At 43.6% G+C, this 144,179-nt stretch overlaps 2 protein-coding genes across 2 annotated transcripts; both read right to left on the reverse strand.

The window, feature by feature from the left end:
* Positions 1–1,738: 1,738 nt before the first annotated feature.
* LOC311136696 (UV excision repair protein RAD23 homolog B-like) lies at positions 1,739–15,203 on the reverse strand. Its single transcript, XM_084170932.1, has 10 exons — positions 14,992–15,203; positions 14,179–14,260; positions 12,240–12,319; positions 8,982–9,166; positions 8,328–8,383; positions 7,937–8,064; positions 5,631–5,751; positions 3,664–3,791; positions 2,911–3,090; positions 1,739–2,610 (listed from the first exon to the last, which is right to left on the reverse strand). The coding sequence occupies exons 1-10, from the start codon at positions 15,055–15,057 to the stop codon at positions 2,497–2,499; spliced, it is 1,140 nt and encodes a 379-aa protein (XP_084027058.1). The 5' UTR covers positions 15,058–15,203; the 3' UTR covers positions 1,739–2,496.
* A 16,638-nt stretch (positions 15,204–31,841) lies between these two features.
* LOC311136163 (zinc finger protein 462-like) lies at positions 31,842–91,978 on the reverse strand. Its single transcript, XM_084170254.1, has 13 exons — positions 91,833–91,978; positions 61,375–61,619; positions 55,834–61,160; positions 55,330–55,467; positions 52,260–52,648; positions 51,101–51,219; positions 47,807–48,019; positions 41,462–41,711; positions 41,008–41,144; positions 40,314–40,537; positions 38,140–38,359; positions 37,766–37,907; positions 31,842–33,949 (listed from the first exon to the last, which is right to left on the reverse strand). Exons 2-13 carry the CDS (start codon positions 61,586–61,588, stop codon positions 33,715–33,717), a joined length of 7,608 nt encoding a protein of 2,535 aa, XP_084026380.1. The 5' UTR covers positions 61,589–61,619; positions 91,833–91,978; the 3' UTR covers positions 31,842–33,714.
* Positions 91,979–144,179: the final 52,201 nt, after the last annotated feature.

Here is a 144,179-nt window from a genome sequence, read left to right on the forward strand (position 1 = left end):
GAAAGATTTTCATTTAAAGGTACTGCCAAAATGTGTTTAGGCACGTGCACAGATAGGGCTCTATACCTGTGCAGAGCACATTCCCCATTTGCCCTTCCAGTCTCTAAAGTGTCCTTTTGTTTTGGGTAAAAACAACAAAAAACATTTTTTTTTTGTATACATTTTGTCGTTCTGAACCCACTGCCCGAAAGTCGTCGTTAAATTCACCTTAAATGTGTCATTAAATTAGCTATTAAGATGTGGCCATCTTTTATGTAAATAAATAATCAAAGCCATAACGGCCCAACGAGTCTGTGACCGAAGTTTTCATTAAAAACATTTTTGGGTTGCCTTTTTTTTGTTTGAGCACCTTCCACCAAAAGGCCTGTGCACGGCCCTGTCTAAATCCATTATATTTGGACATTATCATGAATGGGAAAGATGGCATGATTTTGGGAAACAGACAGATGATGAGTCACCCAGGCAGGTTGATGTACCGAAAGAAAGTCGATGTTTAGGTAACAATCACATGGAATCCTGCTGGTACCTGCTCAGATCTGAGGGTATTCTTTCTTGGTACTGTAGGGGGCTAGACATGACGTTATCCTTAGACACTGATTCTGGGTCAATTTTGCATTTTTCCCACTTACAATGTGTGGAGGGCAAGCCGATTCTAGATCTGTATGGGGCAACTTCCCCAGAACACTTGCGTGTCATGTGTTATGTTTTTGTAACTATCCTAATGCGATCTCATACTTGACTTGAATGTTGTTTGCCATTTGACTGACTGATCTTGAAGACGAAGACTTACTCAACATACCCAAATTATACTTAACCTTTATTTAACCTGGCAAGTGAGTCAATGGCTTAGTTTTCTTTTCCTATGTTAGATGCTCACATTTTATGTTTTTAAATTGATCATCCTGTCGCGGTTCTGTCAAAAATCAAATGTCTCCCCAGCTTCATATCATAGTTTTGAATTAAAGTAAATCAGAGCCAGCTTGCATTATAGTGGATAATTTTTGATATCATTGACAGTTACAACAAATGTTGACTTGAAATAACATTTACATTCTGTTTCTGAGTGGAAACAGAGAACTAGTCTCATTTAAGGGTCATAAATCACAAAATATCAAACCCTTGAGACAATAAAACACTAGATATTTAATTGTCAAAGTTTTAGAAATGTCAATAAGCAATTAACGCAACACAGCTGCACAACGATGACGAACTCCACACTTTCAAAAGGAAGACTTATCTAAACTTTCCAAAAATGTACCAAGTGTAAGAGTTAAGTCAGTCAAGTGTCAGTGACATATTATATGTGGATCTCTGGTTCACACACCCACCTCCAGTGGTCTGAAGCGAGCAATTAAATGTATGTTGGTCAATACTGCCCCCTGCTGGTCTATGTAGCACACAGTCTGCTTGGGGGGGGGTGTTTACAAGTCATCGGAGTATGGTTGAGTCTCAATACTCTATGGCTTCCTCTCAAATAGGCTTTTGCCACTTTCACCGATGATCATGGGTTTTCAGATGACTGCACACCAATTAGAGAAGGAATATAAAAAAAACATACTAGGTGAAAGACTTCTGTCGTGTGGAAGACTGTATGGTGGTACAGACCCTGACCAAAATGCATGTTCAAATAAGACCAATATCCTATTCCTAGTCTGAGTATTATTGATGGAGTTCACTGTTAAGTCAATGGGAGCTTTTTCCCCCGTCTTCCCCCACCAACAACAAAACAAATTGGGCATTATTCACGTTGAAACGTTTTATTTTTATGTAAAAAATTACAGTAAATCAAGTTGATAGTAACTGTAAACACTAGGCTACTATAAGCAATGGAAGCCATATACATGCCTCAGATGACAACGCACTAGGTTAAATTGCTATTTTCAGGCTGCATGAAAATACATCAGTACTTCCCATATTTGTACAGCTGCCTTGGAAACTCATTTTAGATGCTGTATCACATACACTTCTCTAGAAGTTCATGTCGGAAGTTCAATAAAAAATTAAAAGGTAACAATGTTGCTTGTTTAAAAATCTTCACCGTCATTTCAAACTGCAGTTGATAATGTACCAAAAAGCAAGAACAATTATGTATAGGAATATACCATAGACTTCCCAATCACATACTCTCCTCTTTTATAACTACATTGGGAAAAACATTCTGCGATCAACCCTTTAAACCAGTATTAATTTCTTTATGAGAAACAATCATGTTAGTCTTTGGCTGAATAAAAAATAATGAAGAAACGGGTAGTACACCGGTGATATCTGATGAACCAAGTATATGTTACTCAATTCAACCATTAAGTTGATTAGAGAAAGCTTTTATTTCGCACAAAAATTATATGATCCAGTGTTACCAAAAAGATGTATCATGTTTTTGTAGTAAAATTCAGGAAAACGTGAAGGCCCATGTTTTTATGCTTTTATCAGATATTGATCAATCAATGAAAAGGTTTAGGGGAGAAAAGGATCAAAATTACTATCATGGCTTCCTTTTTAGTCGTCATCAAAGTTCTGTTGTAAAAGGAAGTTAGCAGCCAAGTTCTCATTCTTCTCACAGGCAAAGTAGGCCTGTATAACAAGTCCTTCAGGGAATCCTAGGGCTTTTAGCTGTAAGAGGAAACGGACAAAGTCAATATTGAAATTAAATGAACAAAGTTCCTGAATAGAGAAATGACAGGATTTGCATGACGTTTACTCCGATAGGTAGGTATGTAGGAGTGTAATAAAGTCATCTTCAGTTGAAAAGAACGCAGTCTGATATCAACACTTAGCTTTTCGTTATCAGGTTTGACACGGACAATGCAGATTAACTGGCATTTCTGTAAATGGGCCAGATTTAGCTAACTAGCTCATTTAACTGTAGCCATTTATCAACAGACATCATGACCTGTGAGATTCATTCTTTACCCTCTCAATAGCCTCCTTCTCCTGGGGTGTGACCTGGATGTAGTTCATGCCACTTCCAGCCTCCCCACCGACCGCCACTCCTCCTCCTCCTCCACCACCTCCTCCTCCGCCTCCTCCTCCCCCCTCCTGGGCTGGCTCATTCAGCATCTGGATGAACTGCTCTTGGTGGCTGCTGATTTGCTGGGAGGGAAACAAGACAGGGTGTTCATTAGGGCACACTGTAGCAAAACGTTTTTGCAACGGGAAATAGCCATTTCTTGGAAGGGATACTTCGGGATTTTCGCAATGAGGCCCTTTATCTACTTCCCCAGAGTCAGATGAACTCGTGGATACCATTTTTATGTCTGTGTCCAGTATGAAGGAAGTTGAGAGGTAGCTTCACGAGGCAATGCTAACTAGCGCTAGTGCAATGACTGGAAGTATATGGGTATATACTAGCATGCTAGTAGATACCCATAGGGCCTGGTCAAAAGTAGTGCACTGTAAAGGGAATAGGGTGCCATTTAGGACGCACAACAGTGTTTTAAACGGACAGTCTCCCAAGCGGGGTCTGCTGCGATGCCTTCAGGCTCTGATCTCATCCCTTCACTATGCAGGCCTGAAGAGATGAAGGACACAGAGGGGAATTGATTTGGCAGACAGACTAGTTGAATGCTGAATTCCAGCTAGTTTTATCTACTGCTCATTGTAACCACTACACCATTGTGTCCTTGGTGCCGGTAAGAGTAGTGTGTGTGTGTGAGTCGTCCATACTTGCAGAAGCTGGGGGTTCTCCCTCCCTATCTGCTGTAGCAAGGCAGGGAGCAGAGAGGGGTTCTGCTGGATGATCCGTCTCATCTGGAGGAACTGAGGCTGGTTAACCAGGAACCCCAGAGGGTTGGCTGGAAACACAGAGGGGAGAAGAGGTCACAATGGCAGTGTTCTGTTTCCACAGTTCCACATTCCATGTCCACGTACTATACTGAACAAAAATGTAAACGCAACATGCAACAATTTCAAAGATTTGACTGAGTTACAGGAAATCAGTCAATTAAAAAAATATATAATTAGGCCCTAATCTATGGATTTCACATGACTGGATCAGAAAACCAGTATCTGGTGTGACAACCATTTGCCTCATGCAGCGTGACACATCTCCATCGCATAGAGTTGATCAGGCTGTTGATTGTGGCCTGTGGAATGTTGACCCACTCCTCCTCAATGGCTGTGCGAAGTTGCTGAATATTGGCAGGAACTGGAACATACTGTCGTACACGTCAATCCAGAGCATCCCAAACATGCTCAATAGGTAACATGTCTGGCGAGTATGTAGGCCATGGAAGAACTGGGACATTTTCAGCTTCCAGGAATTGTGTACAGATCCTTGCGACATGGGGCCGTGCATTATGCTGAAACAGGTGATGGCGGCAGATGAATGGCACGACAACGTGCCTCAGGATCGTCGTCACAGTATCTCTGTGCATTCAATTTACCATCGATAAAATGCAATTGTGTTTGTTGTCCGTAGCTTATGCCTGCCCCTACCATAACCCGACCGCAACCAAGGGGCACTCTTCACAACTTTGACATTAGCAAACTGCTCGCCCACACGACGCCACACGTTGTCTGCCATGTACAGTTGAAACCGGGATTAATCCATGAAGAGCACACTTCTCCAGCATGCCAGTGGCGATGGAAGGTGAACGTTTGCCCACTGAAGTCTTTTTACAACGCCAAACTGCTGTCAGATCAAGACCCTGGTGTGGGACACGAGTACGCAAATGAGCTTCACTGATAAGGTTTGACAGTTTGTGCAGAAATTCTTTGGTTTTGCAGTTTCATCAGCTGTCCGGGTGGCTCATCTCAGACGATCCCGCAGGTGAAGAAGCCGGATGTGGAGGTCCTGGGCTGGCGTGGTTACATGTGGTCTGCGGTTGTGAGGCCAGTTGGACGTACTGTCAAATTCTCTAAAACGACGTTGGAGGCGGCGTATGGTAGAGAAATTAACATTAAATTCTCTGGCAAGAGCTGTGGTGGACACACCTGCAGTCAGTATGCCAATTGCACGCTGCCTAAAAACTTGAGACATCTGTGGGATTGTGTTGTGTGACAAAACTGCACCTTTTAGAGTGGCCTTTTGTCCCCAGCACAAGGTGCACCTGTGTAATGATCATGCTGTTTAATCAGCTTCTTGATATGCCTCACCTGTCAGGTGGATAGATTATATTGGCAAAAGAGAAATGCTCACTAACAGGGATAAAAACACATTTGTGCACAACATTTGAGAGAAACAGACTTGTGTGTGGAATATTTATGGCATATTTTATTTCGGCTCATTAAACCAACACCTGTTGAGTTTATATTTTTGATCAGTATATTTCCACAGAGTTCTGTGTTCCATTTCCACAGAGTTCTGTGTTCCATTTCCACAGAGTTCTGTGTTCCATTTCCACAGAGTTCTGTGTTCCATTTCCACAGAGTTCACAGCAGCACACCAGTGTTTTAAACTCCAGTATGACAAACCGCTAATGGCATGGAACAATCGATACAGTGCAACATGGAGGGCATATCAAAATCTAACTGTCTGATGCTGAGAACTGTCAGTCAATAGGTTCCAATTTTCTTATTATTCAGAGAGAATAGAAATGCATCAAAAGCTTTCTGTGTGTCCACAGCACACAGAAGTGTTGTTACACATGTGCACGCATGGAGTGCAGAGGCAGGCATGCGCACACACTCACCTCCTGTTGCAACGCTGGCGGGGGTGGTCATACTGCCTGTGTTGAGAGCTGGAGTTCCTCCACCCACAGGGGGCACCACTGAGTCAGCACCCGCATCTCCCTCCTCCCCAGCTGGGATCCCCTGAAGAAGAACAACCAACAGGACAACGTTCACTCCCGAATTAGCGATACAACGTAAGAGCTGTCAGACTATGTGGAGGAATCTAGCTTGCTTCATTCCAGCTCTAAGGAACATGTGGATGAAAACCGTCATAAAATAGAAACCTGAAGTACTTAAAAAACAGGGGGTATTTTGTTAGTTTTACTATGGCATAACCAATCAATATCATTGGAACACGTTTCAGGAAACTAGGCGTATGTCGCATGTCACTACTTCACAGGAGAGGTATTTGAACGTAAACATTCATTTTTTATCAAAATGCGTTTTTTTGGCAGAAATGCCTTCTGGAACGTGAACTTTCATGTTCCATAATAAACTTGCATGCCATCTGTAAATACGAATAAAATTGTTAAATTACGAGCCTAGTTGGTTTAGCCACGGAAAAAGACAGGAACCTTCCCACTAGCCATGATTGGCTGAGATAATGGATGGGCTGAACATGCCGAGAGATGAGTTCAGATTGGTCTGCTATGCTTCGGTCTATAACATGAGCTGCTCAGTATGTGTAGATAATCCTTTCCACAGCGGCTTTTTTGAAAGATATCATGAAGAGCTGCAAAAGTGTTGTTTCTGATGACAGTGATGGGGATGAAATGGCAATCAACAGTGTTGTTGTCACAGAAGAAGTTGACAGAGTTTTGAAATCAGTGGAATGCCCGGTGGAAGCAGAGTATGATAGCTAAGGAGATTGAGAAAATTCTGGCGTTTGATTGCAAATATGCGGAGGGAGTCGAAAAGAGAACACAGAAGGCTGTGGTATAAAACACCTGTCTCCGGATTACATCTTCAAACTAAGTGCAACCATGGCATCCGTGACAGAGGAAGAAACGTTTATCCATGTATACAGGTAAGAGTCTAGATAGCTACATTTTCAGATATTATACGTTTCAAATTTTGTCCGAAAGTAGTTTCATTGCAAGTTAAATCATACTGTTAGCTAGCTAACGTTAGCTAGCTAACGTTAGCTGGCTGGCTGGCTCGCTCACCAACAAGACGTGTGTAGGAATATTATTTGTATCTCAGAAATCCATTTGCATTGCTAGTTATAGCCTAATGTTAGCTAGCTAGCTATCATTGAACCTAGTTGGTTAGCTTTAGCTACCTGCAGATACATGCATGGTGGCTGGCTATGACAATCAGTTTGTGTTGCTGGTTGTATGGGTTGGGATTGCCGCGTTCAAAACAACTGGGAACTCGGAAATCTCTGACTTCTGACTTCAGTGCGTTCAAGACAACTGGGAATTCTGAAGAAAAAAAACAAGCGACTGGGAAAAATAGTTTAGAACGGTCATCCAACTTGGAAATCAGGTCTCTTTCTAGAGCCCCGACTTTCCGACCTGAAGATCACTGGCGTCATGATTTGACCTCGTATTTTTCCAAGTTCCCAGTTGTCTTGAAAGCACCATTGGGTTCATTGTTTAGCTAGCTACCTACATGTCTAAACAAGACTCCACTTCGCCAGATTATTACATGACCCACCAAGTTAGACAGGTGTGTCTGGGGGTGATTACGGCCATCTATTGTATTTAATGAACATGTGTACATGTCTAGACAATAGTGACCCATCCACTTAGCTAGATGTGGTTGGGGGGTGGTTATAGCATTTCTTTCACATGACCATTCATACGGAATAAAAAGGCGTGTCAGGCTAGAGAAGTGGATGGTGTGATACTTACTGTAAGCAGGTACTCCACAGCTATCTGTGTTGTTAAAGCTGTGTGTGTGTGTGTATTCTTACTGTAAGCAGGTACTCCACAGCTATCTGTGTTGTTAAAGCTGTGTGTGTGTATTCTTACTGTAAGCAGGTACTCCACAGCTATCTGTGTTGTTAAAGCTGTGTGTGTGTGTATTATTACTGTAAGCAGGTACTCCACAGCTCTGTCTGTGTTGTTAAAGCTGTGTGTGTGTGTGTGTGTATTCTTACTGTAAGCAGGTACTCAACAGCTCTGTCTGTTGTTAAAGCTGTGTGTGTATTCTTACTGTAAGCAGGTACTCCACAGCTCTGTCTGTTGTTAAAGCTGTGTGTGTATTCTTACTGTAAGCAGGTACTCCACAGCTCTGTTGTTAAAGCTGTGTGTGTATTCTTACTGTAAGCAGGTACTCCACAGCTATCTGTGTTGTTAAAGCTGTGTGTGTGTATTCTTACTGTAAGCAGGTACTCCACAGCTCTGTCTGGGTTGTTGAAGCTGGCTCTGAGCGCTGCCACTACCTGCTCCCTCTCATAGCCCATCAGCATCATCTCTGTCACCATGTTCTCATATGATTGGCCTGTCACTGAGGAGCAGGAAGAACAAACAACCAATCAGACGGCATTTTGATCAGAGATTCTGAAAGCTTCAGATGACATCATAAACATAGCCTAATAAAAACAGATAGAGAAGTGAAAGGCATAGCCACACCTCAATCTACATTTATACAGGGAAGACTACCAAGACACATGGCTATATACCTAACTACTACAGAGGAGATAAAGGATCAGCCATCACCTATAATGTATACACTCAATTATGTTAACTTATAACAGGAAGACCATTTACCCAGAGCAGAAGTTGCCTCCTCGAACATGTTCACATTTGTCAATAGACCAGAGGAACTGAAAGAGAAGGAGCGTGACGCTGATGAGTACTGTTCTGTAGTACATCACATGGTATGTCCTGTACTAAAATACAACCATAAAGAGATGCATTCATCCTTCTATAAGCTCAGACACTAGCAACATGTCAACTATTCTTCTGGTCCCTTGTCTTAGGGAGGGCGCACACAGCACCGAATGTCAATCTGCTATTCGTTCGGTACGGTGTGTTTTAGGGACCACCCACCCGGGAGGCGACTGCAGACATTTTCGCATGATTCTACATGTAGGATCGGTTTGCAAATGACAGCTGGCACTCTGAACAGAGGTGCTAAGTACTCTCTAGCGGTGTGTCTGTGCCTTCATGTCCCCTTTTCCAGTGAGAACACAAATTCTCAGTTTCAAACATTTTGCATGAGGCTACCGTTGAAATGGGCCTGGTAACCACAGCTTCCTATTAATGGCTGCCAGCTGGTCCTTCAGGCCAACATAACACTGTTTGCATCCCAAATGGCACCCTACTTCCCATGTAGTGCACTAAATAAAATAAAAAGTAGTGCACTGTATAAGTAACAGGGTGTCCTTTGGGACACAGCAGTGACTGCCAAACCAGACCTACCTGGTGGGGGTTGATGCTGGGGCTGAAGTGTTGCAGGGCCTCTCCTCGGCTGGTTTGGACCCCTCTGGTGGGTTCTCTGAGCCTGACGAGGCAGCAGTGGGTACAGTGGGGGCTGTAGTGCTGGAGGAGGAGGAGGTGGTGGAGGCAGAATCGGAAGGCTGGGAAGCTGCTGGGGCTGCTTTAGGCTATATAGAGAAAAAAAAGGGAATCCCCACAGCGCTCGGTGTTTGTTGCTTTCGAAAGCATCTTAAGAACGCTTATGCCCTATAGGTGATACAGTAACAATGATTTAACCAATATGGCTTTTGTCATGTAAGTAGCCTGTGATCTGCTTTAGGCTACAGACATGGACACATTGGGAATTACTGCGATTCATTTTAGGTCACTTTCACTTTGTGAGGTAGCAATAGTTCCTTTACTATTCAATCTTTAGAAGAAAACTCCCTGCTGCCAATGATCACTTTAGACAGTCAAACTGTGCAGAAGGGACATATTGTAGCTCAGTGTGGTAGGATATTCAATCATTTCATGAACTGTTGCTGCACCTGTGTGCATGGGGACGGGGGCTGTAACAACTGATTCCAATCCACTCCGCACAGTGGGATGCAATCTGCATTAGGTCAGTGTGATATTGAGGTGTGTGTGTGACAGTTCATTTTGGCACTTATTTTTTTTTAAAGATTTAGTCAGTCATTTAGAGTAAAATATCATTAAAATACTACCAAGACACATGGCTATTTATGTAAATTAAGTCTTAATTAAAATGACAAATGTGACTGAGGATTTAGTCTAGTTATTGTCAAAATGACAAAAACAAATGGGCCATTTTAGTGAACTAAATGACCATCCATTTGTATTGCATCATTAACCTATAGTAAACATAAATCAGTGTTTCAACTATATTCATTTAGTAGCGGTGGGCCACCGTTGCTAAACTCGTGGCTGCCACTCCAAAAAATATATATTTATAAAGTGTTTTACAAAATACTTTTCTGGATGGTAAAACGCTTTAAGTGTAAATTTAAACAACTAAAACCAGATATAAAGTAAGTAGAAAAGATAATGGAGCCATCTATATTTTTTCATATTTACCGAAGCCACGTTCAGTTGCAAAAATAGAGCCGACGTTATTCCTTATTCAACATGTCAGAGAGGCATGTTTGTTCTACATAGCATCTTTCTATCTGAAAGTTTCAAAACGTTGGATCCTGCTGAACGCGCCCCAGGTTGTTAGCTATAGCTAGCTAATGAGGTAACATGACTGAACAAGGCGTAGCCTAAACAAATGGTTAACGATCCGGGTCGCAAATAGCCTTGTTTTAGAACGGCCCGCAATATGCTTTATGAATGTAAAATGCGGCAAAATGGAAAGAAAAAGAAGTAGCGCCGGTATTATGGGTCATACGTTTTGAACAGTAATGGCTACAATCTGAAGAAAATAGGGAGATTTGACTAGTACGTTGGCTAAAGAACCTGGCTATGAAATGCAGTGAGGAAAGCGCGATGGTTGAGCGAGACTACAAATAAAAATACTTTTCTATACTCAAGGGAAGGAAAAACATACAGTGCCTTCAGAAAGAATTCACACTCCTTGACTTTTTCCACATTTTGTTGTGTTAAAGACAATTTAAAATGAGTTCAATTTGGATTTGTCACTGGCCTACATCCCATCACATCAAAGTGGAATTATGTTTGTCGAAATTTTTACAAATTAATAAAAAATGAAAAGCTGAAATGTCTTGAGTTAATAACTTTTCAACTCCTTTGTTATGGCAACCCTAAAGTTCAGGAGTAAAAATGTGCTTGTCAAGTCACATAATAAGTTGCATGGACTCACTGTGTGCAATAAGTGTCTACCTCATCTCTGTACCCCACACATACATATAATTGTAGGGTCCCTCAGTCGAGCAGTGAATTTCAAACACAAATTCAACCACAAAGACCAGGGAGATTTTCCAATGACTCACAAAGAAGGGGTAAGAATTAAAAAAAAAACAGACATTGAATATCCCTTTGAGCATGGTGAAGTTATTAGTTCCACTTTGGATGGTGTATCAATACACGCAGTCACTACAAAGATACAGGCGTCCTTCCTAACTCAGTTGCCGGAGAGGAAGGAAACTGCTGAGGAATTTCAACATGAGGCCAATGGTGACTTTAAAACAGTTACAGAGTTTAATGGCTGTGATAGGAGAAAACATTGTAGTTACTCCACAATACTAACCTAATTGACAGAGGGAAACGGAGGAAGCCTGTACAGTATAAACATTTTCTAAACATGCATCCTGTTTGCAACAAGGCACTAAAGTAATACTGCAAAAAATGTGGCGTGGCAATTAACTTTTTGTCCTGAATACAAAGTGTTATGTTTGGGGAAAATGCAATACAACACATTATTGAGTACCACTCCATATTTTTAAGCACAGTGGTGGCTGCATCATGTTATGAGTATGCTTGTAATCGTTAAGGACTGGGGAGTTTTTTCAGGACAAAAAAAGAAACTGAATGGCAAAATCCTAGAGGAAAACCTGGTTCAGTCTGCTTTCCACCAGACCCTAGGAGATGAATTCACCTTTCAGCAGGACAATAACCTAAAACACAAGGCCAAATCTACACTGGAGTTGCTTACCAAAAAAGACAATAAAAGTTCCTGAGTGGCCGAGTTACAGTTTTGACTTAAATCTGCTTGAAAAATCTATGACAATAACTGATGTAGGCTAGGCTGTGTGTGCCGGGTGTGGCGTGTCCTTCCCAATGTTGAACAGAGCATCTGTGCTGCTAATATTAATTGTGCTCGTCACTGAAAAGCTCTCAATCTCTCCAAAAACTATTGTCCAGTCCACTTAGTCAGATTTTAGTCACAGAGATAATTTAGTCTCGTTTTATTCAACTGAAAATAAAAAAAATGTACGTAAATTTTTTTCTGGGTCTATTTAGTCAGTTATAATCTCATCAATTGCCACTGAAAAATTGGTGTTTGATGAATATTTGGCACAATTTTTGTTGATTAAATTAACACTGTGTGACAGGCCTAGGAAATATACTACATACCCACAGTCAAGTCCAACGACATGGAAAGTTAATTAAGTCCATCTGCCATTATCAGTGGTTGCCACAGTATGTGTGTTACGGTCAGGTGTGTGCGTGTTACGGTCTTAAGTGTGTATGAAAATTGTTTCACAATGAAAAAACAGTTCTCCACTGCAATGAAGGCCATATGATTTTTGTGGACAGATCGCAACATCTCTAATACCTTACCTTTGCCACCATGACAACCACAAAGTTCTTCTCATCAATCTTATAATCCTTAATAGCAGTGTCATCATTTAGGATTTTCCCTGCAAGGAACAAACATGAAGATAGTCATTTATCAGCCAAAAATGCTTCAATAACCTTGACATTCTAAGACAATGAAATTCCCAGAAGCCTATCCCTGGGGAGAACACTGATATCCCGACACCTATAATTTAAGTCATAGTGGAGAAGAAACATTAAAGATGCACTATGCCAACATCTCTCCTCCATTTCCTGGTTGCTAAAATTCTAATAGTTCGCCTAAATTCAGTTTGTCACAAAACAAGTGTAGATAATCATTGTACCATCTAAACCGCTGTGAAATATATTTTCCATAACCAAACATATTGTATTTTCTGCTGGTGTACAAAACCGAAAGTAAAAGAAGCAAAAACGAAACTCAAGACTGGGAATCATAGAAAGTGTACATTGAACCGATCTACCACATACTTTCTTTCAATAAGAATGACAGATCTATAACTTGCATTTCTATGTGAATTTGGTCTGGTCCCCCAAAAAGTCACATTGCAGCTTTAAAATGCCACATACACAGATTGAACACTGCATTGCTCCATTCCCATAACATAATTATACTAAACAAAAATATAAAAGCAACATCCGACAATTTCAAAGATTTTACTAAGTTACAGTTCATGTAAGGAAATCAGTCAATTGAAATAAATTCATTAGGCCCTAATCTATGGATTTCACATGACTGGGTAGGAGCTCAGCCATGGGGATGCCTAGTAGGGCATAGGCCCACCCACTGGGGAGCCAGGCCCAGCCAATCAGAATGAGTTTTTCCCCCACAAAAGGGCTTTATTACAGACAGAAATACTCCTCAGTTTCATCAACTGTCTGTGTGGCTGGTCTCAGACAATCCCGCAGGTGAAGAAGCCGGATGTGGAGGTCCTGGGCTGGTGTGGTTACATGTGGTCTGCGGTTGTGAGGCTGGTTGGACGTACTGCCTAATTCTCTAAAACGACGTTGGAGGCGGCTTATGGTAGAGAAATTAACATTAAATTATTTGGCAACAGCTTTGATGGACATTCCTGCAGTGAGCGTGCCAATTGCACGCTCCCTCAAAACTTCAGACATCTGTGGCATTGTGTTGTGTGACAAAACTGCACATTTTAGAGTGGCCTTTTATTGTCCCCAGCACAAGGTGCACCTGTGTAATGATCATGCTGTTTAATCAGCTTCTTGATATTCCACCCGTCAGGTGGATAGATTATCCTGGCAAAGGAGAAATGCTCACTAACAGGGATGTAAACAAATGTGCAGAAATGGAGAGAAATATACTCCTGAGTGGCGCATTAGTGCTAACTGTGCCACTAGAGATCCTGGTTCAAATCCAGGCTCTGTCGCAGCCGGCCGCGACCGGGAGACTCATGGGCGGCGCACAATTGGCCCAGCGTCGTCCAGGGTAGGGGAGGGAATGGCCGGCAGGGATGTAGCTCAGTTGATAGAGCATGGCGTTTGCAACGCCAGGGTTGTGGGTTCGATTCCCACGGGGGGCCAGTATAAAAAAAAACATGTATTCACTAACTAAGTCGCTCTGGATAAGAGCATCTGCTAAATGACTAAAATGTAAATGTAAAATGTAAATAAGCTTTTTGTGCATATGGAAAATGTCTGGGATCTTTTATTTCAGCTCATGAAACATGGGACCAACACTTTACATGTTTCCTTGTTCAGTATACATGAAAACATTGAGATGACAACCTGTGTACTGACATACTTACGCAGCTCTCTTATCAGTGTGCCACAAGGCAAGCCAACAGACATGCAATTATATTATGACAGCACAACGATTTTTTTATGCATTCTTTTTTTAAATCAAAGTCCTTATCATACTGCCAGACAAAATGTAGAGTAGGGGAATAAAAGACTGAAACTGTACCTGCATATATCAACTTCTGCCATGCAACCGGAAAACCATCGTTTCCCTTCTCATTCTCAATTCTTTCCTTTAAGGTTTTTACCTGTAAAGAAAAAGAGATGTAGACAGGCAATGCATGAAGGGATCGAAGTCCATTGTGAGAAATACATGGTGTCAAATCTATAGAGCTGTCGTTAGATAGCTATATGGATCAATGATCTGAATTATTAATTAGCCAGATAACTAACAAACTATCCAACTGCTTCATAAATAGTGAGGCAGCAGCTGTTTAGCTAACTAGCGAGCTAAGTGTGGCTAACGTTAGCAAATTAGCTAACTAGAATAGATGGCTAACTGTTACTTAGTTAACTAGCGATAACACAAACCCAAAAGTTGCAGTTTTAAATAAATATCTATAGTAAACGTAAATTGCAACTATCCATGAGAAAAGTTATTTAATAAGACATAACGTTAGCTAATTAGCTATCTAGTTGAGATTGATAAAGTTGAGCTAATTAGGTAGCTACTAGCTAAAGGTAGCCTAAATTAGCGAACGTTAGTTACAATTTCCTCAAGTTTCAGATTTTTTGGACATCATAAAATCCCAATAAGTGTATATGATGGGTGTTACTACTTTATGTTAAGAGGATTACTAATACACTACTTGAATGGGGACTTTAACATGTTTAAGTTGCTTCGCTACCTACAGTAGTTATCTAGCTAGCCATGTCAAACTAGCTAAGAATGTGTGCTAGCTAGCTCTCTTGCTAGCCAACGGTAACTTAGCCGAAGCCATCCACCCCCTTCAACAAATGCATGGTGGTTTCAACTCACCGTCTCCTCTTCGTCTATGTCGATTTTAAATGTCTGCTGCTGGAGGGTTTTCAAAGTGATCTGCATTTTCGCGATGAGCAATTTAGCTTAGGTTTCTTCACTTGTTTCACCACGTACTCTTTCCGAGGGTGTAGGTGGATTCGTTCCTATTTTCGCTAGCTCATCACAGCCCGTCCGCCGCCATTACGCTTCTGGCTTTTCAGTGCATAAACAAACCTGACTTTGCACAAAAAGACGAGTAGGCATGCGCCAATTGGTGACACGAGTGCGACAGTGCAAGAAACATGGGAAATTGAGTATTCATTTTAATTCACCCATTCATTCATACATTTATTCATTGGTAGCAGTGCATCACAGATAAAAATAAAATAAATAAAATAAAACTTGTTTTGAGTGCACCATCATCGGCGCATTCATGATCATTCCCGGTCGAGGGAATACTTTTTTGTTTCTTCGTGACTTTGATTTTAAGCTAAATTAACGCACTCGGGTTTTATTTTCTCTCAAATCCTAGTTAAATAGTACGATTACTCACTAGCTTTTAGGCAGGAGTGTGTTGTTAACAACATTTGCGTGAGCAACAATAGTGGAATCGGCGATTCGACTTCAAAATAAGTCACCCATTGAAACATGCAAACGGTTAAAATTTGTGAAAACATGCCACAATTTCACTTGATAATGATAAACAAGGTTGGAATGTTTTTATATAAATTCAACAAAAGACAATTATTAGTTAATTTGACCCCAAAAAAGTACAAATCTGTTGAAAATGCACTGTGGATGCATTTGAATTCAGAATTGCATTGCTTATACGCACTGTACAGCCTAACCTATGGATTGTGCATCCATGAAAAGCCTACACAATGACACCCACAGAACACAACAATACGGAATATGCATTCAGATCTTCTTGTAATTGAATGACTGTTTCATTTGCAAATTAGAGCAGATGGTGTTAACAAACTACAGTATATAGCCTTCCTGTATTTTGTTTCAATCAAGCACATTCTGCCGCCTACATTCGAGCACTGTTGAGTTTTGGCCTCCTGCGATTTTGTTGTTGTTGGACTATAGCGAACCATCCAAAAATCTCTTAAGAAATTAGGTGCTGTTTTTGGTGTAACAGTAATGTTATAGTAAGCTATTATATTTGTTTTTCTTATGTAGAATACTAATGAATAATTATGTGATCTTCCAAGACATTGATTCAGCTTTGATCTAACTTTACTAAACGAGCACCACTGTGAGAAGTGGTGTGCTCTGGCAGCACTACACCCCTGCAGTCTGCTGCACTGAAGGATCTAATTTAAGCGCCCCAGCCACACCTAGTCTATTATTTTTCCTTGTGCAAACTTTGGTGATGCAGAAACGAGAGGCCACAAGTGTGCCTGTTTTATGACAATCTGGGAATATGTGGCCGAGGAAACACTCTGGTTGGTCTCAGGGAATGTAAAACAGTTAGGAAGGGAGACTTTTAAAACGGTATTGAGTGAAGTAGCGGCAAATATGTTGAATGAGCAACTAATGAGCATTGAGACTGAAGAGCCTGACAAGTTTGATGAAATTATCTTATATCTTTCAGTCTAATTCGGCTATTTACTTACTTGTGTTGCTCTTCATCAGAAGCACGCTTTTTGTAAGTAGTGAGGCCTAATTGTCCTCTCCAAATTAAAGTGGAATTTAGCCCGAAAGGATTTCAGAAATGTGATTGGTTGACTATAGGCCTATGACATTGGCCTACTTCTTGTCTTGCGCTGTGCATAATATTAGATCTAAACAATAATTGGAGAAGTGTTTAACATCACCAGTACCACATCCTTATGATAGGCTATATATATATATATGTTCATAAGCGCAACATGAATGCAAGACAGGTTGGAATGTCTGACTGAAATATGGGACACATTTTTTACATTTGTGGTGTTTCAATTTGTTGATAAAATGCGGGACATGATTGTTTGGGTGTTGGGGAAGTGGGATAATGGGGCATAATGCGGGACTGTGCCGCACAACCCGCGACATGTGGTCATCCTACTGTGGGTGTCACCATGTAGGTTGATACCCCATTTCATTGGTGCACAATCCATATGTCAGTATGTAAAGTGCAAATATGAATGTTCATTACACACAATAGACTAACTGGGGAGGTGATTGTCCACAGTCAAAGTTCCGAAATAAGAGCTATGATGCTAATATTTGTTAAACTCTACAGTGTTGTGTTCTGTGGGAGTCATTGAGTAGGCTGATACCCCGTTTCAAGGGTGAACAAGACAGGCTGTGCAATAACAGTAAGTATGCCCCAATGTAATTCTGATATCTAGTACATCCACTGTGCGATTTCAACAGATTTGTACTTTTTTGTGTGTGAAATTAACCAATAAATGTCATTTGTTGAATTTATATAACAACATTCCAACCTTATTTAGCATTATCTAGTCCAATTATGCCATAATTCCATTATTTTTATCCATTTGCATCAGTTTCAATGGGGGACTTTATTTCAAAGGCAAACCGCCCCATTCCACTATTGTTGCTCTCGCTAATGTTGTTCACAACACACTGGTATTTTAGGCTATGCTACTCTCCTTCCAGCCCAACTGTCCACCTGATGGCGCTACCTGAGATCCAACTGTAATCTGCCCAGCCTGTGATACACTAGGGTCCCACTGCAACCGTTCGGTACATAAAACATCCTTAATTTAGGCTGCAGAATTGCGTAGGTTTCCTCTGATATAATGGGCCGCTGGCCTAAAAAAAACGGGGAAAACATGCATACTACCATTTTCTACGCCCATGCTAGTGGCTTCCTGATGTTGTCTACAGCATTCAGCCAATCAGGCTGCAGCAGTCTGTTGTTTACCCCTGGCCTAGCCCACTGAGGTATAATAAGAACTGGAGACTGCGTCCAAGATGTCTGACCATTGTTTTCAAGGTAATCTTCTAGCATTCGCATACGGTGATTCATGGACCGTCTATATCCAGGTTGCATCCGGTTTATATGACCAACGTCACACGTGCACTAGCACTCAGTGTGCACAGGGAGCAGCACGAGCAGTGACGACGTCATCACGTCATCCAAAAACATGGCAGACATTGGATGAATATAAAATATGAATATCTTCGGCTGGGAGTGATGGAAAAAAAGTCGGCCTAAGCGACAATTATTTGTATAATTCAGTGGATGTTTTGTGCACAAAGGTGATGATTAAAGTGTCTTATTAGGAATTTTCAAATCTGACTTCTCGGTGAGGCTGTCTATGGAAATTGTCTTTCTGGGCCGGGTGTCAGTTAAACTGCAGTACCGAAGCAAAACTGTAGGAGCAGGCGAAACCGTGCTTCTAGACCAGAACTCAGGCCCCTTGGTTTAGCCTCTGCCGAGTCCCCAACATCCGGATGTTCCGGTTTTCAGGAGAAATGGAAAGAGAGCCTGTGACACGACTTCCGCTTTTGGACGTTAACAAGGTAGCCTCTGCCGAGTCCAAGGGGCCAGGGTTCTGGTCTAGAATCACGGTTTCGTCCGTTCCTACAGTTTTGCTTTGGTACTGCAGTTTAACTGACGCTCGGCCCAGAAAGACAAAATCCATAGACAGCCACATAGAGAATTTGGGACATTATTAACAAGGCGAAACTTAATCTGAACTCCTCCTCCATATTTACTGGATTGTTTGAACAGTGCAGAAGAGAACCTCCCCCTGCAGAAGACAACCTCTCGTCAAGACCAGTATGTAAGGGATCTAGTTTCAGGCGTTTCTTTTACACCTGCTACGTTAGGTTACCCCTGGTCTGAATGCTGTGTAGTGTATCACCAGCTGGGCAGATTACAGTTGAACGTCAGATGACAAACGACGTCAGAAATAATAGCGCCATCTGGCGGATAGTTGGACCACTCTCGTTCGTGTGTCCTGATCTACCTGCTACCTGTGAGCACCTCCCAAATAATACCACGTTATGGCCCTGTTTAAACCTAACCACTTTCGGGCCTGGAATTGGAAAAAGAGACACATGTGCTCCCATTTAATATAAATTGCTCATACTAATGCTAATCCATGAAATGTCTGAGGGCGTAAAGTCAGGGCTTCAGGTCAGGACAGACCCACAGAGGAGTCACAGAGTGGAGGAAAAGAAGGTAGGACTCTGACCCGCTGCAGACACCCAGTGAACGCCATAAGAATGGGTCTGTGTCCTGGAGGACCAGAGGGCAATTTGACTTGAACCTGTTTGACTTTTCAACACCGAGACCAAACCAATGGGAAAGGTAAGTATGGCTCTTCATACCCAATCAGTCATCATTGCTTTGCTTCATAAAGATTCATACAATGTACACCTGATGATGAATTCGAGCACTGTACTAGATTGTCTTTAACGGAATTTAGTATTACCCAAGTATAAGTCAACTCAAGCCAAGGTAATGTGGTCTGATTTATTTGTTATCCATTTACTTGTATCTCATCAGGTCAGTTGATTTAGAACACATTCACTACAAATAGTACCCCCACTTCCTATATGCTGTTCATTTCATAGTGCATCATCCCTTTAGTAACTGGACGAGAAGCCCATTTAAAGTGTAATAATAGTTTTTCAACAATCTAAACTCATTCAACCGTTTAAATCATTCAACATCCTGTATTCAGTCAGTACCCTGTGTAACTACCATCACTCGTCCCTCTGAACAGCCCTCTGGCTTTGAGAGGAGGACTCTGTCAAGTGTGTGATATGTTGGAGCTCAATGAGGTCACTGCCCTTGGCGTGCAGCTCTCTCTCTCTCTCTCTCTCTCTCTCTCTCTCTCTCTCTCTCTCTCTCTCTCTCTCTCTCTCTCTCTCTCTCTCTCTCTCTCTCTCTCTTCTCTCTCTCTCTCTCTCTCTCTCTCTCTCTCTCTCTCTCTCTCTCTCTCTCTCCTCTATCTCCTCTCTCTCTCTCTCTCTCTCTCTCTCTCTCTCTCTCTCTCTCTCTCTCTCTCTCTCTCTCTCTCTCTCTCTCTCTCTCAATTCAATTCATAGGGATTTATTGGCATGGGAAACATATGTTTACATTACCAAAGCAAGTGAAATAGATAAACAAGTAAACATTACACTCACAAAAATTCCAAAAGAATAAAGACATTTCAAATGTCATATTATGTCTATTTACAGTGTTGTAACAATGTGCAAATAGTTAAAGTACAAAAGGGAAAATAAATAAACGTAAATATGGGTAGTTTTTACAATGGTGTTTGTTCTTCACTGTTGCCCTTTCCTTGTGGCAACAGGTCACAAATGTTGCTGCTGTGATGGCACACTGTGGTATTTCACCCAGTAGATATGGGAGTTATCAAAATTGGATTTGTGGGATCTGTATAATCTGAGGGAAATATGTGTCTCTAATATGGTCATACATTTGGCAGGAGGTTAGGAAGTGCAGCTCAGTTTCCACCTCATTGTGTAGGCAGTGGGCACATAGCCTGTCTTCTCTTGAGAGCCAGGTCTGCCTACGGCGGCCTCTCTCAATAGCAAGCTATGCTCACTGAGTCTGTACATAGTCAAAGCTTTCCTTAATTTTGGGTCAGTCACAGTGGTCAGGTATTCTGACGCTGTGTACTCTCTGTTTAGGGCAATTAGTATTCCAGTTTGCTCAGTTTTTTGGTAAATTCTTTCCAATGTGTCAAGTAATTATCTTTTTGTTTTCTCATGATTTGGTTGGGTCTAATTATGTTGCTGTCCTGGGGCTCTGTGGGTCTGTTTGTGAACAGAGCCCCAGGACCAGCTTGCTTAGGGGACTCTTCTCTAGTTTAATTTCCTGTAGGTGATGGCTTTGTTATGGAAGTTTTGGGAATCGCTTCCTTTTAGGTGGTTTGTAGAATTTAACAGCTCTTTTCTGGATTTTGATAATTAGCGGGTATCGGTGTAATTCTGCTCTGCATGCATGATTTGGTATTTTACGTTGTACATGGAGGATGTTTTTGCATAATTCTGCATGCAGAGTCTGAATTTGGTGTTTGTCCCATTTGTGAATTCTTGGTTGGTGAGCGGACCCCAGACCTCAAAACCATTGGGTTCTATGGGTTCTATAACTGATTCAAGTATTTTTAGCCAGATCCTAATTGGGATGTCAAATTGTATGTTCCTTTTAATGGCGTAGAAGGCCCTTATTGCCTTGTCTCTCAGATAGTTAACAGCTTTGTGGGAGTTACCTGTGGTGCTGATGTTTAGGCCGAGGTAGGTATAGTTTTTGTGTGCTCTAGGGCAATGTGTCTAGATGAAATTTGCATTTGTGGTCCTGGTAACAACCTTTTTTGAAACACTATTATTTTTGTCTTACTGAGATTTAGTGTCACGTCCCAGGTCTGACAGAATCTGTGCTGAAGATCTAGGTGCTGCTGAAGGCCCTCCTTGGTTGGGGCAGAAGCACCAGATCATCAGCAAATAGTAGACATTTGACTTCAGATTTTAGTAGGGTGAGGCCGGGTGCTGCAGACTGTTCTAGTGCCCTCGCCAATTTGTTGATATACAGTATATGTTGAAGAGGGTGGGGCTCAAGCTGCATCCCTGTCTCACCCCACGGCCCTGTGGAAAGAAATATATGTGTTTTTTTGCCAATTTTAACTACACACTTGTTGTTTGTGTACATATATTTTATAATGTCTTATATTTTTCCCCAACACTGCTTTCCATCAATTTGTATAGCAGACCCTCATGCCAAATTGAGTCAAAAGCTTTTTTGAAATCAACAAAGCATGAGAAGACTTTGCCTTTGTTTTGGTTTGTTTGTTTGTCAATTAGGGTGTGCAGGGTGAATACGTAGTCTGTCGTACGATAATTAGGTAAAAACCCAATTTGACATTTGCTCAGTACATTGTTTTCACTGAGGAAATGTACGAGTCTGCTGTTAATGATAATGCAGAGGATTTTCCCAAGGTTGCTGTTGACGCATATCCCATGGTAGTTATTGGGGTCAAATTTGTCTCCGCTTTTGTGGATTGGGGTGATCAGTGCTTGGTTCTAAATGTTGGGGAAGATGCCAGAGCTGAGGATGATGTTAAAGAGTTTAAGTATAGCTAATTGGAGTATATTTTATAGTTTCATTTAGGATACCATCAACACCACAGGCCTTTTTGGGTTGGAGGGTTTGTATTTTGTCCTGTAGCTCATTCAATGTAAATGGAGAATCCAGGTGGGTTCTGGTAGTCTTTAATAGCTGATTCTAAGATTTGTAATCGATCATGTATATGTTTTTGCTGTTGTTCATTTTTTTATAGAGCCAAAAAGATTGGAGAAGTGGTTTATCCATACATCTCCGTTTTGGATAGATAACCATTCGTGTTGTTTGTTTAGTGTGTTCCAATTTTCCCAGAAGTGGTTATCTTGATTCTATGATTCTCAAATTACATTGAGCTGATATCTGACGTACTGTTCCTTCTTTTTCCTGTAGTGTAGTAAAGGCGTAGGCTCAGGTTTTCTGGGTCTCTATGTTTTTGGTTGGATAGGTTTCTGAATTTCTTTCTTAGATTTTTGTATTCTTCATCAACCATTTGTCATTGTTTTTAATTTTCTGAGGTTGTCTGCTTGACATTTTTAGATTTGATAGGGAAGCTGAAAGGTCAAATATACTGTTTAGGCTTTCTACTGCCAAGTTTACATCTTCACTATTACAGTGAAATGCTTTGTCCAGGAAGTTGTCTAAAAAGGGATTGGATTTGTTGTTGCGTAATTGTTTTTTGGTAGATTTCTACACTACTTTCCTTCCATCTATAGCATTTCTTAATATTGTGCAGTTTCCTTTGGCTTTGATGCCTCATGAATGAGTATTGCGCTGTTCAAGTATAATGTGATTTTGCTGTGATCTGATGGGGGTGTCAGTGGGCTGACTGTGAACGCTCTGAGAGTCTCTGGGTTGAGGTCAGTGATAAAGTAATCCACAGTACTACTGCCAAGGGATGAACTGTAGTTGTACCTACCATAGGAGTCTCCCTCGAAGCCTACCATTGACTATGTACAGACCCAGCGTGTGACGTAGTTGTGTCTAGGGGTGCATATTTGGGAGGGAATACTGTCACCTCCAGGTAGATGTTTGTCCCCCTGTGTGCTGAGAGTGTCAGGTTCTTGTCCAGTTCTGGCATTTAGGTCGCCACAGACTAGTACATGTCCCTGGGCCTGGAAATGGTTGATCTCCCCCTCTAGGATGGAGAAGCTGTCATCGTTAAAGTATGGGAATTCTATTGGGGGGATATAGTAGCACACATGAGATAATTTCCTTATTCATTTCTAGCCAGATGTAAAATGTTCTTGTTTTGACTGGGTTAGGTCTGCTCTATACCAAATTAGCAAACCCCCAGAGTCTATTACCTGTTTCACACCTGGTAGTTTGGTGGATGGGACTACCAGCTCTCTGTAACCTTAGAGGGCAACCAGTGGGTCCATCTCCTCTATACCATGTTTCTTGTAGGATGACAATGTCTGTATTTCCAATTTCTTTGATGAAGTCTGGGTTCCTGCTCTTTAGGCCAAAGGCAGATGACCTCAGACCTTGTGTATTCCAGGATGAGATAGTAAAAGCTTTGTATTCCATAGTGTCTAGTGTTGTTTTCATGTGGTTTAGGCCCGGACCATTACAGTAGGTGTGAGCAGAGCATGTAGAGCATCTGATACATACCTCTTAGGTGGCAGGATGGGGCTTGGGCGGGTGTATTAGAGGGGGTTGGGCCTGTTGCTCTGCTCACGGCCTGGGCATATGTGGGCTGTCATGTTGAGGTCCTTGCTGCAGGGGCGGGGGTCTGATCTATATAGGGTGTGGCCAGGGTTTGTTTAGGGGGTCTCAGCTTACTCACACACACACATTCTGTCTCTTTCTTTCTTTCTTGCTCTCTCTCTCTTTCTCTCTCTCTCTTATCTCTCTCTCTCTCTGACACACACACACAGTTATGTTCTTCTATCCTCGTGGGGACCTAAAATTAATTTCCATTCAAAATCCTATTTTCCCTAACCCCCTAACTCTAACCCTATCCATTACCTTACCATAACCCTAACCTTAACCCTAACCACTAACCCCTTACATAATTCTAACCCCTAAATGTAACCCTAAACCTAACCCCTAAGCTTAAAATAGCCTTTATCTTCGTGGAGACGTGGGAAATGTTCCCACAAGGGAGAATTTTCCTTTTTTTTACTATCCTTGTGGGGACTTTTGGGGATTTTAGGTCCCCACAAGGATAGAAGAACCAACACACACACACACACACACAGTCCCTCTCTCTCTCTCTCTCTCTCTCTCTCTCTCTCTCTCTCTCTCTCTCTCTCTCTCTCTCTCTCTCTCTCTCTCTCTCTCTCTCTCTCTCTCTCTCTCTCTCTCTCTCTCTCTCTCTCTCTCTCTCTCTCTCTCTCTCTCTCTCTCTCTCTCTCTCTCTCTCTCTCTCTCTCTCTCTCAATTTCAATTTAAGGGCTTTATTGGCATGGGAAACGTATGTTAACATTGCCAAAGCAAGTGAAGTAGATAGTAAACAAAAGTGAAATAAACAATAAATATTAACAGTAAACATTACACTCAGAAGTTTCAAAAGAACAAAGACATTTCAAATGTCATATTATGTATATATACAGTGTTGTAACAATGTGCAAATAGTTAAAGTACAAATGGGAAAATAAATAAACATAAATATGGGTTGTATTTACAATGGTGTTTGTTCTTTACTGGTTGCCCTTTTCTTGTGGCAACAGGTCACAAATCTTGCAGCTGTGATGGCACACTGTGGTTTTTCACCCAGTAGATAAGGGAGTTTATCAAAATTGGGTTTGTTTTCGAATTCTTTGTGGATCGCTGTAATCTGAGGGAAATATGTGTCTCTAATATGGTCATACATTTGGCAGGAGGTTAGGAAGTGCAGCTCTCTCTCTCTCTCTCTCTCTCTCTCTCTCTCTCTCTCTCTCTCTCTCTCTCTCTCTCTCTCTCTCTCTCTCTCTCTCTCTCTCTCCACTCCCCTGTTTCTTTCTGGTCCAGTCATTGGAGAGCGGTGCCTTAACTCATCAGGCATTCCTTCTATCCCTCTGTCTGTCTGTCTGTCTGTCTGTCTGTCTCTAGGGGTCGTCAGTCTGCAGTCGGCCCCTCAGAAGTGGTGAGCTTCAGAGATTACTACTCCTGATCCCCCATGTCTTGGAGATATTTTTAAAGATGATGTTAGACCTGTGAAATAAAGTGCTTCTAAAATAAGCATTAGGAAATACTGAGCTGAGAGTTAGACTTTGATTTGGATGTAGGAAGAGAAGAGACGCTAAACGAGGTGGTGTGACGAGGGACTCTTTTAACACTACAAGCATATCATATTCTAAAATGCCAAAGGATACTTTGTAAATTGTAGGTATTTTTATTTTATTTTTTTACATAGGCCTACATTTCCCCACTGTTTCTGTGTCCCAAATGTGGCCACTGTCCTCTATCATGTACATGACTAGCAGTCTAGCGTTCCTCTGGGTTTGTGGTTTGGATCAGTTGAACTCAGTTCCACAGAGTTGATGAGCGAGATGTGAGTGAGAGAAGCCATGATCATGTAATGGGTGGAAGGGTGGAACACAGAGCTGCAGACCAATGGGATGTCTCCTCACTCCGGAGCTATTTCCTGTGGACAAGCTGTTTTGACTATTATGGGCTGCTCGGAGTGAGGACTCTCCGTGGCAACCATCCAAGATGACAGCCTATTTAGAGGATGGTAAAATCAAATGCATTTGAGTAAAACTATGATAGATGTTGTCATCAACAAGAGGCAGAGCAGAAGTTGTCAACTGGCATACGTGGTATTGGTATTTGGTGCATCAAAATATTAGAAGGGTTCAATGAAAATCCTGTATTTACAGTTTATCTATATTTCAAAGTGCACAAGACTGCAGTCTCATATCTTTACTATCACTTTGATAATGTCATGTCAGTTGATGTGATCATGTTGCAGTTTCATTTTTGTCAGTGGTGTTTTCACCAAAGAAGAGTATTAAACAATGGCTGTTTAATACAAACAGGTAGTTCTAAGAACTCTCCCCTGCCCTAGAACAGCTCATCTCTCTGGTAGCTACGGTACTGACGGTTGTCTCTGGTAGCCACTGTACTGACGGTTGTCTCTGGTAGCTACGGTACTGACGGTTGTCTCTGGTAGCTACGGTACTGACGGTTGTCTCTGGTAGCTACGGTACTGACGGTTGTCTCTGGTAGCTACGGTACTGACGGTTGTCTCTGGTAGCTACGGTACTGACGGTTGTCTCTGGTAGCTACGGTACTGACGGTTGTCTCTGGTAGCTACGGTACTGACGGTTGTCTCTGGTAGCCACTGTACTGACGGTTGTCTCTGGTAGCTACGGTACTGACGGTTGTCTCTGGTAGCTACGGTACTGACGGTTGTCTCTGGTAGCTACGGTACTGACGGTTGTCTCTGGTAGCTACGGTACTGACGGTTGTCTTTGTCCTTTCTCTCTTCTCTTGTCACTCTGTCGGACAGATGAGGGAGCCCCAGCCGTGAATATAGCCTGGCTTTGTCCGTTGGTTTCACAGCCTAAACGACTGACTGTCACATTATTTTATCTGAGACTGAGGTGAAGGATTCAGGCTGCGTCCCAAATGGCACCTTATTCCCTACATAGTGCACTACTTTTGACCAGAGCCCTATGTACCCTGGCCAAAAGTAGTGCACTATATAGGGAATAGGGTGCCATTTTGGATGCAGCCTCACTATGGCTTCTCCTGTCAACCTTCTCTTTGTCCTCTGCTGCCCAGGGGTGGCTGCATCCCTCCACTAACAGAAGATTGAAGATGCATAAAGACATTTGATCTAACAGAAGATTGCCACAGTCTCTGAAAGACACATTCAAACAAGCCGCATGTGCGAACACAACTGCAGCAAACTAAAGGTATTCGGTATTATTATCCATGTCTCGGCAATCATCCAAGAATAATAATTACACTCCAAAATGATTAGAACCCATGAGGGTTGGGATGAATGAATGATCAGTGCAAGGAATTAAAATATAATGGCTGGCATAGTCGTGATTGTGAAACACTTAAGTATTATTTTATCTCAGTGAATCGCATCCGTTCTGTCCTTGAAAGCCAAGCATTCATGTTTGCAATCTGCTTTCCTGGGAGCTTGCTTACCTTAGAGCTTATTCATTTAGAATTAATGACATCTGTCGGGATAAGCATACTAATAGATACGGGCTGTACAAAGAGTTGTTTTTGGAGTGTCATTAACCTGAAACAATGGTATGGTGTCCTATTCAAAGTATTGGGTGGATTGACCTGCGATTTCCGGGAATTTGTGACAATGGAGAATACACTGATCCTGTGGTGCCAGAGACACATAAACAGATATATCTGATTGGAAACAAAAGATACAGAAAGTGGAACTATGATCCATGACAACAAACACAATGTACCGTAATCTGATAACTTTATTAACAAGTTTAAAAAAGACAATGAATTACAATATTTACAGAATATCCAGAGATCAAATGGAATAAAATTGTAAACAATCATTCTAGGCAACATCACAACCCACCTTTAGGAATCCGATTTTCACAGGAGAAAAGGCAAAATGGAGAATCTAAAGTAGTATAGAACTATAGAGAACAGTCTGAAGAGGAGAGGAACATAATGAAGACAAACTAAATATATATATATATATATATATATATACAAGTATCCAGTGTGTTATGACGAGCAGGGGTTCAATTGGGAGGAAGGGTTGAGACCAAAAACCAACAGAGTCCCACCACCTTCAGGGTACAGTGAGACACTGTATACAGTGACAGTTTAATAGATTTATATGAAAAATCTACCAATTTTGGGGGACAGAGAGACAGGACAGTTTCATCACCTTACAAAATCCATATTTAACCCCTGGTTTTAAGTGGAGCGGCTGCCACTTTAAAAGCTTATTTCCTCAAATAAACCTTTCTCTAACGGGTTCATGTTTAGAAAGCTAGGCTAGTCCTTTTAAAGGAAAAGAGCACAAGGGGGAAAAGATTCAGCACCAAATCCCCCCCCCCCCCCCCTTGTTTTTAAGGTACAAAAAAAGAAACAATATTTCTAATCAACCAGACGTTGTACAACAGCTTATTATTATTATTAACATTTTGATTTGGGAGTCTGAAAAACACTCCAAATGTCTTTATCTTTAGATTTTTTTGTTTTGTTTATTTGTTTAATTTGAGACCAACACCTAAAGGAAAAAAAGGTTAAAGTATCCTTTCTGAAACACCACAGTTTCAAACACTTGACAAGTAGTTTGTTTTCTCTGTACACGGCTGTATGTCACATCCGTACATGCAGGACACCCTATAGGGGAACTGGATTCTACCAGAGCCATATATACATTAATACTGTATATATATATATATGTCTCTGGGTTCTTCCCCCTATGCAACAATGGTTCTTTACCCAGGAAAGACATTTGTAGCAAACATAGCCAGCTAAATATTTTGGTACCAAGAAAAAAGTTTCTCTGTAATTTTGATGGCTCAAAGGAGTTATAGCAATAACTGTCAATCACTTTGTATTGTATTGTTTTTTTGTATTGGTTCCAACCAACCGCTGTTGGAAAGAAAGCATTTGTTTTGACGAAGCTTTAAATAATTGCTTTTCATAATTCTAATAAGGCTTTGGGGTATTTGAGCAGCAACTTCCAACATATACAATCTCTGCCTTATTTGTCAAAACAGCCTAGTCTAAAAATAAGCATACAGAAGAGCAGGCTCTCCTAGTTATCTCCATAAACAATGACTAAATCATAGAATACAGCATACAGCACTGGAGAAGGTAGGTTAAACACCCCAGTGTTCTACTTTCACATTGCTAGTCAGTCACATTTAAAACTCCTTTTTCTTTAGCATACAAGTTGGTTGTCTTTCAAATTGATGAGGTGAATTAGCTGCTTACGTCACATTAATGTCAGAAAGAGAAGCTGTAGCTTTATGATGGGTACTATTCCCTCTATTCTCTTCTGGCATTGAAGATATATATCATCAGAGGACAGTGTAGCTTGCTATCGATAAGACAACATAGCAAGGGAACTTAACCAATTAATGCCAGAATAATAAAACCTTTTAATTCAAGATGCTGGTTGTCATGTTGTGGGAACATGGTTGTGTCATTTTACTTTCAAATGTCAAAATCCCAACTGTCAGAAGTTGGACTATAGACAATAAATGCAGTTATAAAGAGTGGAAGTGATGGGAATGCCTAAGGCTGAAGGCATCACATCATATTCAAGGGAACCATATTGGGGCAAAAGCCAATTCAATATACTAAAAGTTGGATATATACTATAGATAAATAAGGTGCAACTATTCCTCGAGGAATTATTCTATTTGATTAACACAATGCTAAAAAAAACTACTGTAAAGTTATCATTCGGGTCAAATCACAGAAACGTTCTACTGTTATGTTTTACAGCTAGTATGGACGGGGTGGAGAGTGACAAGTTGAGAAGGCAGATCTAGGATCAGGTCCACACTGTCCATATAATGTTATTCATTATGATCTAAAAGGCAAAACTGACCCTAGATCAGCTCTCCTACTCAGAGACACTTGAATACGGGCACAGGTCATGAGGAGTCATCTCTCATGTACTATCTGTCTCTCAACATTACGAAACCGACGGCAGTGAGCTGCTCACAGTATATCTTCCTCCACAGTATATCTTCCTCCACTGTCCGTGTCCCCATAACGGGCTCGAACCAGTGACCATCCTCCTTGACAACGTACTGACCGATTGAGCTATTCAAAAGGATCCAATTGGATGGCTCCATCGACGACATTTCAAGCTAGCTGTGGAGTGACCTTACGGCACGTTCTTAACTCTGTTACAACGACAACACTAGACGATGGGATTATTAGGATAAGGAAATAAGGATCTGGATAGAAGCAGTGAGGTTAAAGGGGGCCAGGAGTTAAATGGGGGTCAGGGAGCTGAAGGAGGTTAAAGGGGGGTCAGGGAGAAGGAGGTTAAAGGGGGGTCAGGGAGCAGAAGGAGGTTAAAGGGGCGTCAGGGAGCAGTAGGAGGTTAAAGGGGCGTCAGGGAGCTGAAGGAGGTTAAAGGGGGGTCAGGGAGCAGTAGGAGGTTAAAGGGGGGTCAGGGAGCTGAAGGAGGTTAAAGGGGGGTCAGGGAGCAGTAGGAGGTTAAAGGGGGGTCAGGGAGCAGTAGGAGGTTAAAGGGGGGTCAGGGAGCAGTAGGAGGTTAAAGGGGGGTCAGGGAGCAGAAGGAGGTTAAAGGGGCGTCAGGGAGCAGTAGGAGGTTAAAGGGGGGTCAGGGAGCAGTAGGAGGTTAAAGGGGCGTCAGGGAGCAGTAGGAGGTTAAAGGGGGGTCAGGGAGCAGTAGTAGGTTAAAGGGGGGTCAGGGAGCAGTAGGAGGTTAAAGGGGGGTCAGGGAGCAGTAGGAGGTTAAAGGGGGGTCAGGGAGCAGTAGGAGGTTAAAAAGTATAAAGTCATAAAGTACGTTATCTATCATTAAAGAACTTCCATGGGGTCAAAGGTGCTTTGATACAAACAGTAACTTCAGAAAGTATTCACAACCCTTTACTTTTTCCAAATTGTGTTTGTGTTACAGCCTGAATTTTCAATTGATTAAATTGAGACTTTTTGTCACTTGCTCACACAATACCCCATAATGTCAAAGTGGAATGATGTTTTTAGAAAAAAACAATTTATTAATAAAAAATGTAAAGCTGAAATGTCTTGAGTCAATAAGTTTTCAACCCCTTTGTTATGGCAGGCCTAAATAGATTCAGGAGCTTAACATGTTACATAATAAGTTTCATGGACTCACTGTGTGCAATAATAGTGATTAATAGTAATAAACATGATTTTTGAATGATTACCTCATCTCTGTACCCCACACATGCAATTATCTGTAAGGTCCCTCAGTCGAGCAGTGAATTTCAAACACAGATTCAACCAATGCCTCGCATAAAAGGGCACCTATTGGTAGACATTGAATATCCCTTTGAGCATGGTGAAGTTATTAATTACACTAATTACACCCAGTAACTACAAAGATACAAGCGTCCTTCCTAACTCTGAGAGGAAGAGGAAGGAAACCGCTCAGGGATTTCACCATGGGGCCAATGGTGACTTTAAAACAGTTACAGAGTTTAATGGCTGTGATAGTACACATCTGAGGATGGATCAACAACATTGTAGTTACTCTACAATACTAACCTAATTGACAGAGGGCAAAGAAGGAAGCCTATACATAATACAAATTATCCAAAACATGCATCCTGTTTGCAACAAGGCACTAAAGTAAAACTGCAAAAAATTTGGCAAAGCAATTACCTTTTTGTCCTGAATACAAAGTGTTATGTTTGAGGCAAATCCAATATAACACATTACTGAGTACCACTCTCCATATTTTCAAGCATAGTGGTGGCTGCATCATGTTCTGGGTATGCTTGTAATCGTTAAGGACTGGGGAGTTTTTCAGGATAAAAAAGAAACGGAATGGAGCTAAGCACAGTCAAAATCCTAGAGGAAAACCTGGTTCTGTCTGCTTTCCACCAAATACCGGGAGATTAATTCACCTTTCAGCAGGACAATAACCTAAAACACAAGGCCACATCTACACTGGAGTTGCTTACCAAGAAGACAGTGAATGTTCCTGAGTGGCCGAGTTACAGTTTTGACTTAAATCTACTTCAAAATCTATGGCAAGACCTGAAAATTGTTGTTTAGCAATGACCAACAACCAATTTGACAGAGCGTGAAGAATTTTGAAAATAATAATAGGCAAATGTTGTACAATCCAGGTGTGAAAAACTATTAGGGACTTACCCAGAAATACTCACAGCTGTACTCGCTGGCAAAGGTGCTTCTACAAAGTATTGACTCAGGGGTGTGAATACTTATGTAAATGAATATTTCTGTATTTCATTTTCAACAAATTTGCAAAGAAATCTAAAAACATGTTTTCACTTTGTCATTATTGGGTATTGTGTGTAGATGGGTGAGAAAAACAACAACTATTTAATCAATTTTGAATTCAGGATGTAACAACAAAATGTGGAATAAGTCAAAGGTTAAAAATACTTTCTGAAGGCACTGTATAGGCTTAAAGAAATCATTTTCCAATTTCAAACATGTTTTGGGGAAATGTCACCCACTCTTCCTTTCAACAAAACAAATATCTTAGTTAGTAGACGTGAACTAGGACTTAAGCTGTAGAAACTGACGATTTGACCTGAATGTGTGCTTTACAGTACCATTCACTATTGGTTAGCAATATATTAACATCTGTCCTACGGGTCCAGTGACTCATTTTAAAGTTCAGCCATTTAAATGTTTTGGGATGTAACACAAACAATGATGAATATAAACCCTGGATTGCTGATGCTATGTATTGGCCATTGAGAGGCTTTGAAGCCACCGGCGGCCATATTGGCACTCCCCAGTAGGAGCAGTCCTCCATATAGGAATTAATAGAATTCTACAGTATTTCAATTAAATGTTTCAAGGTCAAAATTACATATATTTAAGTATTTTCGTTGTTGTAGTGGGGAAAGTAACATTCGCACTGTTTTTTAATGTTTAGCTCACATAATATAATTACAAAATATGCATTAAGGTGTCTGTAATATACTGAACAAAAATATAAATGCAACATGTAAAGTGTTGGTCCCAAGTTTCATGAGCTGAAATAAAAGATCCCAGAAATGTTCCATATGCACAAAAAGCTTATTTCTCTCATAATTTGTGCACAAATTTGTTTGCATCCCTGTTAGTGAGCATTTCCAAGATAAAAAGTCCACCTGACAGGTGTGGCATATCAAGAAGCTGATTAAACAGCATGATCATTACACAGGTGCACCTTGTGCTGGGGACAATAAAAGGCCGCTCTAAACTTTGTAGTGTTGTCACACAACACAATGCCACAGATGTCTCATGTTGAGGGAGCGTACAATTGGCATGCTGACTGCAGGAATGTCCACCAGAGCTGTTGCTAGAGAATTGTATGTTACATTCTCTACCATAAGCCGCCTCCCAAGGATATTTTAGAGAATTTGGCAGTACGTCCAACCAGCCTCACAACCGCAGACCAAGTGTAACCACGCCAGCCCAGGACATCCACATCCGGCTTCTTTACCTGCGGGATCGTCTGAGATCAGCCACCCGGACAGCTGATGAAACTGAGGAGTATTTCTGTCTGTAATAAAGCCCTTTTGTGGGGAAAAACTCATTCTGATTGGCTGGGCCTGGCTCCCCAGTGGGTGGGCCCCTGCTCAGTCATGTGAAATCCATAGATTTGGGCCTAATGAATTTATTTAAATTGATTGATTTCCTTATATGAATTGTAACTCAGCACAATCGTTGAAATTGCTGCATGTTGCGTTTACATTTTTGTTCAGTATAGAATAAACGTGGCAAAAACAAATGTAGACTTTAATAAATGCATTTCTATAGCTTCCCAAATAAAAAAATTCAATGGTGGGGGAGTGCCAGGAGTGAGGCGCAGTGGCTTCAAAACAGCGCCGCCTGTCAGTCATCTAGTGTATATATAAATCATTGAACACAACCTATAGTTTTCAATATGTAACACTTAAAAGCTAACAATGCTCCAAAAGGTGACAATTCCTTTGACTTAGTTTTTTATGTTTCCATCTTTTTCCTTTCTTTAGCAGCCTATTTTTGAAACCCAACACCAATATTCATACAACCTAATGTTATGGTCTCTAGCACAGTGACTACAATGTTAGACCACAGTCCTCTTCTCTTACGTCTTCCTATAGGTCATTTTTGGTCTCAAGTATTTCTTTGTCTTCCTCATTCAGATTTTTACTACTCTGTGATAGGTCAGAGGCATATCCTCTCTCCACCTCCATGCCGTTGCTGGATAGGCCCACCCCTCTGTCCGTCATTGTCACGACATCCAACGAGCCAATAGGAAGCTGAGCTGAGTCTGAGGCGTCTATTGCTGGAGTGGTGCTAGTGTCTGCTGTTCCGCTGTTGGTAACAGTCCTGCATGGGGATGAGAGGGCGAAAGGTCAGTGTCCATCACCATAGGAACATACTAGGGGAAAACATGCCGAAGGAAGAGGGTGGGAGTGAGAGAGGTAGGGAGAGAGAAAGAAGTAGGAATGGAGAGAGAGATGGGGCAGGGAAAGGAGGAGGGAGGGATGTAAGATCCCAGTAAGCAAAATGACATTGAAAATATGTCTTTTTGACATCTAGGTACTGAATGAAAGGTGAAAATATGTATTTTCCGGACGTTGAAAATACGTATTCTCCGGGCGTTGAAATCGGGTGCATATTTGGTGCTGAATTAAAGGTGAAAATACGTATTTTCCAGATGTTGAAAAGACGTCAATAACCAACGTTGAAAATACTTATTTTTTCAGTCATTGATTCTATGGCCAACTTTCATATGCATATACATTCTCAATGAAGTAAGCATTATATCACAATACGTTTTCAAGCCTCTTTATTATATGAAAAAGGAGCCAACTCAAGATTGCAATTATATGTATTTTGTCACATGCACTTATGTGATCTTTTTCAAAAGCTTTAAAACTTGCTATTCTTGCTATGACTGTGCTATGATGTTGTTTATCTACCTTAGTTGAATGCACTGACTGTAAGTCGCTCTGGATAAGAGCGTCTGCTGAATGACCAAAATGTAAATGTAAAAAACAAACACTTACAAAGCATGCTGGGTATTATTCTAATGAGTCCTGCCCCAAACAAGTACACATTTGGTCGGGGCGGACCAGATCCAAATCTGAACGAATCATAGACGTCTATGGTATGTTTCATTAGTTTGAACATCACAGTACAGTACGGCACAGTTTAATACAGCAGAGCACAGTAGAGCACAGTACAGTACGGTACAGTAAACTTGATTTCAGTAGAGTAGAGTTTAATTCATTAGAGTAGAATACATTAAGAGTAAAGTAGGGTACAATACAGTAGGGGAGAGTGGGGTAAGTTGAGCCACCCTTGTTTCTAGGAAACCATACATAACATTTATAATTTCACCAAATATTTAGGAAGAGGTCATCCTTTCATGTAGTCTGTAAAGGAAGAAATCAGTTGGGATCTCTATAAGCTTCAATATGAGGTCCTAAACCTAGCATGCATCCTTGTAGCTGTGGGGGCTAATATAGTCAAAATATTTGCCTTGGGGTAAGTTGAGCCAATAGTTGAGCAAATGTAAGTGTTTTCTTCCCAGGTGTAATGCAAGGCGTTATCACTGGGATATGAGGTAACAACAGGGCCTGGCCTATGTTAAAAGTGTTTAAAAAAGTACAAAGTGTTTGTTAGGTGTTAAAATATGCTTAAAATGATTCAAATACAAAAAAAGTTATTGTGTTGGGGAAAAAAAGATAGACATGGTTTTAAAAGGTAGTGGTAATATTTAATTCAGTACAGAAATGTGTAGGCGACTTAACTTTCACTATCCTGCGATGTAATGTACTGTACTCTGCTGTGCTCTACTGTACTGTACTGTACTCTGCTGTGCTCTACTGTACTGTATTGTACTGTACTGTACTCTGCTGTGCTCTACTGTACTGTAATGTACTGTAATCTGCTGTGCTCTACTGTACTGTATTGTAATGTACTGTACTCTGCTCTACTGTACTGTGTACTGTAATGTACTGTACTCTGCTGTACTCTACTGTACTGTATTGTACTGTACTGTACTCTGCTGTGCTCTAATGTACTCTAGTGTAATGTACTGTACTCTGCTGTGCTCTACTGTACTGTGTACTGTAATGTACTGTACTCTGCTGTGCTCTACTGTACTGTAATGTACTGTAATCTGCTGTGCTCTACTGTACTGTAATGTACTGTACTCTGCTGTGCTCTACTGTAATGTATTGTACTGTACTGTACTCTGCTGTGCTCTACTGTACTGTAATGTACTGTACTCTGCTGTGCTCTACTGTACTGTATTTTACTGTACTGTACTCTGCTGTGCTCTACTGTACTGTATTGTACTGTAATCTGCTGTGCTCTACTGTACTGTATTGTAATGTACTGTACTCTGCTCTACTGTACTGTGTACTGTAATGTACTGTACTCTGCTGTGCTCTACTGTACTGTATTGTACTGTACTCTGCTGTGCTCTTCTGTACTGTATTGTACTGTACTCTTCTGTGCTCTACTGTACTGTATTGTACTGTACTCTGCTGTGCTCTACTGTACTGTATTGTACTGTACTCTGCTGTGCTCTACTGTACTGTATTGTAATGTACTGTACTCTGCTGTGCTCTAATGTAATGTACTGTACTCTGCTGTGCTCCAATGTACTCTAGTGTAATGTACTGTACTCTGCTGTGCTCTACTGTACTGTGTACTGTAATGTACTGTACTCTGCTGTGCTCTACTGTACTGTAATGTACTGTACTCTGCTGTGCTCTACTGTACTGTGTACTGTAATGTACTGTACTCTGCTGTGCTCTACTGTAATGTATTGTACTGTACTCTGCTGTGGTCTACTGTACTGTATTGTAATGTACTGTACTCTGCTCTACTGTACTGTAATGTACTGTACTCTGCTGTGCTCTACTGTACTGTATTGTACTGTACTGTACTCTGCTGTGCTCTACTGTACTGTATTGTACTGTACTCTTCTGTGCTCTACTGTACTGTATTGTACTGTACTCTGCTGTGCTCTACTGTACTGTATTGTACTGCACTCTGCTGTGCTCTACTGTACTGTATTGTAATGTACTGTACTCTGCTGTGCTCTAATGTAATGTACTGTACTCTGCTGTGCTCTAATGTACTCTAGTGTAATGTACTGTACTCTGCTGTGCTCTACTGTACTGTGTACTGTACTGTACTCTGCTGTGCTCTACTGTACTGTAATGTACTGTAATCTGCTGTGCTCTACTGTACTGTAATGTACTGTACTCTGCTGTGCTCTACTGTACTGTATTTTACTGTACTGTACTCTGCTGTGCTCTACTGTACTGTAATGTACTGTACTCTGCTGTGCTCTACTGTACTGTAATGTACTGTACTCTGCTGTGCTCTACTGTACTGTATTGTACTGTAATCTGCTGTGCTCTACTGTACTGTATTGTAATGTACTGTACTCTGCTCTACTGTACTGTGTACTGTAATGTACTGTACTCTCCTGTGCTCTACTGTACTGTAATGTACTGTACTCTTCTGTGCTCTACTGTACTGTATTGTACTGTACTCTGCTGTGCTCTACTGTACTGTATTGTACTGTACTCTGCTGTGCTCTACTGTACTGTATTGTAATGTACTGTACTCTGCTGTGCTCTAATGTAATGTACTGTACTCTGCTGTGCTCTAATGTACTCTAGTGTAATGTACTGTACTCTGCTGTGCTCTACTGTACTGTGTACTGTAATGTACTGTACTCTGCTGTGCTCTACTGTACTGTATTGTACTGTACTCTGCTGTGCTCTACTGTACTGTATTGTAATGTACTGTACTCTGCTGTGCTCTACTGTACTGTGTACTGTAATGTACTGTACTCTACTGTACTGTATTGTACTGTACTCTGCTGTGCTCTACTGTACTGTATTGTAATGTACTGTACTCTGCTGTGCTCTACTGTACTGTGTACTGTACTCTGCTGTACTGTACTCTGCTTTGCGCTACTGTACTGTGTTGTACTGTACTCTGCGTCTGTATAGACGTCTATGATTGGTTCAGATTTGGTCTGGTCCGGACAAAAAATCTACATCCTTCAAATAAATAAAAAAGACGTTGCTGTCAGTAAATGCTTAGTGGGAAAACTCAGGCACAGAACTAAATACTAATAGAATATATTATATTGTATCTCTATGGACTCACATGCCGTGTCGGAGGACGTGGCGTTCCCACTCTATGCTGTTGGTGAAGCAACGACCACAGAACTCACAGGGGAAACGCTTCTCAGCGGAGGCAGACACACTCACAGTCACACTGCTGCTGCTGGGGGAGATCACGGGGACGTCTGGAGGACAGACAGCGATCAGCATGACGAGGGGTTAGTAACAGACATACAGCAAAGACAGATATAACAGGCCCCCAGTTACATCACATTACTGATCAGTGACAGGGCCAGTAACAGGGTTGTGTTCATTAGGGCACATGTAACAAAACGTTTTGAAACAGTCCCTCCCCTGATTCAGTCAGTTATCTTCCGTTTGGTGCCTAGTGAACACAGCTCAAAGATTCTTGTTTACCTTTAGGAACAAGCTTTTCTGCCACTCCCTCTTCCTCTTCCTCCTCTAGCTCTTCATCTCTAGTCTCTTCCATCTCCACTTCATCCTCCATCATCTCTTCTTCCATGACCATTCCATCCTCCTCTCTCTCCTCTTCCTCCTCGGCACTACTGTGAGTCTCCTTTAAAGCATCCAGCTGATCCAGATTGACCCGCCCCATCGACTCAAAGTTACGGATCACCTGATCAACAAGAGAAAGAGAGGTATCATCAGTATGTTCTAACTGCTGTCATGTTGTTGTTTACTTGTCTCCTCGTAAAACTCAGAAAAATGTTTCCCTCTGGGATGAATTTAATTTATTGAATTGAGTTTAATAGAATTAAACATGATGTAGCGGTACTGTATAAAACCATGATTCAACGTGAAGCAGAATTTCTACAATTTACGAGCGCCACAAACCATGATTGACAGGTATCATGTCAGAAAATAATTATCTAATTGACTATTAGTACAAACAATGAGCTCATGGAACAGTAACTTCTCAGTCTTCCCTCGATAAACAGCTAGTATCGTCTGAGCCCTTTTAAGTTTAATGTCACTTCAACCTCATGAAAGGCCATCTGCACTCATTCAGCAAGGGCCTATGGGAAATTAAACCTATTCTTTGTGATATGCACTCAGAATACATAGCAGGATGTATGTGTGTGGGATGTGAATCATCTTGCTTGATTTACTTTGTATGACTTCAGATCCTTTTTACCGATAAGCACATTTTATCTGCATGTGATGGAGGTATAATAACTTCTATGATAAAGTACTGAAATAACTCCGAACTTATTAGACACTGATATAATAACTTCTATGATAAAGTACTGAAATAACTCAGAACTTATTAGACACTGATATAATAACTTCTATGATAAAGTACTGAAATAACTCAGAACTTATTAGACACTGATATAATAACTTCTATGATAAAGTACTGAAATAACTCAGAACTTATTAGACACTGATATAATAACTTCTATGATAAAGTACTGAAATAACTCATAACTTATTAGACACTGATATAATAACTTCTATGATAAAGTACTGAAATAACTCAGACCTTATTAGACACCGATATAATAACTTCTATGATAAAGTACTGAAATAACTCATAACTTATTACATTACATTACATTTACGTCATTTAGCAGACGCTCTTATCCAGAGCGACTTACAGTTAGTGATTACATATATTTTTTTTTATACTGGCCCCCCGTGGGAATCGAACCCACAACCCTGGCGTTGCAAACGCCATGCTCTATCAACTTAGCTACATTCCTGCCGGCCATTCCCTCCCCTACCCTGGACGACGCTGGGCCAATTGTGCGCCGCCCATGAGTCTCCCGGTCGCGGCCGGCTGCGACAGAGCCTGGATTCGAACTAGGATCTCTAGTGGCACAGTTAGCACTGCGATGCAGTGCCTTAGACCACTGCGCCACTAGACACCGATATCATAATTTCTACGATAAAGTACTGAAATAACTCATAACTTATTAGACACTGATATAATAACTTCTATGATAAAGTACTGAAATCACTCAGAACTTATTAGACACTGATATAATAACTTATATGATAAAGTACTGAAATAACTCAGAACTTATTAGACACTGATATAATAACTTCTATGATAAAGTACTGAAATAACTCAGAACTTATTAGACACTGATATAATAACTTCTATGATAAAGTACTGAAATAACTCAGAACTTATTAGGCACTGAGACCTCTTGAAGCCATCTCTGAGAGGATACAAGCTGGCACGATCTTGTGATTGTCTCAGGATGACATCCTTAGAGAACTGCCTATTTTAAAAAGCAAGTAGGTAATTTTGGATTACTTTCTTTTAAAGCCGACCCATCCTGCCAAATACAATTTCCCCAGGACCTGTACTAAAACAGCTGAATTAAAGATTGAATTAAAGATTGGTGTGCAGGCTACCCCAAAGTTTAAAAAAGATGAACAGGAAGAGCATGTGTCAAGGCAGGGCATGCTGGGAGTTGGCGTTCAGACCTCATCGTGGAGGGTGAAAACAAGGATATAATATAAAATCAACACACTTCCCATATTGACAGGAAGAAGTCCCTTGCATATGTGCCAGCCAGACAGGCTGAATGCTGGGAGTTGTAGTTCTGAGTCTGACTTACCTTGTGCTCGTCTCGGAGGTGTTCCTCCAGCTGGTGGCGCTGCCTGCTGTCGTAGTAGCACAGCTGGCACTGGTACGGTTTCATCTCGTTGTGCTTGGTGATGTGCAGCTGCAGGCTCTGGTCGCTGGAGCAGGTGAAGGTGCACTTGTGGCAGCGGAACACCACGCCCGCCAGGTGGCGAGACAGCTTGGAGCGGGACACCTCCAGGGGTACCACGCGCTCCTCTGTGGGGAGGGTGAGAGAGGGGGGTGAGGGGGAGGGGGAGGGGGGAGAGACAGAAAGAGAGAATGACTATTGTGTAAACATCATAACACTCTCAACTGTGAAGTCATATCTTAGCACAGGGGGTTGGTGGCACCAGGGGAGGAGGGGCTCGTGGTAATGGCTGGGGCGGAATCAGTGGAATGGTATCAAATACATCAAACACATGTTTCCATGTGTTTGATGCCATTCCAATCGCTCCATTCCAGCCATTATTATGAGTCGTCCTCCCCTCAGCAGCCTCCAATGTATCTTAGTAAGTGTAGCTAATCACTTTGTTGTGTGACAATACGGTGTGATGTCTGGCACTGCGAGACTAGTACAGCTGTGACTTTAAGCTCAATAAGACCACTACACCTGGCACTAAGAGTTGTTTCCCTCTGAATTGTCTTATCAATACGTGAGCAGATAAACTATGTGTTGGATGGCTTACCCCTGTGCAGGACGATGTGGTCGATCATATTGCTCTTGTGTTTGGTGTGGTAGAGACAGAGGGGACAGCGCAGGTCTTTGTGACCCTCCTCAAGAACCACGGTGTGTCCTGCTTCCACATGCATGGTGAATGCTGACCTGAGAGGAACCAAACAGATGTAGTGAGGCCGAAGGGACATGAGAAAACAACCAGCACAATCAGTTGCCAAGCAACCATCATAAAACTCCCCAAAAATGAAGAAACAGAAGACAATTCGTCTTTCCTTGATTTCTTCATGTACACTCTCCTCTCCTTTTTCTCAACATGTATTTGAGGAGAATGTCCGAAGCGAGGGACCTTGGATCCTCTCCTCCAGTGCGGTTTGAGAAGGAGGAAAGAGGACGTGAGGACTCAAAGAAAGACTAATTGAAAAAGAGCCCATTTTATGTTGTCACAGTAACATTAATTTGCTTACTTGGAGCAGGTGAAGAAGGAGCAATCTTTGCACTTGAACAGCTTCTTCCCTCCGTGTCGGTCTCTGTAGTGGCGGCGCAGGCTCTGCATGTATCCCGAGCTGAACTCACAGAACTCACAGGTCAGGATGCCGTCTGGACGTGTGTCGGAGGTTGCGCCCTGTGGCGGAGAGGTCACATGACTACGTGACGCTAGCTGATAGTGACTGAGCTGCTGCCGTACATCCGCCGTCTCATCCAGGTACCCAGCGTCTAGAAAGAGGGAAGAGAGAGTGGGGGGGCTGAGTATGTATATGATATAATACACTACCATTCAGCAGACACTTTTATCCAAAATGACTCGCAGCACAGTTACAGTACAATTAGTGATTTCTTTGTGTGTGATCCCTCCGGGAATTGAACCCACAACCTTGGCATTGCTAGTGCTACGCTAATGCAAACTAAGCCACACAGGACCACATGGATAAAAATCATGAAGAAATACTGCCTTTCAAAAGGTTATAGTAACTTCCTTTTATATACTGTAGCAATCATCTATAGTTATTAACAGAGAAAACACCCTGTCAGGAACTCAAACAGGCTGTGATGATTCACCCAAACAGCTATAAAAGTAAACATGGCTTCAGAATCAGAATGGATCTGGAGTGTGTTGGGTTTTACTTCTAGAATTCCAAAGGATTCTGGAATGGAATTCAAACCCACCAAGGCTCTACACACTAAGAATGGGTTCCTCAAGGGTTCTTTGGGAAGAGTGATGGTTGTATGTGGAACCATAATGACTCAAATAACCCTTTGAGCCCTTCAATGGTTCTTTGCAGTTCACAAAAGGGTTATTTTCTCTTTTAGTGCTAATTAAAATGTAGGTGAAGTAGCTCAATATAATATTTTGGGGCGTGGTTTACGCACTGCTGTTTTTGTGCAACCGTGAATGAGAGTGTCATTCCAGTTTATCGAATTTGTTGTGTTATGCCATAACATCTTATACATGACTAGTGCCAGTAACGGTGTCTTGAAAGAATCAAGTAAGGCCTTGAGTCAATTGAGAACCGTTGACTAAATTAGTGGTTCTCAATTCTCCCTTCAGCGACCTCCAGCTGTTCCAGAGTTAGTACACCTTATTCAACTTGTCAATGAACACAATAATGGCACCTATGGAATTTTAACAATATGGCTAACCAGAATAAAAACCCTGTATGGTTCTTCAAAAGGATCAATAAAGGACCTTTGAGATTGAGGAAGGTTCTTTATAGAACCAACCTCCATAAAGGTTCTATAAAGAACTATTAAAAAGGGTTCTATATAGCCCCCAAAAGGGTTGGAACCATCGCAAAACCCTTTTTTGGTGCTATATAGGACCTTTTATTAATGAAGGTTCGATAACAGAGGTTCCATTTAGAATCGTATGAGCATGTTTCTTTACAGAACCTTAAAAAAAAGGTTCTATATAGCACCAAAAAGGGATCCACTGTGGTACCAAGCCAAATAACCCTTATTTGGCACTATATAGAACCATTCGTTTTTAGTGTGTACTGTAACATCCCAGAACTGTGCCTGTGATTGTCACCACAACCCCCCCCCCCCACCCCCCACAAGTGTGTGTATGATATCAGTGAGCGACCTCATCTACTCGTCCTACTTCCAGAGTACACCACATCAATAAATAAAACCAAGTGCCGGTAAAAGGATGTCAGCATGTGAAAAATGGCTCATTCAGCAGTGTGGCAAGACGAAGCGAGTGCAGGAGACGGCAGAAATAAAGACCGTACTATAACTTTTTCAAATGCATGCGATGGTAGAGAAAATAGTATAAATCGAACAAGCCACACTTGATTCATAACAGCAGGTACAGTAAAATCCTTTGAGAAAGTAGTAATCTGTCTTCTTAAATGGTAGTAACAGAAGCCAATAGTTCTGCCCAAGAGCTGTTGAACAGTGCTGAACCACCATGAAGCAGGCAGCAAGCAGCAGAGTCCCCGGGGACTTTAGGAGATCAGCCAAGTGGAATATGTTTACACTAGTATCATGACGACCACAGATATGCAACAGTCAAGAACTTTCATAGGAAAACCCTGCACCTAACTATAAGACAACTCAAACACTAATTGTAAAAATCTACTAGTTCTAACGTTTAACCAGCCTACAAAGGTAAGTAAGGGAGATATATGTGATATGCTCTGGTCCCCCTCAATGCTTCATTTGTCTGCTGTAGCCAACGGTGACATGGCGGTTGCATTCCACAGTGCTTCTCTGCTCTGCTCTCTGGGTTCCACTTCCACCTAGAGGGAAAATTCCATTGTGCCCGCAGCTAGATGACACCTGCCAAGAACATTCTAGAACAGAGTGGGCAGTCGGTTGGAGGGCCAGGCACCTGACACGCTAGTTTAACGCTTTCTGGAACCAGTCATGGGCACAAAAAGAAAGGTGGATCCTGTTTGATCAGGTCTAACAATGTGAATCCTGTGATTTGAGAGGGAGACCATGCATTAGCTCCTATCCCAGTGTTTCCCCTAGCGGTAACATGGGCTGCCCTGCTGAGTTCTGATGCTCTCCAGCTTTGAAATGAATGAGGCTTGTACTGATAGTAATTGAAAATGTGTATTTGTGTCAACAGCACCCAACCCCAAATATTGACTTTGTAGTAAGTATTATTGTTTTGTATATACAGTTGAAGTCGGAAGTTTACATACACTTAGGTTGGAGTCATTAAAACTCTGTTTTCAACCACTCCACAAATGTCTTGTTAACAAACTATAGTTTTGGCAAGTCGGTTAGGACATCTACTTTGTGCATGACACAAGTAATTTTTCAAACTATTGTTTACAGACAGATTATTTCAATTATAATTCACTGTATTACAATTCCAGTAGGTCAGAAGTTTACATACACTAAGTTGACTGTGCCTTTAAACAGCTTGGAAAATTCCAGAAAATGATGTCATGGCTTTAGAAGCTTCTGATAGGCTAATTGACATCATTTGAGTCAATTGTACCTGTGGATGTATTTCAAGGCCTACCTTCAAACTTAGTGCCTCTTTGCTTGACATCATGGGAAAATTAAAAGAAATCAGCCAAGACCTCTGAAAACAAATTGTAGACCTCCACAAGTCTGGTTCATCCTTGGGAGCAATTTCCAAACGCCTGAAGGTACCACGTTCATCTGTACAAACAATAGTACGCAAGTACATCTGGGACCACGCAGCCGTCATACCGCTCAGGAAGGAGACGCGTTCTGTCTCCTAGAGATGAACTTACTTTGGTGCGAAAAGTGCAAATCAATCCCAGAACAACAGCAAAGGACCTTGTGAAGATGCTGGAGGAAACAGGTACAAAATAATCTATATCCACAGTAAAACGAGTCCTATATAGACATAACCTGAAAGGCCACTCAGCAAGGAAGAAGCCACTGCTCCAAAACCGCCATAAAAAAGCCAGACTACGGTTTGCAACTGCACATGGGGACAAAGATCGTACTTTTTGGAGAAATGTCATCTGGTCTGATGAAACAAAAATAGAACTGTTTGGCCATAATGACCATCGTTATGTTTGGAGGAAAAAGGGGGTAGCTTGCAAGCTGAAGAACACCATCCCAACCGTGAAGCACGGGGGTGGCAGCATCATGCTGTGGGGGTATTTGCTGCAGGAGGGACTGGTGCACTTCATAAAATAGATGGCATCATGAGGAAGGACAATTATGTGGATACATTGAAGCAACATCTCAAGACATCAGTCAGGAAGTTAAAGCTTGGTCGCAAATGGGTCTTCCAAATGGATAATGACCCCAAGCATACTTCCAAAGTTGTGGCAAAATGGCTTAAGGACAACAAAGTCAAGGTATTGGAGTGGCCATCACAAAGCCCTGACCTCAATCCTATAGAAAATGTGTGGGCAGAAATGAAAAAGCGTGTGCGAGCAAGGAGGCCTACAAACCTGACTCAGTTACACCAGCTCTGTCAGGAGGAATGGGCCAAAATTCACCCAACTTATTGTGGGAAGCTTGTGGAAGGCTACCCGAAACGTTTGACCCAAGTTAAACAATTTAAAGGCAATGCTACCAAATACTAATTGAGTGTATGTAAACTTCTGACCCACTGGGAATGTGATGAAATAAATAAAAGCTGAAGTAAATAATTCTCTCTACTATTATTCTGACATTTCACATTCTTAAAATAAAGTGGTGATCCTAATTGACCTAAGACAGGGAACTTTTACTAGGATTAAATATCAGGAATTGTGAAAAACTGAGTTTAAATGTATTTGGCTAAGGTGCATGTAAACTTCCGACTTCAACTGTAGGTTGTAATATGGATTTTTTCCTGGGCTTGGCTTCCCCAGTGATTTTACCCACGCACCGCTACTGGTAATCCTAGCCGTCCGATTGGCCAGCGGTAGGCCTATAGTGCACTTGATTCGTTCTCCGGGCCCGCCGGGAATGCAGAGTTTGTACCTTCAGACACATGAAATGGTTAAAAATGCACCAACCGCCAACACCGCAAGACAAATAAAATAGGAACGCAAATAAAATGGCAATCGACTAGGAATGCCTTGGAGATCGACCACGGTTGGTGACCACTGCTACATTGAGTGTAAAATGTTCAATTACAGCATTATTTAATCTGCAGTATTCTTCTGCTATTTATTATGTTAACCATAATATTTACACGTTAAAATTATCTTCTGATTATAATTATGTCTCATCTTTTAACTAAATGCAATCTATTAGCTATTGAAATGTAAATAGGTATATCTAGCTGTCCAATAACACTGATTAAATGGCTTATCCTGCACTTTGTAAAAACCCAGAGTGCATTGAGTGAATGTTGGAAAAATATCTTGGTTCCTTTCTAAACATAGCAATGTGAATGCAAAGAGGACTCGGACCACAAAATACACTACATGGCCAAATCATGGGCATTAATATGGAGTTGGTCCCCCCTTTGCTGCTATAACAGCCTCCAGTCTTCTGGGAAATATTTCCACATTGCTGCAGGGACTTGCTTCCATTCAGCCACAAGACCATTAGTGAGGTCGGGCACTGATGTTGGGCGATTAGGCCTGGCTCGCAGTCAGCGTTTCAATTCATCCCAAAGGTGTTCAATGGGGTTGAGGTCAGGGCTCTGTGCAGGCCAGTCAAGTTCTTCCACACCGATCTCGACAAACCATTTCTGTATGGACCTCGCTTTGTGCACAGGGGCATTGTCATGCTGAAACAGGAAAGGGCCTTCCCCAAACTTTTGCCACAAAGTTGGAAGCACAGAATCGTCTAGAACGTATTGTATGCTGTATTGTTTAAGATTTCCCTTCACTGGAACTAAGGGGCCTAGGCCGAACCATGAAAAACAGCCCCAGACTATTATTCCTCCTCCACCAAACTTTTCATTTGGCACTATGCATTCAGGCAGGTAGCGTTCTCTAGGCATCCGCCAAACCCCGATTCATCCGTCAGACTGCCAGATGGTGAAGTGTGATTCATCACTCCAGAGAACACATTTCCACTGCTCCAGAGTCCAATGGCGGTGAGCTTTACACCACTCCAGCCGACGCTTGGCATTGCGCATGGTGAGCTTAGGCTTGTGTGAGGCTGCTCGGCCATGGAAACCCATTTCATGAAACTCCCGACAAACAGTTATTGTGCTGACGTTGCTTCCAGAGACAGTTTGGAACTCGATAGTGAGTGTTGCAACCGAGGACAGACGATTTTTACGCGTTACGCGCTTCAGCACTCAGCGGTCCCGTTCTGTGTAGCCCATCACTTCGCAGCTAAGCCGATGTTTCTCCTAGACGTTTCCACTTCACAATAACAGCACTTATAGTTGACCGGGGCAGTTTTAGCAGGGCAGAAATTTGACGAACTGACTTGTTGGAAAAGTGGCATCCTATGACGGTGCCACGTTGAAAGTCAGTGAGCTCTTCAGTAAGGCCATTCTACTGTCAATGTTTGTCTATGGAGATTGCATGGCCATGTGCTCGATTTTATACACCTGTCAGCAACGGGTGTGGCTGAAATAGCCGAATCCACTAATTGAAAGGATGTCACATACTTTTGCACACTGTATATAGTGTAAGTGAAGTGAACTGGCCAAAAATTTTTGTCCTCATTCAAAGGCAAGGGCAGTGTGAATACAAAGACAACAGCTCACTTTAAAGGGGACTGAGATCGGTTATTTTAAAGACTATATGTGAAAACACCCTAAGATGCATATCAGTGAATAATCAGAAATTAGTGCTCATTTGAAAAAGAGATGTTCATCTCAATAACCTCCCTGGTTAAATAAATAAAACCAAAAACAATCTACGATCAATAAAAGTCTCCCATCTCAGTCTACTTGGAAATACAGATGGAGCTCTTACCGTCAAGGTTAGAGGTCAGGGGTGTCTGGTGAGGGTCTAAGCCCAGCCTGAGGGGCCTGGTCTGGGGGCCCTGGGTCTGGGTGGTAGCGCCAGCGCCAGCACGAAGCCTGGGGAGGGTTAGGGCCTCCCCATGGTCCCTCAGAGAGTGCTCCTTCAGCTGGCTGATAGTCATTGAGGAGAAGGGGCAGGACAAGCACTTATAGGTGTTCTCGCCTGTAAAATAATAATAATAATAATAATAATAATAATAATAGTAATAATAATAGTAAGTAAAGTAACCCAGAGTCAGAATGGCTCATAATAAAACATGGGTTTTATGTAATCGTTAGAGATTCTCAAGGTCCCAAAGACACCTGTATGTGTCAAGAATAAATAAAGAGCAAATCAATATTTGACAGTTTGATGATAACATAGCACTAAATATAACTTCATTAAAGACCAAGTCACAGTAAAAAAAACGATGATGATAGTGTAAAAGAAAGGACTATCTCTCTTTGGCAAAGTAGCAGAAACGATGATGATAGTGTAAAAGAAAGGACTCTCTCTCTTTGGCAAAGTAGCAGAAACTTTGGTCAGAGAGAGACTCGTTTGAGAGCGGCTTTATCCAACTTAGTATGGAGTTGAACACGTCAGTCAGTGTTCAGACTCAGAGTCGCTCAAGACACGAAAATCTGCTGCTTTTCTGCCAATGTTCTTTTTTTGACACTTTTTATGATGACCACACCGAGTCCATTCAAGGGCAAATCGATTGGCTTGATACTATATTGTAAGGCCAAAAGCTTTCAGCCAGACTGACAGAGCCAGTGCCTTTGGCTGCCGACGGATCTGAAAAGAGGGGTGCTGACACTCATTTTCTGCTGCTCTACCCTTGAATGACTTTTGCACCTTATCGAGAGAACCAGCATTCACATGCCACAAGCTATGGATTCCACAGCATACACATGATCCATCACCAAGGCAGCAATCCAAACCCAATCTTTTTCAACTGTCCCGTTATCTGGTTTTAATGTCCATTCTAGAATGCCCTTCCAGCCAATCAGAAACTAGTATTCAACAATGCTGTGGTATAATATACTGTCTACAACAGACCATGTCAGAACACTTTCAACATGTAATCAAATTCTAAATGGCTCTGGTTCAGAGTCGATTATCTGAAGCAATTGTTGATTGTTGCTGACTCATATTTATGTGTTCTTTTCCAATCATAACTGAGACAACATTCATGACTAGTTTTTAGATGGTTCTTCTATCTACTCGCATTGTCATTTGTGATGATTGGCTATCATATCTATTCCTCTGTTCTGGCGTTGGCTCACTGGCTGCATCTGTGCAGTCTATAGGAGTAAATATCCAACAACATCACACACAGAGCAAATCCGCAGCCACTTGTACGACAGATATTCACTGCACTCAATGACAGGCTGAGTTTCAGATATTCCCATAGGGGACATCTAACGGAATAATGATATTAGAGTATATTTAAGATATTCCCATAGGGGACATCGAAGGGAATACTGATATTAGTGTTGATTTAGTATCCTCGAACAGCTCTGGTAAAGTCATACATTCAGACTAGGCCACAGGCCAATACACAGCTGTGGACAATAATAACCCACTAGCTTGGTCCCAGATCAGTTTGTGTTGTTTAGCCAGCTCCTATTAAGTAATGTTTGGCAGCATGAACAGATCTGGGACCAGCAGGCTAATAACATACCATGTTACAGTACACATGGGTTGCGTCTGAATTGTCATCCGATTCACCAGAGCCCTGTAGAAGTAGTGTACTACCCACATGAAAAAATACAACAGTTTACTATACTGCCCTACCAAGTAAAAGAGCAGTAACTTGTAAAAATGGCTTTAAAGTTTTAATTGTCCAGCCAAATGAGTTGGCAGATCACTGAAAATGTGGTTATCTGTTGTCTTACTATGAGGTAATTTTTTATTCATATTGACCCTGACCTCTGACATGACCTTTAACCCTAGACGGCAGTTACTACCTTCTTGCTTGGCACAACCACTGGAATACGTTTCTATTATGATTTTTTTAAAACAAACTTGTGTTCATAGATTTATTTGTATGTGGCTATCAGTTTCATATAGTTTGATACTTGTATCAGCAAAGAAGAATCAATAATAATAAGGTAAACCGTAGACACTGCAGCTTGGTGATACCAAGGTAAAAGGCAGTAAATTACGTGCTTTTTCCCTTGGTTTTACTGTACATTTTTGCAGTTACTGCAAACATGACCCCCCATTCTCTCCATAACGCAACACAATGGAGGTAGGATATTTGTCCACATGATAAAGCATGTATTTAATGTATCAAAAATGTCAGTAACACATTTTTGACCAAATGTGCAGTTATTGCTCTTTTGCTTGGTAGGGCAGTATAGAATACTACAGTACTTACTATTATACTGTAGAATACTATACTACCTACTGTAGTATCCCTCGATCATGTGTAGTACTTACTATAGAATGTTGTAGTATACTGTAGAATACTATAGTAAATACTACAGTATTATAAAAAAAAGAAAACTGTAGTAAATACTACAGTAATGTCCGCAAAAACACAACACGTTTAAAAAAAACTACAGTAAATACTACAGTATCTTTTTTGCATATACCCTGCCCATTCCCCTCCCCCATATTATAATTTGTGCCACCCGTAAGTGAGAACCCTACATGCCAAGTATAGACCATACAACGTGTTCCCTACAGGTTATAGAAAAGAGCAGAAGCACTGAATTATTCGTTCAGAAAAATTTGCTCTTTTAGTATTTCTCCAGTAGGTTTCCTACAGGAGAAAGCCTCCACTTCCATGTCAAAGATAATTAAACAAAAACACTATAGTAAATACTACAGTAATGTCTGCAAAAACACTACAGTAAATACTACAGTATAGTACAGTCCGCAAAGAAGCTACAGTAAATACTACAGTATACTATAATGAACAAAAACACTACAGTAATTATTATAGTATATACTACAGTTTTCTTTAACTGCAGTATTTATACTATAGTTAACTGTAAATACTATAGTATAATACAGTATACTACAGTAAATTCTACAGTATAATACAGTATTCACTGTAGTGTTTTTGCAGACTTTTTTCCGCAAAAAACACTAGTGCATACTACAGTAAAGTCTGCAAAAACAGTATTTATACCATAGTATACTATAGTATTTCTTTATGTGGGTCTATAGGGAATAGGGTTCTATTTGGAACACTGTCCGTTTCATGTAGTCGTAGAGAGCTCAGGGAGGTAAGTTGTGGTTGTTGTTTTCTACCTGCGTGTGCTTTGTGTAGGTGACTCTTCAGGCGACTCAGGTAGGCAGACTTAAAGGGACAGAGCTTGCATCTGAAAGGCTTGTGGTGCCCATGGTGGGACTGCACGTGTCTGTCCAGACTGAGGAGATGGAGACAGAGAGCGAGAGAGGAAGTAGGAGGAAGGGGGTAGAGAGAGAGACACAGAAAGAGGAGAGAGAGAGAGAGAGAGAGAGAGAGAGAGAGAGAGAGAGAGAGAGAGAGAGAGAGAGAGAGAGAGAGAGAGAGAGAGAGAGAGAGAGAGAGAGAGAGAGAGAGAGAGAGAGAGAGAGAGAGAGAGAGAGAGAGAGAGAGAGAGAGAGAGAGAGAGAGAGAGAGAGAGAGAGAAATGTTTACACACATGTTCCAACACATCACAACAGGGAAGCAGAGGGAATCTGTTTGCATCTAACTTCCTTTTTCAGAACCACCATTTTCAATGACTATTAAGCAGAGGCTGTAGGGGTAAACCATCTACCACAGTCCCTGTATCCCTAGTGTATCTCTTTGTGTCTGACTGCAAACCACATAGAAGGTATCTGGGGAATATTAGTGTGTTTTCATCCAAGCCTCTTGGGTGGCATGGGAACGCATTTACTTTCTGGGTCAGGGCACATGCAGTACAATGGGTTAACACAATGGAGCTCAACAAAGATGAAGTCTTTCAGCTTTGGATAAGAAGACAAATTACTCTATCAAAATGTCTGCTATGTCTGCAGTGTCTCACTGGACTGGACTGGAGTGAGCTTTGGAGGAAATGTGTGTTCCATCTAGCCTGGTGCCAGATCTGTTAGTTCTCTTTCCTTCTCTATTGCTGTCACTGTCAATCACAAACAGACTGGCACTTAGGCTACATTCCATCCAGAGAGTACGTTGATATAAAGCACAGCTCAGGAGGCAGATGCTGTGGAGTAAACACCATACAGAACACAGCCACACACACCAAGACATTAGCGGACACTATTCATCATAACAGTAACACACTCAATCTTAAACAATACAGAGGGCCTACGTCATTGAACTCCAAATCCCAGAATGCCCCTGATACATACATGTACTGTTTTCTCTTCGTGGGTTTGTGTGTGACAAGCAGTGAACCAATAATTTATATTCTCTCTTTAAGTCTATATTATGTCCTCTTACTTGTGTCTGAAGGGGGAGACGAACTGGCAGTACTGGCAGCTGTACTTGTCCTCTCTGGTGAACATGGCCATGGCTGAGTGGCTCCTCTCGTGGGACCTCAGCCCCTGCATGGACATGAAGACGCGGTCGCACTGAGCGCACGGGTGTCCCCCCACCAGCCTCTCCTTCACCTGCTGGCCAATGTGCGCCACTTCCCCAACCCCCTCTCCAACTGCTCCAACTGCCATTTCCATGGCAACAGCAGCCACCGGGGCCATCGCTGTGGCATCCATCGTCATGTCCTTGGGGGTTGTCTCCATGATGGAGTTGTCGGTCACCTCTTCCACCTCTCCGTTGGTGATGCTGTTCTCTCCCGGGATGGTGGACAATGGTACATCTGTGACTTCCTGCTGAGGTGAAGGACAGAGAGAGAACAGCATTATAACAGCTATATTTATTTATCATTTCCATATGCTTTGGCAGTTCACATGTCGTCCTGACTAGTGTACTCCAAACTGTTGCCATTGTACCAAACTAACCTTGCTTTAGGCCTAGGCTTTGGCTCACTGGGCTAACACAGTCTTGTGGTGCGTAGAGAACTTGAGATTGAACCTAGTCAGTCATACCATCATGGCTGAATATGTTGTTATTTGATTCCTGAATTTAATTTAAAATCAATATTGCTAGCTGTGATTGCACGTCAAATGGAATAACCACCCTACTGGCATGGACATACTATAGAGAAGGGATAGGCAACTAGATTCAGCCGCAGGTCTTTTTTTGTCGGAGCGGATGGTCAGGGGGCAGGAACATAATTTATAATAATTTTTACACTGCAAATTGACCACAACTAAGCCCAAAAAGAGATTGTATTTGAAAATAACAATTATTTCCAACCTTGATTACATTGATACACGATCACATATGTCTCTTTTATTTGTGGGAATACTTGGGAACATATTTCCTAAATTAAACTCATTTTTAGCTGAATTCCTGCTGATTTTACAGTCTTTCTTCACCAAAAATATGTTTTTTACTAAAAACTTTGCAGGCCAAGAAAACCCACTCACAGGCCGGTTTTGGCCCGTGGGCCGCCTGTTGCCGAGCCCTGCTGTAGAGAACAGTTAATGAAACATACTGTAGAGAACAGTAAATGAAACATACTGTAGAGAACAGTAAATGAAACATACTGTAGAGAACAGTAAATTAGGAAATGGTTTAGGAGTAAAAGTAGGGCTTTAAGACACTAATTGGTTTTTCTAGTCAACGTTTAAAACACCCTGTGAAAGTAGAGCCAACTTCCAAGGTCTACATAATGAACTACTACATTCTTACTGCTGCTGTTACCACTAACACTAACCAGGTCTTCTGTGTGGTTTCTTTAATCTGACAGTTGGTGATAGTTAAAGTGGGATCTGTTTTATAACAGACCTGCCTCATTATTAGCCATAGAGAACTAACGTTGCCCTCCTGTGACTGTAGTTGATTATGTGGACATTAGCCCTGAAGAGGCCCCGACAGAGACCAGGCGACCAAGGACCTTGGCCTGGGCCTTATTCATTAGTGCATTGAAAGGAAAATGTTTTTAAATGCTTTGCAACAGGAAACAGAAAATAGTATTTCTGACTGGGCAAGTCCATATAGTCCCTCCCTGTTTCAGTCCGTTTTCTGCCGTTTGGTGCCAAATGAATACGACCTCGGCCTGCCCTGGTCTGTATGTCCCACTTCCTTGATCTGGGAAAGGCAGCACAAAGTGTTTTCTGTCCTGTGCCCCTTGCAAACTCTCTCTCTCTCTCTCTCTCTCACAGACAGGACGGCCAACAGACAACCAACCTGGCTTTTTATGGCCTACAGGAAGCTCACTATTTCTGCTCAAGGACCTGACCCCGCACTTCATAGGACCATAAATAAGATGGGCTTCCACAGAGCTGGCCAGCCTTGCTTCGTCAGCCTATTCTCACCCACTCTCTGGGAGAGCTAGGGGACAGGCCAGGGCAAATGTAAATCTAGTACAAACTAGTACAGAAACATGTAATAGCCTAAATGTTCATATGAAACAAATATGCAGTGTAATTATTTGCTATCATCTGTATTTCTCGGATTGACTTTCTCTTCATATGCAAAATATTTCCACCACAGGCAAATTTCCAGAGTGGTTTTGTTTTGTTTTCTAGGTCTAATAGTTGGTGCTATCATGGAGATGGCTTCTCTCGCTCTCTTTCTGACAGGACTTCAGCCTTTGCCATCTTTCATATACAGTATTACAACTGCCTGGAGTGGCATGGCCCGCAGAACCAACCAGGCCTTAATTTGGCTTCCGTCTTGGGTGAGGCGTTAAATCCTCAGGCCTGCCGTCCCTTTGCCAAGTCCCTGGCAAGCTCAGTGGAATACTAATGTCCAAGCGGTTACCCGCTGCACTCAAAGTTATGGCTTCTTTTTCCCCTGCCTGCCCTGCAACGGGAGGGAAGGACTACCTCACTTGTTTTCTCCAGGGGAGTTGACAGACTGCCTACCCAGGGGCCTCCATTGCAATAAACAAAACTGAAAACAGAACCCTGCTGCCACCTAAAAGCAGACCTCGGCAGTGTGGGGTCTCTGAGGGATAGGAGAGAAGTCATGACGGACTCTGAACCAAAGAGAACGGGGACACAGTGGCTTTTAGAGATACGTTTTAGGGGAATTTAAATACTTACAAAGCAGCTTCAGAAGTAACCTTTCAGTTTCAGCTGAGGTCATTTTTTAATGAGAGGTAAATGGCTAAAATGTGTTATGGGATGAAAAAACCCATAATAATAAATCTTCTTTTTGTAGGAATATATTTAATCATCTTAATGCACGTACATGAATAATATGCATATAATGCATTTAACATTTATATGAGCAATATTTATATGAAAATAAATGAAATAAACCAACTAACTATACAGACTAAATGGAGTAGTGACTGAATAAAGATGAAAAACCCTTTACTCAGAGCCTGCAGCTGCAGGTAGAATGCATTATGATGGCAGTTATAATTCATTGGAAGACTTGTCAAGAGTATGTATGATACCCGTATGTTACCAAACTCTTGGCTATGTGATGGTCTTACCTTGACATGGCCCTCCTTGACCTCCCCGTACTGGACGTGTTTCCTCAGGTGGTTACAGATGGCTCTGAGAGTAGGGTGGACCTCCACACAGAAGTTACACCTGTAGCCGATCGGAGCATTGTCAGCATTGTTCACCAGCTAAAAGAAAGGGAAAACGGGGGGGGGGGGAACGTGGTCAATCGAAATTGTAAACAAGCTGCCTTTCACAATACTAGTTGCAATGATATTTTCTATAGCTGATGTAATTTCTTAAAATAATACTTAAACATTTAATATTCATTATTCAATACTATAGGTAACATTTTAGCCATTACACTGAAAACAAATCAAAGCAAAACAGGTGTAGACTAACAGTGAAATGCTTACTTACGTCTCCTTTTCCAACAATGCAGAGCTAAGATAAACGCTCCCTATACGCTTGGTTATTATGTCTCATTCTACTCTGGCCACATCTACTATTTTACTGAGATTCTAAAACAATTTGTCTTGAACTCTACAACTCACCTTCTCAGTCTTTGTCTCCGGTGGCTCAGATGCCTTCTGCTTGTTAAGGAGCTGCCTCCTTCTCTCCTGCCTCATCGCCCGCTTTTGGAACTCCTCGTTATGGTTCATCAGATGAGTGCTGAGGAGAGGAAGGCCCAGGAACTTCAGCTCACAGTGGGCACACTGATAGAGCTCTGTCTCCGTCCCATCCTCCGCAATGCTGGGGTGGATGACGAAGTCCCGCTTCAGGTCCTTGCCACTGTGATGGTCGTTGTAGTGCAGGGAGAGCAGATCGACCGTGCTGAAGGATAGCTGGAAGCATTTTAGACACTTGAACGGCAGCCACTCTGCAACCTCTCCCTCTGGCTCGGGCTTTGGTTCAACCACCACTTTGTTCACCTCTTCAACAGGTTCGGGTTCTTTGGCGTAGAGCACAGTGAAGTAGCGTCCGAGCTTGCTGGAGTGTTGCCGTTTGGGGAAGACTCCTGGATGGCGTTTGATGTAGTGGGAGACTATGCTCTTCCTGCTGAAGGCCTGGAACGCGCAGAGCGAACACTTCCTCCTCTCCACGGCCAATCGTAGCTCCTCGCTCAGCTCCGACCCTTCCACCTCCGACGCCACAGGCACCACCACTTTACTGGGCTTCTCCGTCAACGTCTTGGAGGCTGCCAGGCAATGTGTGTAGTAGGCATCGATGTCATGACGCTTCTGGTAGTGCGCCGCCAGGCCTTTGCGAATGGGATTGGTGTATGAACAGAGAGCACACTTGAAGACATTGTTCTTACCTTCCGGCTGAGCTCTGACGTTGTTGTGCTTGATGCGGTAGTGTCGCGCTATGCCTTTTCTGGTCGAGCAGAAGTACTTGCAGAGCTGACACCTAAACACAGCATGGGCCTCTCCTTTGTTGATGGGGAACTGGGTGAGAGCGAGTTCGAATTCGCTGACCTCTTGTACATCTGACGATAGATTCGTGGCACTGCATTCAGCCACCGGCTCGTCTTTCACGTTGGAATATTGCACATGGGGAGTCTTGAACATATCTGCAGCTGGCTGATTGTGATATTTCTCGTAGTGAATTTTCAGTTTCTCCAATGTCCCATGAGTGTAAGGACACATTTTGCACCTGTACGCACCATAGCCCTGTCTTTGGGTTTTGCACTTGTCATCCACTTCAGTTATATCTTTAACCTGCTCTATATCGTCTGAGAAGTCCTCTGCGGTGACCTTCACCAATGGATGCCTCTTCTGGTAATGAGTGAGAACTCCATGGATGCGTGAGTTCACATACGGACAGTGGCGGCACTTGTAAACCGAACTTGGATTGATGTCAGCTTCCTGTGCGAAGTCAGCCGCCTTGACTTTCATGCCTGGGTGTTTCTTGCCATAGTGCGTCAGAAGTCCATGTAGGCTGTTATACTCAGACAGACATACAGTGCACTGGTACGGGCTGTTTGAGATAGAGCTGCTTGTGTGGGAAAGCCTGGGATGGTGTTGGTGGTGCTCTTGAGGTGGCGTAGGGATATCCAGTGGGCCTTCATCGTGCGCAGTTGGAAGAAAAGTGAAAGGTGGTCCTTTAGCCATCGACGGGTGGTGTGTCTCTTGGGAACTTTGATCTTTGATGATGTCCAGTAGCACAGACTCATCCCCTTTGACGGCCCAGGGGTGGACAGCTTGGTAGTGGTTGGTGATATCCCAGATGGAACAAGCCTCGAAGGCACAATCTCTGCATTGGTAGTGCTTAGTGTCCCCAGCGTTCCCTCCCGGCTGGGAGGTGGTAGTATCAGGCCCCGCCCACAGCTTGCTGGCCATGTATGTGTAGTCAACGTTGTGCTCTGGGTGGCGTCTTTGGTAATGCAAGAGCAGCCCGTTGGGTTCCGTGTGGGAGTAGATGCACCACTCACAGTGATAACCAGCCTCCAGGATGCCGTCTTGGTACGCCCAGTGTAAAATGGTCATGGCTGTGGCCTTCACAGTAGGATGATCCTTCTTCAGGTGCTTCTTCAAGGCGTACACGTATGGAGATGTATAAGAGCAGTGCCTGCAATTCAATGAGCGAAGGGCTCCAGAGGACGTCTCTATCTCAGCAGGAGCAGCAGGAGCAATGGCAGAGGCTGCAGTGCCTGACTGGCCCATTTGAGCTCGCTCTCGTTGACTGCGGACCACTGCAGTGTGCCGGCGTACAAGGTCAGCATTGGACTTTGCGTCCCTGTGCTTCTTTTGGTAGTGAATCAGCACTCCTTTTACAGTGCGGTTCCCATAGTCACAGTGCTGACAGAAGAAGAGCATCTCTGCTTCTCCTTTCTCTGTGCCAACCCTACCGTGGGAATTGCTGGATCCATCGAATCCGTTGTTGTTGAACTGTTTGAGGAACTGCTTCGGCGGTGCAATCTGTAGCTCATCCATTAGTTTCATCAACCCAGGGGTGGGAGTGGCATGCTTGATGTATTTCGCTGTCACTTTTATTTCTGGATGTCTCTTTTGATAATGGACAAGAACACCCACAACAGACCGGTTGCTGTAAACACAATGTTTACAGTAGTATATCTCCTCATCCGTACCAAATGGCATGGCGGCGCTGGATGACTTCACAGGGGTGGGTATGTTGACGTTGTATGAAAAGTTGCCTGCTGACGGTGGCCTATCGACTGTGATAACCCTCATGGTTTTCTGAATGCGGAAATAAGAGGCTTTCTGCTCTGGGTGCTTCTTCTGATAGTGAACTAGAACAGAGTGCATGTTAGGGCTAGCAAAGGAGCATACTTCACAGTCATACACCACAACGTTACCACCCTCTTTCAGGGCCTCCGTCTCTGCAGTTGTATCTTGCGTCTTTGCAACACTTTTGAGGGCAGGACTGGATGAGGACTTGGGCGTGGAAGTGGAGGAGCTACATGTGAAACTCTTGGGACCTGAGTTTAAGATTTCTCTCAGAGTTTGAGATTCTGCACCCTTGTGTTGCTGTTCCACCACATAGCTCGAGAAGATCATAGCGTTGTTTATTTTCACCTCAGGGTGCATTCTTTGGTAATGGGGCATCAAGCTCCTGACGTTTGGACTTGTGTACGAACAGAAGCGGCACATGTACACCAGATCTGGCTGGTTGAAGTTCAGCACGTTGCTGGCTTCTGGGTGGTGATCCATGTAGTGATCGTGAAGATCGTTGAAGTTGGTGTATTCGATGAAGCACTCCAGGCAACGGAAGACGGCGCTCTGATCCTCGGGGTCGAGGATGTATCTAAAGCTAAACTTGATATAAGGGTGCATTCTCTGGTAGTGGGTGCTTACACTGCGGGCTGACTTGTTGTGGTAGTCACAGTGCTTGCAGTAGAAGCGTGCCACCCCAGAGACCTCTGAATAGTCCTGGATTTCATGGAAAGAAGTGTCCCGGCTGTCTTGGCTGCTCTGGTCCTGGAGATCAGCTTTAGGATCAGCAGAGTCGTTGTCCTCATCGTCAGAGTGTGTCAGCGCAATGGGAATGTTTCTTAGCTTTGACGTAGGGGCTCTTTTTCTTTTCCCCACCCGGCCTTCGTAAAGTTTGTTGTAAACGTAGCCGTGATTTTTACTCTCGCTGTCATTCTCCTCATTGTCTCTGCCCGCATCTTCATCAATGTTGAGCTCTCCTTCCTCTTCATCATCCATTTCTTCCAGATTAATCACCAGATCCTCCTGTTGCTGACTGATCTTGCTCTGAAGGTTGTTGGCGATTTCATCAATCCTAGTTCTCTTCTTGACTGGAGACAGATCCAAAGGTAGGTCGTTGATGGACTTTCTTGCTGTTTTCCCGGTTAAGTGCTTTTTGGATCCAAGTCCAAGAATCGAAGTCTGAGTTTTTTGTACAAAGCTCTGAGAACTGGAGAGCGTTTCTAATTCAGAGTCCTGCTGCTCATTTGCTGAGCCCTCCAGAACAACAGCCTGCATGTCATCACAGTAGGAGTGTTTGTGTTGCTGGTGAACCCTCAGACCTTTCAAGGTGGTGGTCGAGAAGCTACAAAGAGTACAGCGGTGAGGGTTCTGCTGATTTAAGTCCTTTAGCACACTGTTTAGCTTTTTCCCATTGACTTTGGAAGCAGCAACATTTCCTCCGTTCACTGGTTCTGGAGTCTCGTTCTGAGGACCTGGGCTTTCACTGGTCAAGTCCATGGTGTCCCAGTCTGAGGAGTGGCTTTGCTTATGCGTGCCCAACTTGAGAGGGCTGGTGCAGATGAAGGGGCACTCATCACACTTGTACACTGTAGTCTTACCAGACAGGTGTATGTTCTCGATGTGACGGGAGATGCTTCTGCGATGCATGGTGAGGAAAGAGCAGAAGGGACATTGGAACCTGTTCATGTACCTTCTGAACGGTATCCCTTTAGTCTCCAGCATCTTGTTATCCTCCTCAGACAGAAGCTGCTTAGCAGAATCACCGGCTGACAACGGGTCGGTGTAATTGGGGTCATCCTCGTCACCCAGTTCATCGTCGTCTTCTTCAGAGCTGCTCCTGGGATCGTCCAGCATGCCTGAATCCATCTCTATGGCAGAGTTGGAGACATCAGACATCACGAAGGTGGACCTTTCAGACAAAATGGAGGATCCTGTGCTGTTGGGCGCTACCGATTGGATCTGTGAATACTGATAGGGTGATATCCCAGAGGCGGTCTTGCTGAGCTGGAAAACTGACGAGTTGGCTACTGAGGAGCCTTCATTAACACTCTGGTCATTGGAAACCATATTGGAGTTAGGAGGGCTTCTTGGGGAAGAGGGGGAATCAGATTTAGAAGAGACTGCGCTTCCCTCTCCTTCTCCACCTGGGTGGATGGTTGAGATCGTTTTCACCATGTTGCTGTGATTTTTCATCATGTTATCACACCATTCCCCGCGAAGAGCCTGGTTCCCCCTGGACTTCCCCAGAGGTTTAACCATGGACTCCAAGATGCCACGTTCCACACTGGATTCCTCACTGGGTTCCTCGGACGACAATGCCTCAGATTCTTCAACAGCCTCAGACTGAGATTCTGGGGGGTCCAGATTAAGGTTCCCTTTATGATACATCTTTTGGTGTTTCAGGATCCTGGCTTTACGTGGAGACTTGTATGTACAATACTGGCAGGAGAACACTTTCCCAAGACTATCATGGATAAGTATGTTGTAGTTGGACTGTTTGGACGCCTGGGAGGCTGGTGAGCTCCCACCACTTAGTGTGGCTCCATGTACCTTCTTGGTGTGTTCACTCAAGAGAGATTTGGATCTAAAGTAACGGACACAGATCTTGCACTGGAATAACTGGTTGGCGGTTTTGTTGGGCTGGTTTGATGACTTGTTGTATGGCATTTGGTTCGAGCTGGAAAAGTCTGTTTCGAAGCAGTGGCCTGTGGGAAAGAAAGAGGAAAAAAAGAGACCAGTGTAAAACTTGTATCAATCTTTCCTTGAATAATTATATACATCTTGATATAAAATATGTACGTAAAGTATAAGTGTTACCTATACATATTATATCTATATCATTAATAATAATGATGACTAATCAAAACCTTAATCATAATAATTTGTCCATGCACAACACAGTCAATGCAGTGCCCTTACCCGTTTCAGTTTGTGGAGATTCATTCTCCTCCTCCTCTGAGTGGCTGGGGGAGTTCAGAGAGTCTGACCTGGACTGGCAGGGACTCCCGCCCCTCTCTCCGTCTCCGACATCCGTGGGCTGCAGGAAGGCTGTGTGGACATCCTGGATGTGGGCTTTGAGGTCGTCATATGACTCAGCACGGAAGTCACAGCCATCGCACTGTAGCACCTCCATCGCTGAGGACTCCCTGGAAAATCAGGGAAACCTGGCGAGTAAAAACACAAGAGAAGAGAATGGGTGAGTAAGGAAAAAAAGGAAAGAGAAGGGGTGAGGCCTCAGCCTCAGTCACAGCCTCAGACTCACCCTCAGCCACAGCCTCAGCCTCATGCTCAGTCACAGCCTCAGCCGCAGACTCACTCTCATTCTCAGCCTCAGTCTTAGACTCAGACTCAATCTCACACAACAACATGTCACATTTAGACCACAGGGGTGGAAACACAAAAGTCAGAGTCTTTAGGCCTAGCACCGGTGTAGGCTAAAACCCTGTGATAGAAATGGGTGTAGGCTAAAACCCTGTGATAGAAATGGGTGTAGGCTAAAACCCTGTGATAGAAATTGCGACATTAGAGACATTTTCGAGAAGGCAAGACAAGAGAATGGGTCAGTTTCTTCCTCTGTCTCACACGTCAACATTAGAGACATCTACAGACAGCTGGATTCTTCAGCTCTGACATCACTGCATACTGCATACTAAGAAGATCTGTTTTTTTGTTGTTGTTGCATGGTTCCAAGAACAATGGCAATCTGAGGAGGGATTACTGAGTTGATTTGTTCCATTTTTATTACCTTGGGATAAACCACAGCTGGAGAGCAGCACCATCAGACTGTGTCCCAAATGGAACCCTATTCCTTATATGGTACCGTAATAGCACCGTAGTCCCTTTTTTAGATCACTATTTTTGACCATCGCCCTTTGGGCCCTGATCAAAAGTAGTGAGCTAAAAAAGGGACTACGGTGCTATTTGGGACACATAACCGCCAGACTGCATCCCAATATTTACATCACACACACAGACAATTCCCTCAGATTGCATCAAGCTTTCAGTCCCTCCCAAATAAGACTGAATCAATCCACAGAGAGAAAGATAAAGCTTTGTGTCCGCAGTGCTATTCTGTTCCATGATGAAACACACAACTGATATAACTGATAATGGTCAGTGCTATCCGGGATCCTTGGGACATCCCTACCCTAAACCCTAACCCTAACTTTAACCCCTACCCTAACCCTAACATTAACCCTTACCTTAAACATTTTAAATGTAATCTTAAATGGGGTAGAGACCTCCCAAGGATCCCGGATAACATGGACCCACTGATAATAACCTGTCACCTCTGACCTTGACATTCTAACTAACCAATGGCATTGCTTGTTAGTCAAACTGACTTGCTGCACACAAAGACACCGATATGCCATTCATTCACATTTCTCTGTTTCAAATAGATCGTTTTCAATGTAGACCAATGCCACATAAACTGGACAGTTTTATCTCCATCTCTTCATTCAAAGACTCAATCATGGACACTATTACTGACAGTTGTGGCTGCTTCACCTGATGTATTGTTGTCTCTACCTTCTTGCCCGCTGTGCTGTTGTCTGTGCCCAATAATGTTTGTACCATGTCTTGTGCTGTTACCATGTGTTGTGCTGCTACCATGTTGTGTTGCTACCATGTTGTTGTCATGTTGTGTTGCTACCATGCTGTGTTGTCATGTGTTGCTGCCATGCTATGTTGTTGTCTTAGGTCTCTCTTTATGTAGTGTTGTGGTGTCTCGCTTGTTGTGATGTGTGTTTTGTCCTATATTTTTATTTTTAATCCCAGCCCCCGTATCCGCAGGAGGCCTTTTGGTAGGCTGTCATTGTAAGTAAGAATTTGTTCTTAACTGACTTGCCTAGTTAAATAAAGGTAAAAACGAAATCAATAAATAAACAGTGATATGTATTGTTATGATGCAAACGTAAATCCCGAACTTGTGGACAGACTAGTCTCAAGAGGAATAAAGTATTACACAGTGTGGCAACAACACACAATTCCAAATGGTAACCCGCTTCCCATTCTAAAATATGTTTCCAAAACTATGGATGTTAAACAAATACATAGGTAAAATAGCACAGGCCAGTTTTGAGACCATCAAAAAAGACAGTCAATCTTAATTAGCCATCTCAGTGTCAGTTAAAAAGGAAAAAACACATTTCAACGCATTAACAAAACTGACAGAGTGAAAAATACCTGGGGCATAAAATGGCAGTTATGACAGCGTTTTCATCAAATGGGTTTTCGCCTCTTGTCCACACTTCTTTGTGCAGTGACACACAGAGACACAGGGCATTACCTTGAAACGTAACTCATTAGCATTCAAACTGGTTACAGCGTGATGCACTCTCTTTTTTATTATTTCTTATATATTTTATTGGATTTTAACAATTTCTAACTAAAGGCTGAACCAAAACACCAGGCCTAATTCTGCAGAAAGAAGAGCAGGCCAAGGACATGAATATTTGCATGTATTCAAAGAGGACTAATGCTCCACTCTACTAGCACACAGTGAAATATGCATCGTTTTGTATAATCCTTTGGTCTTAGCAGAACAATCACAACATAACATTCTGAGGGTTATTTATTGGTAAGATGTCTATAGAATTTGACCAGCCCTTATGGCAATAGTCTATAAAACCAGCACTAGTTCCTATTCAAATATACACTGTTCAGAAAAGTAGAAGGTAGGAAGTAGAGAGCTAAAAAGCTGTTGCACTTTAGAAACCTTGTGTTATTTGACTCCCTGGCCCTATCTTCCAGAGCCATCCACCAGCATTCCTGTCCTAGGAGGAGGTTTTGCAATACCACCACAAGGCCTAGTATATCCTGTTTATCTGAAGCTCCTTGCACCTGTGGCAAAATGGTGGCCTGTAAATGTCAATTTGAGTTGAACACGTGCTCTTCCTTTACCTGGTCCTGTAAATGTACACCATACAAAAGTACCACTAAATAAAAGGTTGAACAGTGCAACCTGTTTCAGAGCTCAAATAACACACAGGGAGTTCTCCTCACCTATGACTAACTGTGGTAGAAGGGGAAATTATTTTCAGTCATCTGTCGTTTTGTTTTGGTATTGCCCCTATGTAGCTTATTTTTGGCTGCAGGTTCAGTAGACCTCTGGTGTGAAACCATAACAGTTGACGTCCGTCCAGTAACCAGCTGATCTTCACTGGAACAGCTCCTGCTGCCTGCCAGTGTGTACCCGAGAAGAGAGTTCCTGCTCCCCTCGTTGTCCAGGGTCAGGTTGCCGTTCCATGAAAGGCCCCACCCTGATCTGTGGCAGAGCTCTCGTCGGAACTCAGAACATGGACTACGAAACAAAGTTGCATTCTAATGTCAGGTTCCTTGACATGGATATCAAGAAACTTCCTGCTACTGCAACGGCTACTATCTCCCTTGGTGTCAGTTTAGTGACTCCATGCCAGCCACACCAAGTTAATGGACGGTATTTGTAATGCTTTTATCTGCTCTGTCGAGGCTCTGACAGTCGGGCACTGAGCTGTGCAGCAGATCCTTTGAGCTTCAAGGGCAGCCATTTTAGGAGCCAGCCAGCTATGTGTGCTTAGGTGTTCAGCCAGTGCTCACACTGCACAACATGGCACCACGGATCTGATCCTCCTCACAGAGCCTGCATCCCAAATGGCACCCTATTCCCTTTATAGTGCACTACGTTTGACCAGATCCCTATGGGCCCTGGTCAAAATAGGGCTCTGGTCAAAAGTAGTGGACTATATAGGGAATTGGGTGCCATTTGTGACGGGGCCTGAGACAGCCCAGGCAGTCACTTGAGAGCTGCTGACAGAAATCCATCTGCAAGATGTACTGTGCCCAAGCATGGCCTGCAATGTAGCTCAGCAAAACCACCTCGCACATGCCAGCCTTCCTTACTTAGGCCATTCATTCAATGGGGACAATACATTTATTGGGGACAAAAAGATGACAGTAAAAATAACAAAATAATCAAAGGGTCAGGCTTTTGGAGTGACACCAAACCAGCTTCTTAAAAAAAAAAATCTGGTAGAGAAAAAATATTTAGGAATTGCCAACTAAGCCCCACAAGGAGGTCTAAACATGCAAAGCATGCCTGAACTTCCTTTTTTCAGAGCTCAGAGAAACATCTGCAGCATTTGGCTTGAAGAGAAAGGGGGTGGAGAGGAGTGAAGAAAGAGGGGAGGAGAGGAGTGAAGAAAGAGGGGAGGAGAGGAGTGAAGAAAGAGGGGAGGAGAGGAGTGAAGAAAGAGGGGAGGAGAGGAGTGAAGAAAGAGGGGAGGAGAGGAGTGAGGAAAGAGGGGAGGAGAGGAGTGAGGAAAGAGAGGAGGAGAGGAGTGAGGAAAGAGGGGAGGAGAGGAGTGAAGAAAGAGGGGAGGAGAGGAGTGAGGAAAGAGGGGAGGAGTGAGGAAAGAGGGGAGGAGAGGAGTGAGGAATGAGGGGAAGAGAGGAGTGAGGAAGGAGGGGAGGAGAGGAGTGAGGAAGGAGGGGAGGAGAGGAGTGAGGAAAGAGGGGAGGAGAGGAGTGAGGAAAGAGGGGTGGAGAGGAGTGAGGAAGGAGGGGAGGAGTGAGGAAAGAGGGGAAGAGAGGAGTGAGGAAAGAGGGGAGGAGGAGGGGGAAAAGCATGCCAGCATGACCCAGCCACCTGACTCTGCTCCCCAGATTCCAAAGTCTACTGACATTTGTTAATCACCAACCAGTCTCTCTGCATCGGCGAGGCTGCCAGCAGTCACACCCTCTACTCAGTCTGGGCCCGGCCCGGCAGCAGCAGCTGCCCTGTCTGAAAGAGGGCCTTTGAATAAGCCAGCATTAAGCTGATTAAGAGTACAGAGGTTTTGTCCTTAACCGTTGGTCGGTCTGGTCGCTCCAGTCCACCATCTCATGCAGTATACAGGCAAGGGAGGCCGCAGATTATATTACGTAGCCACATTTAACTGATAACACACTACAGACACATGTTGTGGATGCTGCTGCTACTCTTGTTTATTATCTATGCATAGTCACTTTAACTCTACCCACATGTACATATTACCTCAATTACCTCGACTAACCGGTGCCCCCGCACATTGACTCTGTACCGGTACCCCCCTGTATATAGCCTCCCTACTGTTAGTTTATTTTACTGCTGCTCTTTAATTATTTGCTATTTTTATTTTCTACTTATCTATTTTTTACTTAAGTAAGCATTTCACTGTAAAGTCTACACCTGTTGTATTCAGCGCATGTGGCAAATAAAATTTGATTTGATTTGTAGAGATCCTCAATTATTAATGATTGATTGATTGAGAACATCAACCTTTTATAAACAACTGCAGTAATAATATTGGACTACAATCCGCCAGAAATCGATTGTTGTCCATGAGAGATGACACACAACACACTACAAGAGAGATCAATAAATTATTCTTTAATATTTTAAAAGGTTTAGAAATAACAAACATATAACCAGATCTCTGTCACTTCATCTAGAATATCTCTGTCACTTCATCTAAAATGTCTCTGTCACTTCATCTAGAAGCTCTCTGTCACTTCATCTAGAATGTCTCTGTCACTTCATCTAGAAGCTCTGTCACTTCATCTAGAATATCTCTGTCACTTCATCTAGAATATCTCTGTCACTTCATCTAGAAGCTCTCTGTCAGCTTCTAGAAGCTCTCTCCCACAGCTCTCTGTCACTTCATCTAGAAGCTCTCTGTCAGCTTCTAGAAGCTCTCTCCACAGCTCTCTGTCACTTCATCTAGAAGCTCTCTCCCACAGATCTCTGTCACTTAATCTAGAAGCTCTCTACCACAGCTCTGTCACTTAATCTAGAAGCTCTCTTCCACAGATCTCTGTCACTTCATCTAGAAGCTCTCTCCCACAGCTGTCACTTCATCTAGAAGCTCTCTCCCACAGCTGTCACTTCGTCTATATCAACACTGTACAGATCCAGATTCTTCAGAACTTCATATGGGTCAATTTGTTTTGGTAATTTTCATATATTCAAAATATGATTTTCAGAATGAATATGGTACAATGCAGACTAGGCAATGTCAACACAAAACAAGATTTAGACTTTGAGCTTCAAGCTTTAGACTTCGGACCTAATGGGTCAAATATGTATATATTCAACCCATGGCTTACAGAATGAATATGGAACAAACAAGACTACCACTAGACAGCTTCAGACTTCAGACCTAATGGTTCAACATGTTGTCCTTTCATATATCTAATCCAGAATGAACATGGAACAAAGATGTCTGCCACCTATAAAATTGCCTCATGAGTCAATGGAATTAAGTGGAATATGAATATTTTAATATGCATTGTTCTTTCGAAGGCCAAACACACCATTGGTGTGTGTGGCCAAAGAGCTCTATTTTCCTGTCATATAACCATAGCACCGGTTCCAATCTTAGTGCCAATGCCATTTATCAAACACCAGGCGGTGCTATGGTCAGATGACATGAAAATAGAGTTCTTTGGCCATGCACACCAATGGTGGGTTTGGCCTTTGAAAGAACAATGCATATGCAGAAAATACCTCATGGTGGTGGATCTTTGATATTATGGGGCTATTTTGCTTCCACTGGTCCTGGGGCCCTTGTTAAGGTCAACTGCATCATGAATTTTTCCAAGTACCAGGACATTTTTGCCAAAAATCTGGTTGCCTCTACCAGGAGGATTAAACTTGACCGCAAGTGGATCTTCCAGCAAGACAATTACCCCAAGCACACATCCAAAATCCACTATGGCTGTCCCGACCCAAAAAAATCTGTTATTTTCACCAATGGATTGGTCCAAATTGTAAAAGAAAAAAAAAGTGTATTTTTCCATATATAGACACACGATGTGTTTTAATCAAATCAACTATATGCACTGAGCTTGTGTGATGCTTTAAGCACAATGTTCGATTAAATAATTAAGACAAAGAAATGGAGCCAGAGATCAAGATAACCAGAAGAAAAAACCTGTTCCCAACCCTCCTCCTCCCGCTCCTGCTGGCCTTTGCAGATTCTGCCTTTAGCTCATGAAGTTGCCAGTAATAGCCTACACTAGGGGTCGGTAGTGTTGTTCATGTGGAGTGCCAATTTACAATGAATCTTACAATTTCTATTGATTTGCGTTATGATTTTCATATGCACATTTTCATGGAACAGTTTCAATTAAATTATAATAATGTATTTCCCGTGTAGCTCAGTTGGTAGAGCATGGCGCTTGCAACGCCAGGGTTGTGGGTTTGATTCCCACGGGGGGGCCAGTATGAAAAAAATGTATGCACTCACTAACTGTAAGTCGCTCTGGATAAGAGCGTCTGCTAAATGACTAAAATGTAAATGTATTTTTGTTCTATTGCCAACTAGGTAAAAAATAAAACCAACAAATAAAAACATTGCAGGAAAATAAAAATCCTGATAAAAATAAATATCTTATAAATCACATTATAGTTAATGTTCTTCAATTGCATTCATCTATCTACTCCACCTGTCTGCAACGAACTTGAAACATTGTATCAACTATCAACTGGTCCGGCCCAAAGCTCCCGCTAGAAAAAAGTGCAACATTGTATTAACTATTCTGGGCCCTCAGAGTTCCTGGAGCCAGTGAGCTCCGGACAGACACAGTTGTATTTGCGCAAGGGATAAGAAGTAATCAGGTATTTTATTACGTTTCCACTGGATCAGAGTATGTAATTTTTCCCTTTCACGCCAAGGCTCGGTGGTCATCGAAAGGGAGATAGCTGGAATGATTTTTCAACTACATTGAAGAGCTATTGTTATTCTCAATGGATGTAAAAACAGACTTTGTTTGCTTGCTGTTTGAGGTGAAGAAAACATTACTTTGAGAAGCTCCACAGCTCATTAGTGGTGGTGAGATAAGACAATCAGAAATACTATCAGACATCCCCAAATGGGGAGGCCTACTTCTATGCGTAGTTACCTTGCCAATGCCTGTCTTAGAGTGATGGACTGTGACATCCCCGCTGCTCCACTAAAAAATTCTCAGTCGACCAACAGCCTATCGACCAAACAATCGACCAGTCAACTAAATGGGGTCAGCCCTAAAATCCACAAAGAAATGGTTAATTGACCACAAAATCAACATTTTGCACTGGCCATCTCAGTATATATATATTACTTGTTAAGCAAAATCTCATTCTCTGAGCAATTGTATTAGCATAAAAAAAAGCATATAATATAGCTCAGTATTTTGTATTATTTATTTTATACAGTCTTTTTTTCTCATCTTTATCAAGGGTAATTCCAGACCTAGGGCTAGGCTCCGGTCTAGAAGCGCACTTACGACTACTCCTACAGTTTTTATTCGGTACTGCAGTTTAACTGACCCCCGGTCCAGAAGGACAATTTCCATACACGGCCACATAGAAAATTCCTAACAAGACACTTTAGTCATCACCTTTGAGCACAAAACATCCATTGAATTATTCAAATAATTGTCTCTGAGGCCGATTTTTTTTCCATCACTCAAGCTGAAGATATTAACATTTTATATTCATCCAATGTCTGCCGTGATTTTGGATGACGTGATGACGTCGTCACTGCTCGTGCTGCTCCCTGTGCACACTGAGTGCTAGTGCACGTGTGACGTTGGTCCGTATAAACCGGATGCAACCTGGATATAGACGTTTCATGAATCACTGTATGTGAATGCTAGTAGATTACCTTGAAAACAATGGTCGGACATCTTGGACGCAGTCTCCAGTTTTTATTATACCTCAGTGTTCCGGAACCCATTGTATGTTCTTTACCATAATAACTGCAAGAGCATGTTGTGTCATTGTATACTGATAATGTCATCGCCGGTGGGGGCGTCTCGTTTAAGTGTACAGTTTCATCTACAGCTGCAAGGAAAGGAAGCTTTGACATGATGACACAACTTGCTATAAAGGGACAATTCCGCCCCTTTATAACCAGTTATTATGCTGTTAGTATATATGCAGTACTGTAAGATTTGATACACATTTTGATGTTTTATCGTTTTTGTTAGTCATACTGCACAATTCCTTGTTTTTGTCATTTTTAAGCTTCTATATTGCCCTCGTCTACAGCCTACTACGTTTCCCAGGGTGCATATAGTCTCCCATGATGCAATGCACCGTCTAGGTTAGCCTGCAGTTAGCTTAGCTTAGAATGTCATGCTGAATTAATGTAATGTCATTGCCCACGTTTTCATCCACAGTTTTTATGCGAGTAAAGTCATATCGTATTAAAACAATATTCTAATTTTATAAACGCCGACAGATCATTTGTTTGTTCGACATGGTGAGATATTTTTGTCTGTAAAATTAATTATGCAGGAAATGGTGGTGCAAACTCCTTTATGCGCAAATATTGATATAATAACCATTATATCGACGTAAATGTGGAGTCACGCGATGATATGGTGTGTGGTCCTCCCACTACGACTCGGGAAACTATGCAGTTTAATAGGCTACAGATGAAATAAGTTATGATGGTGGTGAAAGTGCACGGTGATGAGTTTGATGCTGCTTTCCAATAAATATTGCGGGTCTTATTCTGTAATTATCTCATCATGTAGATAGCCAACCCGCACAGCATACTCACACTGTATCTGCGAGCTGTTGGCTAGATCTCAGGTGCCAAGACCAGAGTAGGCACATTTGCTATTTAACGTAACAGTTTTCGTGACAAAACTATCGGTAGAGTTGAAAATGCAATGGAAACACATTGAACTTTATTCGGTACATGAAAACGTAACGGAAAAGTACATTTTGTGTGCACTACGTCATCACGCACTGATTTGTATCCGCAACAAGTCCGTTTTTGCGGAAACACGACACTGGCGGGAAAATTAGCGTATTAAAAATGCTTTATTAAAAAACGAAATCAAACTGATGTTAGGTTGTGTTGAAATTGTAAACTGTACTGAACCACACCCTAATTCATAATCTCCTATGGACGTAAATACATGGTGTGTGGTCCTCCCACTACGACTCGGGAAAGCATGCAGTTTATTAGGCTACTGTTTATTAATACATATTAAAAGGGGCCAGCACAGCCTTTATGACAACACTAGTGTATGTCTCTAGTCTATATCGTCAGAGGTGTCCCTGATGCCATGATGAGGTAAGAGAGAGAAGAGGAGAGGGTATACATTATGCATCACAGTGCCTTGATATAAAAAGGCCCAAAGGGCACCAGTCTGTTAGTGAATCGGCTGCACTGTGTTGTATTTCTGGCTGTGGCATGGGATGCCATTTTTCACACTTGACCCCTTACATTCTTGATATAATTACAATCACATTCCCTGTGCATTATTTATGTTGAAATGACCAGACTATCAGACACAGGGCTGCTCCTGTTTCTACTACTCCAGCCTCAACCTCCAGACCAAGGCCTCAAGGCCAGAGAGCAGTAAATATCGATAGCATAGGTATAGTAGCTACCAGACCTGGGACAAATACTTTAGGTGTGGTTGATTTAACTTGGAAGTTCAATTGATGTCCACGTGACAGCCATCTTGGGCATGCAGGGTGAGTGGAGTTTACATTACATTATTCTATTGGTTCCATTATAACAGGCAAGCTAAGGCAAGCTAAATATAGTGCACCTCAAGTACTGACAGGTGTGGTACTGTAGCTTTACAGGGAAGTTGCCAACCTTCTGAGGAGAGGAGAAAAGCTCCTAAATCACGTATCACCTTAGCTAGCATGGGTATGTCTGTGCTGAGTATGTCATAGGCCTGTTACCTAAAAAGGATCTCCAAAGAATTTCCAAATGCATGCTTTGATAGTTATTTTAGTTTAAATTGGGACTGGTGGCCCCACTGTGCACACAAAGGTTATGCAAGCAACCAAAATAACTAATTATCTCTAGTTGAAACTGATCATTTCGGCTATACTACATACATAGTATCTTCTCACGAAAAACGTCTCTGTAGCGTCAGAACGTTCTCCGTTTTGCTCTACGACCCCCACAAGCCTCACGGGACTCGTCTGAAGTCAGTAGCGCCGATGTGCTAACTTCTGTCTGTAGCGTCCAAACCGTTTTGGGCTACAAACTAATATGACCCCATGGAAAGGGGATACTCTCTCTTTTACTCTACGACCCCACCCACAGTACTCGTCTGAAGGTAACCCGGTACCTGTTAAAAAAATGAATAGAAGTACAGTGCCTTCAGAAAGTATTCACACCCCCTTGACATTTTCTGCATTTTGTTGTGTTACAGCCTGAATTTAAAATAGAATCAATCCCGATTTTTTTGTCGCTGGCCTACGCACAATACCCCATAATGTTAAAGTTAAAATGTCTTGAGTCAGTAAGTATTCAACCGCTTTGTTATGGCAAGCTTAAATAAGTTCAGGAGTAAAAATGTGCTTAAATAGTCACATAATAAGTTGCATGGACTCGATCTGTGTGCAATAATACTGTTTAACATGATTTTTGAATGACTACCTCATCTCTGTACCCCACACATACAATTATCTGTAAGGTCCCTCAGTCGAGCAATGAATTTCAAACACAGATTCAACTACAAAGACCAGGGAGGTTTTCCTATGCCTCGCAAAGAAGGGCAGCTATTGGTTGATGGGTAAAAATAAAAAAAGCAGACATTGAATATCCCTTTGAGCATGGTGAAGTTATTAGTTACACTTTGGATGTTGTATCAATACACCCAGTCACTACAAAGATATAGGCGTTCTTCCTAACTCAGTTGCCGTAGAGGAAGGAAACCGCTCAGGGATTTAACCATGAGGCCAATGGCGACTTTAAAACAGTTTAATGACTGTGGTGGTGATGGAGGGGATGGCTGCCGTTTTACGGGCTCCTAACAAAATGTGCTATTTTGTTTGTTTTTAGCATTGTTTGTAACTAATTTTGTACATAATGTTGCTGCTACCGTCTCTTATGACCGATTGATTTTTTCTTTAATGAGTCCGAAGCGAAGGGTATACTGCTTTGTCAAGACAAGGCCCAAGCCCCGGTCATCAGCGTGAAGAAATGACGGAGGAAAAGGGGGAGGAGGGCGGGGTGCTTGTAAGAATTAGCCGACGAGTAGGTAAACCACCACTACCCTCCGTATTATTGGCCAATGTGCAATGTGTGGAAACAAACTGGTAAATCTACAAATTAAGACTATCCTACCAACAGACATTACAAACTGTAATATCTTATGTTTCACCGAGACGTGGCTGAAAGACGACACGGATAATATAGAGCTGGCCGGCTTCTCCGTGTTTCGGCAGGACAGAGCAGCTACGTCTGGTAGGACGAAGGGTGGAGGTTTGTGTCTATTTGTCAATAACAGCTGGTGCACGATGTCTAATATTAAAGAAGTCTCGAGGTATTGCTCGCCTGAGGTAGAATACCTCACGATAAGCTGTAGACTACACTATCTACCAAGAGAGTTCTCATCTATATTATTCGTAGCCGTCTATTTACCACCATAAACCCATGCTGGCACCAAGACCGCACTCAACGAGCTGTATAAAGCCATAAGCAAACAAGAAAATGCTCATTCAGAAACGGCGCTCCTAGTGGCCGGGTACTTTAATGCAGACAAACTTAAATCCGTTTTACCTAATTTCTACCAGCATGTCAACCAGAGGAAAAAAACTCTAGACCACCTTTACTCCACACACAGAGACGCATACAAAGCTCTCCCTCCATTTGGCAAATCTGACCGTAATTCTATCCTCCTGATTTCTGCGTACAAGCAAAACCTTAAGCAGGAAGTACCAGTGACTCGCTCAATACGGAAGTGGTCAGATTACGCGGATGCTACGCTACAGGACTGTTTTGCTAGCACAGACTCTAATATGTTCCAGGATTCATCCAATGGCATTGAGGAGTATACGACCTCAGTGACCGGCTTCATCAATAAGCCATGGATTACAGGCAATATCCGCACCGAGCTAAAGGCTAGAGCTGCCGCTTTCAAGGAGCAGGACACTAATTCGGACACTTATAAGAAATCCCGCTATGCCCTCAGATGAACCATCACCGTGTCGGATGTGGCAGGGCTTGAAAAATATTACGGACTACAAAGGGAAAACCAGCCGCGAGCTGCCCAGTGACGCGAGCCTACCAGACGAGCGAAATGCATTTTATGTTTGCTTCGAGGCAAGCAATACTGAAGCATGCATGAGTGCACCAGCTGTTCCAGACGACTGTGTGATCACGCTCTCCATAGTCGATGTGAGCAAGACCTTTAAACAGGTCAACATTCACAAAGCCGCTAGGCCAGACGGATTACAAGGATGTGTACTCAAAGCATGCGCGGACCAACTGGCAAGTGTCTTCACTGACATTTTCAACGTCTCCCTGACCGAGTCTGTAATACCTACATGTTTCAAACAGACCACCATAGTCCCTGTGCCCAAGAAAGCGAAGGTAACCTGCCTAAATGATTACCACCCGTAGCCCTCACGTCGGTAGCCATGAAGTGCTTTGAAAGGATGGTCATGGCTCACATCAACACCATCATCACGGAAACCCTAAACCCACTCCAATTCACATACCACCCCAACAGATCCACAGATGACGCAATCTCAATCGCACTCCATACTGCCCTTTCCCACCTGGACAAAAGGAACACCTATGTGAGAATGCTGTTCATTGTTCAACACCATAGTGCCCACAAAGCTCATCACTAAGCTAAGGACCCTGTGACTAAACACCTCCCCCTGCAACTGGATCCTGGACTTCCTGACAGGCCGCCCCCAGGTGGTAAGCGTAGGCAACAACACATCTGCCACGCTGATCCTCAACACTGGGGCCCCTCAGGGGTGTGTGCTTAGTCCCCTCCTGTACTCCCTGTTCACCCACGACTGCGTGGCCAAGCACGACTCCAACACCATCATCAAGTTTGCTGACGACACAACAGTGGTAGGCCTGATCACAGACAAAGACGAGACAGCCAATAGGGAGGAGGTCAGAGACCTGGTAGTGTGGTGCCAGGACAACAACCTCTCCCTCAATGTGAGCAAGACAAAGGAGCTGATCGTGGACTATAGGAAAAGGAGGACCGAACAGACCCCCATTAACATCGACGGGGCTGAAGTGGAGCGGGACGAGAGTTTCAAGATCCATGGTGTCCACATCACCAACAAACTATCATGGTCCAAACACACCAAGACAGTCGTGAAGAGGGAACGACAACACCCTTTCCCCCTCAGGAGAATGAAAAGATTTGGCATGGGTCCCCAGATCCTCAAAAAGTTCTACAGCTGCACCATCGAGAGCATCCTGACCGGTTGCATCACCGCCTGGTATGGCAACTGCTCGGCATCTGACCGTTAGGCGCTACAGAGGGTAGTGCGTACGGCCCAGTACATCACTGGGGCCAAGCTTCCTGACATCCAGGACCTATATACTAGGCGGTGTCAGAGGAAGGCCCAAATTATTGTCAAAGACTCCAGTAACCCAAGTCATAGACTGTTCTCTCTGCTACCGCACGGCAAGCGGTACCGGAGCTCCAAGACTAGGACCAAAAGGCTCCTTAACAGCTTCTACCCCCAAGCCATAAGACTATTTACCTTGAACCCCCCTTTGTTTTTACACTGCTGCTACTCGCTGTTTATTATCTATGCATAGTCACTTTACAAATTACCTCGACTAAGCTGTACCCCTGCACATTGACATTGACATTGACTCGGTACCGGTACCCCCTGTATATAGCCTCGTTATTGTTATGTAATATTCTTGTGTTTACTTTTTAATATTTTTTTTTACTTTAGTTAATTTAGTAAATATTTTCTTAACTCTATCTCATGAATTGCATTGTTGGTTAAGGGCTTGTAAGTAATCATTTGTATTTGGTGCATGTGACAAATCAAATTTGATTTGATTTGATAGGAGAAAACTGAGGATGGATCAACAACATTATAGTTACTCCACAATACTAACCTAATTGACAGAGTGAAAAGAAGGAAGCCTGTACAAAATAAAAATATTCCAAAACATTCATCCTGTTTGCAACAAGGCACTAAATAAATATGTGGCAAAGCAATTCACTTTTTGGCCTGAACACAAAGTGTTATGTTTGGGGCAAATCCAATACAACACATTACTGAGTACCACTTTCCATATTTTCAAGCATAGTGGTGGCTGCATCATGTTATGGGTATGCTTGTAATCATTAAGGACTGGGGAGTTTTTCAGGATAAAAAATAAACGGAATGGAGCTAAGCACAAATTCCTAGAGGAAAACCTTTCCACCAGACACTGGGAGACGAATTCACCTTTCAGCAGGTCAATAATCTAAAACACAAGGCCAAATATACACTGGAGTTGCTTACCAAGAAGACAGTGAATATTCCTGAGTGGCCGAGTTACAGTTTTGACTTAAATCTAGTTAAAGATCTATGGCGAACCTGAAAATTGTTGTCTAGCAATGATATTGTGTGTAGTTGGGTGAGACAAAAAAAATATTTAATCAATTTTGAATTCAGGCTGTAACACAACAAAATGTAGAATAAGTCAAGGGGTATGAATACTTTCTGAAGGCACTGTATGGAAGTAGTTTTGTGATTTCTTATATCTCCTAGATATAGGACAGAATGTGAATGTGTTTCTATGGGCTATAGCAGTAAAGGCCAAATTCAATATTCTATCAAATATTTTTTATATATACACTACTGGTCAACATTTTGAGAAAACCTACTCATTCAAGGGTTTTTCTGTATTTTTACTATTTTCTACATTGTAGAATAATAGTAAAGACATCAAAACTATGAAATAACACTTATGGAATCATGTAGTAACCAAAAAAGTGTTAAACAAATCAAAATATATTTTATATTTGAGATTCTTCAAATAGTCACCCTTTGCCTTGATGACAGCTTTGGACACTCTTGGCATTCTCTCAACCAGCTTCACCTGAAATGCTTTTCCAACAGTCTTGAAGGAGTTCCCACATATGCTGAGCACTTGTTGGCTGCTTTTCCTTCACTCTGCCGTCCGACTCATCCCAAACCATCTCAATTTGGTTGAGGTCGAGGGATTGTGGAGGCCTGGTCATCTGATGCAGCACTCCCATCACTCTCCTTCTTGCTAAAATAGCCCTTACACAGCCTGGAGGTGTGTTGGGTCATTGTCCTGTTGAAAAACAAATGATAGTCCCACTAAGCCCAAACCAGATGGGATGGCGTATCGCTGCAGAATGCTGTGGTAGCCATGCTGGTTAAGTGTGCCTTGAATTCTAAATAAATCACAGACAGTGTCACCAGCAAAGCACCCCCACGCCATAACACCTCCTCCTCCATGCTTTATGGTGGGAAATACACATGCGGAGATCATGCGTTCACCCACACTGCGTCTCACAAAGACACGGCGGTTTGGAACCAAACATTTCCAATTTGGACTTCAGACCAAAGGACAAATTTCCATCGGTCTAATGTCCATTGCTCGTGTTTCTTGGCCCAAGCAAGTCTCTTCTTCTTATTGGTGTCCTTTAGTAGTGATTTCTTTGCAGCAATTCGACCATGAAGGCCTGATTCACGTAGTCTCCTCTGAACAGTTGATGTTGAGATGTGTCTTTTACTTGAACTCAGTGAAGCATTTATTTGGGCTGCAATTTCTGAGGCTGGTAACTCTAATTAACTTATCCTCTGCAGCAGAGGTAACTCTGGGTCTTCCTTTCCTGTGGCGGTCCTCATGAGAGCCAGTTTCATCATAGCGTTTGATGGGTTTTCGACTGCACTGAAATGTTCCGTATTGACTGACCTTCATGGCTTAAAGTAATGATGGACTGTAATTTCTCTTTGCTTATTTGAGCTGTTCTTGTCATAATATGGACTTGGTCTTTTACCAAATAGGGATATCTTCTGTATATCCCCCCCCCCCCCCCCCCCCCCCCCCCCCCGTGACTGTTTCCTCTCCATCTATGGGAGACACTGACAGTTCCCCAAAGGTAAGAATTGCATAAACGACTTTGCATTGGGCCTTGTTTTCCACCCCAAAACAGGCCCAGTGCCCCACACCCCAAAACACAGGCCCAGTGCCCCACACCCCAAAACACAGGCCCAGTGCCCCACACCCCAAAACACAGGCCCAGTGCCCCACACCCCAAAACACAGGCCCAGTGCCCCACACCCCAAAACACAGGCCCAGTGCCCCACACCCCAAAACACAGGCCCAGTGCCCCACACCCCAAAACACAGGCCCAGTGCCCCACACTGTAGTAGCCTAGCTACAATTCAACTGTTACCCATACTGTACAGTGCCTTGCGAAAGTATTCACCCCCCTTGGCATTTTTCCTATTTTGTTGCCTTACAACCTGGAATTCAAATTATTTTTTGGGGGGTTTGTATCATTTGATTTACACAGCATGTCTACCACTTTGAAGATGCAAAATAGTTTTTATCAAGAAACAAACAAGAAATAAGACAAAAAACAGAAAACTTGAGCATGCATAACTATTCACCCCCCTTCTGAAGGTGATTAGTTGCACCAGATCTTATTTAGGGGCTTCATAGCAAAGGGGGTGAATACATATGCACGCACCACTTTTCCGTCATTTATTTTTTTGAATTTTTTGAAACTAGTTATTTTTTTCATTTCACTTCACCAATTTGGACTATTTTGTGTATGTCCATTACATGAATTCCAAATAAAAATCAATTTAAATTATAGATTGTAATGCAACATGGTTGCATCGTGGTCCTCTGTAGCTCTGCTGGTAGAGCACGGCGCTTGTAACGCCAAGGTAGTGGGTTCGATCCCCGGGACCACCCATACACAAAAAATGTATGCACGCATGACTGTAAGTCGCTTTGGATAAAAGCGTCTGCTAAATGGCATATTAATTAATTAATTTATAATAGGAAAAACGGCAAGCGGGATGAATACTCTGCAAGGCACTGAATGTATAATTCAAATGTGCATACAGATACTAAATCCATACTAATATTAAATCCATACGGATGCTAAATCCATACTAATACTAAGCCCATACTAATACTAAGTCCATTCTGGGATTGTTGAAAAGTAGACCGTTTTGAACAGGGTTCGTACAGACAGTGGTAAGTCAAATTCAACGACTTTCAAGTACTTTTTTAAGCACTAATATTTATATTCAAGTAGCATCAATTTGTAATAGTTCCTATTATGCAATTGTTTCTAGTCGCCATCAGATGGCAGTATATCGTCACAACCTCATGAAAAAAACCAACTAACTTACTATTCATCACTACCTTACAAGTTCTACTCAATAATATGTTTCACTACTTATTGAATACATTCATGAGTGGTAAGTCAGGACTGATGATGTTGACTGATTTCCTTATATGAACTGTAACTCAGTAAAATATTAGTAATTGTTGCATGTTGTGTTTATATTTTTGTTCAGAGTACATAATATTAAATTGTCTTTATGTTTTAAATTGTCTTTACAGACTGTCCCAACAAATAATGACATGAAGGTGAATTCTGACAGTGTAAAAGGCCCTTAGTTGACGCTAAAATGTTGTACTCTATTACTTATTTGAAGATAAACAAGTTATTAATGTGTTTGATAAGATTAAAGACTCTCTCAGGGGACCCTATCAACATTTTAGGGGACCCCACATGGGTCCCAGACCCCAAGTTTGGGAACCACTGTACTACTAACCTCTCTCCCTCATTGCTTCAATGCTTTCTCTCTCTGTGCATCTCCTTTGCCTCCTTCATTGCAGCCTAACTCGCCACTATCTCACTATTCTCTATAAAGAAAAGGTATTTTGTTATGAGAACTTATAGTAGCCCATCTTTTGATTATAGCTAGGTTAATTTCTGTCAACTGCTACTGATGAGGTCAGGCTCAGTTCAACATTAGCTTCTAACTTCATCCTTCTAACCAGCTAGTTATAGCTTGCTACCTGGCCAACAGCCAGAGCCCTTGAGCTAGCTAGACATCTGACTGAAATATCAGCGACTATTTACCAGTTGTCTCTCTGCTACTTGCCACTGTGGGTCTGGGCTGAAGTAGTTTGTTTCACCTCTCGGCCTATGTCATGGGAGGAGTTTCCCGTTGGACAGAGTGGTGAATGAATGCGCTGCTAACAAGGCAAATCCGAGGGAGCAGGTGAACATAACGAGCATACATTAATCATTCATGATTCCACTCGTTGGCAGAGGTAGGCACGATTAGAACTCAGATCAAGAAGCCTTCTAAGCGTTGATCAACGCTGGGAATGCAGTAATAAGTGGGTAAACGATCATTAACCAAATAAAAAGGTGAGTAAATGCTATTTTACAAATACAAAACTGCATAAACGGCGTTTACATGCATTTACCCTCCACTACATCCCTGGTTGGATCGGGCAAAAGCCATTCTTAAATTCAGGATTGAATCTACATTTGTCCGGCATTTTAGCTATCGATGTGACATTTGGCGGCGCCTAATCAGTCAGTTCTGTGGCAGTGTGGGTTGAATGAGCGAGCTCGCCTGGCAACCAGAGTGCGAAACACGTGAAGACATCTGTCTTTGCAAGACCGATACATTTCTAATATTTTTCATATTAACATATTTGATCATTTTCTGTTCTCTCATTTTAATTCAAGTACTTTTCAAGTACCAATTTCAGAAAATGTCAGATTTTCAAGGTATTCCAGTACTTGAATTTCAGAGTTCCAAATTCAAGTACTTTAAGCACCTCAAGCACCTTGTGCGAACCCTGTTTGAAACAAAAACATACTTACCTGAAGAAGAAAAAACTTAATATGCACACAGTTTTCTCCTATATCCATTTATCAATATTCCACATTTCTACACGTTTCCGGAGATTAGCCAGTACACGGTTTACAACGGTGAGGAAAACAATTACTATTTATTATTTTACCTCTGTTCTACTCACTCATCGACATAAGAGGAGAAAACTTCCTTAAATGATTTGATCATGTGGCTCTGCTCATTTGAGGAAGTGTCTGAAACACACAGCCATGAAGCATTGATTCCACCTGGCTGATCGATGAGGCAGACGGTCCTATTATTATATTCAAAACAGGGGAAATAAAGCTATAGTGTTCAGTAGAAAAATATATTCAACAGATATCAACTAGTGTGTCCCAAATGGCACCCTGTTCCCTATGTAGTGCACTAAATTTACTAGAGCCCTGTGGCCAAAGAAGTGCACTACATAGGGAATAGGGTGTCATATGGCTCTGGTCAAAAGTAGTGCCCCATAGAGAATTGTGTGCCATTACAGACACAGCACTGCTGGTATCATGGGCCATGTGAGGTGACATCAGCCAGACATAGTCATCTCCCAGTGAGTCCCTCTCTGTCCAGTGGGGCAGCTGCTTGTCATGGTGGAGGTTACATCAACCCAAACATAGTTTGAGTATGAGATGTCTCCTCTAGTCTAAACCGTGGCAACATAATTTAACCATTTAGTGATTAATCTAATAAAAGGACTTAATCTAGCTAATATTAAGACCACAGTCTGGCTGGATGATGAATCAATCAACCACCATGGATGGATCAGGATCATAATAATCCAATATTTTACAACATTTTCCAAATTAGTTGCAACATCTTTTCATATTATGACGCCTTGGCTTGAAACATTACTAAATGAGATGATTGTATATTACAGTAATCTTCTCCACCACCACAAAGCCCCCAAAAATGGCTTTTATTTTAGATTAAATGTGTTCTAGGAAGCATATGGCAGCAGAGCTGAACTAGGTCAACCATTAACGAACTAACACGAAGCTTCTCAGACAGAGAACACCCAACACCCAACTGAAGCCCCGCTTCTAATCTACACGGGCAGATATTTCACTGTTTGCCTGACCTTAGCTAATGTATGAATGAGCCTGGCCAATAGTGGTGCTATATAACAGGAATAGGGTGCCATTTCAAGCCTATGTTTATGGAGCAACATCTCTCCATCCCCAGAAAGATGTATCTTCAATCTTCTTGTTTAACAACATTTTAATGGATCTTGGAGTAATAATAAGCAAATTAATTCACCGCCAGTCAGCCTCAGGTGACATACCTGATCTCAACCGAGCTAGCTACCGCTCAGCTAGCATTTATACTTAATATCGCCCGAATCGCTTTCTTCTTCTTTACGGGGCCAGCCCGCCTACTGCTTGCCTGCCGACCAAACCATTTCCCATTTTGTATTTTCATCAAAGCCATGTTTCAGAGGGTTGAATCAAAAGAGCACATCATGGCACAGTACAACCTTGCTCCGAGGGTAGCATAGCCTTTGTCTCTTATAGAAAGCTTCTATTGTTGCTGCACTGATTCTAAAAAGGGCGGTTGTGACACAGAGCACTCAAGAGCAATGGCCCCTCTTGCACAAGCAGGAGATAATGGAACTGCAGATCAAGAAGAGTGCTCCCCCATAGCTGTCCCGCTCATGTCTTCTAGCTAGCTAGGTATTTCCTCATGGTAGAAAGCCTCACAGACATGGCTGATACCATCTACTCATATACAATGTGCTAGTTTAATATTCTGCTAACCTTAACATTTCCTGAAGCAAATATACTGTAGGCTGTCATGAAGACAGGAGGACCAAGGCACTCTTCATCTAATTAATTAAAATGCCTTTATTTGTATGGTATGTCCAATGGAAACCAATATCAAAAACTCTGATGTGTTTCGGCTACATGGCCTTCGTTAGGGAGTACCGTGTACAGTAGGCTACATTCAATCACAAACATTTCTTGATTAATCCAAAGGGAAGCATTTATCATTTCACCAACTGACTGTGACCTTCAAACCTTCAAACCGAAAGGAAAAGCAATCAACAAAAGCAACAAAACATGGCTTAGTAAATCCTTAAAACCCTGTAGGTTTGGTTTGAAGGCAGCTAAGCTAGATAAGTCTCAGCACTCTGGATCCTTCTTGCCATGCATGGCACCTCACTTGGCTGGCTGCTCCCTCTGGCCTGACAGAATTATCTTCTGCATCACAGAGAGACCAGCAGAGCAGAGACTGGGTGAACAGAGCTAGCTATGCAGAGACAGAGAGAGGGGACTCCATTTCATAGAGAGCTCCCACTGCAGAGCAAAATAGAGAGAACAGGGAAGTATCAGTGGCTCAGTGGCATTGGACGGTCATCCACCATTTTGTGATCCTCAAGGTCTGCATGGGCAACCCAGTCCCCCTCCCTGCCCTGCCCTGCCTTTACCCTGCTATCTTGTTACACAGATGGGACTGTTTAGCTAGGAGCCCAGACCTGGACCAGTTTCCTTTCCCATTTTCTACTGTCATTAGCTTCCAGGGAAAGGAGAAGTGACATTTTCTCTCTGCTCGATGGTTGCCTGGCCACCACAAGGTCTTCTTCAGAAGATAGGCGGACAGATAAAGAGATTTGATGATCACAGTTCACACCACCACCAAATACTGAACTTAATCTCTCTTTGAGATAACAGTCATGCTGTAGGTTAACCAAGGATTCCAGAGAAGGCCGTGAGAAGGGTTTACTGATAACACAATGAAACACAAACATACCTTTGCAGTGCTTTCAGCCTACATTTGCAGTGCTTTCACATTTAGGTAATTGGGTTTTTAATTTCTGATAAAACCACAAAACTCAGGATTTTAGGCTCACAGCAATAAGGTTAATTAAATATGCCATCCCAAACAATTATTAAGTGCACAAACTAATTGCAAGCCTTGGGTACAATTATTTAAAAAATATTATAATTTTTAAAAAATTGGTGGAGGTACTTCTCACTTGGTTTCTCTGCCCTTTGGGTTTGAGTATTCTCCATAGTCTGAGACATGTACCCAAGCAACTTCTCAGATGACGCAAACCTCGCTTTACTTTGATGTTGCTCCTGCTCAAAACACCTGGTCTAGAGTGTTAAATCGCAAGGAAAAACATTATGCTTCCATACAGGTAGAGGTAAGCACCGTCAATGGGTCACTGTGTTAAATTATACAGCCTATTTTGTTAAAATGAGGCCATATCACAGTTTTACATTTGAGTAATTTAGCAGATGCTCTTATCCAGAGCGACTTACAGTGTTGAGTGCATTCATTTTTCATACTTTTTTAATTCTGCATCACAGTGCTTGGCTTGGCATAGTGTCAGAGTTTCATCATCATTGTTATTAACACTCTTACTAGCTACATTAGTTGCTAGAAATTCATTAATAGTAAAGGAAATCGGTGTAGAACTGGAGAAAAGAAACATCACATACTGCAACTGCCTCAAGAAGCAATCATTCAGCAATCATTCAGCAATCATTCAGCAATCATTCAGCAATCATTCAGCATTCATTCAGAGATCATTCAGCAATCATTCAGCAATCATTCAGCAATCATTTAGCATTCATTCATCGTCAGATGCAAGGCCAATATGAAACAATAATAATATCCGACTCCCACATCTGACGGTTAAACCACCATTTAATTAAATGGTTCTCATATTATGTGAAATGTCCATCATCTTACCCAACTGACTGCTGCTGGCCATTCACAAGGCAGCGGAAATAATCATTATAGAGTCAGAATAATGACTAATCCAGAAATCTCAATCAAAAATCTTTCAAAATGGTCTGATTGTCGAATGTTCTCTCAAGGTCAATTACCAAGCTTAAAGGTTTGCATAAATACAAACAAGTTGAGCCAGTGGCTAAAACCACATTTACTATGTGGCCATTAAGAAATACTTGAGTTTTGTTTATTGCTAGTAAACACTGTAAAGATACCTTAAATAAATTAGGTTCTTAGATGTAGTGACCAGTGAATAGGAAAGTCACAAGCCCAGAACGTCTGGTTGAAGCAAAACTTAAGCAAACCCAAACTCAAAACTCAAGCAAAACTCAAGCTGTGGCTCTGCTTTCAAAATGTATTGGATTGTATTTCCCAAAGGGAATGTGCTGGGTCACGGATGAATACGTAGAGTTAAAGAAAGAAAACCGAAGAAGGATGTCCAATGACATTCTTGGAGAATAACCAGGAAATGTTTTTCCACAAAGACAAATTAGGCCAACTTCAGCAAACCATGATGCATTCAGCATTCCACAACGCAACCAAGCAATCCATAACCCATCTCTGTTTGACTTTGGCACCATTTCCCAAAGTTAGGCCAACACAGCCGACCTGCCAATGCTATGTGTCCAATTCAAAATAGATTTGAGGCACATGGATTTCTCCCCTGAGAGGTCACACATTGCAGGCCTACAGAAAGCATGACTATTATTGGTCACTGATGACAGAAACCCACATAGGTGTGAAACAAAGGCTGTGAATAGGTTGTAACAAGGTTGTAACAGGATTAGCCTACTACAAGATTACATCAGTTCTCTCTCTTTCCACATTTTGGGGTTTGTCCACTACGTTCAGAGCTGTCATCTCCAGAATCAAACCATTTGAATAAGAACATGGTTCTTCTACCTTGCTTCAGTGATGGTCATCATTCTGTAAGTCCTCTATCTTTAGACCTAGGGTCAAAGCTCTGTAAATTATGTCTCCTAATCTTTTTCTCTTCATGCTTTAATATATTCTGCTCAATTTAAAGATAAACGAGAGCATGACTAATCTTAAAACATTATTGCTCTTTATGAGGTGTAAGACAAATTTCTCATAATGACGCTCTTTGTGGACGTCTGCCAAAACATTCAGCATTACTGTCGTCTTCCTTTACCTGACATAGCAGATACCAGTTACAGGGTGAGGTTACAATCTGGTAGGTCTTGAAGTGAATGAAGAGACAGGGGACATAGACACAGATCCTACTGGTGGAAACGGGAAAGCCTAACAGAAGTATTACTTTCTAAACGTGAACTTTTGGAACAGTTTTGAAACTGTTTCCGCTGTATGCTAGTCTCTCCTACTTGTATAGGAGAAGTAGCTTAAGGTCCCTCTTCAGGTGAGCCAAACCACCCTCTTGAAGAGCAACACAAGACCCATTAATATTAACTTACCAGCGAGACCTCCTTCCCAACTCCTTAAATATTTAATCGGCCTTGGACAGCTTCATTGCTCTGTAGGCTGAGGCCAGTGGATCCCCTTTACAAGACCACTCCTGTTCCCTCTCAAAGAGGGCCTTGTCCCCTGCCACTAGACTGCCTCACGAACTGGCGTCTCCAAAGAATTCTGAATTTTTCCACCGCAGCTCAGCTCAACTCGGCTGACAGTCTCGTTTGAGAAACTTATGAAGGGTTGTGGATGAGACTGACCAGACTAGCTAACCTATGGGAAAGCTGGTGGCTACTGGCTAGGCCTATATCAGTCTGATTAAATATGGTTTAATAGATATCTTGAAAACAACATTAAGGCACATATAGCCATTCAAGTCAAAATAGTCCTAGATGTCCACAGAGACTGCATGCATGTGCAATGATGTCTCATGTTCGACACTGTGTCTGGTTTATGTGCCTCATGGCTTCAGAAATATAAATGTAAGTGCACCCTGTCACATACAGAGCAGTAAAAAGAAATCCCATCAGTATATAGTGTAACATGTTTCTACAGATCAAACAAGGAAGCTCCTTACACAAGCTGACCTTACTAGGGACACCCCTGGCACTAACATTTTATGTAATATAAAGTAAATATTATAAAATATTCAAAAACCGTTAAGTAACGTTATTTCATAATCCCTTCCAAAGTTGCCATACAGAGAGAGAGAAGATGCCATTGGCACTGAAGTGAAACATGGCAACAGTAACCAGAATGTCACTTCCACAAGAAAATCACTTCCTTTAACAGTTTCATTTATTCTACCATGATCTGTGCTCTTGCATCTAAATACAAAATAATGCCAAGAAGAGCTATAATGTGGGTTAGGTTTGATTTACATGCAAGTTAAATCAGAAAGCAGGTAAGATGGTAGCTGTGTTTTGAGGAGGCAAAAACTCACTCAAAATATCCAATATTGACAGATAGCGGGCCATTCTGAAATAGGGCTATGGCATGAACTACTATATAAAAGTGTGTTCACTGTTGCAGTAAGCTAGGCCCTACATCTCATGAGCCAATGCATCATGTCAAGAAAGCACTCACTGGACCATTTCAATTGGCTTTTGTGTGTCTCTCTCCCATCCCTGCCACGGCCCCAGGTAGCTACACTAGAGTGCATCACTCTGCCACTTGTGTGAGCTCCATTTCATTCTTCCTTCATGTCCAAACCATCACTGTACTAAGAGGTCACATTCATTCTGTTGTCTAATTCTTCCCCTTTTCTTCAAAATGTACGTTTTTTTGACAGAATCCTGAAATACCTCGATAAAATCCTGATATGAAATGTGTATATCTGAGCTGTCCCCTGTGAGTCCAAATTATGTTCTATATCTTATGGTTATAAGAACTGGACTAATGTTCCCAAAAGTAAATCCCTTACAACAGAATGGGGATAAAATGTCAAATCATATATAATTGTATTTGTCACGTGCGCCAAATTCAACAGGTGTAGACTTTACCGTGAAATCATGACTTACGAGCCCTTTCCCAAAAATGCAGAGTTAAAAAGTAAGAAAAATAGTAACACAATAAAATAACAACAACGAGACTATATACAAGGAGTACCGGTACCGAGTCAATGTGCAGGGGTACGAGGTAGTTGAAGTAATTGAGATAATATGTACATATAGGTAGGGGTTAAAAGTGACTAGGTAAACAGGATATATAATAAACAGAGTAGCAGCAGCGTGTGTGAAAGAGTGTGAAGTGTGTCTATATGTGCGTGTGTGTGTGTGTGGCGTCAATATTAATGTGTGTGTGTTTTGTGTGTGTAAGCATATGTAGTGTGTGTATGTGTGTGTGTGTTGGGGTGTAGTATGTGTGAGTGTGTGGGTAGAGTCCACCGAGTGTGCAAATAAAAAGGGGGTCAATGCAAATAGTCAGGGTAGCCATGGTTGTTGTCCTGGCACCACACTGCCAGGTCTCCGACCTCCTCCCTATAGTCGTGCACAGCCATGCAGTCGTGGGTGAACAGGGAGTACAGGAGGGGACTAAGCACGCACCCCTGAGGGGCCCCGTGTTGAGGGTCAGCGTGGCGGATGTGTTGTTGCCTACCCTCACCACCTGGGGGCGTCCCGTCAGGAAGCCAGGATCCAGTTGCAGAGGGAGGTGTTCAGTCCAAGCGTAGTGACGAGCTTGGAGGGCACTATGGTGTTGAACGTTGAGCTGTAGTCAATGAACAGCATTCTCACGTAGGTTTTCCTTTTGTCCAGGTGGGAAAGGGCAGTGTGGAAGGGGCAGTATGCAAATTGGAGTGGGTCCAGGGTGTTTGGGATGATGGTGTTGATGTGAGACATGACCAGCCTTTCAAAGCATTTCATGGCTACAGATGTGAGTGCTACAGGTTTAGACAGGTTACCTTGGCGTTCTTGGGCACAAGGACTTTTGTGGTCTGCTTGAAACATGTAGGTATTACAGTCGTCAGGAACAACTGGTGCTCTTATGCATGGTTCAGGGTTGCTAGCCTCGAAGCAAGCATAGAAAGCATTTAGCTCGTCTGGTAGGCTCGTGTCACTGGGCAGCTCCCAGCTTTGCGGCTTTGTAATCTGTGATAGTTTGCAAGCCTTGCCACATCCGATGAGCGTCAGAGCCGGTGTAGTAGGATTCGATCTTAGTCCTGTATTGACGCTTTGCCTGTTTGATGGTTCGTCAGAGGGCATAGCGTCCGGATTAGTGTCCCGCTCCTTGAAAGTGGCAGCTCTAGCCATTAGCTCAGTGCAGCTGTTGCCTGCAATCCATGGCTTCTAGTTGAGATACATACGTACGGACACTGTGGGGACGACGTCGTCGATGCACTTATTAATGAAGCCAGTGACTGACGTGGTAAACTCCTCAATGCCATTGGATGAATCCCAGAACATATTTCAGTCTGTACTAGCAAAACAGTCCTGTAGTTTAGCATCCGCTTCATTGGACCACTTCCGTATTGAGAACGTCTCTGGTACTTCCTGTTTGCGTTTTTGCTTGTACGCAGGAATCAGGAGGATAGAGTTATGGTCAGATTTGCCAAATGGAGGGTGAGGGAGAGCCTTGTATGCGTCTCTGTGTGTGGAGTATAGGTGATCTAGACTAATATCAATATTTGTATAGGAGTAAAAGTCGCCTTGTTTAATTTGGAAAGACTTTGATGCGCTTTCTGTGGCTTAATCCTTCCTACAGCAGGGAAACACGGTAATAGCCTACTGCGTTGTACAATGAAGAACTACCCTAAATATTTTAGCATTAACGCTGAAGAAAAACAAAACTACTTTGATAAGGAAATGCACTCTAACCCCCAGTGTGTAAACACACAACTTCTGGAGGTCTTGGACAATCCACCAGAATTGGGCTACTGTGTAATGCTGGAGATCTGCTAACTTCATCCAGACTGGTTGAGACTCAAAATAGCCTAGACATGAGGTTCACAGAGATTTTATCAGTGATGAATTGTGATCATAGTATAATATGTAGGCTATAATGCAGCTAACTTGGGCCATAAGTATCCTTCTTCGAGGAGGAAGCTATTTGTAATGCACAGAAATGACCCATCTGTAAAAGATCAAGACTACAGCATGAAGTCTAGCAAGAACATAATTTCCCAGCAAATACCTAAATCTGCCCAGCTCTGAAGACATCTAGCCTACATATTTTCAGTCCAAAACATCCCAGCTAGCTCCTCCTTGAGAACCTGTTTCCCTTGACATGTGAGACTGAGACTAACGCCACCATTTTGATTACCTCCTAGCCCACAGTTGTCGCAGAGTGTATAGCTCAGTCTCCTTGTCAGCAAGATTTCACCATGGCTAGAGTTGAGTGAGTCTGCAGGAGAGGCAGGAGCAGGCACGCAGGGATACAAGGCAGGCACACATTGCCTTCTCTTGACTGAGTGAATGACAAGGATTGCCATTCCTTCAGCCATACGGTACACACCACAGTTAAACTGAGGTTGAGGAGAACTACATTTACTGTACATGCTGAGAACAAGTACATTAATAACAAATCGATTAACAAACTACTATTCAAACTCTAAATCTCAAAACATGTGTAGTAAAACATGTAAATTGTTAATTTTACTTTTTGGAGAGCTCTGTCTATCTAATCTACTGTAGCCTAAATTGTAGAATAGCCATATGGCATAGCCTGCATGGTGAGATGGTTGAGGTGTAGCAAACTGCTTTTGAAAGTTGTCTACTTTACTCTCAAGAACTTTGTAAGACTGCACTCCTCTGTGTGTGCACACACACATACCTGCAGCTACAACTCCATTATTAAGCATTAAAATTCCCATCTCATCCATGTGTGTCTGGGACTGTCCTTCTCTCACCAGCACATTGACAGCTCCAAACCATCACATACTGGACCTACCACTGGGACCCATAATAACACTCCTGAAACACCCTCCATTTCCCCCTAAACACAATGGCAATAATAGAACAGGTGGACAGGAAATGAATCAAATGTATCCAAAATAGAATATAAACTTCACCTTGACTAGTTCTCATAAATCACTATAAATAAAACGAACAATACTTGGAAATATCCATAAAGACTTCCAAACTATAGCTACATCAGCCCTATAACCCAGAATTGGCTGCTGTACTGGAGAAGAAAGTCAACCTTTGTTCTTCCGTGAGGGCTCCTGTCTGACTCCAGGCTCTCCTCTGAGACTCATCTGCCTTCCTCCATTTTATGGTGAAGCCCCAATGACATACCTGACTTCAGAGCCCTGGCTGAAAGCGTAACATCCAAAACAGTTCTGCTTACAGCGCCACATCAGACTCAGAATACATTTTTAAAAAGAAGTCAAACTGATTATACGGATATTTCATCCATGAAACTGGTGGCTAGATAGTTCCAATCATATGGAGAACCATATTAAATCCACATCAGATTAGATTGTAATTGAAGGAATAAACAAACCATCGGGAGCATAACATAGTGGACATGGAGTGTCTGGACGTGTACCAGCGGCTATGCCAGCCAGACTGTCGCTAATGGAGGCTGGGCTCTCTCTTTCTGCTCTGGCTGGCTGAGTGGGAGAGAACGTAGGGCAGTCCGTGCAATGGCTTCTCCTTGAAGCAATCGCACAACACAGCCGGGGGACCGACGCTAAATCCCCTGACTCTTCCGACCTAGAGTTGAAACACGCAGCTCACAACCTCGGCTTTCTTATTTCCTCCTTGTCCAGTTTGACAACAACACGAAAGATAAATAGCTAGATAGCTACACGAATGGAAGGTTGGTAGAATATTATTGGTAGGTAGAAGAAGCTAGTTGACTTTGACTACCATGGGTGCCAGCGCCAGCCAGTTCGAGCGTTCGTTCGTCCACCCGTTTATTCTCGCTCGCCCAGGCTGGTTCACGCAAGTCACCACGTCTGCTGCTACACTAACTAAGAAAGGAGATAAGCTCTTTCCAGGTCATTCACGAGGCGCTCTCTCTGTCTCCAAATTATTCCATCTACCAAACAACGACGTACTCGTGAACCATGAACCCAAGCGAGCAGTGATCTTAAACAAACTGGTACATTTTATAATAAACTCACAGTTACGTCTTCTTCGGGTGGAGAAGCGATCTTCTACATAAAAGTTGTCCTGTATTTCATGCGTTTGCCCGGTCTAATGGATGAACGCCATGTTTCCTGCTTCTCCTTTGCTGCAGCTGCAGATGACCTGAGATCCGCCTGTCTCTGAATAATGAGCAACCACAGAGACAAGGAAGACAATCTGCAAAGCAGGCAACACAAAGAAATTTTGGAGACTAGCAAGCACCAGAGGGTGCACAAGAGTTTACGATGAGACGACAGGAGAGGACCAGCAGCAGGATGATGGTCAACGTGTGTATCCTCTGAGCAACTCATCACAACGTGTGTATCCTCTGAGCAACTCATCACAACGTGTGTATCCTCTGAGCAACTCATCACAATGTGTGTGTCGTCTGAGCAACTCATCACAACTTGCATATTTTCTGAGCAACTCATCCTTCACCGAGTCCAATTAAACCCCCAGTCTCAGGCAGCCTGAATGGGCGTCGTTAACAGCTAGAGAGGGAATCTAGTGCATGAATAAATATGAGTTATTAGTTATATCCATATGCACACCTCATGAGGGTTATCAACAGTTCACAGACTGAAACTGGGTAATGATGCTGAATACTGTATCCCACATCCAACCTTACAGACAGGCAGACAGACAGACCAGACAGACAGACAGACAGACAGACAGACAGACAGACAGACAGACATACAGACAGACAGACAGACAGACAGACATACAGACAGACAGACAGACAGACAGACATACAGACAAGCAGACAGACAGACAGGCAGACAGACAGACAATCAGACAGACAGACAGACAGACAGACAAGCAGACAGACAAGCAGACAGAACTGAAGAGACTATAATAATGTAGTATAGAATAAAGTAGAATAGAATAGCATACTGGCTTCCTCACCACCCTTGTCTCCCATTGTGTAATAAAGTACATGTGTTATAAACAGATTCAGGACCACAGCAAAAAAAATCACAGTGGCTTGAATATGACTAATGAAGTCCATGAAGATCACCCCGGCTGCTGTAGTCAATGTTGCTCTACCATTAAGATGCTAACCAAGGGGGAAATAATAGGACATCCTGTTTTGATCCTGTATTGGTGGAGTGAGAGAGAGCGAAAGAAAGAGAGAGAGAGATCAAGGAACTACCTCTCCAAATAGAAGGAACGTAACAGAGTTAAACATTTCCTGATGAGTTACAATATCATGTTCTAAGTTCTGCCAGAGCCCTCAGAGACTAATATAAATGTACAGTTAGCCTATAGTGTAGCAAGCTGTTTAGCAATGTAATTAACACCCACAACATTTTTCTAGACTCATTTTCGACTATTGTGTTTTCATTACTGTGTAATTATTCTTCAAAGTACATTGTAATAAGTATTTTTATTTACTTGTTTTTACCGTGCATAAAACAGAGTTATGTTGGTTATGATAATTAATTAATGATGGATAAATGTGAAAATTACTGGCACAGAAATACTACATTAATTATTGAAGTTTGGTTTGAAATGTCATTCATGAGTTATGAACAGGGGCGCAACTTTGATTTTAGAAGTGGGGGGACATTTGTTTTTAATTATATATATTTTTATATCCAGTCAGATAAACACTCCAAACAGCCTACCCGACCGCTCAGAGGCGTCCGCATGGTCCTAAAGCAGAACCGTTGCCTAGTTTTGTATCACATTCCAATGATAAAACTGGGGGGGGGGGGGGGGGGGGACAAAAATGCAATTTCAGAATGTGGGGGGGACATGGTTATGAAATACATACTTTGTATACAGAATGGAATTGAATGATTCAGAGTGGAAATTATATTCCCTTCGGCCGTCTCTCACTTGGTGCATCCTTCAATATGCTATGCGTGTTTCAGTGCCTGACTGGAATCATTTTCAAGATGATGCCATAAAATCCATTGACTAGTAAATGGCATCTTGCTCTGCCCCAGTCACTCCCTAGACACACCCATAGTCACTTCCTGGTTTGAGTTGATAGGGAGAATCTCAATTGGATTTGCTCGCCTCCTCTCCCCCGTCCTCTCCTCCCCTGCTTTTGAAAAAGGTCACAGGCAATCGAGGAGATGCAGTGATGAGAGGGAAAGTGGACGGAAAATACGCTTGCAAGAAATGATACGGTCCTTCTGTCACGATCGTCTAACAGAGATGAGGACCAAGGCGCAGCGTTGCAGGCAAACATACTCTTTATTAGAGACACGATCAAAAAACAACAAAACGATAACGTGACAGTTCACGGTCTAACACAACAGACTAGAAACAAGATCCCACAAACTCTGTGGGGAAACAGGCTGCTAAAGTATGGTTCTCAATCAGAGACAACAAGCAACAGCTGAATCACGTTGCCTCTGATTGAGAACCACACTGGCCAACATAGACAAACAATACTAGAATGTGAAACCTAGAACAAAACACATATACTTTACACACCCTGGCTCAACATATTAGAGTCCCCAGAGCCAGGGCGTGACAGTACCCCGCCCTAAAGGCGCGGACTCCGACCGCGCCCACCAAATACCACAGGGGAGGGACCGGGTGGGCACTCCGCTTAGGCGGCGGATCCGGCTCCGGGCCTGATCCCCGCTCCCTCTCCAACCCCCCAAAGTACCCCTGGTCCGGTCTGGCCCCGCTGGCCGGAGCTGGACTGCACACTGGTGGAGCGGATTGCTCTAGCTCCGGCGTGAAGCATCTGACCGGTGCCGGACCAGCCACCAGTGGAACAGGCACGGGCCGTGCCGGACTGACGACGCACACCACTGGCTTGGTGTGGGGAGCAGGAGCGGGCCGAGCCGGCCTGACGAAACGCACCACTGACTTGGTGCGGGGAGCAGGAGCGGGCCGGACCGGGCTGACGAAGCGCACCACTGACTTGGTGCGGGGAGCAGGAACGGGCCGAGCCGGGCTGACGAAACGCACCACTGACTTGGTGCGGGGAGCAGGAGCGGGCCGAGCCGGGCTGACGAAACGCACCACTGACTTGGTGCGGGGAGCAGGAGCGGGCCGGACCGGGCTGACGAAACGCACCACTGACTTGGTGCGGGGAGCAGGAACGGGCCGAGCCGGGCTGACGAAACGCACCACTGACTTGGTGCGGGGAGCAGGAGCGGGCCGGACCGGGCTGACGAAGCGCACCACTGACTTGGTGCGGGGAGCAGGAGCGGGCCGGACCGGGCTGACGAAGCGCACCACAGGCTTGGTGCGGGGAGCAGGAACAGGCCGGGCCGAGCTGGCGACGCGCACCGTAGACTTGGTGCGAGTGGCAGGAACAGGCCGGACCGTACTGGGAACACACACCACTGGCCCTACGTGGGGATCAGGAACAGGCCGGACCGGACTGGCAACACACCCCAGTACCTCTCGCCGTGCCTCTACACCTTCCATCCCCTCTTCGACCAGTGGCCCCCGTAACCTGGCGGCCTCCTCTGCCAACCCGCTGGGCCGCTCTATCGCGGCCTCCTGCTGCCCCGACGTCGTGAGCCCCCCCCCTAAACATTTTCTGGGAGTCTCTCTTCCCCGTGGGCCAGGCCTCTATGGTTCTCGCCCAACTCTCGCTCTTCTGCTTCCAATTCCCGCCATTCAGCTCCTCATTCGGCTTGACCCAGTCGAAGCTCTTCCTCCACTGTTCCCAAGTCCACCCTCTCTGCTCCTCACTAGGCTGCTTGGTCCAGTTCTGGTGGGATCTTCTGTCACGATCGTCTAACAGAGATGAGGACCAAGGCGCAGCGTTGCAGGCAAACATACTCTTTATTAGAGACACGATCAAAAAACAACAAAACGATAACGTGACAGTTCACGGTCTAACACAACAGACTAGAAACAAGATCCCACAAACTCTGTGGGGAAACAGGCTGCTAAAGTATGGTTCTCAATCAGAGACAACAAGCAACAGCTGAATCACGTTGCCTCTGATTGAGAACCACACTGGCCAACATAGACAAACAATACTAGAATGTGAAACCTAGAACAAAACACATATACTTTACACACCCTGGCTCAACATATTAGAGTCCCCAGAGCCAGGGCGTGACACCTTCTCCACTCGCACATCATTCGGCAAATGACGTTTACAGAGGAGGAATCCCAAAATACACACTGAGTGTACAAAACATGACGAACACCTGCTTTTTCCATGTCATAGACTGACCAGGTCAACCCAGGTGAAAACTATGATCCCTTATTGATTTCAATTGTTAAATTCACTTCAATTAGTGTAGATGAAGGGGAGGAGACATGTAAAACAATTATTTTTAAGCCTTGAGACAATTGAGACATGGATTGTGTATGTGTGCCATTCAGAGGATGAATGGGCAAGACAAAAAATTGAAATGCCTTTGAACGGGGTATGATAGTAGGTGCCAGGCGCACCGGTTTGTGTCAAGAACTGCAACGCTGCTCGGTTTTTCAAGCGCAACAGTTTTCTGTGTGTATCAAGAATGGTGCACCAACCAAAGGACATCCAGCCAACTGTGGGAAGCATGTGGGACACGAATTATCTGTTTAGTGTGTTAACACACTATTGGTAGTTTGTTGTAACCAAGTATTGGTGCTAAACTGTGTGTTATTGGATGCTAGCATGCTAGTTAGCTATAGCGTCATAGTTAGCTAGCTGAATAAAGTAAGTTGAGTCTATTCCTTGAAACATTGAACCGCTGTAGTTCACAACAATTCTAAATTCTAAAGTGGAAGTTGGGAGAGTTTTATTCGGGTGGTTCAGTGAAACAATTATAGTTTCTGAGGTGAAGTTGGGAGAGTTATATTTGGGAGTTTTGGTTTTTACTCTCTCCTTTCCCAGATGTTTAGTTCATTTCATTCCGATCTCCTCTGCATTATTGTAGCCATTTGCTACAGCCTGTCAACTATGCCTCTGCCTATCCCTGTTCTCTCCTCTCCGCACAGGCTACACAAACGCCTCACACCGCGTGGCTGCTGCCTCTCTAACCTGGTGGTCCCTGCACGCACCCCACACCTGGAGTTCCAGGTCTCAGGCAGCCTCTGGAACTGCCGTTCTGCTGCCAACAAGGCTGACTTCATCCCAGCCTATGCTACCCTCCAGTCCCTCGACTTCCTGGCGCTGATGGAAACATGGATTACCACTGAAAACACTGCTACTCCTACTGCTCTCTCCTCGTCTGACCATGTGTTCTCGCATACCCCGAGAGCATCTGGTCAGAGGGGTGGTGGCACAGGAATCCTCATCTCTCCCAAGTGGACATTCTAAATTTTTCCCCTAACCCATCTGTCTATCTCCTCATTTGAATTCCATGCTGTCACAGTCACTAGCCCATTTAAGCTTAATATCCTTGTCATCTATCGCCCTCCAGGTTCCCTTGGAGAGTTCATCAATGAGCTTGACGCCTTGATAAGTTCCTTTCCTGAGGATGGCTCACCCCTCACAGTTTTGGGGGATTTCAACCTCCCTACGTCTACATTTGACTCATTTCTCTCTGCCTCCTTCTTTCCACTCCTCTCCTCTTTTGACCTCACCCTCTCACCGTCCCTCCCTACTCACAAGGCAGGCAATACGCTTGACCTCATCTTTACTAGATGCTGCTCTTCTACTAATCTCACTGCAACTCCCCTCCATGTCTCCGACCACTACTTTGTATCCTTTTCTCTCTCGCTCTCCTCCAACACTACTCACTCTGCCCCTACACAGATGGTAATGCGCCGCCGCAACCTTCGCTCTCTCTCTCCCACTACTCTCTCCTCTTCCATCCTATCATCTCTTCCCTCTGCTCAATCCTTCTCCCTCCAATCTCCTGATTCTGCCTCCTCAACCCTCCTCTCCTCCCTTTCTGCATCCTTTGACTCTCTGTGTCCCCTATCCTCCCGGCCGGCTCGGTCCTCCCCTCCAGCTCCGTGGCTTGATGACTCATTGCGAGCTCACAGAACAGAGCTCTGGGCAGCGGAGCGGAAATGGAAGAAAACTAAACTCCCTGCCGACCTGGCATCTTTTCACTCCCTCCTCTCTACATTTTCTTCATCTGTTTCTGCTGCTAAGGCCACTTTCTACCATTCTAAATTCCAAGCATCTGCCTCTAACCCTAGGAAGCTCTTTGCCACATTCTCCTCCCTGCTTTGATACTCTGAACCATCAGATCCTCCTCTCCACCCTCTCCGAGCTGGGCAACTCCGGCGCGGCTCACTCCTGGATCGCGTCCTACCTGACCGGTCGCTCCTACCAAGTGGCGTGGCGAGAAGCTGTCTCCACACCACGTGCTCTCACCACTGGTGTCCCCCAGGGCTCAGTTCTAGGCCCTCTCCTATTCTCCCTATACACCAAGTCACTTGGCTCTGTCATATCCTCACATGGCCTCTCCTATCATTGCTACGCTGACGATACACAACTAATCTTCTCCTTTCCCCCTTCTGATAACCAGGTGGCGAATCGCATCTCTGCATGTCTGGCAGACATATCAGTATGGATGACGGATCACCACCTCAAGCTGAACCTTGGCAAGACGGAGCTGCTCTTCCTCCCGGGGAAGGACTGCCCGTTCCATGATCTCGCCATCACGGTTGACAACTCCGTTGTGTCCTCCTCCCAGAGTGCGAAGAGCCTTGGCGTGACCCTGGACAACACCCTGTCGTTCTCTGCTAACATCAAGGCGGTGACCCGATCCTGCAGGTTCATGCTCTACAACATTCGGAGAGTACGACCCTGCCTTACACAGGAAGCGGCACAGGTCCTAATCCAGGCACTTGTCATCTCCCGTCTGGATTACTGCAACTCGCTGTTGGCTGGGCTCCCTGCCTGTGCCATTAAACCCCTACAACTCATCCAGAATGCCGCAGCCCGTCTGGTGTTCAACCTTCCCAAGTTCTCTCACGTCACCCCGCTCCTCCGCACACTCCACTGGCTTCCAGTTGAAGCTCGCATCTGTTACAAGACCATGGTGCTTGCCTATGGAGCTGTGAGGGGATCGGCACCTCTGTACCTTCAGGCTCTGATCAGTCCCTACACCCAAACGAGGGCATTGCGTTCATCCACCTCTGGCCTGCTGGCTCCCCTTCCTCTGCGGAAGCATAGTTCCCGCTCAGCCCAGTCAAAACTGTTCGCTGCTCTGGCACCCCAATGGTGGAACAAGCTCCCTCACGACGCCAGGACAGCGGAGTCACTCACCACCTTCCGGAGACATTTGAAACCCCACCTCTTTAAGGAATACCTGGGATAGGATGAAGTAATCCGAGGAGTGGAGGACACTTCGCCATTCGCCAACTAACAAATGTATACTCTCCTTGATGCTTGACCACTTATCGGTTTCCAGATCACGGAGGAGAGGAGGACGGACTTTTGCCAAATTGTGAATCTCCCAGAGGGAGTGGGTGTGTCAGGAAATTGGGGGATCCGTCTTGACTCCATCTTGGTCAGAAATGAGGGGATTCGATGAATGCCCCAGGCAATGCCCCGGGTGGACCGAGTTAGCGCCCCAGGCAATGCCCCGGGTGGACCGAGTTAGCGCCCCAGGCAATGCCCCGGGTGGACCGAGTTAGCGCCCCAGGCAATGCCCCGGGTGGACCGAGTTAGCGCCCCAGGCAATGCCCCGGGTGGACCGAGTTAGCGTTGACTACATTCGATTTGGAGCCGGGTGCCCCGTTCTGGCCGCAAGAGGCTCTTCCAGCAAGACAATAACCCCAAGCACGAATCAAAATCCACAAAGAAATAGTTATTGACCACAAAATCAACATTTTGCAATGGCCATGTCAGTCTCCGGACTTGAACCCCATTGAAAACCTGTGGTTTGAATTGAAGAGGACAGTCCATAAGGATATCAAGGATCTGGAAAGATTTTGTATGGTGGAATGGTCTAAAACAGGGATCATCAACTAGATTCAGCCGGGGCCAATTATTTTCTTGAGCGGATGGTCGGGGGGCCAGAACATAATTAGAAATAATTTGTAGACCGCAAATTGACCGCAAGAAGCCCAAACAGATATAATATTTGACTAAAACATAATCATTTCAAATCGTGCTTACATTTGTATGCGATCACGTGTCTCTCTATTATGTGAGAATACTTGGGAACAGTATAAAATAACTTGGAGCTGATTTCCTGGTGCTTTTACAGTCTATTATGGCCAACAATTAACATTAAAAAAAAAATAATAATAACATACAGTACCAGTCAAAAGTTTTAGAACACCTACACATTCAAGGTTTTTTCTTTCTTTTTACTATTTTCTACATTGTAGAATAATAGTGAAGACATCAAAACTATGAAATTACACATATGGAATCATGTAGTAACCAAAAAGGTGTTAAACAAATCAAAATATACAGTATGTTATATTTGAGATTCTTCAAATAGCCACCCTTTGTCTTGATGACAGCTTTGCATACTCTTGGCATTCTCTCAACCAGCTTCATGAGGTAGTCACCTGGAATGCATTTCAATTAACAGGTGTGCCTTCTTAAATGTTAATTTGTGGAATTTCTTTCTCTCTTAATGCGTTTCAGCCAATCAGTTGTGTTATGACAAGGGGGGGGGGTTGAGGCGGGAGGGAGGGTGCTGGAGGCGGGAGGGTGCTAGAGTGCGGGAGGGAGGGTGCTGGAGGCGGGAGGGTGCTAGAGTTGGGGATACAAATAAAAAAATACTTATCAGATGACTGATGGGATAACAGATATGACTAGTACAAACTGTATCATCACACACACACACACACACACACACACACACACACACACAGACAGACAGACAGATCGGATAAAACATATGACTACATACATGCTGTAGTATCACACGTACACTATATATACAAAAGTATGTGGACACCCCTTCAAATTAGTGGATTCGGCTATTTCAACCACACCTGTTACTGACAGTAAAATTGAGCACACAGCCATGCAATCTCCATAGACAAACATTGGCAGTAGAATGGCTTTACTGAAGAGCTCAGTGACTTTCAATGTGGCACCGTCATAGGATGCCACCTTTCCAACAAGTCAATTCGTCAAATTTCTGCCCTGCTAGAGCTGCCCTGGCCAACTGTAAGTGCTGTTATTGTGAAGTGGAAACTTCTAGGAGCAACAACGGCTCGGCCGCAAAGTGATAGGACACACAAGCTCACAGAACAGGACCGCGAGTGCTGAAGCGCGTAGCGAGTTCCAAACTGCCTCTGGAAGCAATGTCAGCACAAGAACTGTTCGTCAGGAGCTTCATGAAATGGGTTTCCATGGTCGAGCAGCCGCACACAAGCCTAAGAATACCATGTGCAATGCCATTGGTCTCTGGAGCAGTGAAAACGCGTTTTCTGGAGTGATGAATCTCGCTACACCATCTGGCAGTCCAACTGACAAATCTGGGTTTGGTGGATGCCAGGAGAACGCTACCTGCCTGAATGCATAGTGCCAACTGTAAAGTTTGGTGGAGGAGGAATAATGGTCTGGAGCTGTTTTTCATGGTTCGGGCTAGGCCCCTTAGTTCCAGTGAAGGGAAATGGTTTGTCGAGATCGGTGTGAAATAACTTGACTGGCCTGCACAGAGCCCTGACCTCAACCCCATCGAACACCTTTGGGATGAATTGGAACGCCGACTGCGAGCCAGCCCGAATCGCCCAACATCAGTACCAGACCTCACTATTGCTCTTGTGGCTGAATGGAAGCAAGTCCCCACAGCAGTGTTCCAACATCTAGTGGAAAGCCTTCCCAGAAGAGTGGAGGCAGTTATAGCAGCAAAGGGTGGACCAACTCCATATTAATGCCCATGATTTTGAAATAAGTTCGACGAGCAGGTGTCCACATACTTTTGGTCATGTAGTGTACAGTAGCAACTTATCCCTGCTAACATGATTATGTCTGTAGCTCTGTGTATGTCCTTTAGTCCTTTAGTCTACGCAATAGGCCGGAATCCATATGGTCAAAAGCAGTGATGAGGGTTCCAAGATTGTTGTTGTTGTGAAAGTGAGTAATCATAATCTGGTACCTCCTCACCACCTTCGAGCTCTCCTCTGTGACTAAAGTTATTTTCTTCTTCACCTTTACCACAAAGAAGAATACAGAGATCCAGAGCCATGTTGTAGGCCTAAGACATGTTGTAGGCCTAAGACATGTTGTAGGCCTAAGACATGTTGTAGGCCTAAGAAAACCTTCACTGGAGTGTAGGAATGTGTTCTGATTTGGAAGGAGATCCTTGTTAAAGACATGGCCGCGGCCAGGGTTGTGAGCTGGTTTTTGTGATTCCAAGGGGTGCAGGCAGGGTGGCTGGGTCACGCTGATACGACATATGGCTGCAGAGGAAAATCTGGTTAATGTGGGAGGACTAGGGTTGTGTCCCAAATGGAACCGTATTCCCTATGTAGTGCACTACTTTTGACCAGGGCCCATAGGGATCTGGTCAAAAGTAGTGCACTATAAATGGGGATAGGGTGCCATTTGGGATGTAACTCAGGACAGACTGCACCGGGAAACACCAACCGTTTCCACGTCCCCTCTGTGCCTCAGTGCCAGGCCTTCCTCCAGAGCAGGCAGCTAAAAACAGACAAACAGACGTCAGGGATTCACATGGTTCCACTGTGGGAGGGTGGGAGGTCAAATCAAAATCAAATCAAATCAAATGTTATTGGTCGCATACACATATTTAGCAGATGTTATTACGGGTGTAGCGCAATGCTTATGTTCCTAGCTCCAGCTAACAATTCACAACAATACACACAGATATAAAAGTAAAATAATATTAGGACGAGCAATGTCGGAGTCCGGAGTATAAATATAAATGTGTGATGGGATGTACAGTGGGGAAAAAAAGTATTTAGTCAGCCACCAATTGTGCAAGTTCTCCCACTTAAAAATATGAGAGAGGCCTGTAATTTTCATCATAGGTACACGTCAACTATGACAGACAAATTGAGAAAAAAAAATCCAGAAAATCACATTGTAGGATTTTTAATGAATTTATTTGCATATTATGGTGGAAAATAAGTATTTGGTCACCTACAAACAAGCAAGATTTCTGGCTCTCACAGACCTGTAACTTCTTCTTAAAGAGGCTCCTCTGTCCTCCACTCGTTACCTGTATTAATGGCACCTGTTTGAACTTGTTATCAGTATAAAAGACACCTGTCCACAACCTCAAACAGTCACACTCCAAACTCCACTATGGCCAAGACCAAAGAGCTGTCAAAGGACACCAGAAACAAAATTGTAGACCTGCACCAGGCTGGGAAGACTGAATCTGCAATAGGTAAGCAGCTTGGTTTGAAGAAATCAACTGTGGGAGCAATTATTAGGAAATGGAAGACATACAAGACCACTGATAATCTCCCTCGATCTGGGGCTCCACGCAAGATCTCACCCCGTGGGGTCAAAATGATCACAAGAACGGTGAGCAAAAATCACAGAACCACACGGTGAATGACCTGCAGAGAGCTGGGACCAAAGTAACAAAGCCTACCATCAGTAACACACTACGCCGCCAGGGACTCAAATCACGCAGTGCCAGACGTGTCCCCCTGCTTAAACCAGTACATGTCCAGGCCCGTCTGAAGTTTGCTAGAGTGCATTTGGATGATCCAGAAGAGGATTGGGAGAATGTCATATGGTCAGATGAAACCAAAATAGAATGTTTTGGTAAAAACTCAACTCGTCGTGTTTGGAGGACAAAGAATGCTGAGTTGCATCCAAAGAACACCATACCTACTGTGAAGCATTGGGGTGGAAAAATCATGCTTTGGGGCTGTTTTTCTGCAAAGGGACCAGGACGACTGATCCGTGTAAAGGAAAGAATGAATGGGGCCATGTATCGTGAGATTTTGAGTGAAAACCTCCTTCCATCAGCAAGGGCATTGAAGATGAAACGTGGCTGGGTCTTTCAGCATGACAATGATCCCAAACACACCGCCCGGGCAATGAAGGAGTGGCTTCGTAAGAAGCATTTCAAGGTCCTGGAGTGGCCTAGCCAGTCTCCAGATCTCAACCCCATAGAAAATCTTTGGAGGGAGTTGAATGGGCCAAAATACCAGCAACAGTGTGTGAAAACCTTGTGAAGACTTACAGAAAACGTTTGACCTGTGTCATTGCCAACAAAGTGTATATAACAAAGTATTGAGAAACTTTTGTTATTGACCAAATACTTATTTTCCACCATAATTTGCAAATAAATTCATAAAAAATCCCACATTGTGATTTTCTGGATTTTCTTTTCTGATTTTGTCTGTCATAGTTGACGTGTACCTATGATGAAAATTACAGGCCTCTCTCATCTTTTTAAGTGGGAGAACTTGCACAATTGGTGGCTGACTAAATACTTTTTTTCCCCACTGTATAGATATTATAGACAGTATGTGGATAGAATATTTAGTGTATATGTAGAATACGTAGGATATAATATTATATATACAGCAACAGTTGAATAGGATGGCATTGACTAGAATACAGTATATACATATGAAATGAGTAAAACAGTATGTAAACAAGTGACCAGTGTTCCATCATAAAAGTGACCAGTGATTCCATGTCTATGTACCTATGCACCTATGTCTATGCACCTTAGAGGCAGCAGCCTCTAAGGTGCAGGGTTGAGTAACCAACTGTGGGAAGGGAGGGGGGAGAAGAGGGGAGGCACAGATTCAAGATGACCAGTGGTGGAAAAAGAATTCAATTGTCATGCTTGAGTAAAAGTAAAGATACCTTAATAGAAAATGACTCAAGTAAAAGTGAAAGACACCCAGTAAAATACTACTTGAGTAAAAGTCTAAAAGTATTTGGTTTTAAATATACTTAAGTATAAAAAGTAAATGGAATTGCTCAAATGTATCAAAAGTGAAAGTAAAAGTGTAAACCATTTCAAATTCCTTATGTTAAGCAAACCAGACGGCACCATTTAATTATTTTTTTAAATTGACGGATAGCCAAGGGCACACTCCAACACTCAGACATAATTTACAAACAAAGCATTTATGTTTAGTGTGTCCACCAGATCAGAGGCAGTAGGGATGACCAGGGATGTTGTCTTGATAAGTGTGTGAATTGGACCATTTTCCTGTCAAAATGTAATGAGTCAGGGTAAATGTATGGAGTAAAAAGTACATTATTTTCTTTAGGAATGTAGTGAAGTAAAAGTAAAAGTTGGCAAAAATAATAATAGTAAGTAAAGTACAGATACCCCCAAAAACTACTTAAGTAGTACTTTAAAGTATTTTTACTTAAGTACTTTACACCACTGAAGATGACCTAGGACTTTATGGATCCATATTCAGACAGTCCTCCTTGTAGATATAAATGGTCAATATTGGATCATAATTGTACATGTATTATTGACTGGGATGATTGGATTCACAAATTCGATTAGACAGATTGATTAAATGATGTGAGTTAATCTTATTAAAATAAATACTATGGGTGTACACAACTTATGTGGTGTGCCAGTAACCATCTTATGTTGGTAGTTGGTACTATTACACAGGAAATACTTAATGTATTAACAATTCAAGAAGCTCAGCTTACATTGTTCACCATTCCAGGAGCTACTTTCTTTAGCTGTCTGTCAGTATCTCAGGACCCGTTCCATCACATCCACATCTCAAAAGTCTGATTTCTTCTCTCAGGTTCAAGCTGATGTCAGGGGTTCAATGAATCTAGGGTTCAATGAACTGTTACCCAAAAAACATTGGGGCTGTTAAGACAGACAGACAGCAGAATTAAAGCAGTTTGTTCAAATTGTGTGCAAACATTAACAATGTCTGCAAGGTTCTTGGTCTTGTCTAAGAGAGCTTATTGGGTTTTGGGTCTTCAGAAAGTAATTTTCAAGTCAAATTGTTACCCAAATCAAAACTAGACTAACTGCTTTGGGGACACACGTAGACATGAATACAAAAAAGCAACCGTGAACTGAACAATGGCCGTGCCTGCTATGTAATTTGAATGCAATTTTGAAATCTTTTAAGTGAAGAAAAAGCATTACTTTTCAAAGGAAGCTCTACTGACATGTTTTGACAAACACAGAAGCACCAGACTACCGAAGGTAATTTTAAACAGAAAATATTATAATATAAATGTACATAAATGCAGGCTCCAAGCATACGTGATAAGGCCTCAACACTGTTCGCTGATTATTTCTCTGCAAACATAAATAATATTTTTTTTTGCAAATCACACTCTGTTTTCAGCACATAGCTCAAAGACAAGCAGAAATTAGCAGGAACAGGAAATAAAACAGATTATTTGTATATACAGGTCTTATGTTCATCAGGCCATGAAATCCCCAGCAGAGGAGGTTGGTGGGAGGAGCTATAGGAGGATGGGCTCATTGTAATGGCTGGACTGGAGTAAATGGAACGTATCAAACATATGGAAACCACGTTTAACTCTGTTTCATTTATTCCATTCCAGCCATTACAATGAGCCCAACCTCCTATAGCTTCTCCCACCAGCCCCCTCTGATCCCCACATCAACCAAGGTGTTGCAGGAGCACTGGTGGTTATCCCACCCATAACCTAGTGGGAAAGGTGGTTGGAATAATGTCAGTACAACCTCATAACAACCAGAAGTGGTCATTTCAGCCATCTTTTCCCGCTGGGATTACACGTCACCAACACCTTCCAAACAGATTTGAGTAACACATGGAGAGACATGTACAGTTCTCTGGCATCGTCATCGGTATAGACAATGTGTAGTTCCTGCTAAAGAATGATCACTCTCTCTTGCCTCTTTCTCAGAGGCTGCCTCTTCTGCTGCTATGCAGAATGTATTCCATATTTGCATTGTACTTACACCCAGAGGAGGCTGGTGGGAGGAGCTATAGGAGGATGGTCTCATTGTAATGGCTGGAATAGAATAAATGGAACGGAGTCAAACACATCCAACATATGGAAACCATGTTTGACTCCATTCCAATAATTCCATGCCAGCTATTACAAAGAGCCTGTCATCCTATAGCTCCTCCCACCAGCTCCCTCTGTTACACACCTCATTTGGCTATGGCATTTTAATCAGGCGGTGTTGTCACATCTCTCATGGTCTGGGCCAGGCCATGCCACTTATTATCTCTGTTCTTCCTCATGACGTTCTGTATTTGCTGCTGTCCAATGTTGCGTCCTAAATGGCACCCTATGCCCTTCATAGTCATCATCACCGCCTGGTATGGCAACTGCTTGTCCTCCGACCGCAAGGCACTACAGAGGGTAGTGCGTACGGCCCAGTACATCACTGGGGCCAAGCTTCCTGCCATCCAGGACCTCTATACCAGGCGGTGTCAGAGGAAGGCCCTCAAAATTGTCAAAGACTCCAGCCACCCTAGTCATAGACTGTTCTCTCTGCTACCGCACGGCAAGCGGTACCGGAGTGCCAAGTCTAGGTCCAAAAGACTTCTCAACAGCTTCTACCCCCAAGCCATAAGACTCCTGAACAGCTAATCATGGCTACCCGGACTATTTGCACTGCCCCCCCCACCCCATCCTTTTTACGCTGCTGCTACTCTGTTAATTATTTATGCATAGTCACTTTAACTCTACCCACATGTACATATTACCTCAATTACCTCAACTAGCCGGTGCCCCCGCACATTGACTCTGCAACGGTACCCCCCTGTATATATAGCCTCCCTACTGTCACTTTATTTTACTTCTGCTCTTTTTTTTCTCAACACTTTTTTAGTTGTTTTATAAAAAAAAAAAAAAAATGCACTGTTGGTTAAGGGCTGTAAGTAAGCATTTCACTGTAATGTCTGCACCTGTTGTATTCGGCGCATGTGACCAATAAAATTTGATTTGATTTGATTTGATTTAGTGCACTACGTTTGACCAGGGCCTGCATAGGAACGCAGACTTGAATAACTGATTGAAAAATTGACGCACACTTTAGTCCAAGAGAAAGGAGATGAATGCATTGCCACCATGTTCGACCCAATATCTTGAATGATGTACTGTAGAAAGGCATATTTTTTATTCAAATCAAATCAAATCAAATGTTATTTGTCACATGCACATGCTTACTTACAAGCCCTTAACCAACAATGCAGTTCAAGAAATAGAGTTATGAAAAGATTTACTAAATAAACTAAAGTAAACAATTAAATAAAAATAACACAATAAAATAACAATAACGAGGCTATATACAGGGGGTACCGGTACTGAGTCAATGTGCGGGGGTACAGGTTAGTCGAAGTAATTTGTACATGTAGGTAGGGGTAAAGTGACTATGCATAGATAATAATCAGCCAGTAGCAGCAGTGTAAAAACAATGTAAATAGACCGCCTAGTATATAGGTCCTGGATGGCAGGAAGTCCCAGTGATGTACTGGGCCGTATGCATTACCCTCTGTAGCGCCTTACGGTCGGATGCCGAGCAGTTGCCATACCAGGCGGTGATGCAACCGGTCACGATGCTCTCGATGGTGCAGCTGTAGAACGTTTTGAGGATCTGGGGACCCATGCCAAATCTTTTCAGTCTCCTGAGGGGGAAAAGGTGTGCCCTCTTCACAACTGTCTTGGTGTGTTTAGACCATGATAGTTTGTTGGTGATGGGGACACCAAGGAACTTGAAACTCTCGACCCGCTCCACTACAGGCCCATCGATGTGAATGGGGGCCTGTTCGGCCCTCCTTTTCCTGTAGTCCACGATCAGCTCCTTTGCCTTGCTCACGTTGAGGGAGAGGTTGTTGTCCTGGCACCACACTGCCAGGTCTCTGACGTCCACCCTGTAGGCTGTCTCATCGTTGTCGGTGATCAGGCCTACCACTGTTGTGTCGTCAGCAAACTTAATGATGGTGTTGGAGTCGTGCTTGACTACACAGTCGTGGTTGAACAGGGAGTACAGGAGGGGACTAAGCACGCACCCCTGAGGGGCCCCCGTGGCAGATGTGTTGTTGCCTACCCTTACCACCTGGGGGCGGCCCATCAGGAAATCCAGGATCCAGTTGCAGAGGGAGGTGTTTAGTCCCAGGGTCCTCAGCTTAGTGATGAGCAATGTGGGCACTATGGTGTTGAACGCTGAGCTGTAGTCAATGAACAGCATTCTCACATAGGTGTTCCTTTTGTCCAGGTGGGAAAGGGCAGTGTGGAGTGCGATTGAGATTGTATCATCGGTGGATCTGTTGGGTGGTATGCGAATTGGAGTGGGTCTAAAGTTTCCAGGATGATGGTGTTGATGTGAGCCATAACAAGTCTTTCAAAGCACTTCATGGCTACCGACGTGAGTGCTATGGGGCGGTAGTCATTTAGCAGGCTACTTTCGCTTTCTTGGGCACAGGGACTATGGTGGTCTGCTTGAAACATGTAGGTATTACAGACTCAGACAGGGAGAGGTTGAAAATGTCAGTGAAGACACTTACCAGTACACGCCCTGGTAATCCGTTTGGCCCTGCGGCCTTGTGAATGTTGACCTGTTTAAAGGTCTTGCTCACATCGGCTATGGAGAGCGTGATCACACAGTCGTCTGTAACAGCTGGTGCGCTCATGCATGCTTCAGTGTTGCTTGCCTCGAAGCATGCATAAAAGGCATTTAGCTCGTCTTGTAGGCTCACTTCACTAGGCAGCTCGTGGCTGGGTTTCCCTTTGTAGTCTGTAATAGTTTGCAAGCCCTGCCACGTCCGACGAGCATCGGATTCAACCTTAGTCCTATATTGACGCTTTGCCTGTTTGATCGTTCATCATTTCTTATAAGTGTCCGGATTAGTGTCCCGCTCCTTGAAAGGTGCAGCTCCATCTTTAGCTCGGTGCGGATGTTGCCTGTAATCCATGGCTTCTGGTTGGGATATCTACGTACGGTCAGTCTGGGGACAATGTCGTCGATGCACTTATTGATGAAGCCGGTGACTGAGGTGGTATACTCCTCAATGCCATTGGATGAATCCCGGGACATATTCGAGTCTGTGTTAGCAAAACAGTCCTGTAGTGAGCGAGTCAATGGTACTTCCTGCTTTAGTTTTTGCTTGTAAGCAGGAATCAGGAGGATAGAAATCTGGTCAGATTTGCCAAATGGAGGGCGAGGGAGAGCTTTGTATTCATCTCTGTGTGTGGAGTAAAGGTGGTTTAGAGTTTTTTTCCTCTGGTTGCACATTTAACATGATGGTAGAAATTAGGTAAAACAGATTTAAGTTTGTCTGCATTAAAGTCCCCGGCCACTAGGAGCGCCACTGCTGGATGAGTATTTTGTTGTTTGCTTATGGCCTTATACAGCTCGTTGAGTGTTGTCTTAGTGCCAGCATCGGTTTGTGGTGGTAAGTAGATGGCTACAAAAAATATAGATGAAAACTCTCTTGGTAGATAGTGTGGTCTACAGTTTATCAGGAGTTACTCTACCTCAGGCGAGCAATACCTCGAGACCTCCTTAATATTAGACATCGCGCACCAGCTGTTATTGACAAATAGACACACACCACCATGTCACGATCGTTGAACTGAGTAGACCAAGACGCAGCGTGATGAACGAACATACTTCTTTTATTTAATGAATGCGCGAACAACAAAACAACAAACGATAACGTGACGTCCTATGTTAAACACAACAAACACGGAACACACCAAAAGGAACAAGATCCCACAAACACTAAGGGAAAGCAGACTGTTTAAATAAGGCTCCCAATCAGAGACAACCAGCAACAGCTGACACTCGTTGCCTCTGATTGGGAACCACTCTGGCCAACATAGAAATACAAGAACTAGACTGTGAACATAGAACAAAACACATAGAAACTACACACCCTGGCTCAACATATAGAGTCCCCAGGGCCAGGGTGTGACAGTACCCCCCCCCCCCAAAGGCGCGGACTGCGACCACGCCTCCACATAAACCAAACAGGGGAGGGCTGGGTGGGCATTCCTCCTCGGAGGCGGTTCCGGCTCCGGGCTTGCCCACCACCTACCAATAATCCCCCCGTAGCGCCCCTGGTCCGGTCTGGCCCCGCTGACTGGAGCTGGACTGGACATCGTAGGAGCGGATTGCTTCAGCTCCGGTGTGGAGCAGCTGACCGGTACCTGACCAGGCACCGGTGACCCAGGCACGGGTTGTGCCGGACTGACAACGCACACCCCTGGCTTGGTGCGTGGAGCAGAAACGGGCCGGACCGGGCTGACGATGCGCACCCCTGTCTTGGTGCGTGGAGCAGCAACGGGCCGGACCGGGCTGACGATGCGCACCCCTGGCTTGGTGCGTGGAGCCGGAACGGGCCGTACCGGGCTGACGATGCGCACCCCTGGCTTGGAGCGTGGAGCAGGAACGGGCCGTACCGGGCTGACGATGCGCACCCCTGGCTTGGAGCGTGGAGCAGGAACGGGCCGGACCGGGCTGACGACGCACACCCCTGGCTTGGTGCGTGGAGCAGGAACGGGCCGGACCGGGCTGGCGACGCGCACCGTAGGCTTGGTGCGAGTGGCAGGAACAGGCCGGGTCGGACTGGCGCCGCGCACCATTAGCTTGGTGCGGGGAGCAGGAACAGGCCGGGCTGGGCTGGCGACGCGCACCGTAGGCTTGGTGCGAGGAGCAGGAACAGGCCGAGCCGGGCTGGCGACGCGCACCGTAGGCTTGGTGCGAGGAGCAGGAACAGGCCGGGCCGGGCTGGCGACGTGCACCATTACCTTGGTGCGGGGAGCAGGAACAGACCGGACCGTACTGGGGACACACACCACTGGCCCTACGCAGGGATCTGGAACGGGCCGGACCGGACTGGTAACACACCCCAGTACCTCTCGCCGTGCCTCTACACCTTCCTTCCCCTTTTTGACCAGTGGCCCCTGTAACCTGGCGGCCTCCTCTGCCAACCTCCCAATTCGCCCTGTGGCAGCCTCCTGCTGCCCAGTCGCCCATGCCGTGTGCCCCCCCCAATTTTTTGGGGGGGGTTGCCTCTCGTCCGTCCGACGACGACACTGTTGACGCCGTTGCTCCTCTCTCGCCAGGGCCTTAATCTTAGCCCATGGCCCTTTTCCCCCGAGCATGTCCTCCCAGGACCACACTTTTCCCACCTGGGCCATCGCCAACCTCTCCAGCTCCTTTCCCGGCGCTTCCTCCCATGTCCAGGCTGCCTGCTCCTGGACACGCTGCTTGGTCCTGGTATGGTGGGATCTTCTGTCACGATCGTTGAACTGAGTTGACCAAGGCGCAGCGTGATGAACGAACATACTTATTTTATTTAATGAATGCACGAACAACAAAACAACAAACGATAACGTGACGTCCTATGTTAAACACAACAAACACGGAACACACCAAAAGGAACAAGATCCCACAAACACTAAGGGAAAACAGACTGTTTAAATATGGCTCCCAATCAGAGACAACCAGCAACAGCTGACACTCGTTGCCTCTGATTGGGAACCACTCTGGCCAACATAGAAATACAAGAACTAGACTGTGAACATAGAACAAAACACATAGAAACTACACACCCTGGCTCAACATATAGAGTCCCCAGGGCCAGGGTGTGACACACCATCCCTCGTCCTACCAGACATAGATGTTCTGTCCTGCCGATACACGGAAAATCCAGCCAACTGGATATTATCCATGTTGTCGTTCAGCCACGACTCGGTGAAACATAAGATATTACAGTTTTTAATGTCCCGTTGGTAGGATTGTCTCGAACTGAGCTCATCCAGTTGATTCTCCAGTGATTGCACGTTGGCCAATAGAACAGATGGTAGAGGTGGGTTGCCGACAAATTCTCACAAGTCACCCCGATCTCCGACCCCTGTATTTCCGTCTTTTCTTCACGTGAATGACGGGGTTTGGGCCTGGTCTCGGAGAAGCAGTATATCCTTCGCGTTGGACTCATTAAAGAAAAATCTTTGTCCGGTTCGAGGTGAGTAATCGCTGTTCTGATATCCAGAAGCTCTTTTAAGAGACAGTAGCAGCAACATTATGTACAAAATAAGTTACAAACAATGCTAAAATACACACAAAATAGCACAGTTGGTTAGGAGCCCGTAAAACGGCAGCCATCCCCTCCGGTGCCATTCTTCAACCTGTATATGGGCATACTAAGTTGTATCATAACGCAAAACATCGTCTGTTTAATGTAATACCCTCACCATTGAAAGGTTGCAATGACACAACAATGAATCAACAATACATGTTTAGTAGATGTGTCCCCCTAGAGTCTAACGGCCCGGGGCTGGGTTTGTACTAAGATAACATATGGAATTGTTTTAAGATGGTCATAACAATTACTATTTAGCTATTTGATTTTGAATTTTAGGACCCATGAAGGTATAAAACAATTAATATTTGATGAAACATTGAATATGGCCTTAGAATAGATATCTCTTCTCTTGCCCTCACAAGATCTAGAAACATATTGAATAAACATATCCGTACATGGCAAAACACAAAGTCAAAAAATACAGTGCCTTCAGAAAGTATTCACACCCTTGACTTCTTCCACATTTTGTTATGTTACAAAGTGTGATTTAATTGTAATTTTTTTGTCAACGATCTACACAAAATACTGTGTAATGTCAAAGTCGAAGAAAAATTCTAACATTTCTAAAAATAATTCTGAAAAATAAAACACTAATATTTACATTTTACATTTTAGTCATTTAGCAGACGCTCTTATCCAGAGCGACTTACAGGAGCAATTAGGGTTAAGTGCCTTGCTCAAGGGCACATTTACGTCATTTAGCAGACGCTCTTATCCAGAGCGACTACAAATTGGTGCATTCACCCTATAGCCAGTGGGATAACCACTTTACAATTCTTATTTTATTTATTTTTTTATTTATTTTTTATTTCTATTTTTTTTTTTTTGGGGGGGGGGGGGGGGTAGAAGGATTACTTTATCCTATCCCAGGTGTTCCTTAAAGAGGTGGGGTTTCAAATGTCTCCGGAAGGTGGTGAGTGACTCCGCTGTCCTGGCGTCGTGAGGGAGCTTGTTCCACCATTGGGGTGCCAGAGCAGCGAACAGTTTTGACTGGGCTGAGCGGGAACTATGCTTCCGCAGAGGAAGGGGAGCCAGCAGGCCAGAGGTGGATGAACGCAATGCCCTCGTTTGGGTGTAGGGACTGATCAGAGCCTGAAGGTACGGAGGTGCCGTTCCCCTCACTGCTCCATAGGCAAGCACCATGGTCTTGTAACGGATGCGGAATATATCTTGATTAGATACGTATACAACCCCCTGAGTCAATACATGTTAGAATCACCTTTGGCAGCGATTATGTCACGCCCTGGCTCTGGGGACACTGTTATGTTGAGCCAGGGTGTGTAATTCTATGTTTGTATTTCTATGTTGGCCTGAGTGACTCCCAATCAGAGGCAACGAGTGTCAGCTGGTTGTCTCTGATTGGGAGCCATATTTAACTGTCTGTCTTTCACTTTGTGTTTGTGGTTTCTTGTTCGTGTTGGTTTGTGTTTAAACCGTAGACGTCACGTTTTCGTTTGTTGTTTTGATCGTGTGATCATTTAATAAATATAAATATGTTCACCTTCAACGCTGCACATTGGTCTCTCCCTGACGATCGTGACAGAAGAAACCACCAGAACTGGACCAAGCAGCCTAGTGAGGAGCAGAGTGGGTGGACTTGGCAACAGTGGAGGCAGAGCTTCGACTGGGTCAAGCCGAATGAGGAGCTGAATGGCGGAGATTGGAAGCAGAAGAGCGAGAGTTGGGCGAGAATTATCGAGGCCTGGCCCACGGGGAGAAGAGACTCCCAGAATATTTTTAGGGGGGGGCTCACGACGTCGGACCAGCAGGAGGCCGCGATAGAGCGGCCCAGCGGGTTGCCAGAGGAGGCCGCCAGGTTACGGGGGCCACTGGTCGAAGAGGGGATGGAGGATGTAGAGGCACGGCGAGAGGTACTGGCGTGTGTTGCCAGTCCGGTCCGGCCCGTTCCAGATCCCGGTGTAGGGCCAGTGGTATGTGTCCCCAGTACGGTCCGGTCCATTCCTGCTCCCCGCACCAAGTCTGTGGTGCGTTTCGTCAGCCCTGTCCGGCCCGTTCCTGCTCTCCGCACCAAGTCTGTGGTGCGCGTCGCCAGCCCAGTCCGGCCCATTCCTGCTCCCCGCACCAAGTCTGTGGTGCGTTTCGTCAGCCCTGTCCGGCCCGTTCCTGCTCTCCGCACCAAGTCTGTGGTGCGCGTCGCCAGCCCAGTCCGGCCCATCCAAGCTCCCCGCACCAAGTCAGTGGTGTGCTTCGTCAGCCCGGTCCGGCCCGCTCCTGCTCCCCACACCAAGCCAGTGGTGTGCGTCGTCGGTCCGGCACGGCCCGTGCCTGTTCCACTGGTGCCTGGTCCGGCACCGGTCAGATGCGTTACGCCGGAGCTAGAGCAATCCGCTCCATCAGTGTGCAGTCCAGCTCCGGCCAGCGGGGCCAGACCGGACCAGGGGTACTTTGGGGGGTTGGAGAGGGAGTGGGGATCAGGCCCGGAGCCGGATCCGCCGCCAAGGCGGAGTGCCCACCCGGTCCCTCCCCTGTGGTATTTAGTTGGCGCGGTCGGAGTCCGCGCCTTTAGGGGGGGGTACTGTCACGCCCTGGCTCTGGGGACACTGTTATGTTGAGCCAGGGTGTGTAATTCTATGTTTGTATTTCTATGTTGGCCTGAGTGACTCCCAATCAGAGGCAACGAGTGTCAGCTGGTTGTCTCTGATTGGGAGCCATATTTAACTGTCTGTCTTTCACTTTGTGTTTGTGGTTTCTTGTTCGTGTTGGTTTGTGTTTAAACCGTAGACGTCACGTTTTCGTTTGTTGTTTTGATCGTGTGATCATTTAATAAATATAAATATGTTCACCTTCAACGCTGCGCATTGGTCTCTCCCTGACGATCGTGACAGATTACAGCTGTGAGTCTTTCTGGGTAAGTCTCAAATAGCTTTGCACACCTAGATTGTACAATATTTGCACAGTATTCTTTTGTAAATTCTTCAAGCTCTGTCAAGTTGGTTGTTTATCATTGCTAGACAATGATAAGAACAGATATAGCCCCTGGTTCACCCCAGACTTGACTGCCCTTGACCAGCACAAAAACATCCTGTGGTGTACAGCATTAGCATCGAACAGCCCCCGTGATATGCAACTTTTCAGGGAAGTCAGGAACCAATATACACAATCAGTTAGGAAAGCAAAGGCTAACTTTTTCAAACAGAAATTTGCATCCTGTAGCACTAACTCCAAAAAGTGTTGGGACACTGTAAAGTCCATGGAGAATAAGAACACCTCCTCCCAGCTACCCACTGCACTGAGGCTAGGAAACACTGTCACTACCGATAAATCTACGATATTCGAAAATTTCAACAAGCATTTTGCTACGGCTGGCCATGCTTTCCACCTGGCTACCCCTACCCCGGCCACCAGCTCTGCACCCTCCGCTGCAACTTTCCCATGCCCCCCCCCCCCCCCCCGCTTCTCCTTCACCCAAATTCAGATAGCTGATGTTCTGAAAGAGCTGCAAAATCTGGACCCCTACAAATCAGCTGGGCCAGACAATCTGTACCCTTTCTTTCTAAAATTAGCCGCCGAAATTGTCGCAACCCCTATCGCCAGCCTGTTCAACCTCTCTTTCGTATCGTCTGAGATCCCCAGAGATTGGAAAGCTGCCGCGGTCATCCCCCTCTTCAAAGGGGGTGACACTCTAGATCCAAACTGTTACAGACCTATATCCATCCTGCCCTGCCTTTCGAAAGTATTTGAAAGCCAAGTTAACAAACAGATCACCGACCATTTAGAATCCCACCGTACCTTCTCCGCTATACAATCTGGTTTCCGAGCTGGTCATGGGTGTACCTCAGCCACGCTCAAGGTCCTAAACGATATAATAACCGCGATCGATAAAAGACAGTACTGTGCAGCCGTCTTCCTTGACCTGGCCAAGGCTTTTGACTCTGTCAATCACCGCATTCTTATTGGCAGACTAAATAGCCTTGGTTTCTCAAATGACTGCCTCGCCTGGTTCACCAACTACTTCTCAGATAGAGTTCAATGTGTCAAATCGGAGGGCCTGTTGTCTGGACCTCTGGCAGTCTCTATTGGGGTGCCACAGGGTTCAATTCTCGGGCCGACTCTATTCTCTGTGTATATCAATGATGTCTCTCTTGCTGCTGGTGACTCTCAGATCCACCTCTACGCAGAAGACACCATTTTGTATACATCTGGCCCTTCATTGGACACTGTGTTAACAAACCTCCAAACGAGCTTCAATGCCATACAACACTCCTTCCGTGGCCTCCAAATGCTCTTAAACGCTAGTAAAACGAAATGCATGCTCTTCAATCGAACGCTGCTTGCACCCGCCTGCCTGACTAGAATCACTACTCTCGGCGGCTCTGATTTAGAATATGTGGACAACTACAAATACCTAGGTGTCTGGTTAGACTGTAAACTCTCCTTCCAGACTCACATTAAGCATCTGCAATCCAAAGTTAAATCTAGAATCAGCTTCCTATTTCGCAACAAAGCCTCCTTCACTCATGCTGCTAAACACGCCCTCGTAAAACTGACTATCCTACCGATCCTTGACTTCGGTGATGTCATTTACAAAATTGCTTCCAACACTCTACTCAGCAAATTGGATGTAGTCTATCACAGTGCCATCCGTTTTGTCACCAAAGCCCCATAAACTACCCACCATTGTGACCTGTACGCTCTCGTTGGCTGGCCCTCACTAGATATTCGTCGCCAAACCCACTGGCTCCAGGTCATCTATAAATCCCTTCTAGGCAAATCCCCACCTTATCTTAGATCATTGGTCACCATAGCAACACCCACACGTAGTATGCGTTCCAGCAGGTATATCTCACTGGTCATCCCCAAAGCCAACACCTCCTTTGGTCGCCATTCCTTCCAGTTCTCTGCTGCAAATGACTGGAACGAACTGCAAAAATCTCTGAAGCTGGAGACACTTATCTCCCTCACTATCTTTAAGCATCAGTTGTCAGAGCAACTTACCGATCACTGCACCTGTACACAACCCATCTGTAATTAGCCCACCCAACTACCTCATCCCCATATTGTTATTTACATTGTTATTTATTTTGCTCATTTGCACCCCAATATCTCTATTTGCACATCATCTTCTGCACATCTGTCACTCCAGTGTTAATACTAAATTACAATTGTAATTATTTTGCACTATGGCCTATTTATTGCCTTACCTCCATAACTTACTACATTTGCACACACTGTATATAGATTTTCTATTGTATTATTGACTTTACGTTTTGTTTATTCCATATGTAACTCTGTGTTGTTGTTGTTTTTATCGCACTGCTTTGCTTTATCTTGGCCAGGTCGCAGTTGTAAATGAGAACTTGTTCTCAACTGGCTTACCTGGTTAAATAAAGGTGAAATAAAAAATTTATAAATAAAATACCAAGGAAATTGAAGCTCTCGACCCGCTCCACTGCAGTCCCGTCGATGTGGATCCTAGGGTCCTAAGCTTGGTTACGAGCTTGGAGGGGACAATGGTGTTGAACGCTGGGCTCTAGTCAATGAACAGCATTCTCACATAGGTATTCCTCTTATCTAGGTGGGTGAGGGCAGTGTGGAGTGCAATTGAGATTGTGTCTATGGATCTGTTGGGGCGGTATGCAAATTGGTGTCTGGGATGATGGAGTTGATGTGTGCCGTAACCAGCCTTTCAAAGCACTTCATGATCACAGATGTGAGTGCTACAGGGCGGTAGTCATTGTGGCATGAAGCCTTAGAGTTCTTAGGAACAGGAATGATGGTGGTCATCTTAAAACTAGTGTGATTGCTATGTAACGTATTGCAGATCTGGACAAACGATCCACCTACCACCATTGTCACTGTGTATAGAGGGTAGGATAGAGTAAGCGAGCAGAAAAGTGTAGTGCAGAAGGGAAGTACCAAAACACCTTGGTAGGGGAGGAGCATGCAAGCAGATGAGAAAATGAGGCTATATGTAAGAAATGATATAGTAAAACGTGCATAATGGGAAACGTAAACCAGGGGAAAAATGCACTACCCTCCCCTGTGCCCAATAAAAAAATCACACAACCCTCCCCCATATTTTGGACCAGCCCCCCACCACAGTACATTTCGAACTGTCCCTAATTAGATTGACGCGCTGGTGCTCTTAACGACTTGTGCTCTTAGACACTTATGGGATTAGAATAGATATCTCTTCTCTTGCCCTCACAAGATCTATAATCCTAGTCTGGGTTACAGGACAAAGATAGTCTACAGTATCAGGACAACATTGTAATCTAAATCTCTGAATCAATATTTTACCCATTTGATTATGTTAGACTTAGTATTGTAATACACATTTCAAATAATGTTACCTAATGATTACCAGAAGACATCACATATCCTTTTTGAAGCATTTGAATCATTTCACTATATAATGAATGTTTTTCATGGATATGTCCATGGTCTATGGTTTTGTCGTACAGAGATGACGTATCCATGACACACATATTTCACAGTTAGACAGTGTAGATCATCATTCTCCTACCAGTGACTGGGTCAATACTGCCAGTCGATGGGGAGAAATGGAAGATTCTAGAGTGATGTGATGAATATTAAAGATTCCAAAGAACAAAATGATCTCCTCATATTCTGTCTCCATGCAAAATGGAACCAAATGTAGCAACTGTCTAGATGATCTCAGATAGAATGTAGAAGTTTGGGGCAATTTGGAATAGTATGGTTTGATATTAAACATTGCACAATGCTGCATCACTCCCACATTGACACAGCAAGGCCAGGATATGGTCCCTGAGTCCCATCTCCAGGTCCACCTTGTGTGGTAGGACAAACTATCCTTGTCCCAGATCTGTGTAGTAGGATAAACTATCCTTGTCCCAGATCTGTGTTGTAGGATAAACTACTCTTGTCCCAGATCTGTGTAGTAGAATGAACTATCCTTGTCCCAGATCTGTGTAGTAAGATAAACTATCCTTGTCCCAGATCTGTGTTGTAGTATAAACTACTCTTGTCCCAGATCTGTGTAGTAGAATGAACTATCCTTGTCCCAGATCTGTGTAGTAAGATAAACTATCCTTGTCCCAGATATGTGTAGTAGGATAAACTATCCTTGTCCCAGATCTGTGTAATAGGATAAACTATCCTTGTCCCAGATCTGTGTAGTAGAATGAACTATCCTTGTCCCAGATCTGTGTAGTAGGATAAACTATCCTTGTCCCAGATCTGTGTAATAGGATAAACTATCCTTGTCCCAGATCTGTGCAGTAGGATAAAATATCCTCGTCCCAGATCTGTGTAGTAGGATAAACTATCCTTGTTCCAGATCTGTATAGTAGGATAAACTATCCTTGTCCCAGATCTGTGTGGTAGGATAAACTATCATTGTACAAGTCTGTGTAGTAGGATAAACTATCCTTGTCCCAGATCTGTGTAGTAGGATAAACTATCCTGGTCCCAGATCTGTGCGGTAGGATAAACTATCCTGGTCCAATATCTGTGCGTAAGGATAAAATATCCTGTCCCAGATCTGTGCGGCAGGATGAACTATCCTTGTCCCAGATCTGTGGTGTTGGATGAACTATCCTTGTCCCAGATCTGTGTAGTAGGATAAACTATCCTTGTCCCAGATCTGTGTAGTAGGATAAACTATCCTTGTCCCAGATCTGTGTAGTAGGATAAACTATCCTTGTACCAGATCTGTGTAGTAGGATAAACTATCCTTGTCCCAGATCTGTGTAGTAGGATAAACTGTCCTTGTCCCAGATCTGTTTAGTAGGATAAACTATCCTGGTCTCAGATATGTGCTGTAGGATAAACTATCCTTGTCCCAGATCTATATAGAAGGATAAACTATCCTTGTCCCAGATCTGTGTGGTAGGATAAACTATCCTTGTACAAATCTGTGTAGTAGGATAAACTATCCTTGTCCCAGATCTGTGTAGTAGGATAAACTGTCCTTGTCCCAGATCTGTTTAGTAGGATAAACTATCCTGGTCTCAGATATGTGCTGTAGGATAAACTATCCTTGTCCCAGATCTGTGTAGTAGGATGAACTATCCTTGTCCCAGATCTGTGTAGTAGGATAAACTATCCTGGTCCCAGACCTGTGTAGTAGGATAAACTATCCTTGTCCCATATATGTGTAGTAGGATAAACTATCCTTGTCCCAGATCTGTGTGGTAGGATGAACTATCCTTGTCCCAGATCTGTGTAATAGGATAAATTATCCTTGTCCCAGACCTGTGTAGTAGGATAAACTACACTTGCCCCAGATCTGTGTAGTAGGATAAACTATCCTTGTCCCAGATCTGTATAGTAGGATAAACTATCCTTGTCCCAGATCTGTGTGGTAGGATAAACTATCCATGTACAAATCTGTGTAGTAGGATAAACTATACTTGTCCCAGATCTGTATAGTAGGATAAATTATCCTGGTCCCAGATCTGTGCGTTAGGATAATTTATCCTGGTCCCATACCTGTGCGTTAGGATAAACTATCCTGTCCCAGATCTGTGCGGCAGGATAAACTATCCTTGTCCCAGATATGTGCTGTTGGATGAACTATCCTTTTCCCAGATCTGTGTAGTAGGATAAACTATCCTTGTCCCAGATCTCTTTAGTAGGAAAAACTATCCTGGTCCCAGATCTGTGTTGTAGGATAAACTATCCTACCCAGATATGTGCGGCAGGATAAACTATCCGTGTCCCAGATATATGCTGTGGGATAAAAAATTCCTTGTCCCAGATCTGTGTAGTAGGCTAGACTATCCTTGTCCCAGTTCTGTGTAGTAGGATAAACTATCCTTGTCCCAGATATGTGTAGTAGGATAAACTGTCCTGCTCCCAGATCTGTGTAGTAGGATAAACTGTCCTGCTCCCAGATCTGTGTGGTAGGATATACTATCCTGGTCCCAGATTTTGTAGTAGGATAAATTATCCTTGTCCCAGATCTGTGTAGTTTGATAAACTATCCTAATTCCAGATCTGTGTGGTAGTATACACTATCCTGGTCCCAGTTCGTGTAGTAGGATAAACTATCCTTGTCCCAGATCTGTGTAGTAGGATAAATTATCCTGGTCCCATATTGTTTCTTTAGGATAAACTATCCTTGTCCCATATTTGTGCTCTAGGATAAAGTATCCTAGTCCCAGATCTGTGTAGTAGGATAAACTATCATTGTCCCAAAACTGTGTAGTAGGATAAATTACCTGGTCCCAGATCGATAAACTATCCTGGTCCCAGATCTGTGCGGTAGGATAAACTATCCTGGTCCCAGATCTGTGTAGTAAAATAAACTATCCTGGTCCCAGATCTGTGTAGAAGGATAAACTATCTTGGTCCCAGATCTGTCTAGTAAAATAAACTATCCTTGTTCCAGATCTGTATAGTAGGATAAACTATCCTTGTCCCAGATCTGTGTGGTAGGATAAACTATCATTGTACAAGTCTGTGTAGTAGGATAAACTATCCTTGTCCCAGATCTGTGTAGTAAAATAAACTATCCTGGTCCCAGATCTGTGTAGAAGGATAAACTATCTTGGTCCCAGATCTGTCTAGTAAAATAAACTATCCTTGTTCCAGATCTGTATAGTAGGATAAACTATCCTTGTCCCAGATCTGTGTGGTAGGATAAACTATCATTGTACAAGTCTGTGTAGTAGGATAAACTATCCTTGTCCCAGATCTGTGTAGTAGGATAAACTATCCTGGTCCCAGATCTGTGCGGTAGGATAAACTATCCTGGTCCAATATCTGTGCGTAAGGATAAAATATCCTGTCCCAGATCTGTGCGGCAGGATGAACTATCCTTGTCCCAGATCTGTGGTGTTGGATGAACTATCCTTGTACAAATCTGTGTAGTAGGATAAACTATCCTTGTCCCAGATCTGTGTAGTAGGATAAACTGTCCTTGTCCCAGATCTGTTTAGTAGGATAAACTATCCTGGTCTCAGATATGTGCTGTAGGATAAACTATCCTTGTCCCAGATCTGTGTAGTAGGATGAACTATCCTTGTCCCAGATCTGTGTAGTAGGATAAACTATCCTGGTCCCAGACCTGTGTAGTAGGATAAACTATCCTTGTCCCATATATGTGTAGTAGGATAAACTATCCTTGTCCCAGATCTGTGTGGTAGGATGAACTATCCTTGTCCCAGATCTGTGTAATAGGATAAATTATCCTTGTCCCAGACCTGTGTAGTAGGATAAACTACACTTGCCCCAGATCTGTGTAGTAGGATAAACTATCCTTGTCCCAGATCTGTATAGTAGGATAAACTATCCTTGTCCCAGATCTGTGTGGTAGGATAAACTATCCATGTACAAATCTGTGTAGTAGGATAAACTATACTTGTCCCAGATCTGTATAGTAGGATAAATTATCCTGGTCCCAGATCTGTGCGTTAGGATAATTTATCCTGGTCCCATACCTGTGCGTTAGGATAAACTATCCTGTCCCAGATCTGTGCGGCAGGATAAACTATCCTTGTCCCAGATATGTGCTGTTGGATGAACTATCCTTTTCCCAGATCTGTGTAGTAGGATAAACTATCCTTGTCCCAGATCTCTTTAGTAGGAAAAACTATCCTGGTCCCAGATCTGTGTTGTAGGATAAACTATCCTACCCAGATATGTGCGGCAGGATAAACTATCCGTGTCCCAGATATATGCTGTGGGATAAAAAATTCCTTGTCCCAGATCTGTGTAGTAGGCTAGACTATCCTTGTCCCAGTTCTGTGTAGTAGGATAAACTATCCTTGTCCCAGATATTGTCACACCCTGGTGCTGGGACTCATTATTGTTGATCCAGGGTGTGTGCAGTCTATGTGTTTATGTTCTATGTTGGGTGTCTAGGTTGTTGTTTTCTAGGTTGGTTCAATGACTCCCAATCGGAGGTAACGAGTGTCAGCTGTTCGGCTCGTTATCTCTGATTGGGAGCCATATTTATTTCTGTATGTTTTCCTGTGGGGTTTGTGGGTTTTTGTTTCCTGGTTACATGTTCCGTATGTCAGTGATTTGTAACTTGAGAACTTCACGTATCGTCTTTTGTTTTGTTTTCGTGAGTACGTTTATTAATAAATCATGTTCACTCGCAACGCTGCGCTTTGGTCCGCTTCTTCATATGTAGACGATCGTGACAGAAAAACCCACCACAAGAGGACCAAGCGGCGTAACAAGCGGCAACAGGACCTACCTACGCAGGATTTATGGGAGCCTCCTAAGGACTTTTGGACATGGGAGGAGATACGGGCTGGAAAGGGTCCTTGGGCACAACCGGAGGAGTACCACCGCCCTCGTGAAGAGCTGGAGGCAGCTGCAGCCGAGAGGAGGTGGTATGAGGAGGCAGCGCGGAGTCGAGGCTGGAAGCCCGTGGTTACTCCCCAAAAATTTCTTGGGGGGGGGCTAAAAGGGAGTGTGGCGAAGTCAGGTAGGAGACCTGCGCCTACTCCCTGGACTGACCGTGGAGAGCGGGAGTACGGGCAGACACCATGTTACGCAGTAGAGCGCATGGTGTCTCCTGTACGCAGGCATAGCCCGGTGCGGTACATTCCAGCTCCTCGTATCGGCCGGGCTAGATTGAGTGTTGAGCCGGATGTCATGAGGCCGGCCCCACGCAGCAGGCCACCAGTGCGTCTCCTCGGGCCGGCTTACATGGCACCAGCCCTACGTATGGTTTCCCCGGTTCGCCTACATAGCCCGGTGCGGGTTATTCCTCCTTCCCGTACTGGTCGGGCGACGGGGAGTATACAACCAGGTAGGGTTGGGCAGGCTCAGTGCTCAAGGGAGCCAGTACGCCTGCACGGTCCGGTATTTCCGGCGCCACCTCCCCGCTCCAGCCCAGTACCACCAGTGCCTACACCACGCACCGAGCCTCCTGTGTGTTCCCAGAGTCCTGTGCGTCCTGTTGCTGCTCCCCGCACTAGCCCTGAGATGCGTGTCCTCAGCCCGGGACCACCAGTTCCGGCACCACGCACTAGGACTTATGTGCGTCCCCAGGGTCCTGCATGCCCTGTTGCTTCTCCCCGCACTAGCCCTGAGATGCGTGTCCTCAGCCCGGTACCTCCAGTTCCGGCACCACGCATCAGGCCTACGGTGCGCCTCAGACGGCCAGAGTCTGCCGTCTGCCCAACGGCGCCTGAACTGCCCGTCTGCCCAACGGCGTCTGAACTGCCCGTCTGCCCAACGGCGTCTGAACTGCCCGTCTGCCCAACGGCGCCTGAACTGCCTGTCTGCCCAACGCCGTCTGAACTGTCCGTCTGCCAAGCGCTGCATAAGCCGCCCGTCTGCCATGAGCCTTCAGAGCCGTCCGCCAGACCGGAGCCGCGAGAGCCTTCCGCCAGACAGGATCAGCCAGAGCCTTCCGCCAGACAGGATCAGCCAGAGCCTTCCGCCAGACAGGATCAGCCAGAGCCGTCCAGCCGGGATCCGCCAGAGCCGTCCAGCCGGGATCCGCCAGAGCCGTCCAGCCGGGATCCGCCAGAGCCGTCCAGCCGGGATCCGCCAGAGCCGTCCAGCCGGGATCCGCCAGAGCCGTCCAGCCGGGATCCGCCAGAGCCGACCAGCCAGGATTCGCCATTCTGCCTGGTACTGCCCCTTAGTCCGGTACTGCCCCTTAGTCCGGTACTGCCCCTTAGTCCGGTACTGCCCCTTAGTCCGGTGCTGCCCCTTAGTCCGGTGCTGCCTCTTAGTCAGGTGCTGCCCCTTAAACCGGTGGGGGTCATTTGGAGGAGGCTACATAAGCGGGAAGTGACTATGGTGGGGTGGTGGTCTAGGCCGGAGCCAGAACCGCCACCGAGGAGGTATGCCCGCCCAGCCCTCCCCTGTTTGGGGGTTTTGAGGCGCGGTCGCAGTCCGCGCCTTTAGGGGGGGGTACTGTCACACCCTGGTGCTGGGACTCATTATTGTTGATCCAGGGTGTGTGCAGTCTATGTGTTTATGTTCTATGTTGGGTGTCTAGGTTGTTGTTTTCTAGGTTGGTTCAATGACTCCCAATCGGAGGTAACGAGTGTCAGCTGTTCGGCTCGTTATCTCTGATTGGGAGCCATATTTATTTCTGTATGTTTTCCTGTGGGGTTTGTGGGTTTTTGTTTCCTGGTTACATGTTCCGTATGTCAGTGATTTGTAACTTGAGAACTTCACGTATCGTCTTTTGTTTTGTTTTCGTGAGTACGTTTATTAATAAATCATGTTCACTCGCAACGCTGCGCTTTGGTCCGCTTCTTCATATGTAGACGATCGTGACAGATATGTGTAGTAGGATAAACTGTCCTGCTCCCAGATCTGTGTAGTAGGATAAACTGTCCTGCTCCCAGATCTGTGTGGTAGGATATACTATCCTGGTCCCAGATTTTGTAGTAGGATAAATTATCCTTGTCCCAGATCTGTGTAGTTTGATAAACTATCCTAATTCCAGATCTGTGTGGTAGTATACACTATCCTGGTCCCAGTTCGTGTAGTAGGATAAACTATCCTTGTCCCAGATCTGTGTAGTAGGATAAATTATCCTGGTCCCATATTGTTTCTTTAGGATAAACTATCCTTGTCCCATATTTGTGCTCTAGGATAAAGTATCCTAGTCCCAGATCTGTGTAGTAGGATAAACTATCATTGTCCCAAAACTGTGTAGTAGGATAAATTACCTGGTCCCAGATCGATAAACTATCCTGGTCCCAGATCTGTGCGGTAGGATAAACTATCCTGGTCCCAGATCTGTGTAGTAAAATAAACTATCCTGGTCCCAGATCTGTGTAGAAGGATAAACTATCTTGGTCCCAGATCTGTCTAGTAAAATAAACTATCCTTGTTCCAGATCTGTATAGTAGGATAAACTATCCTTGTCCCAGATCTGTGTGGTAGGATAAACTATCATTGTACAAGTCTGTGTAGTAGGATAAACTATCCTTGTCCCAGATCTGTGTAGTAAAATAAACTATCCTGGTCCCAGATCTGTGTAGAAGGATAAACTATCTTGGTCCCAGATCTGTCTAGTAAAATAAACTATCCTTGTTCCAGATCTGTATAGTAGGATAAACTATCCTTGTCCCAGATCTGTGTGGTAGGATAAACTATCATTGTACAAGTCTGTGTAGTAGGATAAACTATCCTTGTCCCAGATCTGTGTAGTAGGATAAACTATCCTGGTCCCAGATCTGTGCGGTAGGATAAACTATCCTGGTCCAATATCTGTGCGTAAGGATAAAATATCCTGTCCCAGATCTGTGCGGCAGGATGAACTATCCTTGTCCCAGATCTGTGGTGTTGGATGAACTATCCTTGTACAAATCTGTGTAGTAGGATAAACTATCCTTGTCCCAGATCTGTGTAGTAGGATAAACTGTCCTTGTCCCAGATCTGTTTAGTAGGATAAACTATCCTGGTCTCAGATATGTGCTGTAGGATAAACTATCCTTGTCCCAGATCTGTGTAGTAGGATGAACTATCCTTGTCCCAGATCTGTGTAGTAGGATAAACTATCCTGGTCCCAGACCTGTGTAGTAGGATAAACTATCCTTGTCCCATATATGTGTAGTAGGATAAATTATCCTTGTCCCAGATCTGTGTGGTAGGATGAACTATCCTTGTCCCAGATCTGTGTAATAGGATAAATTATCCTTGTCCCAGACCTGTGTAGTAGGATAAACTACACTTGCCCCAGATCTGTGTAGTAGGATAAACTATCCTTGTCCCAGATCTGTATAGTAGGATAAACTATCCTTGTCCCAGATCTGTGTGGTAGGATAAACTATCCATGTACAAATCTGTGTAGTAGGATAAACTATACTTGTCCCAGATCTGTATAGTAGGATAAATTATCCTGGTCCCAGATCTGTGCGTTAGGATAATTTATCCTGGTCCCATACCTGTGCGTTAGGATAAACTATCCTGTCCCAGATCTGTGCGGCAGGATAAACTATCCTTGTCCCAGATATGTGCTGTTGGATGAACTATCCTTTTCCCAGATCTGTGTAGTAGGATAAACTATCCTTGTCCCAGATCTCTTTAGTAGGAAAAACTATCCTGGTCCCAGATCTGTGTTGTAGGATAAACTATCCTACCCAGATATGTGCGGCAGGATAAACTATCCGTGTCCCAGATATATGCTGTGGGATAAAAAATTCCTTGTCCCAGATCTGTGTAGTAGGCTAGACTATCCTTGTCCCAGTTCTGTGTAGTAGGATAAACTATCCTTGTCCCAGATATGTGTAGTAGGATAAACTGTCCTGCTCCCAGATCTGTGTAGTAGGATAAACTGTCCTGCTCCCAGATCTGTGTGGTAGGATAAACTATCCTTGTCCCAGATCTGTGTAGTAGGATAAATTATCCTGGTCCCATATTGTTTCTTTAGGATAAACTATCCTTGTCCCATATTTGTGCTCTAGGATAAAGTATCCTAGTCCCAGATCTGTGTAGTAGGATAAACTATCATTGTCCCAAAACTGTGTAGTAGGATAAATTACCTGGTCCCAGATCGATAAACTATCCTGGTCCCAGATCTGTGCGGTAGGATAAACTATCCTGGTCCCAGATCTGTGTAGTAAAATAAACTATCCTGGTCCCAGATCTGTGTAGAAGGATAAACTATCTTGGTCCCAGATCTGTCTAGTAAAATAAACTATCCTTGTCCCAGATCTGTGTAGTAAAATAAACTATCCTTGTCCCAGATCTGTGTAGTAAAATAAACTATCCTTGTCCCAGATCTGTGTAGTAAAATAAACTATCCTTGTCCCAGATCTGTGTAGTAGGATAAATTATCCTGGTCCCATATTGTTTCTTTAGGATAAACTATCCTTGTCCCATATTTGTGCTCTAGGATAAAGTATCCTAGTCCCAGATCTGTGTAGTAGGATAAACTATCATTGTCCCAAAACTGTGTAGTAGGATAAATTACCTGGTCCCAGATCGATAAACTATCCTGGTCCCAGATCTGTGCGGTAGGATAAACTATCCTGGTCCCAGATCTGTGTAGTAAAATAAACTATCCTGGTCCCAGATCTGTGTAGAAGGATAAACTATCTTGGTCCCAGATCTGTCTAGTAAAATAAACTATCCTTGTCCCAGATCTGTGTAGTAAAATAAACTATCCTTGTCCCAGATCTGTGTAGTAAAATAAACTATCCTTGTCCCAGATCTGTGTAGTAAAATAAACTATCCTGGTTCCAGATCTGTGTAGTAGGATAAACTATCCTTGTCCCAGATCTGTGTAGTAGGATAAACTATCCTTGTCCCAGATCTGTGTAGTAGGATAAACTATCCTGATCCTAGATCTTTGCGGTAGGATAAACTATCCTATTCCCAGATCTGTGTAGTAGGATAAACTATCCTTGTCCCACATCTTTGTAGTAGTAATCAAATCAAATTTTATTGGTCACATGCGCCGAATACAACAGGTGCAGACATTACAGTGACATTTTTACTTACAGCCCTTAACCAACTGTCACGCCCTGGCTCTGGGGACACTTGTATGTTGATCCAGGGTGTGAGTTTCCTTTGGGTATTCTATTTTTTTGTATATCTATGTTGGCCAGGGTGGCTCCCAATCAGAGACGGCTGTAACTCGTTGTCTCTGATTGGGAGTCATACTTAGGTAGCCGTTAGGCATTCATTGGGTGTGGTTTCTTGTTCCGTGTTGGTTCGTGTATGTAACCAGGGACGTCACGTTTTCGTTTTGTGGTTTTGTTTGTGTGTTCATTCAAATTAAATAAAATGTTCGCATTCCACGCTGCGCCTTGGTCCTCCTCTCTCACCGACGATCGTGATAGAAGAAACCACCAAGACTGGACCAAGCAGCGTGTCCAGGAGCCATCGCCAGGGAGATCTCTAGCAGATCTCCTTCGCCTCCTCGACTGGGTCAAGCCGGGTGAGGAAGAGAAGGGCTTGACATGGAGGCAGAAGGGCGAAAGGCTGGCGAGGGACATGGAGACCTGGTCCACGGGTAGGAGAGACGCCCAGAAATTTTTTAGGGGGGGCTAACGCCGTGGACGACGGGCCAGCAGGAGACCGCGGCAGAGCGGCCCAGCGGGTTGGCAGAGGAGGCCGCCAGGTTACGGGGGCCACTGGTTGAAGAGGGGATGGAAGGTGTAGAGGCACGGCGAGAGGTACTGGGGTGTGTTACCAGTCCGGTCCGGCCCATTCCAGATCCCTGCGTAGGACCAGTGGTGTGTGTCCCCAGTACGGTCCGGCCTGTTCCTGCTCCCCGTACCAGGCCAATGGTGCGCGTCGTCAGCCCGGCTCGGCCCGTTCCTGCTCCCCTCACCAAGTCAGTGGTGCGCTTCGTCAGCCCGGCTCGGCCCGTTCCTGCTCCCCGCACCAAGTCAGTGGTGCGCTTCGTCAGCCCGGCTCGGCCCGTTCCTGCTCCCCGCACCAAGTCAGTGGTGCGCTTCGTCAGCCCGGCTCGGCCCGTTCCTGCTCCCCGCACCAAGTCAGTGGTGCGCTTCGTCAGCCCGGCTCGGCCCGTTCCTGCTCCCCGCACCAAGTCAGTGATGCGCTTCGTCAGCCCGGCTCGGCCCGTTCCTGCTCCCCGCACCAAGTCAGTGGTGCGCTTCGTCAGCCTGGTCCGGCCCGCTCCTGTTCCCCGCACCAAGTCAGGGGTGCGTTTCGTCAGCCCGGCTCGGCCCATTCCTGCTCCCCACACCAAGCCAGTGGTGTGCGTCGTCAGTCCGGCACAGCCCGTGCCTGTTCCACTGGTGCCTGGTTCAGCACCGGTCAGCTGCTTCACGCCGGACCAGGGGTACTTTGGGGGGTTGGAGAGGGAGTGGGGATCAGGCCCGGAGCCGGATCCGCCGCCAAGGTGGAGTGCCCACCCGGTCCCTCCCCTGTGATGTTTGGTTGGCGCGGCCGGAGTCCGCGCCTTTAGGGGGGGGTACTGTCACGCCCTGGCTCTGGGGACACTTGTATGTTGAGCCAGGGTGTGAGTTTCCTTTGGGTATTCTATTTTTTTGTATATCTATGTTGGCCAGGGTGGCTCCCAATCAGAGACGGCTGTAGCTCGTTGTCTCTGATTGGGAGTCATACTTAGGCAGCCGTTAGGCATTCATTGGGTGTGGTTTCTTGTTCCGTGTTGGTTCGTGTATGTAACCAGGGACGTCACGTTTTCGTTTTGTGGTTTTGTTCGTGTGTTCATTCAAATTAAATAAAATGTTCGCATTCCACGCTGCGCCTTGGTCCTCCTCTCTCCCCGACGATCGTGATACCAACAGTGCATTTATTTTAAACAAAAAAAGTAAAAATAAAACAACAACAAAAAAAGTGTTGAGAAAAAAAAGAGCAGAAGTAAAATAAGGGAGGCTATATATACAGGGGGGTACCGGTGCAGAGTCAATGTGCGGGGGCACCGGCTAGTTGAGGTAGTTGAAGTAATATGTACATGTGGGTAAAGTTAAAGTGACTATGCATAAATAATTAACAGAGTAGCAGCAGCGTAAAAAGGATGGGGTGGGGGGGGGGGGCAGTGCAAATAGTCTGGGTAGCCATGATTAGCTGTTCAGGAGTCTTATGGCTTGGCGGTAGAAGCTGTTGAGAAGTCTTTTGGACCTAGACCCTGCACTCCGGTACCGCTTGCCGTGCGGTAGCAGAGAGAACAGTCTATGACTAGGGTGGCTGGAGTCTTTGACAATTTTGAGGGCCTTCCTCTGACACCGCCTGGTATAGAGGTCCTGGATGGCAGGAAGCTTATAAACTATCCTTGTCCCAGATCTGTGTAATAGGTTGAACTGTCCTTGTCCTAGATCTGCGTAGTAGGATAAATTATCCTGGTCCCAGATCTGTGTAGTTTGATGAACTATCCTTGTCCCATATATGTGTAGTATTATAAAATCTCAATGTTCCTGATCTGTGTAGTAGGATAAACTATCCTGGTCCCATATATGTGTAGTAGCATAAACTATCATTGTTCCTGATCTGTGTAGTAGAATAAACTAACCTGGTCACAGATTATGTAGTAGGATAAACTATCATTGTTCCTGATCTGTGTAGTAGGATAAACTATCCTGATCCCAGATCTGCGTAGTAGGATAAATTATCCTGGTCCCAGATCTGTGTATATTGATAAACTATCCTCGTCCCAGGTCTGTGTAGTAGGATAAAGTATCCTGGTCCCAGATCTTTGCGGTGGGATATACTATCCTGGTCCCAGATTTTGTAGTAGGATAAATTATCCTCGACCCAGATCTGTGTAGTTTGATAAACTATCCTAATCCCAGATCTGTGTGGTAGTATAAACTATCCTGGTCCCAGATCGTGTAGTAGTATAAAATATCCTGGTCCCATATTGTTTCTTTAGGATAAACTATCCTTGTCCCAGATCTGTGTAGTAAAATAAACTATCCTGGTACAAGATCTGTGTAGTAGGATAAACTATCCTAGTCCCATTTCTTTGTTGTAGGATAAACTATCCTTGTCCCAGATCTGTGTAGTAGGATAAACTATCCTGGTCCCAGATCTTTCTAATAGGATAAACTATTCTTGTCCCAGATGTGTGCGGTAGGATGAACTATCCTGGTCCCAGATCTGTGCGGTAGGATAAATTATCCTGGTCCCAGATCTGTGTAGTAAAATAAACTATCCTGGTACAAGATCTGTGTAGTAGGATAAACTATCCTAGTCCCATTTCTTTGTTGTAGGATAAACTATCCTTGTCCCAGATCTGTGTAGTAGGATAAACTATCCTGGTCCCAGATCTTTCTAATAGGATAAACTATTCTTGTCCCAGATGTGTGCGGTAGGATGAACTATCCTGGTCCCAGATCTGTGCAGTAGGATAAATTATCCTGGTCCCAGATCTGTGTAGTAGGATGAACTGTCCTGGTTACAAATACGTGTAGTAGGATAAAATATCCTGGTCCCAGATCTGTGTAATAGGATAAACTATCCTTGTCCCAGATCTGTGTAGTAGGATAAACTATCCTGGTCCCATATTGTTTCTTTAGGATAAACTATCCCAGTCCCAGATCTGTGCTCTATGATAAAGTATCCTGGTCCCAGATCTGTGTAGTAGGATAAAGTATCCTTGTCCCAGTTCTGTGTAGTAGGATAAAGTACCTGGTACCAGATCTGTGTAGGAGGATAAATTATCCTGGTTCCAGATCTGTGCGGTAGGATAAACTATCCTTGTCCCAGAACTGTGTAGTAGGATAAAGTACCTGGTCCCAGATCTGTGTAGTAGGATGAATTGTCCTTGTCCCAGATCTGTGTAGTAGGATAAAATATCCTTGTCCCAGATCTGTGTAGTACGATAAAGTACCTGGTCCCAGATCTGTGTAGGAGGATAAACTATCCTGGTTCCAGATCTGTGTAGAAGGATAAACTATCCTTGTCCCAGATCTGTGTAGTACGATAAAGTACCTGGTCCCAGATCTGTGTAGGAGGATAAACTATCCTGGTTCCAGATCTGATTAGAAGGATAAACCAGCCTTGTCCCAGATCTGTGTTTTAGGATAAATTATCCTGGTCACAGATCTGTGTAGTAGGATAAACTGTCCTTGTCCCAGATCTGTGTAGTAGGATGAAATATCCTGGTCCCAGATCTGCGTAGTAGGATAAATTATCCTGGTCACAGATCTGTGTAGTAGGATAAACTGTCCTTGTCCCAGATCTGTGTAGTAGGATAAACTATCCTGGTCCCAGATCTGTGTTTTAGGATAAATTATCCTGGTCACAGATCTGTGTAGTAGGATAAACTGTCCTTGTCCCAGATCTGTGTAGTAGGATAAACTATCCTGGTCCCAGATCTGTGTTTTAGGATAAACTATCCTTGTCCCAGATCTGTGTAGTAGGATAGACTATTGTGGTCCCAGATCTGTGCAGTAGGATAAACTATCCTTGTCCCAGATTTTTGTAGTAGGATAAACTATCCTGGTCCCAAATCTGTGTAGTACGATAAAGTATCCTGGTCCCAGATCTGTGCAGTAGGATAACTATCCTGGTCCCAGATATGTGTAATAGGATACACTCTTCTGGTCCCAGATCTGTGTAGTAAGATAAACTATCCTTGTCCCAGATATGTGTAGTAGGATAAACTATCTTTGTCCCAGATCTGTGTAGTAGGATTAAATATCCTGGTCCCAGATCTATGTGGTAGGATAAACTATCCTTGTCCCAGATCAGTCTAGTAGGATAAACTATCCTGGTCCCAGATCTGTTCAGTAGGATAAACTAACCTTGTCCCAGATATGTGTAGTAGGATAAACTATCCTGGTCCCAGATCTCTGTAATAGGATAAACTTTCCAGGTTCCAGATCTGTGCGGTAGGATAAACTATCCTGGTCCCAGATTTGTGTAGTAAGATAAACTATCCTGGTCCCAGATCTGTGCAGTAGGATAAACTATCCTGGTCCCAGATCTGTGTAGTAGGATAAACTATCCTGGTCCCAGATCTGTGTAGTAGGATAAACTATCCTTGTCCCAGATCTGTGTAGTAGGATAAACTATCCTGGTCCCAGATCTGTGTAGTATGATAAACTATCCTGGTCCCAGATCTGTGCGGTAGCATAAACGATCCTGGTCCCAGATCTGTATAGTAGGATAAACTATCCTGGTTCCAGATCTGTGCGGAAGGATATTCAATCCTGGTCCCAAATCTGTGTAGTAAAATAAACTATCCTGGTCCCAGATATTTTCGGTAGGATAAACTATCCTTGTCTCAGATCTTTGTAGTAGGATAAACTATCCTTGTCCCAGATCTGTGCAGTAGGATAAACTATCCTTGTCCCAGATCATTGTAGTAGGATAAACTATCCTGGTCCCAAATCTGTGTAGTACAATAAAGTATCCTGGTCCCAGATCTGTGCAGTAGGATAACCTATCCTGGTTACAAATCTGTGTAGTAGGATAAAAAAACTTGGTCCCAGATCTGTGCAGTAGAATAAACTATCCTTGTCCCAGATCTTTGTAGTAGGATAAACTATCCTGGTCCCAAATCTGTTTAGTACAATAAAGTATCCTGGTCCCAGATCTGTGCAGTAGGATAAACTATCCTGGTCCCAGATCTGTGTAATAGGATGCAGTATTCTGGTCCCAGATCTGTGTAGTAGGATAAACTATCCTTGTCCCAGATCTGTGCAGTAGAATAAACTATCCTTGTCCCAGATCTTTGTAGTAGGATAAACTATCCTGGTCCCAAATCTGTGTAGTACAATAAAGTATCCTGGTCCCAGATCTGTGCAGTAGGATAAACTATCCTGGTCCCAGATCTGTGTAATAGGATGCAGTATTCTGGTCCCAGATCTGTGTAGTAGGATAAACTATCCTTGTTCCAGAACTTTGTAGTAGGATAAACTATCCAGGTTCCATATCTGTGTAGTAGGATAAACTATCATTTTCCCAGATCTGTGTAGTAGGATAAACTATCCTGGTCCCAGATTTGTGTAGTAAGATAAACTATCCTGGTCCCAGATCTGTTCAGTAGGAGAAACTTACCTGGTCCCAGATCTGTGTAGTAGGATAAACTATCCTTGTCCCACATATTTTCGGTAGGATAAACTATCCTTGTCCCAGATATGTGGAGAAGGATAAACTATCCTTGTCCCAGATCATTGTAGTTGGAAAAACTCTCAGTTTCCCAGATCTTTGTAGTAGAATAAACTATCCTGGTTACACATATGTGTAGTAGGATAAAATATCCTGGTCCCAGATCTGTGCAGTAGGATAAACTCTCCTTGTCCCAGATCTTTGTAGTAGGATAAACTATCCTTGTCCCAGATCTGTGCGGTAGGATAAACTATCCTGGTCCCAGATTTCTGTAGTAAGATAAACTATCCTGGTCCCAGATCTGTGCAGTAGGATAAACTATCTTGGTCCCAGATCTGTGTAGTAGGATAAACTCTCTGTCACGGATTCTGCCGAGGCTGCTCCTCCTCCTTGCTCGGGCAGGCTTCGGCGTTCGTCGTCCCCGGAGTACTAGCTGCTGCCGATCGATGTTTTCGGTGTTTGTCTTGTTTTGTCTAGATTAGTACACCTGTTGCCTATTAGTTTTGATTGTTTAGCCTATAATTTCCCTTGTTTCACGTTTGGGTTTTGTGTGTTATTGTTGTATGTCTAGTTGCTGTTCGGCCTAGCTACTTTTCCTGATTACGCATATGGTGTTTTTCCCTCCAATGTTGGAGACGTTTGTTTTGTGCGTAACATTCAGTAAAGTAGTCAACCTGATTCTCTGTGTCCTGCGTCTGACTTCACTCGCCGCGTACACATCACCCCCTGACAGAATAACACACCACCATGGAGTCAGCAGGATCAGCGGTACCGACGGAGTCATTGGAGGAGCGCGTCAGTAGCCAAGACGCCATGATCCGAAGACTCGTTACCGCCATGCAGGATGTAATGGACACTTTGAGCCGATGGGAAAGAGAAGGTTTGCCCACACCTCCTCCTACAATACCACCACCATCGGCCAGACCCATCGTTCCATCTCCGGAGTCCAGTGGGATTCGGCTCTCGCTCCTGAGGGCTTATGATGGCACCGCAGCCGGGTGTCAGGGTTTCCTGCTTCAAGTCGAACTCTACCTGGCAACCATTCACCCGGCGCCCTCGGGATACGAGAGCGTTTCCTCCCTCATCTCCTGTCTGTCCGGCAAGGCATTGGAGTGGGCCAATGCCGAATGGAGGGGAATAGACGCCGCCACCGTCAGTTATGCGGAGTTCTCCCGCCGCTTCAGGGCGGTTTTCGATCATCCCCCAGAGGGGAAAGCGGCGGGGGAGCGTCTGTTCCACCTCAGACAGGGGAAGAGGAGCGCGCAAGAGTTCGCACTGGATTTCCGGACTCTGGCGGCCAATGTGGGATGGAATGAGAGGGCCCTCATCGACCACTATAGGTGCAGCCTACGGGAGGACGTTCGCCGAGAGTTGGCCTGCAGGGACACCAACTTGAGCTTCGATCAGTTGGTGGACATGTCGATCCGTCTGGATACCCTGCTGGCTACCCGCGGACGTTCGGAGCTGGGGCCGTCCATTCCATCCCCCAGCACCTCCGAGCCGAGCCCTATGGAGCTCGGGGGTGCTGGTGCTAGAGAGAGGAGGAGAGAGACCCGGAGAGAGGCCGTCCCCTGCACCAACTGTGGCCGTAGAGGACACGCTGCGGTTCGGTGCTGGGGAGGGTCTCCTAGGGATCGAGGCAGCAGGTCACGCACTGATGAGTCATTCCAGGTGAGTAAGCGCCCAACTCACCCAGAGCTCTCTGTTGTCCACTTGTGTATCCAAGTTGAGTTTCCCCAGGTTTCATCTCATTCCCAGCATAAGGCGCTAGTCGATTCAGGTGCAGCTGGGAATTTTATTGATCGTACTTTCTGTTATAAGTTAGGGATTCCCCTCATACCAGTAGATGTGCCTTTCCCTATCCATGCCCTAGACAGCCGTCCTTTGGGGTCAGGATTGATTAGGGAGGTCACGGCGCCACTTAAGATGAAGACGCAGGGGGGTCATGAGGAAATTATACAGTTGTATCTGATCGACTCTCCTGCGTTTCCCGTGGTGTTGGGGCTTCCTTGGTTAATATCTCATGACCCCAACATTTCGTGGCAACAGAGGGCTCTCAGGGAGTGGTCTGATCAGTGTATCGGGCGGTGTATAGGTTTTTATTTTATTTTATTTTATTTTTTATTTCACCTTTATTTAACCAGGTAAGCCAGTTGAGAACAAGTTCTCATTTACAACTGCGACCTGGCCAAGATAAAGCAAGATAAAGCAAAGCAGTGCGATAAAAAAACAACACAGAGTTACATATGGGGTAAAAAAAAAAAAAAAAAAAAAATGAAAAAAAAAAAAAAAACATAAAGACAAAAATACAACAGGAAATATATATGCAGTGTGTGCAAATGTAGCAAGTTATGGAGGTAAGGCAATAAATAGGCTATAGTGCAAAATAATTACAATAGTATTAACACTGGAATGTTAGATGTGCAGGAGATTTGTGCAAATAGAGATACTGGGGTGCAAAAGAGCAAAATAAATAACAATATAGGGATGAGGTAGTTGGGTGGGCTAATTTCAGATGGGCTGTGTACAGGTGCAGTGATCGGTAAGGTGCTCTGACAACTGATGCTTAAAGTTAGTGAGGGAGATAAGAGTCTCCAGCTTCAGAGATTTTTGCAATTCGTTCCAGTCATTGGCAGCAGAGAACTGGAAGGAATGGCGGCCAAAGGAGGTGTTGGCTTTGGGAATGACCAGTGAGATATACCTGCTGGAGCGCAGACTACGGGTGGGTGCTGCTATGGTGACCAATGAGCTAAGATAAGGCGGGGATCTGCCTAGCAGTGATTTATAGATGGCCTGGAGCCAGTGGGTTTGACGACGAACATGTAGTGAGGACCAGCCAACAAGAGCGTACAGGTCACAGTGGTGGGTAGCGTATGGGGCTTTGGAGACAAAACGGATGGCACTGTGATAGACTACATCCAATTTGCTGAGTAGAGTGTTGGAGGCTATTTTGTAAATGACATCGCCGAAGTCAAGGATCTGTAGGATAGTCAGTTTTACGAGGGCATGTTTGGCAGCATGAGTGAAGGAGGCTTTGTTTGCGAAATAGGAAGCCGATTCTAGATGTAACTTTGGATTGGAGATTCTTTATGTGAGTCTGGAAGGAGAGTTTACAGTCTAACCAGACACCTAGGTATTTGTAGTTGTCCACATACTCTAGGTCAGACCCGTCAAGAGTGGTGATTCTAGTCGGGTAGGCGGGTGCCAGCAGCGTTCGATTGAAAAGCATGCATTTAGTTTTACTAGTGTTTAAGAGCAGCTGGAGGCTACTGAAGGAGTGTTGTATGGCATTGAAGCTGGTTTGGATTTTTTTTTTTTTTTTTTAATCATTTTTTATTTTTTTTTTTTTTTTTTTTTTTCTTTCTTTCTTTTTTTTTCAGCATTTTGGGATGGATCAGCTTAATATTGCAGATAGATTGTATCTTCTATCAATGTAATTGTCTACATCACTTCCAATCCCCCATGTTTTTTTTAATTTTTTATATATATATTCCCCTTTATTACTTTTCAACCCCACCATCCTTTCCCTACTTGGAGTAAATTAGTGAACAACAACGCCCAGGCCTCTACTTCCGGTCTATATTTACTATCTACACCTTATGGACAGAGTTCATTTTACAATAATTCTATATATATATATATATATATATATATAGATACAGTGGGTAAAAAAAGTATTTAGTCAGCCACCAATTGTGCAAGTTCTCCCACTTAAAAAGATGAGAGAGGCCTGTAATTTTCATCATAGGTACACGTCAACTATGACAGACAAAATGAGAAAAATAAATCCAGAAAATCACATTGTAGGATTTTTAATGAATTTATTTGCAAATTATGGTGGAAAATAAGTATTTGGTCAATAACAAAAGTTTCTCAATACTTTGTTATATACCCTTTGTTGGCAATGACACAGGTCAAACGTTTTCTGTAAGTCTTCACAAGGTTTTCACACACTGTTGCTGGTATTTTGGCCCATTCCTCCATGCAGATCTCCTCTAGAGCAGTGATGTTTTGGGGCTGTCGCTGGGCAACACAGACTTTCAACTCCCTCCAAAGATTTTCTATGGGGTTGAGATCTGGAGACTGGCTAGGCCACTCCAGGACCTTGAAATGCTTCTTACGAAGCCACTCCTTCGTTGCCCGGGCAGTGTGTTTGGGATCATTGTCATGCTGAAAGACCCAGCCACGTTTCATCTTCAATGCCCTTGCTGATGGAAGGAGGTTTTCACTCAAAATCTCACGATACATGGCCCCATTCATTCTTTCCTTTACACGGATCAGTCGTCCTGGTCCCTTTGCAGAAAAACAGCCCCAAAGCATGATGTTTCCACCCCCATGCTTCACAGTAGGTATGGTGTTCTTTGGATGCAACTCAGCATTCTTTGTCCTCCAAACACGACGAGTTGAGTTTTTACCAAAAAGTTATATTTTGGTTTCATCTGACCATATGACATTCTCCCAATCCTCTTCTGGATCATCCAAATGCACTCTAGCAAACTTCAGACGGGCCTGGACATGTACTGGCTTAAGCAGGGGGACACGTCTTGCACTGCAGGATTTGAGTCCCTGGCGGCATAGTGTGTTACTGATGGTAGGCTTTGTTACTTTGGTCCCAGCTCTCTGCAGGTCATTCACTAGGTCCCCCCGTGTTGTTCTGGGATTTTTGCTCACCGTTCTTGTGATCATTTTGACCCCACAGGGTGAGATCTTGCGTGGAGCCCCAGATCGAGGGAGATTATCAGTGGTCTTGTACGTCTTCCATTTCCTAATAATTGCTCCCACAGTTGATTTCTTCAAACCAAGCTGTTTACCTATTGCAGATTCAGTCTTCCCAGCCTGGTGCAGGTCTACAATTTAGTTTCTGGTGTCCTTTGACAGCTCTTTGGTCTTGGCCATAGTGGAGTTTGGAGTGTGACTGTTTGAGGTTGTGGACAGGTGTATTTTATACTGATAACAAAAGTTCAAACAGGTGCCATTAATACAGGTAACGAGTGGAGGACAGAGGAGCCTCTTAAAGAAGAAGTTACAGGTCTGTGAGAGCCAGAAATCTTGCTTGTTTGTAGGTGACCAACTACTTATTTTCCACCATAATTTGCAAATAAATTCATAAAAAATCCTACAATGTGATTTTCTGGATTTTTTTTCCTCAATTTGTCTGTCATAGTTGACTTGTACCTATGATGAAAATTACAGGCCTCTCTCATTTTTTTAAGTGGGAGAACTTGCACAATTGGTGGCTGACTAAATACTTTTTTCCCCCACTGTATATATATATATATATATATATATATATATATATATATATTTATTTATTTTTTTGCTCCTGAACTTCTTCTACTCTCAACCTCTCCGATCATTTTCATGATATCCATCCGGTTTGCTTCTAAATGCCATATCTTTCTAACTGTGCTCTTTCCCAAAAGCTCCCAACATACAACCTATATACTTATTATGGACACAGTATGCTTACATTATTAGCTATCTTTGTTATTATTTGTTGTTATTTGTTATTAGTCCCATCCTTCAACTCTATTCAATACCTCCCATCTATCTCTTAACACCATCCATATAGGATTTCTATTTGCCATATATATTTCAACCGTACTGTGATGTTTTACAAAAGTTCTGAACCTTTCTATTCTCATTGCTTCTACAGATTGTGAATTAAAAATAAACATTTTTGCTAAAAGTATTATTATATTATTGATTGATTGACTATGACTTTTCAGATCACCCAGTAATGCTATCTGCAAGGTTAGTTCCAGGTAAATATTGCAATCCTTTAGCCATTCCTGGACCTGTGTCCAAAAACAAGCTACAAATGGACAGAACCAAAACAAATGATCTAATGATTCTATCTCTTCACAGCAAAATCTGCAGAGCTGGGAAGATTGTATCCCCCATATAAATAACATTCTATTGGTAGCAAGAATTTTATATAATAATTTAAATTGAAAGATTCTAATTTTTGAATCCGGTGTCGTTTTGCGTGTCAGTTCATAAACACTATGCCATGGGATCGGTACGTCAAAGATCTCTTCCCAACTATTTTGCAATCTATATGGGATGGCTGTCAATCCTTTGGTCCTTAAGTGAAACTGATATACTTTTTTATTTATCACAGTTTTCCTTAACCAATTATGTTCTTTAATGCAAGGCCGACAGACAAGTTCCTTACTTTCTCCCCCTTCAACTTTCCTCTTCCACTTTTGCGGTAAGGCTGCAATTATTTGGTTGTAATTTTGGGTAGAGCAGACATTTCCATATGTTTTTGTTAGCTGCATGTGCGACATAACTCCACCAGTCCTACCGATGATATCATTTACGAAGATTATACCTTTTTTAAACATTCTGTCAAAAAATAAAGTTTTTTTGTCAATTAGTATATTTGGATTTAACCACAATATTTGTTGCATTATCTGTTCTGTCGTTTATGGAGGATTAAATTGAAATTGCAACCAACTTTCTATGGCTTGTTTTAGAAATAGTGACATTTGGGAGATTATTTCCTTTTCAAATAACTGAAAGTGAGAGGTTGTAATCTGAATAAAGGGAAAAAGGCCTTTCTTGAACAGTGGGTGAGACAATCTTACTAATTTGCTTGAGAACCAGTTCGGATTTAAGTATAACTTTTGGATGACTGAAGATTTTAGTGATAGGTCTAATGCTTTAATATTTAATAATTTCTGTCCTCCGAATTCATATTCATTATATAAATATGCTCTTATAATTTTGTCTGGCTTGCCGTTCCAAATAAAATTGAATATTTTTTTCTCATATAATTTAAAAAACTGTTTGCTAGGCGTAGGAAAGACCATAAGCAAATAGGTAAACTGGGATAATACTTAAGAGTTAATCAGGGTGATTTTTCCACAAATTGACAGGTATCTTCCTTTCCATGGTAGTAAGATCTTATCTATTTTTGCTAACTTTCTATTAAAATTTATTGAAGTGAGATCATTTATTTCCTTTGGGATATGTATTCCGAGTATATCCACATCACCATCAGACCATTTTATTGGTAAACTACATGGTAATGTAAAAATTGTATTTTTTAGTGATCCAATACGTAATATAGTACATTTGTCATAATTTGGTTTTAATCCAGAGAGGTTAGAAAATTTATCTAGATCCTCTATGAGGCTGTGGAGGGATTCTAGTTGTGGATCTAAAAGAAAACATGAATCATCTGCGTACAGTGACACCTTTGTTTTTAAGCCCTGTATTTCTAATCCTCTGATATTATTATTGGATCTTATTTTAATAGCTAACATCTCGATGGCCACAATAAATAGATATGCCGATAGTGGACAACCTTGTTTCACTCCTCTTGACAGTTTAAAACTTTCTGAGAAATAGCCATTATTTACTATTTTACACCTAGGGTTACTATACATGATTTTGACCCATTTTATAAGAGATTCTCCAAAATTGAAATGCTCCAGGCATTTATATATAAATTCCAGTCGAACTTTATCAAATGCCTTTTCGAAGTCTGCTATGAATAGCAGGCCTGGTTTCCCATATTTTCCATAGTGTTCTATTGTTTCCAATACTTGCCTTATATTATCTCCAATGTATCTTCCATGTAAAAAACCTGTCTGATTAGAATGAATAATATCCGACAATACCTTTTTAATTCTATGCGCTATACATTTTGCTAGGATTTTTGCATCACAACACTGAAGTGTAAGGGGCCTCCAATTTTGTAAATGGACTGGATCTTTATATTTTCCACTTGTATCCTGTTTCAGTAATAATGAGATCAGACCTTCTTCTTGAGTGTCAGATAATCTACCATTTACATAGGAGTGGTTAAAACATGCTAATAACGGTCCTCTTAGTATATCAAAAAAGGTTTGGTATACCTCGATTGGTATGCCATCCAACCCTGGAGTTTTCCCGGACTTAAAGTCTTTAATTGCATCCAGAAGTTCCTCCTCTGTAATTTCACCTGTAATTTCACCGACTAGCTTGATTCAGTCTCCGCCATGTATATCTCACTAGATCAGCATATTTAAGCCTCCATATATCTACTAGTTCTAATGTATCCATGACATTCACAATTTCCTTAAGAGCATGTGGGTGATTGTTTGTGGTGTGATTTCCTTTTCGGTCCATTGAGCTATTTAAAACAGTATTATAATCCCCCACCATAATAATATTGTCTTGAGTTGCTTGCAGACTTGATAATTTATTATATATATTGTCAAAGAATTGTGGATCATCATTATTTGGTCCGTAAAGGTTAATGAGCCATATCTGTTTATGGTCCAATACCATATTTAAAATAATCCATCTACCTTGCGTATCTATTTGGACAATTTGCACATTCGGATCGAAATTACTATTAATTAATATCATCACCCCTTTTGAATTTCTTTGCCCATGGGAGAAGTATATTCCCCCCCCCCATTCTTTTTTCCACGCTACTTCATCTCGAATTGTTGAATGAGTTTCCTGTATACAATATATATTATATTCCTTCTCTTTGAGCCATGTAAATATTGTTCTTCTTTTGTTATTATCAGCTAAGCCATTACAATTATAACTGGCTATACTTATTTCACCATACACCATAATGAGATACAAGTTTCAAGTCTATTTATCATTATATATGTTTGTAAATTTACCAATAAAAAATAGCGTAATGATTGAGTGTCCATATAGCTGTACCGTGATATCTGCATTGCTACGGAGTAACCCTTCAATTGTTCTCCACTAATTCCCCCGCTAAAGCCCCTCCCCATCCCAAGTTGAGCCGTCATCCCAGTGATCAGCATCCCACCCACGTCCCTCCGTATCCCTAAGGCCCCGAGAGGCCAGGACCCATCCATCGAAAACAGCACACAGTGCCACCCACAAAACAGAAGCAGGTTAACCGCCAAAAGCATTTCCAATGCTTTCACCTCTATATATATATATATCTATATAACTATTATTATTTTTTAAATTATGCATATCCTATTTTCCATCATTATCAATTAATATGCGTAATAATGTCGGCAGTTCACGCATAGGATTCTAACATATAACCAGGATTGCCATTGTAT

The sequence above is a fragment of the Coregonus lavaretus genome (genome assembly GCF_964263955.1).
Source record: "Coregonus lavaretus genome assembly, chromosome: 10".
Classification (NCBI taxonomy): Eukaryota; Metazoa; Chordata; class Actinopteri; order Salmoniformes; family Salmonidae; genus Coregonus; species Coregonus lavaretus.

Excerpts from the sequence above, each read along its gene's own strand:
- LOC311136696 (XM_084170932.1), bottom strand. The coding sequence starts at position 15,057 with ATGCAGATCACTTTGAAAACCCTCCAGCAGCAGACATTTAAAATCGAC. Across the intron at positions 14,261-14,991 it reads ACATAGACGAAGAGGAGACG|GTAAAAACCTTAAAGGAAAG; the intron begins GTGAGTTGAAAC and ends TTTTCTTTACAG. Across the intron at positions 8,065-8,327 it reads GGAGGCAACTTCTGCTCTGG|TGACAGGCCAATCATATGAG; the intron begins GTAAATGGTCTT and ends CCTGCTCCTCAG.
- LOC311136163 (XM_084170254.1), bottom strand. The coding sequence starts at position 61,588 with ATGGAGGTGCTACAGTGCGATGGCTGTGACTTCCGTGCTGAGTCATAT. Across the intron at positions 40,538-41,007 it reads CCACATCGTCCTGCACAGGG|AGGAGCGCGTGGTACCCCTG; the intron begins GTAAGCCATCCA and ends CCCTCCCCACAG. Across the intron at positions 38,360-40,313 it reads ACCTCCGAGACGAGCACAAG|GTGATCCGTAACTTTGAGTC; the intron begins GTAAGTCAGACT and ends CTTGTTGATCAG.